This window comes from Pteronotus mesoamericanus, unplaced genomic scaffold, assembly GCF_021234165.1.
Source record: "Pteronotus mesoamericanus isolate MK-2021 breed Mesoamerican mustached bat unplaced genomic scaffold, CSHL_Meso_final contig_221, whole genome shotgun sequence".
In the NCBI taxonomy this organism is placed as follows: domain Eukaryota; kingdom Metazoa; phylum Chordata; class Mammalia; order Chiroptera; family Mormoopidae; genus Pteronotus; species Pteronotus mesoamericanus.
The window spans coordinates 2491279-2620498 of record NW_026555092.1 but is presented as its reverse complement, the minus strand read 5'-3'; the positions used below and the strand labels follow the sequence as shown (position 1 = coordinate 2620498).

Sequence of the window (129220 nt, the reverse complement as noted above, 5' to 3'; positions counted from 1 at the left end):
CCCCGAGGGGAGGGGCTCAGCCCTGAGCCTCCCGATGGGAGCCTGCCCCGACTGTCTGCCCGTCTGCCCGCTGCCCTGACCCCCAGCAGCAGGAGCCTAGTGCTCAATCCCCGGTAGGCTGGGCAGTGTGTGGGCAGGGGGCTCGTTTTCCATGTACCTCCCACCACACCCCCCTACGCAGGCGGAGAGGGAGGGGGAGACGGAATGAAAGAGGGGCCGGGGAGCAGGGGAGTCGCTTCACCTGTCTAAGCCTCCATTTCCACCTCTATAAAAAAAATAAAAGCAGAAGCAGAACATCACACAGCTTACCTGGTGCTTGGGAGGCAAAAAGAGATGATTTATGTAAAGGGCGTCGTGCAGCACCTGGCTCAGTTGGATCTGAGCTGAAGGGACACAGACCCAATAAAAGGGACCAGGGGTCTGAGATCTGTTTTCCCCACACCCTATCCCCCCACTTTGCCCTTCCTGGGGAGGCGGAAGGCGGCGCCTTCCCCCCAGGTCTCGTCCCCGCCAGCTGGCGGGAAGGGAAGCCTTGCTGGGCTGCATGTGTACCCTCAAGGCCACGCAGGACTCCACCAGCCCAGGAGCAAACTTCCGGTGTCACGGGCCCTGTAACTGCTGTCCAGACTGGCGCTCAGCCAGGTGGGCAGGAACTGGGAGAGACAGGTGGCCATGGCCCTGGGCAGGAGCCACGGCAGTGCTGGGGGGTGAGAGCGGAGCTGGGGCAGGGTTCCAGCCCGCACAGCACGCGGCTACTGAGCCCTCGAAGTGTAGGTGGTCTGAACTGAGATGACTTCGTGTTAAAAAATGTGAACTATCACATTAGTATTTTTATACTGATTACGTGTGAAAATGAAAATAATTTGGATGTAATGGATTAAGTACATCATCTATGTTAATTTCACCTGTTCCTTTTTACCCTTATAATGTGGGTATTAGAAAATTTGAATTACATGGTGACTCATATTCTATTTGTAATTGAACCTCACTGTTCCAGAACATCTGAGCTGGAAGAGCCATTAGACATCCTCCCTTGTACAGGGGGGAAAATGAGGCCCAGAGGGAAGGGACTTGTTCCAGGTCACACAGCCAGAAAGTAGAGTCTGGGAAATTGGAACTTAGGTCTCAGGGACAGAGTTGGGAAGACCCACGCTGGGGTCCCCGGGTGTTGCCAGCCGCGAGTTCCTTAGGACGATGAGAAGACGTACTTCCTGAGAGTTCAAACGACTGTGAGGGGAGGGTGGGAGCTTGGAAAGGCGCCCACCGGGGCCATTGGAGGATCCCGACCTCGGCCTAAAGCCTCAGCAGCAGTGGGGGCTAGAGAAGCAGTGACGCCACGGCCACCGAAGGACTGTGCTCATTTAAAAAGGAAAAAAAAAAAAAAAGCGAAGCCGAACTGCAGACAGTAATGAAGCTTGCAGTCCTTACGCGCTTAATGAAGGGCAGAATGCAATCCTGAAAATGTGACCTGCTCTGCACCTGCGGCCCCCAGGGGACACCAGCAGAGAGCTGTGGGAAGAACAAAGCCTGCGCCTTCAGCCGGAGCTGGCCGGGCGGCCCCGGGCCAGCGGTGTGTGGCCCAGGGTCTAAGGTATTACAGGCTTTGGAATGGGGCAAACGCGGCCACCGGCTCTGCCGCGCATCATGGTCCTCAGCCCGTTCACCTGTCTCGGGCCACACATCCTCATCTGAAAATGAGCCTGACTCCTACTGAAGGATCGCTGGGAGGATGGGTAGATGACAGATGTGAAGTGCTTAGCCCCTGCTGGGCACATGGGAAGTAGTCATGTGTTCAGCAAACAATTGCTGCTGGGCCCCGGGAAATCCAACAACAAACCAGACAGGCCAGGCCCACGCCCGGCAGTGCTCAGGGAGCAGGTGAGGAGACGGACCAATGAGTAATTGATATAGATGGTGAGCAACGCCATGAAGAAAACCAGAGGAGAGCGAAAGGATGGAGAGTGACGTGGGACTGTTCTAGGCAGTAGGGGCAGGGAAGTCTCCCTGAGAAGGTGGCATCTGAACTATTAATATTGGTAGAATCCGAGAACCGTGGCTTGGGAAGGTCTACAAAGGCCACGCTTTCACAATCCTCTGCTCCCGTCCCCCTCCCCCTCGAGGGCCCTCCCAGCGCAGCTGAGGCGCTGACATTGGACTTCCAGGTTTCAGCCTCAGTTCCATCTCCTCGCAGAACCTGAGTAAGTTCCGTTACTTCTCCAGAACCCCGTTTCTTCGCTTGTATAATGGGGATAATGACGCACAGAGAGGCTGCTCTGGCCTCCCTGGGAGGGCTCATCGGGCAGCCCGTCCCCCACGGATGCCGACTGTGACCGGGCCTTGGGCCGGCGGCAAGGCAGACACACACACAGCTAATTTAGGTGTTGCCTAAATTCCAGGATGGGGAATTTTGCACAAGCACAAAGGAGGACTTCCTGAAAAAGCTGGCCTCTGAGTCGAAGCTCCAAATGTCTTCAAGCATAAGCAGGGGTTGTGCAGGAAAACAGGACGGATGGGCCGTGGGGACAGCCCCACCAGAGGCTCAGGGAGCAGGCAGTGTTCTGTCCTTCCCTCTGGGCCCAGAGCGGGGCCAGGCTGAGCGCGTGGGCGGTCTGACCACCTGGAGAGCAGAGTCTGAGGCAGGGGTGGTGGGGGCGGGGGGTGGATGTCATGAGGGACGTGGCTGGGGAGATGGCAGAGGTCTGGTCTTGGAGGACCCCCTCTGGGCTTCATCTTGGGCGCTGCAGGGGGTGCGGGAAGCGGGGGTGGCAGCTGGGGTACGATGCCGTTGGATTTGAGTCCTAGGCTGATCCCTCTGACAGCTTGGAGCCCCGTGGGCCTCCCTTTCCAGCTCAGGGCCTCAGGGGCCTCCAGCTGCCCCCGAGCCCATCTCCTCGGCACGTGCGCTGCCTGTAAATAGCACCCACAAGAGCGGGAGATGATGGTGACTTTCTGGAGAGCGAGCCGCTGGGGCTGGGCTGCGGAGGCTGGGGGCAGCTGGGTGGGACAGGCTGGCAGAGGGCATGTGTGGAGGATGGGGGCTGCCGGGCGGCCTGGGCAAGGAAGCCAGGCCCCTGAGTGCGCGCGCTTGGCTGGCTGCACAGGATCTCACGTCGGGAGCCTTTCGGCCTTGCCACCTCCCCCTTCCCTCCCTGGCAGCCTGGGTCTGCACCCCTAGGAAGTCTTGTGAGAAAGCTTCTGATCTGAAAATCAGGGGGCACCCCGTGGTATCCAGGGGACCCTGCCTCCTCTGGCCTCCTCAGTTGGTGGGCCAAGGAAGCCCCCACAAACCTGGGGCTCAGGTCTTGATCTCCTAGCAGCCAGGCCTAACCTGCAGCCTCAGGCCTTGACCCTCTCCCTTAGTTCTCAGGCGACAGCCCCAGCCGGTTGGGAGCAGAGCTCCCAGACAAACAGTCTCCTCCTACTGCCCTGTGGGCACCAGGTCCCGCCTCGAAGCACTGCCTCCTCCCGCAGCAGCTGGGTCTCTGGGGTCAGGCTCAGGGAAGCTAGTAAGCAGCACTTACTGCACCTCTTCTCTGCCGGGCATCCTATAAGGACCCTCATGGGCCTTATTTCACAATCCAGGGGCAGGGAGGTGCTATCACTCCTGCATTTCATTGGTAAGGAAACAAGGGCTCCGACAGCCAGGTGGCTTGCCCGCAGCCAGGGCACTGGGCAGCAGCGCCGCTGACGTTAGGCCCCGCCACTCTCCAGCTCCCTCAGCCCTCTGGCTCTCCCGGGCTCTAGGCTTGCCTCAGACCAGGGCTCTGCGGCGTGGGGAGCCGCTGTCCCAGGCGCCTCGCTCCTCCGGGGGCAGCGGCTTCCCACCGGCCCTGGGAAGCCCCCTTCTTCCAGGCCTGGGAGCTTTTGTCACCTTTCCTTGCCAGATCCCCTCAGCTGTGCCAATGGTGGGCACCGCCGCCCCCGCCACCAGCAGCCCCAGCCCTTCCTAAGCCAAGGAGCAGGGGAGGCGGGGCTGCCCGGAGGGAAGCAGCTGCAGGAGGCTCTCGTCGGTGCCACTGTCAGCACCTGTGCCAGCATCGTGGCCCAGGGTGGGCATGATTCCCCTCCCACGTCAGGACAGCGAGTGAGGAGGTCCTGTGGGGTGCAGTGCATGCCGACAAGCCTCTCAGGGCACCGTGACCGGTGGGGAAACTGAGGCTCAGAAATGAGTCCCACAATGTGAAAGTGGCAGAGTTAGGCCCAGAATCCTGGTTTCTCTGCTCCCCGTGCTGTGTAGGTCACAGAATATTGGAGAAGGGCCGTTAGAGGTTATTTAACCTGCTTTCTGGGGTGAGCTGAAGAGACCTGTCCAAGGTCACACAGCTCATGAGTGATAATGCATTGTTTTCTCATGATTTTCCATTATACATGTGCTGGCACATCGCCACACATCTTGTTACTTCTAAGGTAAACCTCACATTTAAGATTATGGAATGCTTTTTAAGAAATGTGTTGAGGCAACTTGGTTGAGGCAAGTACCTCTCACTACAATAGTTGTTAGAAAGCCACCCACGAAAATGGGCCTGTCCCCGGAGAGCACCCTCGGCCCCTGCCACCCCCTCCCTGCGGATGGTGCGGGTGCCCGGGCTGCATTCTCAGTGAAGCGTCTTCTCGGAGACGGCACACAGGAGAGGGCTTTCTGGGTGCCTCCCCACCTTTCAAACTTCAGTTTAGCCCTGGTCTGGGGCTGGAGAGAAATAGGAACAAAAAGCGGGGTGATCTTGGACAAACTTGGCAAGATCTTGGATGGATTTTTCGACCCCTTTGAGCTTCCATGTACTCATCTATAAAACAGGGTAACAGTACGTCATTGTAGGGTTAGCGTCACTATCAGTCATGATGGAGGTAGAGACCTGGCCCCATAAATGGAATGAACAATGATGAGGATGAAGATTGAGGACCAGACCAGTCAGGGTACTTACTGTCCAAGCATAAAGCAAAGGGCGGCCTTGCAAATGAAACTAAGTATTCGGAACGATGTTTACCACTCAAATTTCCCTCCTGACACTGGGCACCAATGGAAATGTCATAGGCTTTGGAGTATGACATTCCTGGTTTGAATTTGAGCTCAGCCACTTCCTATACAAGCTTCATCCAATACGATACCCTCATCCAATATGGCAGCCACACGCAACTATTTAAATTCAAATTCTCAGTCTCACTGGCCACATCACATTTGATTATTGATTCCCACACCGAACAGCACAGAATAGGCCATCCCTCATCACAGAGAATCCTACTGGACAGAGAACACCAGGTGACCTGTGGACGCAGGGCCTGGTCCAGGGCGGCGGGGAACATGTGGCAGTGCTCAGCCCTCCCTGCCTCGAGGACCCTGGCTGAGCCCTGACTCCCCGTGCTCACCTGGCCAAGGCCGTGCTCTTCCTCACAAAGTGGGTGAAATGCTGGAGCCCGCTGCTCTGGTTGCGGTTCTGCCACCGACTTACTGTGTGACTGAGTGATGTCGCCCCCTGGAACCCTGATTTCTCCACTTGCAAAATAGTAATTCATGCTCCTCCAGCCTCAGAACGTTGCTGCCAGAGTCAAGCCAGGAAATGATTGAAAGTGCTCTGAAATACGGGGACCACAGAGACGCAGGGACGGTGCGGTGAGGTGGGAACAGCCTGCACCGGCTGGCAGAAGGCTGGACCGCAATTCCACCTCTCGCTAGCTGAGGACCCTTGAGTCCACCGAGGAAGCCGCGTCTGAATTCCTTCACTCAAAGAGGTAGTGACGAAGTCACCACTCCGAACTTTCATATTTCTGTGAGGATCAATAATGCAGATGAAAGTGGTCTGAAAATAGCAGAGTGCTACTCACGAGTGAGGCGCTACGGGACCACCGTTACCTGTACTGAAGCGAGAGAGGCCAGGCACCACCACCTCCTCTCCCTTCTGCGCTCCGCCAGGGCGGGCCTCCCTGCTCCAATAGACCAGGCCAGGACAGAAACGCGGGCACCCCATGGACAAGGCCCGTGCTGCTGATGCTGGAGCAAGACACTGGCTCCACCGGGGCCACGGGGCCACCTTGGCGCACGGTCACCTCGGGGAAGGCCACTTGCATTTGAAGCCCCTGGGGCTGCCGGGTCTCCTCCTAGGCGGCCCTGTGGTGCAGCAGGGAGCAGCAAGGGGAGCTGGGTCCCAGGCGTCCACGGGCCCTGGCTCTACTCCAGGTTTTGCTCACCTGGTCACACAACAGGTGTCCCCGGCGCACCAGCCATGTGCCAGACACCAGGAAAAGGGGACAGAGAAACGGTGAAGACCAGGCCCTGCCCTCCAGGGGCTCTGTCCAGCCTGTGCTTTTTCTTCTGCCCCCGGCCCCCCACCAGAAAGCCCATTTTACCTGAGCTTCAGAGGCACCCAGAGGGGTCTCCGCGCTGGCTGGCGGGGGGACCTCTCTGGAGCTTTGGGTCCCTGGTAACATGACTGATCATTTTCACTGAGCACTTGCTACATGCCGTTATCTATACCAGAGTCTTTTATGTGTCATTTGTAACCTTCACAATTATCCTAGAGTTTTTATTACCTCAGTTTTATGGACCAAAAAAAAACCATTGACATTAACCTACCTAAAGCGGCTCATCTAACAGGAGAGAGCAGGGGTCTATCGTGTGACTCAGATCTGAGTAACTCTGAAGCGGGCTCTGAGCTACTGCATTAATTTGTATTGTCTCCTGATTTGATACTTTCCAATAAAATGATTGCTGTACCAGAAAACACTGTTCCCTGAGGAGCCCAGGAATAGGAGAGAGATGGGGAAGTCAGAGTTGCCAAGTGCTTCCCAGAGCTGCCTGGGTGGGGGGGCCACCCTTGCACACGGGGGCCAGGCCCTGGGGGGGCAGCTGACCCCCACGCCATCCTCCTCCAGTCAAAGGAAGGGCCCCCACAGAGCCGACAGGCGTCGGCTGAGAACTGGTGAAACGGAGGAGCGGGTCATAAGCCACAAATGGATCTCGTCTCAAACCAGGCAGAGGACACGACTTGTTGCTACCAGACACCATGTCTCCAGCTGATAAACGCCGGGTTTGCGGCCTGGCTGCCGCCTCAGGCAGGATGGGCAGGAGGAGAGGGCAGGTAGGGAGGTTTAGTAGGTCCCATGGCAACAGCCCAGGTCTGACAGACAGACCAGGCTGCTGAGGGACTGGAAAGGATGGCTAAGTATTAGGCAAGAAGTGCCTGAATACAGAGCATGCTGCTTAAGAGCAGGCTCTGGGGCCGGACGGCCTGGGTTCAGTTCCCAGCTGTGCTGCTCACCGGCCAGGTAATTCAAGTGGCCTCTCTGGTGTCGCTTTCCTCCTCGGTAGCACAGGCGGTAACGGCACCGACATCGTGATGTTGGCGAAACAAGAATTCCTGAACACTCTCTGTTCAGTGGCCAACATACACTAAGTGTTTAACTATTAATTACATTTCTAAAAGTTACGAATCCTCCATCCTCATGAGAAAAACAAAAAAGAGAGAAAGAGACACAGCATTGGCAGGTAGTTCAGACCTCCACCAGGACTGGCCTGGGTGCTCTTGGTACCTGTTCCTCATGTACCAGTCCTTGCCCGGCCGCAGGTAACCTGTCCCTCCAGCTGCAGGAACCACATACCACTGCGGCCTGAGGCAGCCCTCACCTCTACAGCACCTGGCCCAGGACCAGGCATCTAACAGGCCTGCAGGCTCCAGAACTTCCGGGCTGAGACACCTGGTGCGCCAGGCTACCTGCGTACATGTGCATGTTAACAAAAAGAGTAACGCACAGGTCTTGCCCTTGAAGGGGTCACGGTGTGGCTGGGGAGGCGCTGAAGCCATCCTGTGACAATCTCCTAATCCCTGTTCCCGTCCCACCCTGGCTCTGACCTGGCACCCCCACCCTGCAGTCACACGTGTGCGCACAGCTAGCCTCTTCCTCACCTCGCCTCGGTCCCCTGGGCCTGTGGGCAGCCCTAGGCCTGGCCTCTCTGGAAGAGCCGGCTTTGGGCTGGACCCAGAGCGCAGCATAGAAGTTGCAACCTTAAATGGAATGAAAAGCTGTGTGGTCCTGTGCTAGCCCCATGGGCCCCCTTTCCCACCCCCTGCCTGCTCTTATCAGACCCTCCTGGTGGCAAGTCTATGAAATTTCCCCTGTGGGTCCCTGGACAAGGTTACTTGTCCTGATGTGTTTCATCGGCTGTTTCTGGCTTCCGCTGGGGGAGCCAGAGCAAGAGCGGTAGGAGCGGTGTTTGACGAGTGGCCGGAGAGCTCTGGCCGGCTGGCTGCTCTCGGCCTTCAGCTAACCTCTCCTCGGCGGGCAAAGAAAGGAGGATGCTCGGATAGGCCAGCCCACAGGGAACCAGGGGAAGAGCCTTGCTGGCGGGGTGAGGGGGAAGCTGGATTCTCCCTGAGCAGCTCCGCGAGCAGCGAGAGGAGCGCTGCTTGGTCCGGGTTGGGCAGCAACACCTCAGCACCCTGAGTGCTGTCTGGTGCCCAGTGTGCAGGGCAGACACAAGGGTCTTCGCGGACACAGGGCCTGTGACCGGGCAGCCCCGGGTGACAGGGCAGCAGACAGGCCAGATGCACAAGGAAGTGAGCTTGCTTTCTATGCCTCTGTCTGAGATCCCCTTTTCTCAGTGAATCTGGAGTCCTGGGTTATTTCCCAACAAAGGGTGACGCCCCTCGGTCTGGGGCATTATTTTTTCACATGGAACACATCCCTCTGTACAGGCTCACAGGGGTAAGGTGAACGATGACGCTGGTAGCTCAAGGAGCAGGGTGGCAAGGCTGGTGCCCCACTTCCCTTGCTCTCACTGGATGTGTTCCTGCCTGCCTTTCTGAGTCTGTGCCTTCGCGCAGACGTGACCTTAGCTGTGGTGCCACAGGGCTCTCAGTCCCTGCCCCCGCCTTGTCCCCATTCGTTCTGGTCTGGAACAGAGGCCCTGGTTACTGTGCTGCAGCCCAGAGGTGAATCCTGCCCTGGTTGTGGGCAGCCCCGCAGTTCACTCCAGGCCTCTACCTTAGGCTGCGTCCGGCTCCCTTCTTTCTCGTCTTTATGGAGCATCTATACCCTGCTGGGCGTTTCACAAGTGTTACCTTTCCTCCTCACAATCACTGTTAGGAACGACTTGCCCAAGGTCGTCGTCCAGTCAGAGCTGGGCTGGGAAGCTCTGAGTCCAGGCCTGAGAGAACTGGGTCACTGGGGAGCCACTCGGCCCATTTCCCACCTCTGCTCAGCCACCCCTGACCTGCAGCAGCGCCTCACCTCTGTGCACGGTCACCTTCACGGCTGGGGTCCAGCGGCGTGTCTGCCATTACCCCCAGGGCTGCTCTCAGGATGACTGCTCTGGCCTCTCTCTCCAAAGACACTGCTTAGGCAGGGGGGCCCTGAGGGCTTTGGACAAGAGTCGGTTTGACCAGGCTACTCCGGGACTCTCCCAGAAGTCAGCAGAGCCCCCCGTCCCGCCTGGGCCAGTCTCATGCTGAGCTGAGCTTAGAGGCTGTGGGATAGGATGCCTCCCCTTGCCTTACACGGACTCTTGCTGCAGAAATCACGTACAGCCTCGCTGTGCATCTGCTTCTCTTGTTTTCTTGTTGGCTGCCGGCAACGTGACATTTTCAGCTTTTACCACAAAAGGTTTCTGCTTATTTTATACTTATCTGCTCAGCGCTTTATGCTTTGGGGGCAGTTGAGATTCCAGGGATAAATGAGAAGTGGTGGGTGTTATAGGGATCCCTGAGGATTCAGAGAGCTTGGACGGGGAGACACATAAACGTGAAGGAATGAACGTTCTCCTCCATGCTAGAAATTGCAGGGAATGGCTGACCTGCATGTGAAGGACTTCATTAATAACAACTAAAATTTTCAAGACTAAATTCATTAAGTCCAGGCTTTTAATCTGTACTATAATTCTGTGGGGCAAATATAACAATTTCCCTCATTTACAGGTGGGGGTCAGAAGAGAGAGCTCAGGAAGGGTAGCTCGTCCAAGGTCACAGCCAGAAAGCGGCATAGCTGGGCTGTGCCCAGGTCTGACACAAGGCCAGCTCCAAACCACTGCGCCACACTCGCTCCCTGGGAAAGAGGGATCAGGGCAGGAGACTGCGTACAGCAGGAGAGCACCACCTCCCCACCCCCGCCCCCGCTAACAGGGCCTGAAGGTACACAATGGCCCCTAGGCCCCCAGGCCTATTAAGCTTGCTTGACAGCTGCCCAGAGCCAAAGAGAAAACATCTGTATCATCACAGTCCATCTGAAACTCACGCAGCATTGTGTTTTTCAAAGTACATATTTTATTTATAAAGAATAGTGCAAGGTGAGCACGAATAACGTTTCTAATCCAATTTATACAGCATCTTGTGCTGGTTACTCGCTCTGACCACGGGTGGCAGCGGGTAGGGCTGGCCCTGGTAAGGGAAACGATAAACATTTCTGTGATTTGGAAGCAATCTAAAGTAAATGAGCCCAGGGGACACCTTTTTTTCTCAACAATGTAATCCCCAAAGCACAGACAGCATCTCTTCCTTACAGGCCGTGGCGTTGGTGCAGCAAGGTTCTGAGTTCTGGCTGCATTTCTGAACTTTTGGCCCAAGTCCTACCAGCCCCAAGGTTTTCCATGGCAACAAAACAAGGATCCACTTGCCTTCTTATTCCCTTCAAACCTTTAAAACTTTAAAGCCCAGAGTATTCCTTTTACTCCTGCTTTTTCCCTGTCTCCCGGGTGTCCCTGGGACACACCGGGCCAACCGGCCAGGGCCGGGCTGCTGCGCTTTCTCTGGGAAGACTGATCGGAATGTGCTGGCATTCCCCGCCCCAGTCCAGCTTTCCAGCCCCCGTTTAACAAAAAACATTGCAATGCAAGGGTCGCGGTTTCTTCCATCCCTTCGTCAATTCACTCAGGCACGTAAGATTTAAAGGCACTTGCCTCCCATCTCATTAATATGCCCTCAGCCTGTGGTGACCAGATCATTACCTGGGGTGAGAGAGAAACCCTTCGGGCCGATCTCATCTCCTGGATTCTGGGAGTATGCCTGATTAGACTGGGCGCAGAGAACGGGGACCTTGTCTCCCCATTCACCCGCTGGACTGGCCCTCATCTCATTCTGCAGCCCGTGTTGAGCTCCTCCCTGGGAGCAGAGGCTGGTCAGTAGGAGGGAGTCAGGACACCTTCTCAGAGAGGACCAGAATCACTGGGGAACCCCGGACTCACCCTGTGGGTCAGGGTTGGCTCTAGCCTCAATTTTTCCAAACACAAAGCTTCTGAGACAGAGGAGATGGGCTTTCTCAAATAAGTGAGTGAACATCTTTGTCTCTGCCCCTTTGCTGCCCCTCTGGTCCCAGGTTCTGCTCACATACTTGCTCCTGAATCATCCATGTGCTCTCTCACTTGCCTGGGTAAGTCCTGTTCCTTAAGTGATTCCCATCATTCCCACTGAATTAGACTCCAGCTTGGAATCTGCCTACCTTTCCCTCCTCACCAGCTGTCTGATCAGCTCTGGGAACCACAGACTCCCCCATACCTCCTCGGGGGCCCCCGGTTCAGCCCGGAGCCCACCCGGCAGCACCCATGGCAACGGGGCAGTGAGAACACTGCTGCGGTGATGTGGGCTGAGGCCACGGTAACAACGCACTCTGTGGCAGCGATTCAGGTCTATTGGGCAGAAGCAGGAGAAAAGAACAAAATGGCTAAGGAGAGCTAGAAAAAGTCTTTCTACAATAAAATTCACACTTGGGTGTCCCCAGGGAGTGACACTGGGAAATCATTTGCCAATGCAGTGCCTTGCAAAGGTCTACTCAAAGACTAAATTAGCGATGGCCTTTCCTCACTCCCAACCAGAAGGCGCGCCGGGTTCATGCCTCCTGACGCATGTGCGGGGCCAGGAGTCCGACAGCAGTACGTCCGACTTCTGCGCCTGCTCCCAGCACGGCGACTCGCTGGTCTTGTGGACATAACACGCGTCCTCCACAATCTGGGGGGACACAATCTGGGTCCGTCAGAACCTGGGAAAGGGTTTCTTGGTATGTGTAAGGATCTGAAACTTGCCTTCAAAACATAGAGCTTTCTTTATTCAGAAAACATTTAAAAACAAATCACTTTCTCCTACAGCCCTCAGCAATTAATTTTTTCTTTATCTGTTTCGGCCGGAGGATGTCCTGAGGGCACCGCAGTTTCCAGCCTCTGCGGTGCCGCCTTCTCACCCGCGGAAAGCACAGGCCGGGCGGTCTCCTTCAGTGGGTTTCATCTGGTGTCAAGGGGAGAGTCAGAGCCATTTCGCCACTCGCAGATCAAGAGCTCTCCGGGTCTGACAGCTCCCAGGACTGCAACCTTAAGGAGAGACAGCCGACCTGGCAGAAGCAGTGAGGGCGGCCTGTGGAGGCAAAGTCTTAAAGGTTTGAGCACCATCTTCTGGTCAGTTTTTGGCTTTTGAGGCTGACCTGCCTTAGAAAACTTCATTTACTTCAAAATAAAGATCCCTGAGCTGACAAGCTCAAGTGATTTGCATATCAAAACAAGGACACTCTGGAGGCAGGAGCGAGTGGGTGAGCTGGCCCAGGCTGGACCGTGGCCTGCACACAGCCGGCTAGGCAGCCATCGGACGGCTAGGCAGCCATCGGACGTGCTGGGCAGTATGAGGGGTCCGCCTTCTACCTTTCCAGCAGTGCCAATAAAAGTCCCTACCATGACCAAAAAGCGACCTTTTGCCCCTGCTTGCCCCTGGTGATGTGAAATGTGCTTAGAAAGAAGGGCTGGGCTAGGCTTCCGCCAGCCTACAGCGGGAGGGACTGTGTCAAACTGGGTACCACCCTCCGCAGGGGTCAGGCCCCACGCTGAGGCTGGGAGCCCTACCTGTGTGTAAACACTGCACCAGCAGACTCCTACCTTCTGGCACGGAGGAAAGGAAGATAAATGCTAGTCATTCCCTCCAAACGCGGGAACCTACATCCATCTAATTGCACTTCATAATGGATTCCACAAACCATTAATTATCAGATTATATGATAGGAACTGAAGATAAAAAAGCTTTGTGGCATTCAGACTCCAAAGGATCACTGACCTGCGGCAGCGGTGGCAGCCTGGAGAGCTCAGACGGCAGGCCCCTTGCACAGCATGGGAGACGGCAGCGGGAGGCAGAGCCGGGGCAGCCACTGGCGCTACTCCTCCTGGCACTGCTTCCCCAGCTACAGCACAGGCTCCAGCGGGAGGGGCAAGGCCCCCAGGCAGGGTAGACGTTGTAGGCGTTGGGTAGGGAAGGGGACGAAGACAATGTGGAGAGGCTGCAGGAACCAGCCTTCGGGTAGAGAAGACCACGAAGAGCATCCTGAAGGGCCCAGACTGCACACATCTGGCGGAAACACTCCAAAGGCCTCGTTTCTGGAAGGGCTGACTGTCCTGATCAGGTGGCACTCCACGTGTAAACGGCGCACTCCTGCGTTAACATGCTGCCACCTGTCCTCCCGCCACCACGAGGGAGCTGGGGGCCAGGCGACCCAAGCAGCTGAGAGGATGAGAGAAGTGGGGAAAGGGCATTGTGTGCTCAAGGCTGGGCGGGGGTGGGGGTCCCTGGATGGTCTGTGGGTGTCTTTCTCTCAATTTTAAATGGCCAGAGGCACTGACAGTGTCTGCAGCCCCACTGCGTGGGCTGTGGTCCTGCATCTTCAGCTCCGCGCAGAGGGCGCCGGCACGCGCACCTCTCTGATTACCGCAGCTCTTCGGCTTCAGAAGCTGTCCTCCACTGAGGGACGGCGGTGTCACAGGGGCCACGGTGGGCCTGGGGGGACGTCGGCCTGCCTGCTACGGAGGGCGGTGGTGTTGGCGTCGAGGACTCAGTCACTGGCGGTTCGATGGGAACCAGGACTCGTCTCCGTCTGTTTTCCAAGTGAGACCATTTTGGTCGGTGCTAGGCTAAGATGCTCAGCACTCAGGACAGCCGGGGACGAGGGGCAAAGGGCAAGCTGTGGAGCTTTCTCTCTGCTGCAAAGGCAGGACCCCATCGCTGGATACGCAGCCGCTCACTTGGCCTCCCCACAGATCAGGGTCACGGTTCCATCCAGCAGATCCTCCACGGTCACCGCCACGAGCTCAGAGCTGGTCTGAGATGTCTGCGAATCTGGCAGTGCCACAAACACCTGTGAGCCAGCAAGCTGGGTCTCCTCCAAAGTGATCACCTGCTCTGTTGAGGCCACCGGCGGCTCTGGGGTTTGGATCACCTGAAAGGGAAAGAGCGCGGGGCTGCTCTGGGCAGTGTCCACAGTCAGCGCCCCAGCATTTACATGGTGTCCATCGCATGCTGTAATGATGAGTTATGTGTTCACCTGAGGAGAGCAATTACATGCGCCTAACGGGAGGAAGGAAACCTAACACCAGTGATGCAAAAGAGAAGGCAGACAACCAATTTAAATGACTGCGCGCTACGCTGCTGAAACTGGGCTCAGTGTGCCGTCTCCGGGTACTCGGACTCTGATCCCACACCAGGGAGTGTGGGTTCAGTCTCTCGCCGGGTTTTCCCGGCTCAAGGATTACATTGCCGAGGTAAGGGCCACATGACAGGAATGCTACTGAAGGTGGGCGGCTTCGTACTAGAACCACGGGAACCTGGATGATTTGCCAGAAGCCCTGACTTGCCCAAAGTGGTGTCTCCGGACCTTGATCAGGTTAAGAGCTTTCTTTGGTGGCTACATGGGTATGGAGCGAAGGCCACAGGAGGGAGAGCAAGGGTACAAAATGTGACTTCTGTCAACTCACTCGGTGGTCTCACCGGGCTGGCAAGACTGGAGCGCCTCTCCTCTCTTCCACAGGCCACGCATGCCCCTTCCAAATCTGCATCTGTTAAAGGGGACCTTCCCATCTCAGGGAGAACTAGTCTGTGTTTAAGTACAGCCAGTTCCTGCCTGAACCTCCATGTGATGTTTCTCAACTGTGCAGCTCAGGACAGCTTGATGTCCCCTGATGTTTTCAAACCAGAGTGCCCACAGGGGGCAGGTACAGGCAGCCTGGCTCTTGAGAACTGGCCAGGAGTGGGGAGCAGGGCACTGGGCACGAGTGGGCAGGAGGAGGGAAGCCAAGCTCAGCTCCGTCTCTGTGCTACTGGGAGTGAAGAGACCAACGGTGATGTTCAATCAAAAGTCACCTATGAGAGTGGCTTTCAAACTGTGTCTTCTTTCTCTCTTAGCAATGGAATCCATTTTTTCCCCAAAGGACCTCTTAGCAAGAACCCTAACAGAGAAAAAGCTAAAAGGAGAGCTGTCTGCGGATATGGCAGGAGAATCACCCAGAGGCCTGCCTGCCTTGCCCTCTGCTCCCCGGAGGCCGCCGCGCACGGTCTGTCCGTGACCATTCCCGGAGGCTGGACGGCGGACAGGCAATCAGCCTGCAGTCCCTCTTCTGTCCACCCAGAAATCACTGCCAGCCTTCCAGGGACATGGAGGGGCTGCAGCAAGCTTAGCTTTGACACACATTGGGAGAGGAAGCTTCCCACCGGGGAGAGGCGAGGCCCCACGTGCCCACAGGTGTCCCGTGCCCAGCCCGGAGGAGCTGCCAGGGTATTGGCTGAAGGTGTTCCCGGCAAAGAGCTCACGTGCCCCTCCCCGAGGTTTCCCACAACTCTCACCAGACCCCAGAGTGCGTCATAGGAGGTGGGAAGTGTGTGAACAGGGAGAGGAGCCAAGGTGGTTCCGCTGTTGGAAATTCTGGTTCTAGGCTCCCACTGCTTAAGGCACATTCCTCATTTGGCCACCAGGACATGAGAGCTTTCTCTTCTGTTTGGTCAAAGGCCCCAAGAAACTCTTTTCAGGTCCTCTCGTGATGAATGTATTGCTTACAGGACCCTCCGAGAGTGCGAGAGAGGAGGGTCGGTACTGTGAGAGAGACCTCTGGAAAGGCTTGGGAGCCCCACGTCAGCAGCCTCCTGCCCGATGGCCCCAGACTCACCTGTACCACCTGCGAGGTTGCTGCTTGGGTTTCAGGCCCCGGCACCTTCGGGTGTTCGGATTCCAAGTGACCCTCCAGCTGGGCCTGGGAGGTGAAGAGCTCCCCACAGAGCTCGCAGGGGAAGGTGCTCTCCGACTGCTTGAAGTGCTCCGTGGTGACGTGGTGCTGCAGGGCTCCGGGGAAGCGGAACGTGGCCGCACAGTACAAGCACCTGAATGGCTGCGACCCTGGAAGAGGGAGACACAAGGGATGGGCTGTGGGTGAAATGGCTGAAAGAAACAAGAGAAGGGAGAGGGGACAGGAAGGAGCAACGAGGAACACAGTTCAAAGGCAGGCCCAGGTTCCGTGGGGCTGAACCAAGCTTCCCTGAGCCATAGCTTCAGTGGCACCGGGTTCAGGCTGCATCCACCTCCGCCAAAGCCCATGACTCAGGTAACTGCAGGTAACGATGCTGACGACACTATGTTTCATTAATTCTAGGCAGCAAATTTTAACAACTCTGGAATGACTCCAGTGCCATCTTAGGGCTGCTATGGCGAGGTGGCAGCGGGGCACAACTGTCAACGACTGCACTTACAGAACACTGAAACCTGATGAAGTCCAGCATCAAGACCTGCAGAAGGCGTGTCTGGGGCTTGGAAGAAAACCCCTAAGATGGGCATGGGGTGTGCACATCTTTAACTGACAGGAACCCAAAGGTTTAGCAGAGAGGCCAGAGGTGAATGTTCAGGATGTTTGGACATCCCCAGAGCAGGAAATCACAAGTACACCAGTTCCACACGGCGCTCAGCAGACTGAAGCCAGGGCCTCGCTGCTCTCTCCACTCGCACCCGGTGCTCTCAACGGCAGTTTAATTTAACACCGCATGGGTAACACACGCGTTGGCAATCTGAAGTGAAAGTGACTGAGAAGCTGGATCCTTACCTTCATTTATTTCCTGTTTTCCTTCTTATGTATGCACACCAGAGTGCATAAACATCTATGTCAAATTAAGTCCAGAACAGCCCTAGAAGAGCCTGTAAGTTCTAAGTGACAAAGAAGCATAGTTTTACTGGTTCATTAAAAAGGGTGCGTCTTGTAACGGGCACTTTAGATTTGCTGAGACCTAGCAGTAATGATGGTAATCACAGAAAACGCTCACAGGATACTCGCTGGTGCCAGGCCTCTACGTGTTTTCTGTCTGCTAACATACTCAGTTCTTACAGGGTGAGGTAGGAATGACAACTGTCCGGTTTTACAGATGAGGCACAGGTAGCTACCCAGCCTGGCCTGCAGATCTGTGGACAGTGGAGAGGAGACTCCCCGCCGGGCACAGCAGCTCAGCAGCATCGCCGGGGCACTGACCTGAATGCTGGCACTTGATGTGAACTTGAAGCAAGGCTGGCGTGGGGAAGAGCTCCTTACACTGGTCACATTCATGGAACTTCATATCTGCGAAGCACACGAGGGAAGAAGTGGTGGGACAGAACAAAATGATGGCTCTGCGAGGCCGGACAGTGAGCACCAGGCTTGGGCGGGGGTGCCGGCCAACCCTGAGCGAGCACCCACAGAGAGCCAGGGCCCTGCGCCCACGGCGCATCCGTGTGCTGTAGTGGTAGAGACTCCAGGCCTGGATCCAGGCTGCCTGGATGCAGATAAGGCTGTGAGGACTGCACAGCAAAGCGCACGGGGAGTGCTGAACACAGGGCCTGGCATCCAGGAAATTCTTCACAACGGCTGGCTGCGGTGATTACCCTCCAATTTACTTGCAAGGCACGGATGAGTTACACAAGAGAAGGAAACAGGCTCAGAGAAGTCACTTGTCAAGGTCATGCTGCTGACCAGTGCTGCGGTCTGGATTTCCACCCAGACCTGTCTGCCACCAAAGCCGCCCCCTTCCAACGTACAGTGACCGGCCGTCACTCGGGCTGGTGGGAGCTAACACCGACCGCCTGAGGTGTCTGGGTTTGACAACCACCGCCCCTCAAGCTGCTGCCCCGGTGGGCCTGGGACCGACCCTCAGGTGTGCTGGGGCAGAACAACGGTCGCTGCCATCGCGCACTGCACTCCGACACTGGGAGCGGGGATTCTGGGACGGAACCTAGGATGCCGTGCCGCTGAGGCGCCCCGGCTCACCGGCTCACACTCCCTGCCGCTGGCTCCCAGCTCACCTGCGTGCTCTGTTTTGATGTGCTTCTTGTGTTCAATGGTGTTGGAAAAGGTTTTGTCACATGAGCTACACTGGAGTGATGAGAACTTAGAAGATCGATGGTTCTGAGCAGCAAACACATCAGGGTGGTGGGTCCGGTTGTGGTACCACAAACCAGACAATTGCTGTAAGGAATTGGGCAAGTGTTAGGGTTTGGAATGTTCCAGAAAGCTGGAGAGCTCATAAAGCCCTCAGGCGAGAGAGAAAGACATTCTCAGGTGAGCTCACGGATCCAGAATCACACTCTGACCTCTCACATTGACTGCCGACGTGACAGAGGCTAGTGTTTGTGGGAGCAAGGCACCTAGCTATTTCCTGAGAGGCCACCATGGGACGGGGATCAGCAGAGAAACTCGCTGCTCACAACGAACCTGGGAGGGAGGAGTCAGAACTTCCCAGGGAGGCAGAGGCTAAGGCACAAAGGGGTAAAATGACTTGCTCAGGGTCACGTGATTAGTAAACAGCAGGAACAGGATTCAAATGCTGGCATCTGTTCTTCACCACCAAGCTGTGTCTCACTGCTTCCCAGAGGCTCAGGGTGCGACAGGGCGCACACCGTCCCTACTCAATAGGCAAGCGCCCCCCTCCTTCCTGGGCTCAGAGCAGCATTGGGACACTCTCCCTACAGGTCCATGGTTTCCTAGGGACTAAGCCCAGGTCCTACTCAGCTCTGTAACTCAAGTGTCGCAGCACAAGGCTTGGTGCAAAGTTAACTCTCAAAGTTAATGTCCCCAAGAGTGCAGGTGGACTTTGTTGAAAACAAAATTAGCTACTGTGCTTCTTCTTCTAACCCAAATCTTACAGATGTCAGTCAGGACCAGTCTGTTCTCTGTGGTCTTAGAGTTTCTCATAGATGTGGTTTCTTTTTAGTTCTATATGGGGTTTCTTTTTAGTTCTATATGAGGTTTCACTTAAATTACATACCAAATTCTAAGATAAAAAAGCAGAGCCCTTCCCTGGGAGTTAAAAAAAAGTAATTGTGCTAAACAAGAGAATTCTAGGCAATGTTACGCACCCTACTGCCATTTTGATGTCCCTGGACACATGGGGTCAACAGGTTCTGAAGAATGTGAGGACCCCGGGGGGAAGCAGCGTTTGGTTCAGAGGTGTGAGGACCGCTCCAATTAGAGCTCCCCCACCGCGCTACTCTGACCCGGCCCCCGAGGGAATCTGAATGGTGACATGCCACATCTTCATGAGAACCAGCCAAGTCACCATCTCTGCAGATGAGATGTGCTCTACAAGCCACAAAATGGGAACCAAAGGTCACCTGGTAGGCCTTGTTGCAGATCCCGCAGCTGAAGGGCTTCCCTCCCACGTGGGTCACCATGTGCCGCTCTAGCATGGAAGGGGCGCTGAAGATCTTTCCACACGTGGGGCAGGGGTGGTACTCCTTGGAGTGCACCTCGTGGATGTGCTTGCGGTGGTCCTGCAGGGTGGGGAAGCTCATCCGGCACTTCTTACAGTCGTAGGGATCTTCGATGTCTGGTTCCACGGAAGAAGGGGTGGAGAAAAAAAACACAGGCAGCTGTCAGTGAGGTGTGGGCGGCTGTGCACAGCTCCACATACAAGGCTCTGTGTAGAGGTCATGCAAGGTCACAGACTCCAAGGACCAGAAGTCACTACAGCGATCACCTGACTTCACCCTATCTTCTTCACGGGAGGTCAGTTCCTCTGAGGCTTCTGGATTAACCACCTGTGCATCGAACGGTTCACCTCAATTCCTCATTTTATATCTTATAAGTTAAATTCCATTTTACTGCTTTCCTAGGGAGTATTGCTCTTGCTCTTCCCCTGCTTGTAGTGGGCATTTCTGCTTCTAAATCTCTATGGAGATTTTCAACATACTCCCCAGAGCATCACTATTTCGTTCATTGCCAGTCACATGAATGACAGGAATACTCCCTTGCTCCCCACTTCAGACTTAATAAGAACGCTCTCATAGGTAATGTTTAATGAGCGCCACGTGAAAGGCACATTCTCAGTGCCTTACATGTATTAACCCACTTATTCCTTTCAATAACCCCATGAGTGGGTTCTATTATCAGTCCTATTTTATAGACGAGGAAAGTCAAGGCTTAGAGAGGTGGCAGAGGAACAAGGAGGAGGTGGCTGAAGTAGGTAAGAATCCCAGCATTCATTCCCAAGGCCACGCTCCAAGCTACATGCTTAATGAGACACGCCACCTCTTCAGTGGGATCTCAAAAATAAGAACTAGCGGGATGAAGAATGCATTTGCCATCCCTATGGCAGGAAACTTCCATCTTTTTCTGAAAACAACAGAAAGTGCAATGTTTTAATAATGAAATCCTTTGCCCACAAGAAAGGCACAGCCCACAAGCCAACCTTCTCTGTGCACTGAGTCAGACTAATTCAGAAACTCTGACACACAACAGCGCTCAGTATCATTAACTAGTTTCCCTGTGGACATGAGCTCTTGAAATCTCAGTTTTACATTGTCTTTTAAGACCCTTTGAAGGAGTCCTCCATAAGCAATGATGTGGTCCCGTGAAACAGGTAAGGAACAAAGAGAGGGACCTGGATGCTGGGCCTGCTGCCAGTGACAGCCTCTAAGGCACGGCAAAAGATTTCGAGTCCCCTCTACTGTGGAAACTGAGAATGTCTCCCCGCTTTCCTGACTTTCATGTAATGCTACTGGGAAAAGGAGAGTAAAGCATAATGTCACTTAAAAAGGCTGAGAGCTAGAGAGCATTATGCTAAGTGAAATAAGCCAGGCAGTGAAAGACAAATACCATATAATCTCTCCTATAAGTAGAACCTAATCAACAAAACAAATAAGTGGGCAAAACAGAACCAGACACATGGAAACAAAGAACAAACTGGCAGTGACCACAGGGGAGAGGGGAGGGGGAGTAACAGGGGAAAGAAGAAGAAGGGTCAAGTCAAGGAACATGTATAAAGACCCATGGACAAGGAAGGCGGGAGACTGAATGTGGGAGAGGGGAGGGGGCAGGGCAGGGCAGAGCAATGGGCAGGGGGAATGGGGGCCACTGGAACTGAACAACAATAAAAGAAAACAAAAGGTTGAGAGGACATCAAAACTGTGGCATTGGACCCGAGCCAATCTCACTCATCTGGAAGTCTACTGTAACTGGGTATTTTGGACAGGCTTGTAAACTCTGTGTGTGGGGGGGGTGCACTTTATATTCCTCCTGCATTGCCCAATTCCCAGCCACAGGCTGGGCACACAGGAGCTCTGGCAAAGTCCTTTGCTGGGTGGCTGATGACAGACTCGACTGTGCTGACAGGAAGCCCAGGCTTGTGGGGCACTGTGTCCGTAGACAGCTGGAAAGTGATGTGTGGGGAACAAGGGCAGGGATGGGAGAAGGGAGGACAGGTATGCAAGGGCCACTGTGCACAAAAAGACAGGCTTTGATGGTGACAAATAGTACCCGAGAGGGCTGCTCTTGTCACCAATAATACTTTCTGGCATTCGCTGAGCATTTTTGTGTGTCAGGACTGGAGCTTCCTGCTTTACATGTGATAGCTCACTTCATTCTCACAGCAATTTAAGGTGCTAGTGTTATTATTTTCTTTAGTTTACAGAAAGGGCCCAAGAGACTTAGAAAGGTAAAGGGATTTGCTTAAGGTCTCAAGGAAGGAAATGGCAGGGTCAAGATTCAAGTCCAGGCCTGTGTGATTTCAGGGACCACGCTCTTCGCCCCCTGCTGAGCTGTGCCAGTGTCACGCCTGCTGTAGCAACAGCAGTGCAGTGTGACATGGCTGCCAAGGGCCACACGTCGACTTCCTGATGCTAACGGGGATCACGTTCCCCTTCCTTCTGGTGCGTGTATTCAATACAAGTGTGTTTTCGTCTGTATCAGTTCTAGCAGAAGGGGAGAAAGACGGGGGCAGACCCCACTGGGTGAATACAATGGCACTTGAAAGAGAATGTTGGCGGGAAGACTTTTAAGGGAGCGCGACCAGGGACCACTGATGATGGTCTATGTGAACTCAAAGTGCCCGGTTGCTCCTGTGGGGAAGGGCAGGTATGAGTGTAAGATGAGAGTGGAGGCAGCGGGGGAGGTAGAACACAGACGCTCCGTGGACTAACGCGAATACCCCAGTGCTCTGCAAGCCCGTCTGTTTCCGGGGCTCTCTCCTTCAAGCACAGTTTGCCTCTGTCAGCCACACAGGGCCAGGTGGGCTACAAAGGAAGACAAGAGAACAGCCCGCACAGAGGAGTGGGCGTCAGACAATGACATGTTAAAATGGGATTCCCCTTGAAACAGAAAGGACGGACTCCGAGTTTGGCAGGTGAGGAGGGGAGGGGAGGGCACTGAGCGCAGCCCAGCTCTGGTAGAGGGGCGGTTCTGTTGTGACGGTTGCATGTCTTCTCAGGGCCAGGTCTGCGCTGAGTGCCCCCAGCCACAATCTCAGTACATACTGTGAAAGGTGTGCAGGTGGATGGAGAGGCCGTTGGCTTGCCGGAAGCCCTTGCCACAGTCCCTGCAGACATATGGCTTGTCCCCGGTGTGGGTCCTCACGTGGCGGGACAGCTCGATGGACTGGGCAAACACAGCATCGCAGTACTGACATGCATACATTTTTCCTGGAAATACACACGAATGTATTAGAGCCAGCACTAAACCTCTATGGCATTCCTAAAAGAAAATCACATTCTAAGGCATGTACTGGGGAAATATAATCTGCAAGACGACAGTACAACATCAGGGAATTTGCAATTCCCTGGGTGAGAGGTCCAAGTCAGCCTATCAGACGATGCCTCACGAACACAGCTGATTAAACAGAGATGGTGTCCGTGTGGTCTCCCTACCCTGAGGAATACAGACAGAGTTCTTATCACACAAGATCATCCATCTTTTAACCAGGCCACCACACATGCATGAAAGAGCTCATTCCTCTCCCAAGAAACAGCTATATATCCTTGTGCCCAGAAACACCCACGTCTGGATCCCTTGAAACATATTCAGTACAAAAATGCAACAGCACATAAAGATGAGAGGCATGGATTCAGAGAAGAGTCAAAGCCTTCTCCCTATGCTATAGTTACCATAAATCATTTGGCTGCTCTTACCCTTCACATGTTAAGAATATAATGACCAGGCTGCCAAAGACTGCTAGGAAATACAGATAAAGAGCAAGTCCGGAGAACTAGCATTTGTTAACAATGCTAGACCAAACGTACCTCACCCACTCTTATGGGCCAAAGGAGAAGGGAAATCAGTGAGGTAAGGGTCCAGACCCCCAAATCCTAGGGCCTAATTCAACAAGAGCAATCAACCTCATTTTCATTTTTACATATTGGACTTTGCAGTAAAATTCTGTTACCAAAAAAGTGCTTCTTAAGCCAAGAGTTCAAGCTATTGAGAAGCCTCCGACTCAGCTCTCTTCTTTCCCTGTACTTTCTAGATGATCTTATCTCAGAGCCTTGGACCCATCTGTACACTGATAGCACCCACATTTCTATCTCCAGCTCCCAGCTTTCCCCAGAACTCCAGGCTTCTGCATCCTATTTCTTATTATTTCCCATCTCTATTTGGAAGTCCAATAGGCATCTCGAACTCAAAGACAAAACAAAGACCCTGATTCTCTACCCACCCCCCCACCTCAATTTCCCCCACATCATTTACTCAGTTGCTCATGTCAAAAATTCCACAGTCATCCTTAAGTCTTCTCCTTCCCTCACATCCCTCATCCAATCCATCATTAGTCATATTACTTCCACTTTTAACAATATATCCCCAAACCTGAATTTTTTATTACCTCTCTGTTCCCAACACAACTCTAGTTGACAATGCTAAAACCTCTACACTGGACTACAGCAATGCCTCCTGCCTCCCTGCTAATGCTATACTCCTGTCCTATTACAGTTTACTGTCCAGCATTACCTTTAAAAAATGTAAATTAGGTCTTATCATTCCTTGGCTCAAAATCTTCCTATGGCTTCCTGTGGTAGACAGAAGAATGCCTCAAAGATGTCCATATCCCAATCCTGAAAACCCGTGAATACTGTTACCTTACACAGCAAATGGGACTTCGTAGATGTAAAAATTAAGGATCTTGAGACAGGAAGATTACCTTGGATTGTATAAGCAGGCCCACTGTAACCCCAAGGGTCCTTGTAAGAGGGAGGAAGAAGAAGGGGCATGATGACAGAAGTGGAGGCTGGAGGGATGCGGCCACAGGCCAAGGAGTGTGGGCAACCTTTATGGGCTGGGAAGGACAGGGAAGGAATTCTCCCCAGAGCCTCCAGAAGGAGCACACTCTGCCAGAATGTCAGCCTTGTTAAGACCATCTTGGACTTCTAACCTCCGAAGTGGTAATGTTATATATTGTTGTTTTAAGCCACTGCTTATGATACACAGTTTGCATCAAACCCTGGTACATGACTTAGAAAGCCCTTATCTTGGTTTCTAAGACCCTGGAAGATCTGGCCTTTGGTGATCCCTCTGATCTCATCTCTCAAGACTCACTCCTTTACTCTGCTTTAGCCCCTTCTAGTGCCTCAAATGGCTCCCGCTCACTGCAGCTTGGGATCCTTTTCTCCTAGAGCTCCCACTGGTTGCATCTCTTACTTCGTTCAGGTTTCTACTCAAATTTCAGCTCTCAGAAGCCTTTTTTAATGATACAAATAGTGTCCCACCCCAACCTGTCCTCCTCTTGCTGGTAACTCTGCCTTATTTTTCTTTATAGCAATGACCATGATCTGAGTTTATATTACACATTTACTTGTCTATGGTCTGCTTTACTCATTGGGATGGCAGCTCCATGAGAGCAGGGTGCGTATAGTTATACTATACCTAGTGCCTGCAATAGGGCTCAAAAAATTCATGTATTCAGTAAATATTATTGAAGGCACACTATTGCTGAGGACTATTCTGAGTCCCACAGATACAGCAATTGAAAAAAAAAAAGACTAACAGTTCTACCCTCATAAAACTTTTATTCTAACAGGGGAGACTTACTATAAATTCATTCATAAAGTAGATAATACATCATATGACAAGCACTATGGAGAAAAACAATGGAGGGGATCTGGGGCCGGGGTCACTGAGGTTTTACACAAGGTGTCAGGAAAAGGTGAGGTGAAAGGCCTTTGCAGGGTTTTAAGCAGGGGAGAGACAGGGTGTGGTTTAGTTTCAAAAGGATCCTTTGGGCCTGTGTATTGAGAACACTGTCCAGCAAAAAGGTGAGAGAAGGAGAACACCTGGGAGGCTACAGCACCAACCCAGGTGAGATGAAGGCAGCTTTATCACTTACACAGTTTAGATGCTCCAAACTATACACAGAATCCCCAAGGGAGGCTCCACCCCGCTGACTGGACTAGAAACCCCCACTGCCGCCTCCTTCCTGGCGTTGCTGCATATGATGCCACTGATGACGCTTCATGTCACTGTCACTGCTAGACACACTCCAAACCTCAGCTCTGTGAGCACAGGCTCCAGCTCAGTCACCAGCATCTGTCAGTGCCTGACCCACAGTGAGTGCTCAACCAAGATCTGGCTTGTGCTCAAGGGCCACCTGAAAGCCCCAGGAATTCCTGGCTTTATGTAAATTCTGCAACTATACAATTCTACAATTACACACTGCGTTAGTCAGCCTCTCTTCAGAAACTCTCACCGTAAGTATTTTACATGCCTGTGCACCTATGTGCTCCTAGACCTCTGCTTTTACATTCTGTTTTGTTTTTAATCTACCTGAGATACACATCATGCCTAATTCTGAGTGGGTTTTTAGGCAGCTCACAGGGTTGAAGTCTGCAGGAGAAATGAAGACATTCTCCGCGCCTTACCTTCGGAGTGCTTCTTCTTGGTGTGGTAGGCGAGGGCGGAGGCCTGGGTGAAGGTCATGAGGCAGTGCTTGCACATGAATGGGCGGTCCCCCGTGTGAAGGCGAAGGTGGTTCTTCAGGGTAGAGTTGGCCGCAAACTTTGCCCCGCACTCTTCACAGGAGAAAGGCTTCTCATCGAAGTGCTCGGTCAGTTTGTGGTACTGCATGCCTAGGGAGGCCATGCCAGAGAGACACTAGTAATCAGTGGTGTGAAGCTACATCATATCCAGCTCCAGGATACACTCTGCCAGCACCGCCTCGGGCCAGGCCCTGCCCGCTTTAACTTCAGACGGCCATACTGCTCATCACATGTGCCCGCTGCCCAGCTGCCCGCCACCCAGCGCGCTGAGTCACTTCAGTCTCACTCATGGTTTAATCAGGCACGAAGTGTCCTAGGTGTATCTTTCCTCTCTCTCTTTCTTTCTCTTATATAGGACCCAGTCACCCAGAAAGAGCGAAACAAAACTCACTTTTACGTTTCATTAGTTTTACCCAACATCTGGGGTGAGGGAAAACAATTCTGACTATGCATCCCATGATTTCCCTGACTCTTGTTTATTACCAAGAAACAAGTGATGCACAAAAGCCTGACAGTCAGTTGTTAAATAGCTGGTTATCATTATGAGTAGCGACAGCCACAATTTCCTGAGTACTAACTCTATTGTAGGTTCTGAACTATGTATTTAGCTGTATTATCTTAAATCATCATAACAATATAAAAAAGTAGGTGGCATCAGGGTGCCTATTGCTAGGGAAATTAAAATTCAGAGCTGATTCCAAAGCTCATGCCCTTCTCAAAACATTACCCTGCCTCTCTAGGAATCTGCTCTATTTTCTAAGCCCATCCACGGCCCCTGTTGTATGCAACTAGAAGCAGTCCTGGAATGCAAACCACAACATTCGGAATTATCATCCTCAGTTACTTCGCATTCCTGAATGTACCTGAGGCGTGAGCAAATTCTCTTCCACAGAGGTCACACGTCACCGGAAGCCTCTTCTTCTTCTTCTTGGGGACGTCAGGCTCTCCGCCCGCACCGTGGGCCTCCAGCTGATGTTTCTCCAGCTCTTTCTTAGACTCCTTGGTCTCATTACACTCCTTACACTGCACCTGTTTGCTCTTGGCCACCCGGCAGCGCTTCATGTGCACCTTTAGGCGGCAGTAGAAATGGAAGCTTTTGTCACAGGCCTTGCAGATGAAGCTCTTCTTGGCAGAGTCTGGGGAGGAAGAAGCGTCCTTCTCTTGCTGTTCTGGCAAGGAACTAGTCTCTCCTTGATCGTTCTGTTTCCCAGACTGGCAGACTTCTTCAACTGGCTCAGCTGCCCGTTCATCTGCTTTGTCATTGGCTTCCAGGTGAAATTTATTACTCACCTTCCACCTTTCCTTCTCTCCATTTTCCTGAGTAAGGAAACCTGCGTGGGAGAGAAATCTTATGGCCTCTAGGAATTCTCTAAGTTTCTACTTTGCTTTCTCACTTTTCTTCTTAGAGGAGAATGCAGACTACTTGAGACCCTCAGAGGTAACTGAAGCAATATCACTGTCATCTTTACTTGATTAACACAAACAGTATTAATTTACATCTATGTCTACGACTTTTCTAAGTACTGAGAGCATATAAAGAAATAAATAAGGTAGCTAGGGATGAACTTTCATATGAACTGCTGCCTCTTCCCCCAAGAAGGAAACAACCTGGGTCGCAACAGGACCCCCACCCACCCTGTTTCTTACCAGTGTACGCTAGCTCCTGCATGACAGGCTGCAGGCCTGGGAAGGACCTGTGCATGCTGCAGAGGAGCCGACATATTTCCGTGGCCGAGACGGCCTTTTCCATGGCTCTGCTCAGCCCCGCTTTCAGGGAGGCTTCAGGGCTGGCTGTCTCAGAGGAAATGCTCAGCATCTGAATGAACACCATGAGACAAAGGTTTGCGGGTTAATATCAGCAGATTTTCTACATGGTTTTTAACCTAAAAAAAAAGAAAAGCTAATTTCAGGAAAGCATTGCCCCATGCGCAACAAGTTTACATGGCTTGTGATAAATAAGAGTGGAAAGCCCTGTTGTCCAAAGAACAGGGAAAATAACAAAATTAAAAAAAAAAAAAAGAGGCACATGGGAAGGCAAATGTGCGAATACAAAGGTGCAGACAAGGAACATTAAGCATTTTCTACGAGAAATATCCTCCTAGCAACAAGGAATCTCCCAAAGAACTTTCCTAGATCTTAATATTAAAAGCTTGGGAAACTGCAGGATTTTGTTGTTGGTGTTTCTGCCCTGAAGATCAAAATAATTTTTCATAATATATAATTATCTCAATGTCTGGAAGTAATTTTGCATGATCAGTGGCTTCACATTTTTAGATACTCAGATGTACCCTTTTAAACATCATTTTCTTTCATAAAGAAACTCAGCTTTTTAAAGAAAGGGCCTTTAAAGAGGCCAAGAATATTATTTCAAAGCCGTCCTCTTTCAGAATGTTAGAGCTATCAGCAGAAAGAGTCAGTACACTGAGAAAATAAAGCGAAACCATCCGCAGATGGCCAAATGGAATTTTCATTTTGGAAGATATTTTATTCCTGCTCTTTTCAAGTCTATCTAAATAAACCTGATGTCCCTGGAGGTAGGCATGAGACTAATTAGTGAGGCTAAAACTGATCAACTGCAGAAGCCCCATCTCTGAAGTTCTGGCGTGCTGGAGGAGAGTCCAACAGATGCATCTTTCCTCTGAAGCCCACGGAAATGTGTGCCGTTGTCTTCCCATTTGAGAGTCAGACTGGGGTGGGGCCGTTTGTTACCTGTGTGGACAGTTAGAAACCAGTCCTCCTGCACACCTCCCATGCCTACTTGGATCAAAAGGTACTACACGTGAATTTGTGGTTTAATTTTATGATCCTTTATAATTCTTCCCCACTCGAGATACACAAGATCCTGGACTGGACGTCCACGAATTCTCCCCCAATCCCCACCTGGTTTTTCTGGGATGCTGGCCACACTGTGAGAAGCCTTACAGAAAAGGAGCTGGCACTATTTGTTACCCCATATGGGCAAAAGCTTTGTTCTATGTTTATCTTGGTTCTTTCTAGAAGCCAAAATGGAGCATGTAATAAGCCCATTTTACTTTCCTTCTAAGAGAAGTTGCTTCTGAAAACATGTTAGACAACAGTATTATGGTTCCCTTTGAGTTCCCTGAGGTTCAGACAAACGAAATAAATCTAGGTTTGAGTCACGTGAATTGGGATTATATTCTGGCTTCACCTCTGACCAATGGAGCATCCTAGACAAGTCACTGAGCCCTTGGAGACCCAGTTCCCTTGTCTGTAAAGTGTGGGTGACATCATCGACCACTTTGAGCTGGGAGGATCAAAGAGCAGACGAGCCAGGAACACGGAAGGCTCGGCACACAGCAGGCGCTCTGCAGAAGCTGGCCCCTCCTGAGCAACTAGGCAGTCCCGGGCGTTAACTCTGTCCAACTCCCCGCAACCTCCTACCGCACCTCCTTCACCGTCTCCACCAGGCGCTCTTCCTCTGAGGTAAAGTCCTTTAGTGCCAGCCTGTGCTGGATGGCCTCTAGGATCAACCTGCGATGCCTCAGGATGGTTTCTAAGGCAGCACTTTCTGGGGCGGTCACTGAAAGGAAGGGAGTTGAAAACTCATTAGTAAAAGTATGAGCACCATTTTTGGCTCTGGGAATTCTCTTCATCTTTTCTCAACTCAACTCTCCATAGTGAGAATCCACTTTACCTGTCTCCCACCTGCGGTTGGGAGTGAGGGGAATGGCACATAGCACTGCACTCAGAGTATGACTACTGATATAAGCTTAGAATACTTACTGTGCATTTTATTAAAAAAGGTTTACATCCTGGATCAAAATTACTAGTCCTGCCCTGGCTGGTGTGGCTCAGTGGATAGAGAGCTGGCCTGCAAACCAAAGGGTTGCTGGCTTGATTCCCAGTCAGTGCACATGCCTGGGTTGCAGGACAGGTAGCCAGTAGGGGGCGCACAAGAGACAGCCACACATTCATGTTTCTCTCCCTCTCCCTCTCTCTAAAAATAAAATAAAAATCTTAAAAAAAAAAATTATTAGTCCTTGCTTCCAGTGGTAGGGATGTGAAAGAAAGATGATTGTAAGACAGTTCTTTCAATTTTCTGACAAGACTGACAATAATCTGTAGTGGGAACAAAGTCATGACCAAGGGTCAGTAACGTACCTGCCTGGAAGAAAGCATCGGCACCAGGCTCCCTTCGAATTTCCTCCATGAGCAGGTTCAACGGGCAGGTCTTTGTCTCCTGAACCATCAGCAGCAGTTGCCAAACGGCTGTTGCAGAGAGAGTCTGCTTTTCTAGAACTGCTGACATCAAAGAAGTGAAACCATCCGAACCAGAGTCATGCTTCACAAGCTTCTCCATGACCTTCAAGATGCAGCATAAACATACATGTAAGGGCCTTCTGGCCACTGGCCCCGCCATGGGGCTGCACGTCTGAGTACAGGGTCCCAGAGAACGTACTTTTGGGGGAGGGGGATTTTTCAGCACCCTTCACCTCTCTCAACCTGACAGATTTTCATATATAACAAAGTTCTTCATTCCTCCTGTTTAATGCCTTTCCTTATGACTGCAGAAATTACAACTACCTATTTGTCACGTAGCTTCAGAAACTGAATCACTTTCTATTTCTCCTCTATGCACTCCTTAGCATTGCTCAACATAGCTGGGTGTGTATATTTATATAAAATATAAATGTCTTTAAAAATATATTCATCTTTTTGCCTACTTTTACATTTTACTCCCCGCCCCACCCCCCACCCTGCTCCCTCTCTTACCTCTCTTTCTCCAGGGGCTAAACTCTTCACGTGTGGGATCATTTTTAGTAACATCTGGTTGTCTGTGGAAATCTCAGAGAGGTTTTCGTGATACCGTCTCAACAGCTCAGTCCCATAATCATCAGGGCTCGCTCGGACTGTAAGGACATTAGCAGAACAATAATGTGCAATAGAACACACCTTCCTTAAGGGCTTCTGCTGTAGGAGACCCGGGGAGTTACAAATGAGAGGAAGAGAAAGATCTGCGCGAGAGCTCTGTCTCCTCTGGAGAACAAGTTCAGCTCCTGGCTTGGGGCCTCACACACACACCCCCGTTCAGATCTCCTTCAATCTACACTTAATCACTTGGTGCTTCAGGGGCACAAGACCACTAAGCCTTTGAAAGTTAATGCCTGGTGGTAGAAGCCAGGATTGCTCAATGGGGCGGGGAGGTAATTAGAAGGCTGTGCCTGTAAGAGATTCAGATGTACAGACTCCAGGGGTGTTATGATCAAGGCCGGGGTAAAGGACCCACGCAGTGGTCCAGGGTGCAGGCAGGCATGAGTCGAGACTGTGGAAGGGAAGCCGACCCACTGTTCCTCTGTTTATATGCCCTTCGAGCCAAATTGCTAGATACTCTCTTAAGAGGTCATATTTATTTGAAAGGAAAGAAAAATCAACACCATCAGGCACTTCCCTTAGTTTTGCAGATATTTAAAAATTTATTTTCCTCTTTTGTCCAATAACTCTGCTTCTGGGCATCTAACTTTAAGAAACAATTTGAAGCCAAAAAAAGTCTTTGTACCAAGGTATTTGTCACTATATAACTTGTGGTGGTGGTGATAATGATGATGATGATGATGAAGACAATAACAACTAATATTTACTGAGTGCCCATTATGTGCTAGGCACTGTGCTAAATGTTTTGCATATATAATCTCACAGTAGCCACAAAAACGAATGTGACAGGTACGTTTCTTATCTTCATTTCACAGAGGAGAGAATGAGGTTCAGAAAGCTTAGGTCACTCGCTCAAAGAGCTACAAAGTGAGTCAGGATGCGAACCCAGGTAGTGCTGACCGTCTTAATCATTATACTACATGTGTGCCGAAATGACATCCTTATGATGGAAAAGTACATAGCCTTCAAAAGCAGGAGTACAGGGAGGTTTTTGTAATGGGGGAGAACATTTTTGTTATACTGCTAGATGGGAAAAATTATAAACTTATAAAATATGGTAGAGTATGTCAAACATTGTACAAATAATGTGACAGACAAAGTAGGTCAATGTGTGAATACTGATATAATCAAGTAATAGAGTTTAGGTTTTCTTCTTTATTTTTGAAACTATTCAAATTTGTCTAAGTATATATTACTTTTATAAGCTAGGAAAAAAGGTCTCTCATCTCCCAAATATGCTTTTTCTGAAAACCACCTAGTTTCGAACGCTCTAAGTTAGGGGACAGTTGGCTAGCGTCAGTGTTTTTCTAGGGAATGGAACAGGGACTCAGTGCCCCAAACTGAATGGACGTGAGGGGACTGCTGGAACCAAAGAGCACTCAAGTGGGGATGGGGAAATTAAGACTTGTGTTTCTGGTGCTCCATCTGTCAATAAAACGTGTCAAAATCGTGAGCCTTGTGAGCCCGTGTGTTCCTCAGGCATTCACAGGTGACATGTGACAGTCCTGGGAGAGCCACACGTTTAACAAACCCTGCACCACTGGAACATCATAACGGAGCTGACTAGAAAAGAGAAATTCTCAGGTTTCAGATCTTCAGAAATTTTAGAATCACTGATTTGTGACAGCTAGTTTCTGTTTTGCAACGGCATTTTTAAACACAATCTTGCTCCCCAGCATGGAGCTAAAAGGGTGTTTTAAGCTATAATTTTCTGTAGGAGCGGTTCCGGTCCAGAGAGCCAACAATTAACTAATACCTGTGGTGCTCGGCAAAGTGGCTAGTTTCTGCAAATTCTCCAGCAGAAGGGCCAAGTTCGGGAACATCATCTTCACAGCCTGAAGGAGTTTTACCAAACTCTCAGCAGTCAGGGTCCTCTCTTTAGACATTCTGTTCAGCAGATTTTCTATTGTCTCCTTGGGTGTCCCGCCCTCGCAGCAATTCAGAATCACCTGCAGCGGCAAGCAATCAACCAGACGCAGTTACTGGCAATTCCAAATGTAGCTGACATGCCACTGGAAAACCCAGCAAGATGGCGTTACAAGACGCCCTGCCCCCACGTCCTCCCACTGCTGGTTCTCCAGGGTTTTTTCACAGTCTCTTCCTTATTCTGTTTCAATAAAATTCCAAAACATTCTCCAAACAAACAGCTCTATAAAAATCAATCTTTCTCAATTGCGGGCCTGTCTGTATTCTTTGCCTCCAAGAGTTGGCACATTGTGAAAATAGTCTTACACTGGGCCTATGTGGCAGAGTGAGTAGCTTACATCTAACCTGATTCTTTAGATTGAGTTGTTCAGACACTAAGATTGAGAAACAGATAGGCAATTAATTAATACAGTTATAGTGTTTTCCAATTTCTGTTCAGTATAGACTGCAATTTCAAAGCAATCCTATTATTTTACTTTTTATTTTATTTGTATAGCAATTTGAATATCCAGATAATTTATACATTAGTCTGTGCACCCTGAAATAACAGATTTAAAGTGCATTTCTGGGTTATTTTCCTGTGGATTCTTTATTATCTATCCTTCCCATTCTCAATGTCCACATACATCAGCTCCAGCCATCGTCCCACAATTTCACGCCTTTGCTCCTCCTTCATGGTTAAAGGATGTTCTGAGTCGAGAGTGCATGGGGCTCAAGCAAAAGGTTGAAAAATCAGACACACGACAGCTATTTTACAGATAGTTCCTATTACAATAGAACTATTTCTTAATGGGTTACAACTCAATATGCATAACTTGGCTCTTATGGAACTGATAATGCAGGGGATTATTTCAATATACGTAATCTACAGATTCACAGCAACTGAATTTTGAGCTTTCCTTTGGGAAAGGACTGGCTCTTGGGAGAAACAGTCAAGTAAATCAGTCACGACAGCATGCCCGAGGATGCTATTATCAAATTAACTCCCATTTTAAAATAATGAATTTTGCTATAAAACCAAATTGGTTTTATATATATATGAAAGGAATATCTATATTACATATAAGAAAGGAATGTATATATTATAAATCAAGTTGTCATATTCCTTGTCAGTACAGAACATAGTCATTCTCCTTAAGGTCTAATATATATATGTTAGATTTCTACTAAATGAACCACAATTTACAATGTAAGTGCTTGTATCTAAAAACCATACTGATTTCAGTGTTACCTCTTCGTTCCTAAGCAATAACCTAATACATGATGAGGCAGCCAGTTACTGTTAAGAGTAGGAATGGTTTTAAAGCTAGACAGCCCTAGTTTGAATTTCAGTTCTAAAATGTGTTGTCCATGTGAGCTTGGGCAAGATGTTTAGTTCTTTGAGCCCTGTTTTCCTCATCTGCAAAAGAAGATAACTATACCACCCTCACACAGTTCTTAATGAGGACTCTGTAAAATGAAGTTGCTATTTGTAGAGCCCAGCATAACCCCTAGGACACGGGTGACTAGGAGTAAACGACAGTGGTTACTGATGTTCCTGGGAAGCAGTGTGCACAGTGGCTACGTGAGTGTGCTTTGTTTAGAAGCCAGGGTTCCAGCACTGGCCCTAAGCAGCTGTGTCTTTGGGTGGGCTGCTTAACCTTCGTAAGCGTCTGTTTCTTCATCTTTAAAATTGGGGTAATATCCATGGCTTCATAAAGTTACTGTGAGGGTAGAATTTATATGCTTAAAATGTCCTCAGAATATTTCTCGGCAAGCAGTAAGCAGTAAGTAAATGGCAGCTATAGTAATTACTATTTTTATGTTTCCAATCCTGAAGATGATCCTATTTACCATTTCTTACAGAACCCAAACTGTGCGTGGATAAGGGCCATGGTGCCTATGATTAGCATCATTCCATAACTGAAAAAGGTTCTAAAAGGCCTGAGTGCACGTTCCACGTGATGTCAAAACACTCTGGCCATTCATTTGTCGTTCATCTCTACACTCCTGCTTTATTATTTTGCTTCAATTTTTGTGAGAAGGAGTAGTTTAATGAGGCTCTGGTGGACCCCAATCCTAAGAAGTATTTGTGTGTGTGTGATTTATAACTAATTTAAGCTCTACTGCTTCAGCCCTCTCTGTCAAGTTAACTGAAAGAGACAGAAGAAAATGACAGTGTGGTCTGCCTCGTGGCAGAGAATGAGGCTGAGTTTGGGCTCTACCTATAAATGCTGTTTTACCAAGATAATGAAACAGTTCAAAGGACACATTCAATCCAGCTAATAAGGAAGGGGTTTGAATGAGTATTCGAATGAAATCACTAAGGGAATCAGGTGCCTCTATAAGCAACTTACTTTAACTGAGTGACTGAAATTACACTTAATAGGAAGTCTAAGGATAAAACGGGTTTAATCTTAATCTTATTTTGTGTATTATCTTTCTCTAAGATGTTCAAAGGAGTTAAAGTTTTAAAATATAATTAATTTTCAAAATACAATTTTGAGATTAAAGATTATTCCCATTTTGTATGAAAAAAATAGCAATACAAGATGACTGAGAAAAAGAAAACCTAGAATCCAGTCTCACCATTAACCTAGTGCTCAGCCATTACACCAGTGGTTTCCAAACATCTTCTCCCCTGAACATTTAAGCCACTTCCCACAGTTTTAAGAATTGATGCCACAAAAGTTCTCTGTCCCTATTCCTTCCTTCCACATATAAAAATATTTTTAGCACAACGTTGAAATCAATAACACCAACAAATACAGTTATCTAGTTGACTTGAAAAGTCATGCTAGCAGTTTTATGAGGATTTTAGTAGCTGGCTGGTGGGAGAGTAAATTGGTATAACCTTCCTGAAGGGCAATTTGGCAATATCTATCAAGCAAGCACTTGGAAAATTTTATACTCTCTATTGCAATATCCTACTTCTTAAAAATTACAGAAATAATTTCAGAATTACGCAAATATTGTGTATCAGGATGTTCTCTGCAACATCATTTACAAGAGCAAAATAGTGGGAACAACTACCCAACAATTAGGAATTAAAGAATTCTTTATTGCCCATTAGACAATACAATACTGCTACCAAAATCCATATTGTAAGTATGTATATGCATTTATAATATATTAAATTTATAAAGTTAAAAAACTATATGGTAACCCCATTCCAGGGATGATTCAAATAAGAAAAAGCGGCAGCACATGCTCAAAATGTTAGTAGTGATCATCTCTGAGTGATAGGATAGTAGAATATTTGAATTTTTTATTTGTTTTCCGAATTTTCCACAGATGAACAATATATCACTTCTATCACTTCTGTAAAGAGGAAAAGTGTCACAATACTTACAAATATACCTCTCTACTTCAATTCTTGAGACAGCTGTTTTATAACAAAAACTCATTGGATCGGAGCAGGACTACCTACCTATCCATGCCCCTAACCATTTAATGTACAACTACAATGTGCAAGGCCCTCAGCCAGCTGTTGCAAGGATAAAGAGGCGTGAATCAAGGACCTGAACTTCAAGGTGCTTACTATGTAGAATATACAAGAATACTGCAAGGTAAAAAGTCCTATGTGTCACAAAAGAGGTTTAAAAAAAACTGCGATATGAATTCAGAAGGGAGGGAGCCACCCTCGACGCAGTTACCCTCCTCTCGGAGCCGGTCAGGAACCCCTCCTGGGCTGTCTCCAGGAACTCCATAATAGGTCTCAGCTGTGTTACACACTGGATCAGGTCCTCTTTGTGTTCTAGTAACAGGGCAGACAAGGTCTTTCCCTCCTCTGTGCTCCCTGCGGGAGAAAGGGTTAGAGACGCACAAGAGAAGCGAGTTGATTTGAAGAAAACGATAGCAAGGTTTGTCAAGAGAGATCTAACAGAATGGTAAAGCGATTCTCAGCCTATTCTGAGGACGCAAATGCAGAATCTCTCTTTCAGGAGAGGAAAATACTTTATTATTCTGTTTAAATTTTATGAAAGGAAAAATGTTTCATTTATCTGTCGAAACACAAAGCTGCAGAGCCAGCCAGAGGTTAACTTCTGGTTGGCAAGGCCGCTGCGTTGTACCGAACCCAAAGAAGGGGAAGCTTCAGCCTTTAAAAGTGCTGTCAACGAACCAGTTCACCCTGGGCTCAAAACACTGATTTGGGTGTGTGGCTTTTTGAAGGGCAGAAGAACACTGATGGTATTCTCCAACTTCAAGGTGTCAGACAGTTTAGTTAACTAGGGGATAAAAATGGAGACTCTGATTTAACTTGTATATATTTAGCTTGCAGCTTCTGGAATTACATGTACAATTTATGTGAAAATCACTTAACAATAACAAAGCCACTGAGGAGGTGAATCGCTGCAGCAGGCTTTCCAGCATCTGCCCGGAATAAGACTCAGGTGGATAGGCTTGCTCCTACCTTTTGGCTGTGCCACCTCCACAGCGCCCGGCCTCCTGCCTCGCAGTGCTGTCTTGACTGCAGGCTTAGAATCTTGGTACAGCCTCAAAAGGGACACGACGGATGCAATGCCCAGGCTCTCCTCTCTCACTTTCCCCAGGATCCTCCGGAATGCGGAATGTCCTTCTTCACCCGTAAGACATCCCATTATGATCTGGGGAACACAAATACCCAGAAAGAGAGATCAGCCGGACATAAGAAACCCACACCCCTTGAATTTGTCGAGTAAGGCCGTTGACAATTTGCTCCCCCCACCTGACTCTCTCGTGACATCTGGCATTGCTCTTGCGTCTGTATAACAACTGTCCTCTAGCTTCACTGTCCTGAGGCATTTTGAGTAAGCACTTTCTGACCACTCCTTTCCAACATCCCTTAGTGTTTCTTCTTCCAAATCTATAACCATCAGCAGTACCTACAACTGGTCTTGACTCCTTATTTTCTCCTCTCCCTTTTGAAAAGCTCTCAACTATCACTTTTATGTAGCTAACCCTGAAGAACAGCTCTCTAGCACTCAGCTCTGTGTTTAAATCTAGAGCCACACAGTTTGTGCTGGATATGCCTTATGCTCAGAGGTCTCAGCGCCAAGTGTCTGAAACCCAACTCACCATCCTGACTCTGCTAAACCTAGAGTACAAAAATATCAACAACTCCAGTGATAAAAGAAACAAAACTACCTTTCCTTTTTTTGGTCTGATAGAGCATCTCTCACATACTTGGGAGGAAGGCCAACTGGAAGGTGGGATTAACACTTCTATTTTAGCAATAATGAATTTATTTGAAAAAAATCTGGTACCAAAACCTAATTTTACAGGTACAGTCCAATATATACAGTCCTTACACTTCTACTTGGCAAAACAACAACCTACCTTTGATGTTCTTTTTATTGTCGATACTTTGAAAGAAAACAGCTGTCTCACATGAGTCTTCAAAGAGCAAAATTAGTTTTCTACCCACACACATAACATGATAGGATCTCACCAATATCTACACTTGCAAAGTTAAGCTAGACCGTTATAAATTCTGGTAGTAATTATATGTTTTAAAATTTTTGTTTAGAGAGACTTTATCTTTCTCCCAATAAATAGGAATTATAAATGACTTTGTATTCTTGGTTTTGCTTGAGCTTGTTTCCTGATCGCAGAATCACTGTATAAAGCTCAATTAAACTTTGTTTTTCTAAAGGTCCCTATGCTTTTTGGTCCTCCTCAAAGGAAACTTAGATAAAACACAGTTTAGTAATCCACATTACGATTTTACTGGAGCTAAGTAACTACCATGAACTTGTCTCTATTTTAAAAATAATATATGAGATAAAGACACCAATTGAATGCTTAATCCCCTTTAATCACATTTATTCAACCCTTCGTCCTTTTGTTAGTTGGCCTGCAGTCTCTTTAGAACGGCCCGAGCGTAGGGGGGACCTGCGGGGGCAGCCTCTGCAATGTCATGACTCTCCAGGTTCCTGCCTCCACGGGCTCCTGCCCTTGGGCTGAACCTAGTAGCTAAGGAAGATAACGTGGCAAAAGAAATGGGCTGCCACTTCTGAGATTAGGTCCCTGGGACTCCCGTCTTGCCTGTGTGTGCACTGTGTCTATCTCTGCCCTGGATGCAAGCTGCCATGCTGTGAGATGCCCTACAGAGTGGCCAAGAATGAGTGAGTGAACTTGGAAGTGGCTCTTCTGAAGCCTGCCAATAGTCACGTGAGCCAGGTTAGAAAGAGATTCCCCCAGCTGAGCCTTGAGATGTCTGCAGTCCTGGCTGGCACTCTGCTAGATTCCTGACCCACAGAAACCACAAGGTGATAGATGTTTGTTCTTTTAAGCCGCTAAATTTTAGAGTAATTTGTTACACAGTACTTGATAACTAATAGAGACTCACTCATTGCTAATGCCTTAGTAAACATGTCTCTTTCTCTTCATTTTCCTCTCTTTCCTTCCTTTCTTTAGCGCATCATAACCCATATTGCACAGAGCTGTCTCATCCGATACTTGGCCAGCTTTGGTCGCCCGAAGCTCTCCAAATATCCCAAATCCACCTTTCTCAGCATCCAATTTGTCTGGCACCATCGTTTGAGCTGCTGGGGAAGAGAAGTTTCCACCAATGGTGGCATCTGATGGGCTTCTCATTATCCTCTCTGCTGTCTCCTCCTCTGCAGAACTACTCAGCAGTGAAATTAAAACATTTGTTAACTTCATTGCTCAGCAGTGACCCTAGGGTGACCATCTGGGAAGGGAGGCTGGGGTGTGCTGAGGAAAGGGCCGGGAGGGCGCAGTCAGTCGCCGGGTGGCCCTGCTCTCTGCTCTTCCTTCTAGAACCTCCTGGGGGCCTGTACCCGAGCCAGCACTCACAGAGGTTACCCCACCAGCCCCCTGCCTGCCTGGGGCTCCACAGCGGGGTGAGCTCTTTTCTGAACTAGCGTGTATCTGCCTAAACAGAAGGGTGTCACATAGCGCTACAGGCTGGGGTCCACTGATTGCTACCACGTAACAGAATGTGAAGTCATGAACCAAAACAGAGTTTTGTTCTTAAACCACACATTTGGAACTCCTTTGATTCTTGGAGTTAAAGGTACTTCAATAAATTGATATCAATACATAGTCACATGTGTTAGCGAAGCATTTTTAGCTGAGTAAAATATTTAAAGATGGGACAGTTTCCTTTCCCTCTATTAGATGTGAAAAAAACATTTAATCCTTCCCTTACACTCAAGTCTTTTCACTGAAATTTACTTATTTTCCCAACTGTTTGCCTACTGCGGTCAGGTTTATATGGGTTACACTATATGGTTTGCTCATGCCTCCCCTAAATGCTAACAGCAGTAATGACACAGACTGTAACAGCTCAACACCATCCCAGACACTGGGCACACCTGCCATCGACTTTAACCCAGGTCAGGTCTAGGAGGCATTACCATGACTAGTGAAATGAGCGTCAGAGAGGTGAGGTGGCCTGCCCGGCGTCGCACGGTGAGTAGGCAGAGTCGCCTGGAAGAAGCACTGGGCTCACTCCATCGACCTGGCACCCTTATCATCCGCTCCATCTCCCAGATTTTGAGTGTAACCAAACCCATTTACCCTGGACTCTACTGGACTTCCTACAATCAACATCACTTTGAACACTGTAGCCCCTAGAAGACCTGTAGCCTTGCCCTGGGTCTCAATGATTAGTAGAGACTGCTGCATAGTGGGTGCTTAATAAATGTTTAACTGAATGAAATTCCCTTGCCCTAAACCACTAGCCCTTCTATTTATGGCAGCATATCTTAGACTTGATAAGTAGCACAGAGGGGATCTGGAAAAACAACTTATTTTTAATCTCTTATAGACCTGCAAAATGAATTATATTAACTCACTTCTCAAGAGGGTCAGCCTACCCTGTCAGTGAACTCAGTTCACAAAACGCCAAGCTGCACTTCTTGACAAACCTCCAAAGCAGGGACTCAGTTGAAAACATTAGATTCACGTGGAAGATGAGACCTGTTTGCCTTTGAAACAAAGTTGAAGAACAAAAACATGCCACTACATCTTCAGCTTTGGGAGTCTTTCTTGAACTTTAGGTGAAAAGGAGATCAAACAGCAAAGAAATCAGTAGAAAAAGTTATCACCTTATTCTAGTGAAAAACTCACTTTGCTATACACACAATTAATTAAAAGCAGGGACATGGCTAGGAATAAAGAAATTAGAAGTCCTGGCGTAAAAGCTGAAAAACTCTGGGTTTACCTTTAAATAAAGATTTTACTAAGCCCAGCCAGAAAGCCTCTCAGGTCAGTACCTGCTTCTTCTAGTGGCTGGGGGCATTACACTGAGATACAGGCAGGCAGGAGACACGGCCCCATCCCAGGACCCTAGAGACTCCTCCGTAATGTTTTGGCTTTGGTTTCACACAATCCCAGCAGCCCAGCCTCTCCTCATGTTGCTGCAATCACTGCCCAGGGAATGGCTTTGCCACCTTTCATCATTTATCTCAGGAAATAAAATAATCAGGACACTGGTTCACGGTGTTCTCCCTAAACTCAGTCCAGGTCAGCCGCACACCCTGTATCTGTTCTTCAGAAAAAGAACAGGCTGTTCCACGTCAACCGGAACATCACTCACAAGCCTTAAAAATCAAGTCTCAAAATTACACATCTAAGGATAGATCATTTTTCCTGTTAAGCTACCTCAAATTATGCTATGATGATGAACCAAATAACCACCACTGCCAACAACAAAAAACACTCAAAGTTCTTTGGAAACTAAAAATTTGAGGGGGAACCCCCCAAAACCTGGAATTATCTGCTGGAGGTGGGCCCCTTGTAGTGCAGGCTTCCCTCACTGGGTGAGTGTTTCAGGAACCCATCTGTATCAGTGCACCAGCTGGCGTTATTGTGAGAGGCTGCATTCAGCTTCTGGGAATGTTTTTTGAAGACTCAAGGCCTCTGCCCATTTCATGATGGGGGATTTGCAAGCGCACTTGACCACCCTGCGTGGAGCGCTCCGTAGTTTTTGACCAAAAACAGCAGGACCCCTGTGCCCCACCCTCCCTACTCACCCAATCTGCCCCAAGGGACTTTCGTTTTTTTGTTTCCCTGGATAAAAAAAGTCCTCAGAGGGAAATGTTCTGCTAATGTGGAAGAGGTGAAACAAAAAACAGCAGACGCACTAAAAGGCATCAAAATCAACGAGTTCAAAAACTGTTTTGAGCCATGGGAAAAATGTGTCCATAGGAGAGTACTTTGAAGGTGACTGGACTTTAAATGTGTAAGAATAAATACACAACTTTTTATAAATAAATTCAGTGTTTTGTGGGTCCCCCCTCAGTTTAGCCAGCTCTACTAGCCTCTTGACCTTGAGCAACTTCATCTCTGTAAACCTTAATTTCCGAATTTGTAAAACGGGAATGTTATCCCCTGTATCATAGAATCATTGTGAAATTAAGATTATTTATATAAAACTCATACTAAAATGCCAAGCACATAAAAAGAGCTCAGGAGGTGGTGACTACTGTTGTATGTTATACATTAGTACAGCGTTTTTAGACTTAAGTTGACCTTGAAACTCCTTTTTCAACTAATGCCTTTTAATATCCTAGTGCCATGGCCAGGTCCCCCTACACGTGAGATGGTTTGCTGTTACTTTAGGCATGACTTGCAAGTTACATTTTCCAGTAGGTACCATTGCCCTCTTGGAATTAGCTTTCTGAATTGCAGGTGTGACATCTTGTACAAAGGCCCCAGTCTCGAGAACAACTGTTCAGTGGACATAAAACCCATCTGGAATGCTTGTTACAATGTACACCTCTAGCCTACATTTCCAGAGACTCTGATTTTTAGGTGGTGGTAGACTTGGAAATCTCCATCTTTAGTAAGTTCTCCATGGGCTGCTGTTTTGGTATCTCTAAATCACATTTTGTGAAGCACTGCTGGTAAACTGATGGCTTACAAAATTCTTATGTATGATGGCAGATGTCACAGTGTTTCTACTGACATCTCTAAAGCTTTTGAGGGGCCACTGAACACCCATTTTTCCCAAGTGTTATTCTTTGCTTACCCCTTGATTCAGCAAATATTCACTAAGCAACAGGCATGTGCCAGGCACTGAGCTGGTTGCTAGGAAAACATAAGACTGGATCCTTATCCTTCTAGAATGTCCTCTAACAGCAAAGGAATCCTGCCACATGTGTAATTTGGGCAGAAGTGTACACAGAAGTCACCAAACTATAGGGATCGCCTAACGCCTTCGGTGTTCAGCGTATGTAAGAACTGTTCTGCATTGTTCTACATTTCAGCTACAGTTGTAAAGGTTGTTTGGTAGGTTTTGTCTGTTGTTGTTTTTCTGCTTAGTTTACTGAATGTCAATCATACTTCAATAAAGCTAAAAGCAAGTCAAAAGAGAGAAAAGTGCAGGGTCTAAGTATAAAGCAGTATCTCCTTATCTTTATATTTATACAATTTAATTTAATCTTATGTTTTAAAGTGTTTTTTCTTTTTCCTTTCAGTGGTGGGAAGATCTGTTATGGAACGTAGAAGAATCAGTCTTAAATACAGCCACCAAATGGCCTGTGGCACTCCTCTGAGCTCTGAAACTGAGGACGCAGGCACATCAGCCTGCTATGATCACCGACAGGGATCCAGTGTTCTTTCAAAGCACTGTTAATGTTATTGCCATCAAAAGGTTAGGACAAGAATTGGGAGGGAAAAAATGTTAAATGAATCCATGTCTGTAAACATTTTTGAGTACCTGTTATGTGCCAGATACTTTTTGTGCCAGTGTTACGGAAAAAATGCATAAGACAGAGTTCAGTAAATACAGAGGTGTCACAATAATTTCAGGCTTGCGGATCTCAGGAAGGGTGTGGCTCTCTGTACCCAAACTTAAGTGGAGAGGAAGTCTCAAGACAGGAAATAAAGAGGTATGCCTGATGGATTGAACAGTTAAGAGAACATCCACATGCAAAAATATAAAACCATAATGTCTTTCAGTATAACTGGTAAAAAGCATACCAAAGATTTATGACTTGAAATTCCCCTAGGAGAGTCATCAGGGTTAGTTCAGTCTTGTAAATAGCTTATCTCTTAATAAAACAATTTAGAGCCAATGGGTGATTAACTATGGTTAAAATAAATACTTGACTTTGACTTCGTTTTTTAAAAATAAGTACTTTGCTATGTATCAGGAATATATTTAAATATTAGAAGGCATTTATTTATTGGATTCATAGTAACTAACAAAAACTAAATGCCTTCGGTGACATGGGCAACCTCCCAACACTGTCCCACCAATCAGGAGAAAGCCTGCAGGGGGCAGGGCGGCGGGGAGGGGGAGCAGGGGGAGAGTGGGAGGGTGTGCCCGGTAGCTCTGTGCTGGGAGAAAGGGGAGGCAAGGGGAGTTCCAAAGTGGCCACGGAGTCAACCTTGCAAGGTCCTGAGGAATTAGGTAGTGAGGGAGCCCCCAGGTGCGCCTCCCTGAGACACTGAAGGAAAAGGAAGGTCTGCTAAAAAATAGGGCATGATGACCATCTGGCAGTTTTCTGCCCGTTAATCCCTCAACATTTACACATACATGATAAAGCACATCATTTTTACCCAGCTGGGAGGCAGTATTAACTCAATTTATAAGAAAACAGCTCAAAGTCAATGGTTAGGTTTGAATTCTTGCTCAGGGTCTTACTAGCTCTGCAACCTTGGCCAAGTTACATCATTTCTTTGAGACAGTTTTCCCGTCCATAAAATGGGGCTAAAAAATAGTAAAACAGTATCTACCCTCAGTGATTTTTTTTTAAGTTTAAATGAGATAACGTATGTTCTAAACAAAGCACGGTAAATGTTCAATAAACTTTCACCATTATTATTTTGATGTCTGAAGATGGCCATTGTATTCCTAAACATCAGATGCAATTTATTATGGGAGTTTATATTACATTCTTTATATATCATGTGTTAAATTAAATATTTGTTGTTGTTTTATTTAATCCTTGATTAACTAGTGGGAATGGTACAGCGGCTGAAGAATCAAAACTGGTTGTAAGATGAAATTCACCTGGTAATCAAAATACAATTTCGTTTTGAAAGTATCTTCCCTAGTGTTTTTGCAAGACTGCCCTTTAGGGAATAAATGTAAAAAAAAAAAAATAGTTTGAAAAAATTGAGACTCTGGGGGATTTTGCCTTTTTATATTTCTCCCGTGTTTGGAAAGCAGATCTGGTACCCTGAGAACAGTAAACTAGGAAATAAAAACTCATGGTACCTACCTCCTTCTGTACACCTTTAATTTCTGAACATTCCTCTAGTTTTGTTAAAACATCCTGGGTATCCAAAAGTGCGTCTGAGAAGATGCTTTCATTTTCTAGAAGAAAATTCAGCTGGTATTTCCTCTCATCCTCTGAATGTTAAACAAAACAAAATTTAAAAAATCAGTGACTCATTACTTGAAATGATTTTTAAAAGCTTAAGTTATCCGAGAACCATTAGGTCATAGACTGCATTTATAATTGATGTCTAGAACATCAGTTATGGGCAGTAGAAAGAAAACAGGACCTCTAATATCCTCCTCTATGCCATCCTCATCCTGGCTGAAGTGATGGCTAAGTATCAAAAATGGTACACTGTTATTTCAATACTGCTTTTCTGCTCTGGAGTTCAGCTTCAGGCTTCCAACACTCAAAAACACAGACACTTTAAGACAAGAATGCCCCAGTAGGAGTAATGCATTGGATTTTGGTATCCTCTCTAAGAGTGGTCTTTGGTAAATTTATCAATGAAACAAACAATTCATAAAGATCACGGAATCCAGTTATTGATAAGAGGAGGACAGATTACAAAACGGCTCTTACATGAATATTACCTGGTTCTGCGCCTGCCTCCTTCGCCTCACCAAGGGCGTGTGTGACAGGTGAGGGGGAAGAGGCCGCTGCTGTCTGAGGAGTCTCCGCCGGGGCGGCCGCACCCCCCTGGACCTCCTGGGCAGGGGCAGGATCCACGCTCATCTCTTGTGCAACCAGGTGGATGGCTTCCTGGGTCTCGACTTTCACCGGCGCGGAACCCTCTGGGGCAGAAGGAAGCTCTCCTGCACCCTCTGAGGGAAGGATTTCTACCTCCGGCTTCTCCGGCTCCTCCCTGAACGGCTCAGAGGACGGCACGGAGACATCCCTCACCACCTGCCCCTGCACAGAGCAGCTGACGAGGCTGGTCAGGAGATTCTTACAACTAACAGCCACGTCGAACATCTGGAGGCTGTCGGCTAAAGAGATGATTTTGGAGAAGTTGTGCTTGCCCACAGGTAGCTTGCCAGTGTACATCATTTCTAACAAGAGGGCGAACTCCTCGGGGCTCACCACGGACGCGTCGATGGAGATTGTGTCTGTGTTGTCCAGCAGGGTTTTGAACAGGAGGCTGGCGGCAGCCAGGACCAGTTTGTGGGCCCTGAAGTAAATGGTGCCAATGGAAATGGTGCAGTCGCAGAACTGCTGCTCCTTGCACAGCGTGTAGAGCTGTTGCAGCAGCTGCCGGCTGTAGTTGGGGAGCTCCATGGCACCAGCTCTGCCCTGAGGACGTCTCTTCCTCTCTTCTTCCAGAACCCACTTTGTGAGGATCGGCACTTAGATCCTAGAGAACCCCGAAAAGGGCTGCGTTAATGCTTCACAACATGCAGGGAAATGCCTTGGATAAGATATTAAAACAAACCAACAAAAAGGGCAATTCACTCATTCATTTACCAAATGTTGCTTAATATGGAGGGGCACGGTGCCAGGTATACAGAATTAATAATGCTGGTAATAACTGTCATGTGTTTAACTAGATCAGGACTATGCTTAGTGCTTCATCTGGATGATCCCATTTAATCCTCACGACGACTCTATGGAAAAGATACTATATCCTCCCCATTTTACAGGTGAGACTGAAATGCAAAGGGGCCAAGAGAAGCAGCTTAAGGGAAAATAGCCGTTGAATGGCATGCCCATACCTCACTGCTTTTGACGCTGCAAGTAACTACACTGCTGGATGCAGTCCTGCTCCCAACTAGTTCTCAGCCAAACGAAGGAGACAGATTTATAAACAGAGACTCGTAACACAATGTCCTCACCTTACTCTACCTGCCTGCAACACTGTACACAAGTCACCCCCCGACCCCCCACCCCCGCTAAAAGGCACTTCCGCCTGCCCCTGCGCTCTTTGGTTCTCCGACTGCCTCGCTGGCCTTCTCAGTCTCCCTGGGTGAGGCGCCCTCTGCATCGCTTTGGCCTCTGAGGTCTGGGCTGCTCCAGGACTCGGTCATCACGCCCTCTATCTTCGCTCTCACCTGATGCGGTGACTGTGAAATCTCTAAATGCTGACAGCTTTGGGGCTTGTGCCTCCGCCTCGGACCTCTCCGCGGAACTCCAGGCGCACGCCGCCAGCGATGCCCTCAGCATCTCCAGCCGGAGGCCGCACAGGTTTCCTGAACTTGCTTCTAAAACTCTCCTGCCGTCTTCCCCCCTTCACAGCAATGCTGTCCTTCTAGTTGTTCAGGCTGAAAACCTAGAAGTCATCCTTGTCTCCTGTTTCCTTTTCATATCCCTTATCCAGTCTTTATAAATCCTGTTGGCTATTCCTTCAAAGTACATCCAAAATCCAATCGCTCATCACCACTTCCACTGGCTCTACTATGGCCGGTCCAAGCCCCCATCCCCTTTTATATGGATATAGCAACAATGTCCTAACTGGTTTCCACACCTCCGTCCTATCCTGGCGTTACCCCTGCCCTACTGTCTTCAACCCAGTAGTGAGAGTGAACTTTTTAGCCCATAGCCATAGCTTGTCATTTCTTTGCAAAAAGCCTCTATAGTTTCTGGTCTCACAGTAAAAGCTAAAGCCCAAGTTCTTACCATAGCCTACGAGCCCATGGCGATCTGGCTGTCACTAGCTCTCTGAGATTGTCTACCACTCCCCCTACTCACCAGTGCGGCTCTAAGCACACTGCCTTCCTCGCCGATTCTGGAGCACCCTGGGCAAGCCCCTACTCAAGGTTTCTTCACCCACGCACACGGCTCCCTCTCTCATTTCCTCCAGGTCTCTGCTCACAGGCCACGTTACTGGGGAGGCCTTCTCTGACCATGTCCTTTGAATCCCAACCTCCTCTCCAACCTCAGAACATCCCATCCCTCTTAGGCTATTTTTCACGGTAATATTTAACACTTACTGACATATTTTTACTCTTCATTATGTAAGGTCTATTATGGAAGGAAGTCTTTTTAATTTTCTTTCTCATTTACTATATCCCAGTACTTAAAATTCTGCCTAACACAAATATTGTTGGTTAGTTGGTGAAATGAATAAATGAATGGAAGAAAATGTAATGATAGATATTTGCACCTAGAAACCCAGCTTAGGGAACAGGAAAGTGCAGGAGTAAAGTTTTGAGTAGGACCTAACAGCTGACCTGTCAGGTAAGAGAGTAAGTATTGATGAGGTGAAAAGAGTAGGAGAACAAAGGCATTCCTCCGGGGAAGCCTCCACGAGGCACACGGGTAAGAAAACACCAGGGCTGGGGAGGCGGTTAGAAGCTCAGTGACCGTGGAAAAGCAGGGACAAGGAGTGTCAGAGGAAGAGTCCGCAGAGGCGGGCCGGGGCTCCGGCCACAGAGAGGGACCGGAGCTGGGGCTCATCCCCAGGGCGACGGGGGACCACTGAAGGGCCCGAGGGGCTTTCCGCAGGCGAGTCACATGGTCAAACATATGCTTTAAACATCTCATCCAACGGAGATTTGTCAGAATTTGAGGGGGATAATGCTAAAGACGGGCTCTATTATTGCAGGACTTCAGGGGAAAAAGAAAAAAAATCAGTGAGGGCTCTGACCAGGAGAAGTGGGAACAGAAGAGAGAGCTAAAACTATTTAGAAAGCCTAACTGTCATCATTTAGGGTCTGAGTCGGTGTGACTCCCAGGTTCCTGGTTTGGTGAGTGGGGATGGACGGTGAGGTGATCCCTATCGGGAAAAAGCCACTTTCTCAGGCCCTCTTCCCCAGAGCTGGCTGGACCCCCATAAAGCATGACTGACCCTAATCACTTTATGAGCCCTTATCCTCAGGACCAGAAAATTCCTGGAAGCACCCTGAAGGCTCAGATGCTCCAGGAACTTGTGAAACAGGACAGACCAAACCACAACTGACCACCGGACCCTGAACCCAAAGATACATCGGACCCTGAACGCAAAGATACATCGAAACAAGCTGCAGCTCAACTGAACACCCTGCTCTACAACTGCCCATCACTGGTAAAACTCACAGCCCCGGCCCCTCAGGGTCTGCGCTGGTGCATGTCTGCGCACGCAGCCCTCTCCCCCGTCTGGGAAAGGAAAATAAAACCATCACTCTCTGCACTTCCTTCTCTTTGTGAATTCTTTCACAGCCTGCGTCACTGACCACCCTAACAATCTAGATAATACAAGAAAAAAGGTAATTTAGGGAAGGTGACATCTAGTTAAGCTTTGAGTTTGAAGATCTTATCATGACAACAAAATTGTCTAATCCCGCTTGTATAAAGCAAAAAATACAGTAAAAAGAAAAAACGTTAGAAAGACACATGTCAGAACAACACTGGTTGCCTTGTTAGCAGGATTATGGATAATGCCCTGTCTACTCCACCATTATTTCTTTATTTTCTACATTTGGAACTGACAGCTAAAAATAGAAATAGAATACTTCCAAGTTCCAGTTTCCCGTCAGTCTTGTAAGGAGTTTAATTAAAAGTCACTATTTTGTCCTGACAACAAGTAAAAAGCTAAACAAACTGAAAAATCAACAACTCTTCTTAGATCAGAGAAGTGAGGTCACAGGGCAAAACTGCTGCCCCCAAAACTGAAGAGGCAGAGAGGCAGGCACAGAGAATCACTGCTCCTCAGAGCAGGGACCCACCAGCAGATGCCCCCGCGGGAGCCGGGGCCCCAAGGGAGAAAGACACGGAAATGGGCAAACCGCTGCAGGCTCAGCGTGGACAAGTCTACAGGTTAAAAATCCCAGAGAGGCCGAGTCATAGTTTTATGAGTTTTACCTCCAGGAGCTTTACTGGGTTCTCATAGCAAATATTGGAGAAAAACTCCCTCCTGCTTCGGGGAGGGGAATGGGAAAAGCATCCTTTTTTTTTTTTTTTTTTTTTTTTTTAAGTATACCAGAGCATTCTGTTCTTCTTAACAACGCCTACCCTCAGGAGAAACTATATTACCAGAGCCTAACTTAATTGGGAGAAAGGAAATACCCAACTTCTGCCCATTCTGGACGTCCTGTACCATCTAGGAGTAGGGGTGACTGAGAAACGTCGGTGAAGTTCACAGTCCAGAAGCACATGCTCACCGAAGACAGAGACCTAACCATCGGTCTAGAAAACACTGCTGCCTCCCACATCTGCCACCCCATTGCTGGAGGCCTATTTACCACAGTCCTTTTTACCCAGTCTGTTAAGGTCTACCTTTCATAAAAAATTACAAGGCATACTAAAGGCAAAAAATTAAAAAAAATTTTTGAAGAGACTGAGCATGCATCTGAATCACAGTCAGATATGTCAGGAACTATTCAGACCAGGAATTTTTTAAAACCATGATTCATATGCTAAGGGCTTTAATGGAAAAAGTAGACAACATGCAAGAACAGATGGTCAATATAAACAGAGAGATGGAAATTCTAAGAAAGAAGGAAAAAGAAATGCCAGAGATCAAAAACACCGTAACAGAAATGAGGAATGCCTTTGATGTGTTCATTAGTGGACAGGATACAGCTGAGGAAAGAACCTCTGAGCTTGAGGACGTGGCAATAGATCCTTCCCAAATTAAAAAGCAACATGAAAAAAAACCTAAAACACACACACACACACACACACACGCGCGCGCGCGCGCCCAGGGCAGAATATCCAAGAATTGGGAGAGAACTACAAATGGCAAAACATACATGCAATGAGAATATATAAAGGAGGAGAAAGAGAGAAGGAACAGCAAAATATTAGCGAATCAATCCCAACAATATAGAAAAAGAATTATACACCATGCCTGGGTGGGATTTATCCCAGGTATCCAAAGCTGGTCCAACATCTGAAAATCAATAAATGTAATCCCATGTCAACAGGCTAAAGAAACTGTAACAATAACAGGCTAATGATTACAGAAGCAGATGCAGAAAAAGCATTTGAAAAAATCCATCATCTATTCATGATAAAAACTCTCAGCACACTGGGAATAAAAGAAAACTCCCTCAACTTGATAAAGAACATTCTACTAAAAAGAACCTACAGCTGACATTATACTTCATAGTGAGCAACCTGAAGACTTCCTGTTAAGATCAGAAACCAGGCAAGGATGTTTTCTCCCCCCCAGTGCTTCCCAACACTGAACTGGAAGTCCTAGCTAATGCAGGGAGACAAGAGCAAACAAAATGTACGAATAAAACAGCCTTTGTTCACAGATACTGTGATTGTCTATCTAGAAAATCTGAAAGAATCAACAAAAAACCCGATAAACTATGAGAGCAAGGTAAATACACAAAAATTAATAGGTTCTCTATATATCAGCAATTAACAAGCAGCATTTGAAATTCAAACATAACTATTTTATTAGTGCCCAAAAAAGTAATTAAAAATGAAATACTTAGTAACTAACAAAATATGTGTAAGATATATATTTAAAAAACTACAAAACTGATGAAAGATATGAAGAAAGAACTAAAAATGGAGATATATTTTATATTCGTGGATTGGAAGACTCAGTATTGCCAAGATTTCAGCACTTCCTAACTTGATCTATAGATTCAATACAACCCTAATCAAAATCCCAGCAAATTATTTTGTGGACAGTGACCGATTCGAAAGTGTATACGAACAGCAAAAGACCCAGAATAGCCAACACAGTATTCAAGAAGAACAGCTTTGGAGGACTGATACCACTCAACTTCAAGACTTCCTAGAAAGCTACAGTAACCAAGACAGGGTGGTAATGGTGAAAAAATAGATAAATAGACCCACAAAAATACAGTCAACTGTTCTTTGACAAAAGAAGCCATGACAACACAATGAAGCAAAGATAGTATTTTCAATAAATTGTGACTGAACAACTACATATTCACACGTAAAAAAAATGAATTTAGTCAGAGAGCTCATAGCCCTCACAAACTTAACTCAAAAATGAATCACAGACCTAAATCCAAAATGCAAAACTCTAAAACTCCTAGAAAATAACACAGGGAAAACCCAGATGACCTCGGGTGTAACAATGACTTTTTAGGTACATCAAATGCATGGTCCATGAAAAGAAGTAACTGATACGCTGGACTTATTAAAATTTAAAAACTTCTCATCAATGAAAAACACCGTTAAGAGAAGATAGGCCACAGGCTGGGAGAAAATATTTGCGAAAGACACAGATGATAAAGAACCATGATCCAAAATACACAAAGAATTCTTAAAACTCAACAATAAGAAAACAAACAGACTGATTAAAGAATTGACCAAAGATTTTAACAGACATCTCACCAAGGAAGATATCCAGACCACAAGTAATCATATGAAAAAATGTTCAACATCGTATTTCATAAGGGAATTAAAATTAAAGCAATGATGGGATACTACTACACACCTATTAGAATGGCCAAAACCCAAAACACTGACACCACCAAATGCAGGTGAGGATGTGCAGCGATGCGAACTCCTGCTGATCGCTCGTGAGAATGCAAAACGGTACAGCCACTTTGGGAAATGGAGCAGTAGTTTCTTATGAAACCGAACATACCCTTACAATACAACCCAGCAATAGCGCTCCTTGGTATTTACCCAAATGAACTGCAAACTACGTCCACACAAAAACCTGTGCACAGATGTTTTTGTGCAAGACACAGCAACTCTAGAAAGACTTGGAAGCAACCAAGCTGTCCTTCAGTAGATGGGTGGATAAACAAACTGTGGTACATCCAGACAATGGAATATTACTCAACATTAAAGAAAAAAAAAGAAGAAGAAGAAGAAAGGAAAAAAAAAAAGAGCTATCAAGCTATGGAAAGACATGGAAGAAACTTAAATGTATAAGAAACCAATTTGAAGGCTACATACTGTATGACCCCAACTACATGACACTCTGGAAAAGGCAAACTATGGAGAAAGACAAAAGATCAGTGGTTGCCGTGGGGTGGGGTGAGGGAGGGATGGCGGGGCAGAGCCCAGAGGATTTTAGGGCAGTGAAAATGCTCTGTATGGTATTACCATGCTGAATTCATGTATTCATGTATGATAGATTTGTCAAAATCCATAAACTATACCATACCAAAACTGTACCCTAAGAGGAACTTTGGGTTTTGGGTGACAATGACACGTCAGTGTAGGTTCACGGATTACAACAAATGGGTCATTGTGACATGGGATTTTAGGGAAGATCGTGCATGTGTGGGGACAGGGTGCTATGGGAACTCTGTACTTTCCTCTCAGTTTTGCTGTGCACCTAGAATTGCTCTAAAACATAAAGGTCATTTATTTACAAAAATTTCCTAAAATGAATATAAATTTCTCAGTTCTAACAACCCAAATCCTATCTAACATACCATGGTATCTAACACTGTAGGGTATTCATGAAGTTCATAGAATTTTTTAGTATACTCAAAAAGTATCTTTAAGAACATCCAGCCCTACTGGGTACAGTTTGTCTTAATATTTGCATTATAAAAATGCATACTTTCTAAAAATAGATAAAGAACCTGGCCAAGGAACTAACTGATGCGGTGCAGTAAGAGCAGCAATAGAGGTGAGACTGGAGTCTGTATCTCCTGGTACTGGTGGAAAACAGAAAAAAAAAATCTTGTAAGATTTAGAACAGGCAAAAGTAGGAACTAGCTTTACAGAAAAGCAGATAGTTCTGAAAAATTATTTAACTTATTTTTAATATGAGAAAGAATCAGAATAATTCTATTTGCAAATAACGCAAAATATAAACTACTAAACAGACACCACTGTGGTTTTTCTAAAGAAGAAATTATAGCAGCAAAATGTGTTTTTTTTCTTTTTTTCCCCCCTGAGAGAAGACTCAGGCCCGATGGATCATAGTAAATCAGAAGACTTTTCCTGGATATAATATTAGACCCCTTTAAACATTCTTGTGAATAAGAAGTGATTGGAATTATATTTCCACAACAAACTAAAACTTAAAATGTCGTATTTTGGTCATTTTTATGGGGAGAGTATCCACACCTTTTGTCAGATTAAAAAATAAGATACATCAATGACCTGAAGGGAAGTATTTTGAACATTAACTACAGGACTTTGTGGTCAAAGCTACTTTGTATTTTTGTCAACAAAATCAGATGAGAAAATACAATAATTTTAGCAGAATAAGCAACTGAACAAGGTTAAAAAAAAAGAATTATGTGGCTTACCAATAAATAGATACTAAAAACATGGTTATAAATTTGACCAATAAAAGTAGAATGGGGGTAGTTAAGGCAGAAAACATTCAAGGGTGATCAGGGGCTACTTAAAAAATGTAAGCTGGCAATGTTGAAAATTGAAATTGTACTGAGATTAACAGGAATACTAATTAAAGAACAGACTTTTGGCAAAATGGCACAGCGAGTTGATGTTAAGTGAACCTTTTCTCCCACAGAGATGTTGAATAAAACAAAACGAAAAATGCTTTAAAAATATATAGTCAAGCTAAAAAAAGAGAAAGAAAAGAAATCCTCAGGCACCTGAAATGAAAGAGATATCAAAATCAAAGCCAAAACAGTAAATGGAAGTTGAGACCGAGGTGGTCCATAGAGGTTTCAAACTCCAATACAGGCCCTGGGCTTGGAGGAGAAAGCATCAATGCTCACGTGGAGACTGGAAACATAGCTTCAGGCAGGTGGAGGTGGGGGAGTTGGAAATGAGGCGCTTGCACAAAGAGCCTCAATCCCCTATCCCTCCTTGAAATACAGTCTCAAAAATCCCTGCTCACTGGTTCCTCAAACAGCAATGCATATTGCTAATTATCTAGGCCTTGAGTAGGGGAAAAGGTATCGACAAGAAATCTAAAACGAAGGCCTGTGCCACGGAGGTGTAAAATCCAAATTCATACCCTGTATCATACAGGAATCTTCAGCTGAGAAATTAACATAAAAACTGGTCTTTGACATGCAGCAGAAAAAACAGAATACTTTCATAACCCTAGGCACAGACTCACACAGGGAAGAAGAAAAATACAGATAAGAGCTCACTATTACAAACCATATGAGGAAACATGAACGTGAAAGGTAAATCTACAAAAGCTAACAGTAGAAAATGTCAGAGGGTATCTTTGGAACGGAGGTAGGGAAACTTCTTAAACCAAAAGCTGTGAGAGAGAGAAGGGAGAAGGCTAAATTTGACTATATTGATTATTAAAGGTTTCTGTCAAAAGAACTCTGTAGACATAATTAACAGACAAATGGACAAATGGTAGAACTAGGAGAAAATGTTTGCAAAGTTTAAAGGCAACAAGGAATCAATACCTGGCATATTTAAGGAGTTCCTGCAAATGTTAGGAACAAAACTGAAATCCAAGGTGCAAGGGGGCAGCGGTGGGGAGGGGGTCAACGAGCGAATGACAGTGACGTCACTAGGCATCTCAGAGAAGGAGAGGCTTACTTAGTAACAACTATAGCAACAGTAGTTGTTCTAATAGCAGCTAACATTTATTGTGATGTTTATTATATTTGGGAAGTGCACTATATACTTTATTTATATGAGCTCATTTTATCCTCTTAACAACCCGATGAGGCAGATGCTGTTATTATTCCCTTTTCCTGACGGGGAAACTAAGGCCTAGAGAGGCTGAGTAATTTCTCCAAGGTCTCACAGTGCATGTGGTGTAACATGAATTTGCATGTAGGGTACCACTGGCAGGTGTACAAATTGATACAGCTGTTCTGAAAAAACATTCTGGTGACATTTAGTTACATTTTCTGTGCATGTATCTATATGCCTTATGAACCTGGAATCATACTCCTAGAGATATAGCCTGGAAAAATTCTCACATAAGGAAATATTGCCAGAAATCTCACTGGAGCATTGTTTGTGGTAGCAGGGAGATGAGAGGCAATTTAGGTTTCCATCACTAAAAGAATATAAGTACATGTGTAAGATGTGTATTATGGATTATAATGCATTACAAAGAAGCAACAAGTAGCTATTTAGACCAAAACATAGACAGATCTTAACCAGTGCTGAGTGGAAACCTAAGAGCCAGAATGAGACCTAGAGCATAACATCATTTATATACATAAGAAAAAATACGCATTCAAAACAATGCTATTTAGTTCACTGAGTGACATATGCAGCCAAAGACACTTTATTAAATACATAAGACTGGGTTCCTATGGGGGGAGGAAAGTAAGAGTAGGGGTTAGGGGTAAGGGAGAAAGATAAAAATCAAACAGGAGGGGCCTTGCCCAGATAGATATAGGAGGCTCCCTGCACCACCCCAAAATTTCAAAAAATGAAAAGCCATGTGAGGAAATGAATCACCAAGGAAGAAAATGGCATTCCCAAGAACTGAAAATCCTAAAAATTAGAGAATACTGTGAAAAGTGCTAAAACTGTTTCATTTTAATAAATATGAAGAATAAAGGAAGGTCATATGAAAGAAAACATAACATGAAAAAAGAATAGATAGATGTGGGAAAAAAACTTTTATGAATAAAAAATTAAGTCACCAAAATTTATCCATCGATGAATTAAATAGGTTAGATACAGCTAGAGAGAAAATTAGTGATTAGGAAGAGAAGCCTGAGAAAATTACTTGGAAGGTGAGAGTTAAAAAAAAAACAACAGAAATATGCAAGAGAGGTTAAGTGACATCAAAGACAGAATAAGAAGGTTGCACATGCACCTAACAGGTGTTCCAGATGGGGGTAATGGAGACCATGTGGGAAAAGCAATTTGAAGATGAAATTTCTGAGAATTTTCTAGAATTAAAGATAGACATGAGTCTTCAGAATAAAAACTTCAAAATACCAACAACACAGGGAAAAAAATGTAAGAAATCCAAGAAAATATACATTATAGGAGAATGACAATTGGACTGATGATTTCTTCTTAATAAAAACAAAAGTCAGAAGGAAATGGAATAAATTTTCAAATATTAAATAACAGTCAATCAAGTATCTATACCCAGTTTGGAAAAAAGTCATCTTTAGACAAAGATAAGAGACTCACAGACTGTCAATGAAAGAGTTACTGTAAGAAGGAAACCGAATCAGAAAGAAGGAATAGAATGTCAAAGATATTAAAGCAAGTAGCAAGCAAAGAAATTGCTAAACATATCTCCTAGAAAAGTTAAAATCAGAAAGACCGATAACACCAAACACTGGTGAGGAGGTGGAGTGACTAGAACTCTCATACGTTGCTGGTGGAAGTACAGGTGGTTTCTTATAGTAAAGAATGAACTACTGATAGAGGCAACAACATGGGTAAATCTGAAAAATACAATGTAAAGGCAAAGTCAGGCACAAAAGAGTACATACTACATGACAATTTATAGGTAACAGAAATATAGGCAAAATGAATCTACGGTGATAAAGGTCAGACAGTGGTGGTGGATGTGGTTGGGGTAGTGTGGGGAGGGGACTGAACAGAGACGCAACGGAACCTCCTGTGGGAGTGAAAATGTTCTACATATTTTGGATAGTCATTCAAGAGTAGATTATTTGTCAAAACTCTTCAAATAGAAAACTTAAGCTCAATGTACTGCATGTTAATTATATCTCAATAAAGAAGAAATTAAGAAATATGTTGGGGTACCGAAAATGCACTATTTAAAAATGGGTATGAGAAGCAGAGGTTAAAAACAATGTAGAATAATGACAACCACAGTACCTACCACTTATTAAATGCTTACTATGTGCCAGGCACTACTCTAAATGCTTTACGTATATTAACTCATTAGTCCTTTTAACAACTCTATGAAGTAGCTGTTTTTATTATCCCCATTTTATAGATAAGGAAACTGTGGCACAGAGAGGTACACTTACCCAGGGATACACAACTTGTCTGTGCAGAGTTAGGGTCCAAATTCAGGCAATGTGGCTCTTAGGTACTGCGACTTGGCTGTCTCCCTGAAGTGAAAAATGAACAACATGGAAGATGAAAGAAGGGAGGCTGGAGTTAGCGTGTTCCAAGGCCAAGAGGATGACAAAGATAATGATTAACTTGAGCCTTTGTTAAGTGATGCATGTTAACAGGTAAGGGCTAAAGGGGATAGAAGCAAAATAAATATTTGCAAGTAAGAGGCCTAAAAGGGAATGAAGAAAATGTGACTGAGCCAATAGCAAATGGGAAAAGGGGAAAAGGAAGGCCAAAAAAAAAAAAAAAAAAAAAAAGTGTAGTAAACAGAAAACAACTTAGGATGGTAGAAATAAGTCCAAATATATTAGTAATTACAATTTTTTAAAAAAGCAGATTCAATTTTCTTGTTAAAAGGCAGAGAATCTCTGGGTTTTTTTTTTTTAAAAAAGGGGGAAAACCCACTTATATATTGCTTAAAGAAGAATTAATGTGTGGGTGTGTTTACACTTAAAACAGTGCTTAGCACGTTTTAAATGCTACATGTTTTAGCTGTTATTATTATTGCCAAGAGAAGCTGTGAATCATTCTCATTAAATAGTTTTGAAACTAACCATCTGATATGACAGCTGAAGTATCTATCTGTAAATAAACAATTAAACTATATAGTCTTTGTAGACCCCATTCATGTACAGACTACTGTTATTAAATAAATCTAATATATAATCATGAGGGATACATTAGTGATTTGGGGGCTTCTGAAATACACTATAGAGGCTAAACTACGCTGATCTCACAACAAAAATGTAAAAGCCTCTAACATATTTTACTGAGTTTACCCCTAACCCCCTTTGCAAAGGAAGTTAAATGGAGGAGAGAGAATATAGCACTGGCTATAATGTCGCAAAAGTGTGCTTTTCAGAGTTAAGAAACTATAGTGTAAACACTGCATGTTGGAAATCTCTACGGGAATCCTGTAGATTCTCATACAGAGGCAACCTAAATCATGTTATTAAGCACTTACTGAAATTGCTAGGCTTGGGAAAATTGTCAAAGTTCCCAGGGGAAGAACATTTAAGCAACAAAAGAGCACCAGAGTGATGAATGGTCCTCAAAGGAATAATCTTAAAGCTTCAAGAAGAGACTATACTGATGTAGAATCAAGATATTTAGAAAGAAAAAACTTAAGTTGAACCAAATGCTGCATAAAGACCCAAAACACAAACGAGACTTCAACACAAAGTGAACTCTAGGCCAGCTTTCCAAAAGGAGCACAAAGAATGTATATTTTATCTATCTATCTGCCTACCTATCATCTATCTATAATTTTATTCTGTCTACTTACAAAAACTGAAAGTTTGAAGATTCTTTAAGTTACAAAGAAACAATCACACACAGAAGAAAAACCAGAAAATGCAAAAGAACTAAAGTCACAGTTGGTAGAAAATATGGAATCTCTTTAATGAACAAAGTGGAATATAAATGTACAGTTCTGATATGTATTGCTTAATTAAATAGAATAAATGTTCTGAAATCCACAACTGCTGGCAAATCCTTAGCAAAGCACTCAAACAAAGGCCTTTGCTGCCACTACTGGAGAGTGAGAGGCTCTCTTCTGTGCCTCAGGAACTGAATCTACTTATTCCCCATTCTCTGCACTTCTTTTCCCGTAAGTCAGCAATACACATATCAACCAATTATTATTTATGGAGTCAATGGCCTACTATTTATTCAGCACATTTCTAGGTGCTGTGTGGGAAGCAAGAGGTATAAAACAAGATCCTTGTCCACCGGGAGTTTGTAATAAAGTTGACCTTACACAGGAACGATCGAAAAACAGACCTCTTAGAAGACTCGATCCACAAGAGACAAGAGGAGGACAAGGAAGAAGAGGAGGGAAAAAACAGATGGATCTCAGGGAATGGCAAGGAAAGGGAAAGGGCTGGGGCAGGGAAATGGAAGGTAGGTACAGTTTCAACAGGCAAGGATGAAAAGGTAAAGAACTGCAGACAGAGAAAGCACAATGAACCCAGTTCCACCAGTTCCACCGGCATGTATGCTGAAAATAATGCATGTGCGGAGGCAATTGGCACTGCGCCTGGCATTTACTGGAAAGGTATCCAGTAAGAACTTGCCATTATTATTATGGACATGGCTGGCTAGAGCGGGTCTCCAAAAACACTCTTGGTACGAAGGAGTGAGGAGTACAAGGCTGCCTGGGTTAGAGAGGCAGAAAATGAGCAGAGGAACTTGTATCTACTTTGAGGGAGGAGCTTCTGAAATAGAAACAGCACAGTTAAAGCAGAGCTTTGCCGGTGGCAGGTCGATGGGCTAGCAATGGGAAGGAAGAACAGGCATCCTATATGTATTGTCTCCCACTGAACAACTGGAGTTCCGTGGGGAAGCTGCCCCACCTCTGCCTGCGTTTCTGCATGCCAATGTTCAAGAGATAAAAGTCTTTCTAATACTCGATCAAGGGTCCTCTATTCTGGGTCCCTTAACAATTGTGGATTCTACCTGTGGAACATCTATCTCAGGGTCTAAGACATCTCTCTTATGGTCTGAATTGATGCTATCTTACCTGGTTAAAGCCTTTGTTTGTTTGTTTGTTTGTCTGTTTGTTTGTTTTTACTGTCCCTGTCTCCTGAATAAAATTTTTACTTCCATCTTAATGCCAGGGCTCTGCTCAAACCAGAAAGCTGGGAGGGACCTTGCTGAGCCCTATTCATTGCTTTCAGCAAATAGAAGTTCATTACTTTATCTATCACGTACTAGTCTGATGACCAGATGACCTTAATCCAATCTCTTTCCTTTGTAGGGAAGGAAACTGAGGTCCTGAGAGGCAGAGTGCTCTTTGATCTGAGTCAGCTTTAACCCCATGGCTACTTAGTATCTCACAAACAACCAGAATCGGGTGAAATAACAGGCACTCTCAACATAATTAGAGCAAAGATCACACATTCAGAGACAAGAAATGAGGCATTTGCTACACACAAAAAGATGATTTAAAATGTAAGGTATGTAAGGAATCAGCTAAGTTAAAAGAGAACCAGTAGCAATTATTTCTGAGAATGCAAGGAGGATTGGTGAGGTTAGAAAAGGGTGACTATAGCTTTTAGCAGGCCCAGATTTCTCAAGTTCAAAAGCAGCTGTCATCTGGTCTCTTCTCTTACACTGAGGGCGTGAAAGGCAGCAATTTATAGTGTAAGGGATGGAGATTTCTGTACTGGATACTCCTGGGTTTACAGCAGTACCTTTTCATACATATTGTCATTGTTATTTCCACTGTTATCGTCACTACCATCATCACTCCGTCCCAAATGCTAGTCTACACTACTGTTCCGGCCCCTGAGAGCTGCAGCAACACTCGAATGACCTCTGTGCTGACCTAGGGCACATCCTGGTCATTGGGAACTCCAGGGAGCGAGGATAGCTCCAAAGAACTCCATTACTGAAGAGTCTAAAGTGGCTGGATCAGACATAACATCCACCTTTGGGTATTCTGGGGCCAGCGGCGGGGTGGGTGGCTGTCCAGCTGAGCTCTATGGCAGACGCCAAGGAGGGATGATGCTATGATAATAATGTCTTCCTCACCATCCCAGTCATTCTCACTTTACAGATGAAGACTAGGGCTCAGGGAGCCCAATGTCTTATGGACAAGAGTTAATAAGGGGCAGAAAAAAAAGGCCAGGGCTCAATTCCCAAGCCATGGCTGCTTCCTTTGTGATGCCAAGGCATCCGTGGATGCCAAGACTTAGCTACTACTTCCGCAGAGAACTCTCCCTTCCAAGAGCTCAGCAGCCATGAAGAGGTATAGCTGTCAACTCTTGGTCACTTAACAAGTACACTTACCATCTCACCCTGAGGGAACTGGTGAGTGAGCCAACCACATGCACTGCCTACTGGCCCAGGAGGCCATGCTTTTCTCAGTTACTAACCCACGTCTCACAGCAGCGTGAGTCCTAATGCTATTCTGCTCTCTCTTTTCATATTCTACCAAATCATACGGTTAAGCAACCACTAATAAGAGCTACTAATAATTAAGTACCTTGTTATGTTTCTAAGAACTTTTTACATGTTACCTCCTTTAACACTAACAACTTGGCAAGACAGTCAAACCCAACTTAAAATAAGTCCTGATAGTGAGGAAGGTAAGGAACAGGCACACGGTCACATAGCAAATCAGTCGAGAACCTGAGATTTGAATCCAGCTGGCTGATCCCTAAGCCCATGCCCTCTACCCACTAGGACAGTTTCTCAAACTTCAATGCGCACCTTAAGAATCACCTGGGGATCTTGCTGAAGAAAAGATTCTGATCCAGGAGTTCTGAGAAGGGGCTTGAATTCTGCATTTCTAATAAGCTCCAGGTGATATGAATGCTGTTGGTTCAAGGAACCTTCTCTGAGTCACAGAGGATTACAACACTATCTGTTCTCAAATGTCAGGTTTTTTCACATCTAATTATTACATAATGTTCTAAGCAACCCTTTACCTCTGAAGAGTAATGAGTCATCCTCAAATCCTTCTTTTTCCACCTGCCCTTGGCTCCGGCCTGAAAAACAAACTCCAAAATAGCTTTGGGAATAAAGCCTACAAAATATGGAGGATTCCAATAACCAGGCTCCATGACCTGGCACCAACCCAAACGCCTTTAAAGTGCATTTCAGCAACCCAGTCTTCCAGGACCAGCCCAGCTTCCCCGGCTGCTGCCAAAGTAACTGGAGGTCAGACTGCTCCTGATCAAGAGTCCAGTGGTCCCTGAGCATGGTTAAGTCTTGAAGGGGCATAGGATGGTACAGCCAAACGATAAATGTATGCTGAAATGAACACGGCAAAGAGATTTTGGCCATGACACTATAAATAACCTGCTGTGACATACTCTTTCTAGCTACCGTGCCATCAGTCTTCCCCCACAGAATCAGACATCTCTACTTATCTTCCATAGCCTCCTACTCAGATCCCCTCAAAATGGTATTCAGTAGCATTTCAAGGCCTATATTCTCTTTCTTAGCATAAAGTCTAAAATTAAAGATCAATATTATGTGCTTCCTTGACATTTCATAAAATCAGGAAAGCCTCAGAGGGCTTAATCACAAATTCCACCACCTGCTCTGCTCCCACGGACAACGTCCTGGAGCCAAACAATCTCTCCTATCAAAGCGGCCAGGTACAGTTCCTGCTTATCCTGGAGCACCGGGATTAAGTACCCTGACAGCCCCTGGATTTTTCAAATAAAACAATCACAGCCACCCCGGCTGGCGTGGCTCAGTCATTTGGGCATCATCTTGAAAGCTGAGAGGTCACAGGTTTAATTCCTGGAGGTCAGAACACAAAAACCCTATCCTGTAAAAGTCTCACAGTTAATTAGACTTGGGAGACTAGATAATACTGTCTAAACATGTAAGAACTATTGTAGAAATCAGAAAGTCGATTTATTAGTTCATTTACTAGTGAAATATATCTACTCCTTGCCGTTATCTGTTTTAAAAAAAAAAGGTAGCAAGGTCAGGTATCATTAGGAAGCTTTTTAGGAATCACAGAAGAGCCCTGGAGGGTGTGGCTCAGTGGACTGGGTGCTGGCCTGTGAACCAAAAGGTTGCTGGGTCTGATTCACTGCCAGGGCACATGCCTGGGTTGCGGGCCAGGTGCCCAGTTGGGCGTGTGCGAGAGGCAACCGATTGATGGTTCTCTCACACATAGATGTTTCTTGCCCTCTCTTTCTCTCTCCTGTCCCATCTCTCCAAAAATATAAAATATTTTTTAAAAAAAAGAACCAAAGAAGAGACTGTATGCTCAATTTACTGGAAGCATGGTGCATCTGTCTTTGCCATGAAGTAAATGCCTGGCCTCCAGACTGGGCAGGTAAAAGCCTAAGGGTCAACGTACACTGTGTGGGCAGCGTCAACTGCCTTTCTGTCTTGTCGCCTCGATCACCGAGTTCCTGGACTCTTCTGTGGCTCCAGTCTCTTCTTTGGTACAGCTGGACTCAGCTTTGTCCTTGGGGTACCCTCATGCAGGTACCTAACAGCAGTGACTGTGCGCTAATTTTTCAGTCCGTCTCTGAGAAAGTAGAGTAGCCTCCTGCCGCTCCTGTGCACAGGCTTTTCTGCGGGTGTTCCAAACGCCCATGTGCAGCAGGTGAGAGGGGAGGCGGCTGGGAGAATGGGATAGAGTGAGGAGGGTTAGGCCTCTCCTAACACAGATCTCTGGGCTAAAATCAGGGATTTCATTCAAAGCCCTCAACGCATTGAAAATTAGCAGGCGATACAAAGAACTTGTGAAATCACCTGGTCTGATTCCTGCATTATGTAGATGAGAAACTAAAGTGTTGAGAAATAAAAGTGTTTTTAAGACTTTCCCGTTAACTAATGACAGATATGAGACTCTCCCTGTTACCCATGTCTGAGCTATACATTCTAAATGGGAAGCAATGAGGAAGACATTTGGAAAGGGAAAAAAACACAGTTTGGAAGGGTTAAGGTAGCAACCCAACAGTATGCAGCGAACATTCACTATGATATCCCTGGCAGCATGCCAAGAACTTTGCATGGCTGGTCTTACATAATTTTTGCGAAACCTGTGAGGCAGTTACTATTCTTAACTACACTTTCAACTGAGGAGGTGGAGGTCTAGAGAGATTAAATGACTCGCCCCAAATCACAGAGCCAGCGAGCGGCAAAGTCGGTAAATGAGCCCGCGCCGTCCTCCTCCGGAGCTGGAACCTTTACCGCTGTCCGGTGCCCAAGCCTGAGAATTTAAAAAGCAGTTAAGCTCTTGATCCAGACTCTCTCTCCTACTTTTTAAGTAACTTCTTTGTTCACGGACACTGCACAGATATACAGTAAATGAAGTGATTGCTAAGGAAGAGCAGGTGACATTATTTAGAATTTACTTAGCCTGTGCTGTATGAGGCAGCGTACACACATTTCTCAAGCCACCGACTTGTCCCAGGCTACACAGATGGTAACAGCGCCGCTGCGGGATGTGAAGCCCACGCAGCCCCAGCACGACTCCCGGGCCCAATTTCCCAGCCTCATCAGTAGACAGTGTGTCTGGCAGATCTTTACTGAGCTCGGCCAAGTGCCCTTAACGGTTTGACACCGTACAGAGAAGAAACTCAGCATAATCCCTGCTCTCGAGGAGTTTATGCCACACCTGGGAGGCAGACACCAGCTTAAAACCCTTCTTTTCTTGCATGTTTGTAGTTAAGGAGCAGAAGTGCTGAAGAGACTGCGAACCGCCCGCTCCGTGCACCGCTGTCCGTTCACACGGCGCAGCGCGCCCACCTCTGTGTACACTTCAGAGACGAACTCCATGCTCCCCTCTTCCCAGTGCTGTAAGCTTCTTTTGTCTTTGAAGACATGGGACTTATTTTCATCTCTATCTTTCTGTCATCCATCGCCAGGGAGTATGACAAGAGGGTTAACTTAAGAAACTAAAAAAAAAAAAAAAAGTCTTTGGGAAAGAACCTACAGGACTCTACAGTATTTGCTCAAAAATGTTCAAAGGAAGACATGGAAAATTTCATCCTCAACAATTTGCTGCCCGGGAAAAAAGTCCAGAACTATAGAAGCCAATTAGTCTGCTGTCTTGGACTCTGACCTTAGAAAGTCTCGCCCTCTAGTTTGAATCTGACTGGGACTGAGGGTGGCTGCCAGCACAGTGCCAGCTCTATGAGCAGCTAGTGCCTGAGTGGTCAAATTTAATGACTGCCAGGGCTCCAGAGCAACACTCAGAAGTTAGAGTGCCACAGCAGTCTACGGGCTGAATGCATAAGGGCAGGAAATTTCACTGGTATTTAAATTTATAAGTTCCTACTATGTTCCTAACATCATGTTAGGAGCTTGAAACTCAAAACAATGGCTGAACTCATGGCACCGGAAAACGAACCAGCCAGTATGAGGCCCACTTCACTCTTTCTCCATTAACTCAAGCCAGTGAAAGCGGGGTGTTGGCGCCAACCTGACCCCAAGCACTGACCAATGCGAGCCCTAAAACAGGGATGGCAGTTCTAGGTTATGAGGCCTGGGTCATTCACAGGAGTCAGAATATGCTCATACCCACTGTCCTAGATTGTCACTGAGATAAAAGTCTCACCCTGGCCAGTGTGGCTCAGTTGGTTGGAGCATCATCTCATAGACCAAAAGGTCATGGGTTCGATTCCTGATCAGTGCACAAACCCAGGTTGCGGGTTTGATCCCCAGTTAGCGTACATACAATAAAGCAATCAATCGATGTTTCTCTCTCACGTTGATGTTTCTCTTTTGCTCTCTCTCTCCCCCCACTCCCTTTCTCTCTCTCTGAAAGCAACGAAAAAATGTCCTCACGTGAGGATTAAAAAGCAAAAATTAAAAAAAATTAAAAAAATATAAAAGTGAAACCATGTATGTACTAGAAGAAAACATTAATGAATTCCTCATAAATTGAGGGTGAGGCAAACTTTCTTACTCTGACTCAAAATTTAAAGTAATACATACACTGTAGGACTGATAAATATAACTATATAAGATGTAAAACTTTTGTACAGCATTAAAGCATGTAAAGTTAGGCAGATGACAAGTTGGAAAAAATATTTTTGCAACTTATATCACAGACACTGGGCAGGTATCTTGCATCTCAAAAAATGAGACCAATTTAAACTATACTGATATGTTATTTCTTACCTAATGGACTGGCAAAAGCCCGAAACTCTTGACAGCAAGACTCAAGAGGAAGAGGGGTCAGGAGTGAAATAAAACTTTCTGTGAATGTACTTTGTTATCTTGTTTTGATTTTGGAACCATGTAAATTGCTAACATAATTAAAAAACAAAATTTGACTTTTAAAAGCAATTTTTTAAAGTTTAAAATAAATGAACCTGTTTATCAAGTTGGTGGCATAACCACACAGAGATAACAGTTACGAGTGACTTTAGGATGGTATTTGACTATACATCTCAAGCAGCATATAGTCTCAGGACAAAGGAACCACACAGAACTAAAGCAACATCCAGTAACCTAATGGCCAGTGTAGATAGCAGCATCGCCACTGGCCTGGTTCATAACATGGCCAGGGAAATCCAGCAGCCTCAAAGCCCAGAGTGTGGGCCACACGGCCTGCAAGGATGAGATTCTCTGGCCCACTGAATGCTTACCACGGCGCAAGCAGAAGCGTGAGAGCGGAGTGGAGAGGGTGCTGGGATGAGGCTTGAGAAGGGCGCAGCCAGCGCGCTCGTGGGTAGCACACGCCGAGCCAAGGAACTATCCTGAGGGCAGACAGTCTTTCCAGAATTGTAAGCTTGGGACTGACATGTTTAGATCTGTGCTTTATAGAGATCACTGACAACAGTGAACAAAGCATGTGGAAGAGGAACAAAGCGGGAAGCCAGCTGATCGACTAGAAGGTTGTTGCAGTAACCTAGGACACGAGATTATAGACGCTTCAACCAAGAGAAAGGAGGCACCCAGCAGGCTCACAGCCCATAGAAATGTATGCTCTCAGTGGGTGAGGAGTGGAAGGAAGGAGGGGGGCGGGTTCAGAGAAGGGCAAGAACATGGGCAGACTCCCAGGTTTCTGCCTTTGGCAACTCTGTGGTGCCATTCACTGAGACTAGAACCGAAGAGAAGTACCAGATGGAAGAAAAATGGCAAATTCACTGCTGCCAGAGCCCCTGACATCATCTTGCGGAGTTAGTGGGGACAAGGGGCTAATGGAGTCAAGAAGGAAGATCCAACTGTCAGGCCGCAGGCCTAGACAGCTGAGAAAGAGAGAAGAAACTGGTGGGTTAGGTGACCTCTCACAATGTTTTCTCAAAGCCAGAAATAGAACTAGGTAATGTTCACTTATGTTTTTATATTAAAATTTCAAGTAACCAATATTTGGAGTCTCAACACGTATTATTTACACTTGTAATTAATCTGTTATTTCTAATCTTCCTCATCCTCCTTGGGACCTTCCTAAAATATTCTCTATTTTTGGTCCCAGAACCAGACTCCAAGGCCTTCAGCAGAGGCCACTCATCCAAATTCCTGCAGAGGTCAGACGAACGTAAAATCTCCGACGTGCGACTGTAAGCAACTGACTATTAAATGCTGTATGGGTCAAACAAAGTCTGGCCTACAGAAGTTTTCTATCGAGGTGTCATTATTACAAAATAACCTAGGATAAAGATTTAAAAGGTATTTCCTTCCTTTTATTTCCCTTTGAGTACTACTAAAACCAAAATTACATCTATGAACTGACTTCCTCAGAGGTCCTAGCATTTGAGAAGTTCTGAGATAAGTTTGATTTGAAAGAGGAGCTCTTTACTTTCACAGATACAGAGGGACACCAGACAGGTGCAGGGGCAGCATCCTCTCCTCCTCCACTCCTCTGTCCCTGCCTCCTTGAATCCACCCCTCCCACCCTCTTTCCCTTTTAACCCTCATCTCTAACCCTGAGGAATTGAATCCATCCCTAAAGAAGCTGATGCCTAGAGCCAAAAAATTAGGCTTCTATTACTCTTCCTCTCACCTGTCAGAAGAAACAACTACTGTATCTGCTAACAAGGCTGCCAGACAGCATGCCCCCATTTCACCAGTCTCACGTAAAACAGGGACAAACAAGGGCCTCTAAGGGACATCTGAAGCACCTCATTGGGTAAACAACTCTACTACGAATGACCATTCAGCTATGTTTAACTGCTTTAGGCAGGAAACAAGGCCTGGAAAGATAATTTCGAAACTCTGAGATCAAAGCCATGCAACAGTAGAAAACTGTTTTCAGGGGGTGTCTCATTATTCCTTTGATTTGGTGATGTGATGTTTCATTGTTGGCTCTGCACCCTCTGAGGGGTCAAGGACAGAGATCTGATTAACACAACGGGCTCTCCCCACAGGAAAATAACATTCACAAAATTTGCAGGCAAATTCAAAGGGTTCAGGGATCCCTTGCACCTGGATCTTTCACCCCAGATTAACAATCCCTGCCTTACGTGGATCAGCTGCAACACATTTACTTCATCTCAGGACATGAAATACTTGGCGTCATGATTTTGAGGATCTGACAACATGACTTGGAAGCTAACAACATTAGGGAAATGCAGTAAGCTAGCTTTCTTTCCTTACCCTTCTCTCCCAAGAGGCCTGCAGGAGTCTCAAAACTGCGTGCTCTCTGCAAATGAAATACTGCACCCTCTGCACGACTTTAAAAAAAGTGACAATCTCTTCTCTGAATTTAAATGTCCTTAATATTTACTTTCTCCTCTATGTGGTTACAGCTTGCTTTCTCTACATTTAACAAGATGATGACTTTAGAAGGCAAGCTATTGGAGATCCAGAAACCATGTATCCCAATTCAATATCCTTGTAAAAATCAAAGAGCTCACTCTGTTGAAGAGTTGAAAGAGGCTGAGGGGTCACTGCCTGCCCCCAGGGTGCTGGTACAGGCAGAGCTCCAGCAGGGTAATGTAAATACTCAGCATGAGGCAACGGGGCATACCAATTTGTTTTTCAATCTATTTTATTTCAGTTCAAAGCATCTTTGCCAACAGATAGTCCAAGAAAACAAGCCACACTTTGGTTATACTTAGTCTTCCTCAATCTCCAAAAGCAGTTGAGTATTGCCAAAGTGTGGCTCTTTTTTTTTCCTGAGCTGCCTGTGTGCAACGATGCTTTGAACTGAAATAAAACAGACTGAAAAACAAATCAGTATGCCCTTGCTCCTCCTGCAGTTTTATATTATCCTTCAAAGCTAGTGTTACCACCTACTCTTTACTGGAACCCAACAGACGCAAATCACAGAGTAAAACTGCAATGCTTTAAATGCAGGGGTCCCACCCAAACCTAAAATAGCAATTTAATTCAGGGCTTGTTGTTTAACATTGCATTAACGTGCCACTCTCTGTCCAGCTCTGTGCTCCATTTGCTGGGCTGGATTATATCTTCTGATGACATGTGCCATCTGGTTACTGGATACAGTTTAAAGCAAAGCTTGACATTGCTGATCTTACATAGTTTGCTCCACTTATTACTGCCTCTGTAATTTTTCATGTTCACGAGCCCAAACATCATATTATTTTTACCTATTTCAAAAGTCTGCTACTTGCTTTAAAGTATTAAATGCCCTGCTTTGAGTAGGCAGGATATTAAAAATTATGCAAGGTTATTTTGAAAACTTTTAGAGGAAACCCAAATCATTTGCAAACAAATTTTGAAATAACCACAAACTAGAATCTGAAGCCTGTCATTTTCACAGAATGCTTTAAGAAAATGCAAATATACATAATGGAGGAACACAAATAGTTTTGAGCTTAAAACACTAAAATGATTTTTAAAAATGCTCTGAATAGACAGTTGTATAATTTGGTTGAAAAAAAAAACAATTATATCCCAACTGGAAAAGTTCAACTCTTAACGACATTAAGAAAAAGTAAGAGCTGTTCCCCTCCCCCCAGGAGATAGAAACGCACACAGATACTTCAATTTTGTCTGTAATACACTTCCGGATTTTTGTTATTATTCAGCATTTTTAAAAAGTTTCAATTTGGGGCCAAATTTGGTTAGTCTCCTCTGATTGGAATTCCGGAACATATGTAACAAGAAAACTCAAAACATATTATTACATTTTCTCTAATTTAATCCACATAATATAACTCTTGAAAAAGGAGTCTCACGACTGACAGATTAGACAGTTAATCTGTAACTGGCCCATGAGCATGCAGCTCTATCAGCAGCAAAACTGGGTTCCAGGCCAGGGACTCAGAGCACAGGACTGAACCACAGCACACTCACTCACTCACTCCTTCCAGTCCTCAGCATTCCAGCTCCTTGCCAGCTCGCAGCCTCTGAACCTGCTGAAAAGTTCTGCCTCCCCACTTCTCTCCTTTTTCCCTTCTTGCAGGACTGGATTCTTGTCACTCAACAAGTTTCAGCTTAAACCACCTCTCTCAAGAGAGGCCTTCCTAGGCCATCTTGATTAAAAGGGTCTCTCAGGTTAGCACTGTTTTGTTTCCTTTATAGCAGTTGCCGCAATTTGGAATAATTCTGTTATTTCTTTACTGTCTCAGATTCTATGTTTTAGGTCCATCTTGCACACTCTGGTAATCACAGGGTCTAGCACAATGGTGCCTGGTACATAGCACTCACTCAAATATTTGTTAAAGGAACAGCCTGGATTTGTTTATTTAGTATTTACCAGATGACTGGTTGTGAGTACTGGCTGGCAGTGATACCAAAACAGGTAAAGTGGGGCTCCTACCCTTGAGGTCCCAAGTTGGTAGAAAAGATAAACAGGTGGAATAATGCAGGGTGGTGGGTGTGATCAGTTTAGGTTCGGATCCCAGCTCCCTTATGCATTTGCTATGTGAACCTGGAGATCTCTCTTCTATGAGTCTCAATGTCTTCATCTTTAAAATGGGCATGTTAATGCCACCTCTGTCATAGTGGTAGTGTGAAAATGAAATGATAATCTATGTAAATCAAGCACATAGTGTCAATCAAGCTCAAAGAGCTCTTGGCACACAGTGTGTATTAACTACTAATTTTATTATTACAATGCTATGCCAGCTGTATTTGAAATTACGTTTACTTGTGTACCATCTGTCCAAACCTCTAGAGAATTAAACTTCCATGATAGGACAAAGATCATATTGCTCTTTCTCACCACTGCACTTCCAGAGATTTGAATCATCCCTTATATACAGTAGGTGCTCAAGAAATACTGAATGATTCACGAATGCAAGCACGCAAGCATAGGGTTCTGAAATCATCTGTTAAACTAGTGATGCATAGCTAGGTTTGAGGACTACTGCCATATACAAAAGGCATCTAAATTAGAAAGTGGAATGTGGAAGAAGTTTGATGATTTAGCCAAGTAGAGAGATATTTCACTTTGGGGTTATAATTAAATCTCCAAAAACTACACAAAGATTTGGATACAATTTCAAGGAAGAACCAATAGCCCCAGGGGGAGAGGCTGAAAGAAGAAACGCTGAGCAGTACGCCAAGGGTCACCAGGACCGGGGCTTCCAGGGATGAGCTCAACCTGCCAGACCAATGATCTAGGACACACCTTTAAACAGCTAAACCTCTCAGAATCTAAGATTCCTTCCCTGAAACAGAAACAAGGACACTAGCTTATAAAGTGTTAACCCCAAAATGCTGAGTATGAATAAATTAACCACCTGAGTTCTTGTAGAAGCTGGGTGGACGGTATTATTGTTATTTAAAGTAGGAGAAACAATTCCCACTTTGCATAAATCATTAAGACCGCAAGAGATAACGAAAGTCAGGGTGTTTTGTCAAAAAGCCCGACTGCACGGGACAGTTGTAACTGGAGTTTCCCATTATGTGAGAAGTGACCAGAGGAATCGCTGGACAACACTGTCCCGGTCTACTGGTGTCTAGGGTAGGAGTCGGCACTCTTTCTGTGAAGGGCCAGATATTTTCATCTCATGGGGCCAGTGATCATTCCCGTACAACACTCAACTACCCTCCTCTGCTCTAGTAGCAGGAAAGCAGCCATAGACTACATAAACAATGAACATGGCTGTGTTCCAATAAAACTCCATTTATGGACTCCGGAATTCGATTGCATACAACTACCACAATTCAAAAATGTAAAAACCATTCTTAGTTCCCGGCAGACGAAATCGGGAGGGGGAGGCGAGGGGATGGATTTGGCCCAAGGCCAGACTGCCTGTGCCTGGTGCTGGCACTTGGCGGGAGAGGGGGATGAGACAGAGTATCCATAGCGAAAGGCCAACGATCCGACGGATCCCACCGCGCTGGGTAGCAGGAGGTGCGGGGCTAGGACCAGCCCCGGGCGAAAAGGAGGCCCCACAGCGGGCAGTGCCCTGGCCGCAGCCTTCCTCCTACGGGGAACAACGCCCAGCCTGCGCTCAGAGTGTAGGCCGCCCCCGGGAGTTCGCATCCAGGGGCGAGGGGCTACTGGAACTACGCAGAGCACTGCGGCGTTCGCCACGCGGAAGGGTCTCTGTGATCCCCTCACTTGGGGCGCCTCCGGAACCTCAGCTATAAAAGGGGTCTCCACGTGGAGTCCCAGCCCCGTTTCTATGGTTACCTGTTCAGCACCGATTCAAACTGCCGTTCTTTATTGACAGCGCCATAGAGGACACGAACACTCCTGCCCGAAGGGAACAATAAAGATTTCTCCATTCAACAGCACCAGAGACGCCACGAGGCGGCCATCTTGAGGCCAGCGCAGAAGGGACAGAACTGGTAAGGGGGAGGCCCGACCTGCCCCGCGCCATAGTCACGTGCTAGGGGAGGGCCTCTCGGGGGAGGGGCCTGCGTCACGCACAAGCTCTCCACCAATGCTGGGATGCTGGGGCTGGCCGGCTGCTGGCCTCGCTTCTGACATCTGACCCTGAACTGTCCACAACTTTCCTCTCACCTCCCTCCCTTAGGAAAGTTCTAATCGAGTTACACCGCCTTTCTCAGAGGTAGCTCTGGAGTTAGGATATTATTTCAAAGAACGGCAGGACAGTAGACAAAGTATTTCCGTTTTTCCAAAATATCACGTTCACGTGCAATGAGGAGATGTGACCCGAGGCTCGTACCCAGACGTATTCTCATTGGTGGAGAGGCTTGACACCACTCAGAAATCATAGCCTAATAGACATGTATCAACCAATCATGATGTCTTGAAGGCATTGTGATCCCGCCTCTCCCTCCGCCCAATTTTAGTATTTGGGATTTCTGAAGAAAAGTGTTCACAGCCAGTTCGTTTACTCAATTTCCCTCTTACTCTGTCACACGAGATGTGTGCCACGTTGAAGCTCCTCTTACAATTCTCCTACAAACAGATGACGTCAGATCCAGTGTCAGACTAATCAAATCATATCAGCGCTGGCCCACTGAACTTCACTCTGTCACTGTCATTGACACGCAGCCAATTTTGCTGTCACTGCCAGTCATGCCGCCCCATTCCAGTTGTCTCAGTACAATGCCGAGTTCCCTCTGTGGTTACAGCTATTACCTCCACAGTGTCAATAGTCAGTCATTCTGAGAGCTGTCACTGTCAGACTGACTCCCACTCCATCACCGTTGTTAATCACAAATTCAATATATCGGGCAGAACTGCTGCATTGATGCTGTCAATGGTCCATTGACATTGATGCTGTCAATGGTCCATCATTTCTACTGTCACCATCCGATTGCTAACACTTTCAATGACTGCAGACTTCCAGCAGTTCTGTACAACATGACACTTGGACTGTGTGCCCAGCTGTCACCGTCTCAGTTGTCCTCACTGTCATTGTCACTCTCCTACTTTCACTGTTGCATTGTCACATCAGTATTTAGCAGGCCCCTACTGGGCACACAGCTGTCCTTGTTACTGCCAAGTTAGTCCCTTTCACTATTATGCTCACACATCTCTGTCACATTCAGGGGCAGATTTACTGTGGCTGGCCTTCAGTCACTTTTGTGGTCACTAGAGCCACAACACAGCTGTTGTGTCTCCTAATCATTTATTTCCACTTTTGCTGCATTCTCCTTTAGTGAGAGCCCTCAATATAGGGATGCCAGATTTAGCAAAGAATCAAACATACACCTACAGTGTTTCTTGGCACATAGGAGGTGCTCAAGAAATATTTGTCAAATTAAAAGATTAGAAACAGTATGACTCCAATGTACTGTATGCGAATGTGGATGGCTTGAGGCTTATCAGTCTCAAACAATAGGAATAACTTTGCAGGCACAATCTATTCTCCCTCTTTCATGTGACAAAACTCTGCATCCTATCAGGACTAGAAGGAGAAAGCAGGAGAGATGTAGCCACTGTGCCTGTACTGAATTCCTGGGACCATCATTACAAAGAATAGCGTTTTTAGAAGTTCTTATTTCTTATCCTATTTCATGTTTTAAAACAAAAACATGTTTGTTGTAGAGCACTTAGAAAATATAGGAAGGACTCCCTGAGGAGTGTTTTAGACTTAACAAAGAATGCCACCCCCCAGGACACCCCCACACACTGACACACAGTCCGTCTGTCAATGGCTGCAGTTTCTCCAAAGTTGTTTAGTTGGGGTTTTGCTTTATTAGAAATTCCCATGGTGATGCCTTGCCTACAGTTCATGAACAATAGCATAGGGCCTTGGAGAGCAATGGTCCTGGCTTCTAGCTGGCCTGCATATGGGAGAATAAGAAAACAGTGGATGGATCTTTAAGAGCCTCATCTCTTGGGAGATCTTCAAGGCTTTTAGAGAAATAACTGTTCTTTCCCAATCACCAGACAGGCCCAGTCCTTGACCTTGAAGGGGAAGGTACTTGTGGACTTTTCACACCTTTTTTTTTCATACTTTGACAGAAAATGTTCCCAGGATAATGGCTGATGTGGGTCCAGCTAAACCACCATTTCTGGAGTGACTATTACATGCCAAGAACACTGGGGTGAATAGAACATAGCCCCTCCCCTAGTAGAAAATAACACAGCCACTAAGTCTACAGCTAGTAACAGCAGTCATTATTGATCTCGCTTTTACTCTCTGCCAGGTGCCATGCCAAGCTCTGTACCTAGATTATCTCATCGAATTCTCATAACTACCCAGTAAAGTTGATAACATTATTACCTCCTTTTATGCAAGAGAAAACAGATTCAGAGAAAGTAAATCAATAGCTCTAGGTAACACAGCTACTAAGCAGTGGGGTTTAAACCTAGGAAGCCTGACTCCAGAGCCTTAGTTTGTTTCCCCAGAATGACTTATGGTTTTTACAAAATATGTTCACTGTAAACAGTTCACAGATTACAACACACATGTGCACACGAGAAAGAGTTAAAAACAGAATCACCACTAAGCAGTAACGTATCATTATAGATGAGCATTTCTCCATCTCTGGGCAGATATATGCAGGTAGGTACATGGACAAATATTAATTATAACAATGACATTTCCAGCTAGTAAGCACTGTGTGCTGGACACTTCTGAGTGCTTTCCATGAATTAACACATTTAATTTACTCAGATGGAGATGGACGGACATAATTTTATTAAAATGAGCTCATTTAACATATTCAGGGTTCACATCAGCAACCAACTGCCTGGTGATGTTTTTGCTCAAATCTGGTTCTTTTCTCAGTCTTTGCTGTCTTCTCTCTGCCTTCCAATCAAATCTTAAGCCCAGAGTCCTCAGGCTGCAGAAGCGGAATCTTTAAATAGCATCCTCTGCACAGCTGCTGCCTGGTCAAATGTCTCCACTGTTCCCCAAGGCTGTGGTGTTATTTGTAGAAGTAAATTTTGCTAGAGGCTTGACACATGCTTTTTCTTTCTTAGAGTAGGTATCCGGGCCTTGGCATTCTTTTTCCTGGCTTTCTAAGTTGTAGAATTTGATGCCCTTTTCTCCAATCCAATTGAAACTTCGTCTTCAGATCTTGCCCAGTGGAGACCAGAGCGTCTCAGATGAGGACGCTGTTGGAATTTGCCGAATGAGTCAGAAAAGTCAGCTGCCTGCTCGTCCATCTGGGATGACAAAAGACAGAGAAGGAGGAAGACTGCCTCCCTCCCACAGGGCTGCCTGCCAACGGGAGTCTGGAGCACTTCTGTGGGTCTGCCTCTAGCAGTGTCATATATTGTGACTGAATCCCTTGCCTCAGTTTCCCTCGAGATAAAAGGCACTCTTGCGTTTAGAGTGATGGAATCAGCATCTCCAAGGAGATGGAGAACGCACCAAGCCTGCCTTTCCTCTCCAGTCCCTAGGCCAGCGCAGCCCAACCACCACTCTCCGCTCAGGTCAGACTCGCAGGAGTTGTCCTTGACATTTCTGCTGCTCAGCCAGTCACTGAGTCTTGTTGATTTTACCTCTAGATATATTCTTTCCGTTTCCACAGGCAAAGTCCACATGACCTTTACCTTTCCCTGACTGTAATATTCTCCTTGTGCAGCCTCTTCTTCTTTCTTTCACTTTGTTCTGCAGACAGCACACCAGTGTAGTCTTTCCTTTCTATTAGAATCAGCTTTATGAAGGTATAATGAAGTTACATGAAACTGTACTCGTTGAAAGTGGAGGTTTGGACGATATAAATACACCTGTGTAACAAACAGCATATCAAGATGTAGAACGTTTTTAGTTTTTAGAGCTGTTTTCACAGCAAAATTGAAAGAAAGGTACAAAGATTTCCCATACTTTCCTGCCCCTTCACAGGCATAGACTCTCCTATGATCAACATCACCGACCAAAATGATAAATTTGTTACACTTGCTGTACCTACCTTCACAGATCATTATCATCCAAAGTCCATGTTTACATTAGGGTTCACTCTTGGTGTTGTACATTTTATGGGTTTGGGTAAACATATAATGGCTTGTATCCACTATCATAGTATCATACAGAATATTTCACTGCCTATTCATCTGCCCTTCCCCCAGCCGTTGGCAACCACTGATCTTTTGACTACCTCCAGTTTTGCCTTTTTCAGGTGTCTTATAGTTGTAATCACACAGCATGCAGCCTTTTCAGATTGGCCTCTTTTACTTAGTAATATGCCTGTCAGTTTCCTCCGTGTCTTTTCATAGCTTTATAGTTCATTTCTTTTCAGTGCCAAATAATATTCCACAGTTTATCTATTCGCCTCCTGAAGCATATTTTGGTTTCTTTTAAATTTTGGCAATTATACCTAGAGCTGCTTTAAACATCTGCGTGCAGGTTTTTGTACAGACATAAGTTTTTAGTTCACTTGGGTAGAAACCAAGGAGCACCATTGCTGGATCGTATGGTAAGGGTATGTTTAGTTTTATAAGGGACCGTTAATGTCTTTCAAAGTGCTGTATCTTTTTGCATTCTCACCAGCAATAAATAGGAGTTCCTGTTGCTGCACATTTTCATCTGCAGTTGGTGTTGGCAGTGTTTTGAATTTTGGCCATTCTCATAGGTGTACTGTGGTATATCTCATTGTTATTTTAATTTGCATTTCCCTGATGATATATTATGTGGAGCATCTTTTCATATGCTTACTTGCCATCTGTGTATTTTTGGTAAGGTGTTTGTTAAAGTTTTTGGCCTATTTTTTAATCAGGTTGTTTGCTTTCCTATTGTTGAATTTCAAGAGTTCCTTGTATGTTTTGGATAATAGTCCTTTATCAGATATGTCTTGCAAATATTTTCTCCCAGTGTGTGGCTTGTCTTTTCATTCTCTCAACAGTATCTTTCACAAAGAAAACTTTAATTTTAATGAGTCCAGCTTATCAACTCTTTGTTTCATAGATCATGCCTTTGGTGTTGTATCTAAAATGCCATAGCCATACCCCAAATCACCAAGGTTTTCTTCTTTATTAGTTTCTAGGAGTTGCATAGTTTCATAGTTTACATTTAGGTCTGTGGTTCATTTTAAGTTGATTTTGTGAAGGATGTAAGGTCTGTGTCTAGATTCTGGTGTGTGGGGTTTTTTTTTTTTTGCTTTTTTTTACATGTGGATGTCCAGTTGCTCCAAGACCATTTGTGGAAAAGCTATCTTTGCTCCATTGTATGGCCTTTGCTCCTTTTGTCAAAAACGAGTTGACTCTTTTTATGTGGGTCTATTTCTGGGCTCTCTATTCTGTTCTAATGACCTACTCTTTTGCCAATACCACCGTCTTGATTACTGTAGCTTTATGGTAAATCTTCAAGTTGAGTGGTATCAGTCCTCCAACTCTGTTCTTCTTCAATATTGTGTTGCTTATTCTGGGTCTTTTGCCTCTATCTATAAACTTTAAAATCAATTTGTCAAAATCCACAAAATAATTTCCTAGGATTTTCATTGGGATTGCACTGAATCTATAGATAAAGTTGGAAAGAAGTGACATCTTGACAATATTAAGTCTTTCTATCAATGAACATGGAATAGCCCTCCAGTTATTTAGTCCTATAATTTCTTTCACTAGAGCTTATAGTTCTCCTCATCTAGATCTTGCTCCTCATATAGATCTTGTTCATCATCTGTTAGGTTTTATTTAAGTATTTATTTTGAGGGTTGCTGATATAAATTTTATTGTGTTTTGATTTTCAAATTCCACTTTTGTAACAGATGGTGTATAGAAAAGTGGCTGATTTTTGTTTATTAACCTTGTATCCTGCAACCTTACTGTAATCACTTATTAGGAAGTTTTTTGTTGATTCTTTCAGAATTTCTAAGTAGGCAATCATATCATCTGTTAAAAAAAAGTTTAATTACTTTCTTCCCAATCAGTATACCTGTTATTTCCTCTTCTTATCTTATTGCATTACCTAGGAATTCCACTATGATGCTGAAAAACATTGGTGAGAGGTGACATCCTTGATCTGTTCCTGATCTTAGTGAGAAAGTTTCAAGTTTCTCACCATTAAGAATAACATTACCTTTATGTTTTTTGTAAATGTTCTTTACCAATTTGAGGACATTCCCCTCTGTTCCAAATTTGCTGAGTGCTTTTATTATGAATGGGTATTAGATTGCATCAAATGCTTGTCTGCATCTATTGTTATCATCACATGGTTTTTCTTCTTTAGTTTTTTAAACAGATATTTTATTTATTTACTTATTTTTAGAGGCAGGGGAAGGGAGGGAGAAAGAAAGGGAGAGAAACATTGATGTGGAAGAGAAACATCAATTGGTTGCCTCTCATACACTCCCAACTGGGAACCTGGCCTGGAACCCAGGCATATGACCTGACTAGGAATCGAACTGGCAACCTTTTGGTTCATTGGCCAGTGCTTAGTCCATAGAGCCATGCCAGCCAGAGCTCTTCTTTCATTTGTTGATGTGACAGATTATATGTATTGATTTTTGAAAATGAGCCAGTCCTGCATGTATCATGGTGTACAATTCTTTTTATGTATTATTGGATTTGATTTGCTAATATTTTATTAGAGATTTTCATATCTGTGTTCATGAGAGATATTGGTCTATAGTTTTCTTTCCTTATAATGTCTTTGTTTTTGATATTGGTGTAATGCTGGCCTCAAAGAACAAGTTAGGAAGCATTGCCTCTGTTTTTATATTCTAGAAGAGATTGTAGATACTTGATATAATTTCTTCTTTAAATATTTGGTAGAATTCATCAGTGAAACCATCTGGACCTGGTTCTTTCTATTTTAGGCTATTAAATTATTGAATTAATTTCTTTAATAGATACAGGGGCTATTCAGATAGTCTAATCTTGTGTGGATTTTAGTAGTTCATCTGTCAAGTAATTGGTCCATTTCATCTAAGTTATTGAATTTGTAGGCATAAGATTATTCAGAGTATTCCTTCATAATTCTTGGGATCTAATGAAGTCCCCTCCTTCATTTCCAATACTAGTAACTTGTGTCCGCTCTCTTTTTCTCTTAATTGGTGCATTTAGGCCACTGATAATAAAGATAATCATTTATACCCTTGGATAATTATCTTTTATATCTTTTACTGTTTTCTATTTGTTGTCCTTTGTTCCTAATCTTGTCCTGCATACTTTTTCATTCTTTTGTGGTTTTAACTAAGAATATTATATGACTTCATTTTCTCTCCTTTCTTAGCATATCAGTTATACTTCTTATTTTTTTAGCAGTTGCCTTACATTTTGCAATATACTTTTAAAACTAATATAAATCCCTTTACTATACCACATCACAGGTAGTGTGAGCACTTTATAATAACAAAATAATCCTAATTCCTCCATATTGTCCCTTGTATCATTGCTATCATTCATTTCATTCATACATAATTATACATAAGAACATATATGCATATATAATCAGTAATTGTTGCTGTTAGTATTTTGAATGAGCTATTCACCTGTTAAATCAATTAGACTATGAAAAATAAAAGTTTTTATTTTACCTTCATTTATTCCTTCTCCAATGCTCTTCCTTTCTTTACGTACATTTGATTTTCTGACCTATATAATTTTTGTTTTTTCTAAAAAACTTATTTTAACATTTCTTGCAAAGCAGATCTACAGGTAACCAATTCCTTAAATGTTTACTTGTCTGAGAGAAAGTCTCTTTTTCCTTCACTTTCAAAAGATAATTTTATAGGCTATATAATTCTAGCTTGTTTTTCTTTTCTGTTAACACTGTAAATATTTCACTCCAGTTTTTCCTTGCTTGTGTGGTTTCTGAGAAGTCAGATGTAATCCTTATCTTTGCTCCTCTATAAGGAAGGTAGTCCCCTCTCCCTTTATTTCCTTCACACTTTTTTCTTTCACCTTTGATTTCTGATGTTTAAATATGATATGCCTAGGTCCATTCCTCGGGTCTTGTTGTTGCCTTTTTTATTCTTTGCTTTTCAGTTTTAGAGGCTTCTACTGAGATATCCTCAAGTTCAGAAATCCTTTCCTCAAGTCATTTCCAGTTTACTAATACGCCCGTCAAAGGCATTCTTCATTTCCATTACAGTGTTTTTGATCTCCCGCATTTCTTTCTGGTTCTTTCTTATCATTCCCACCTTTGTTTACGTTGCCCATCTGTTGTTGTACGCTGTCTGCCGTGTAATTGACATACTAGTCATACTTGTTTTAGATTCCTGGTCTGATGACTCCAACATCCCTGCCATATCTGAGTCGGGTTCTGACGCCTGCTTGTCTCTTCAGACTGTGCTTTTTGCCTTTTAACATGCCCTGCAATTATTCGTTGAAAGGTGGACATGATGTTCTGGATAAAAGGGACTGCTGCAAATTATGCCTGTAGTGATGGGCAGTCAGGTGTGGAGGGTAGGGAAGCTTTCATAGTTCCAAGATTAGGTTTCAGTTTTTGAGTGAGCTGTGTCTCTGGACTGTGACCTTCACAAGCGCCTCACATCCCGTCAATGCCCTTAGGTGAGACAGGATGGCCAGAGGGGGCCGGCTGGGGTATTTTTCTCCCCCCAGGTCAGTTGTGCTGCCATAAAACCACCTCTAGCAGGTTAGCCTCTGGTTCAATAGCTTCTCCTGAGGGCAAACCTTTTTCTTAAGAACAGAATGTGCTGATACATTTCAAAATGGTTCCTTTTCCTCTTGCTCTGCCTGAAGCACTCTGATACTCACCGAGAGAACCTGATGGGACTCCAAGAGAAAACACTCACAAAGGTCTGCCCCCAGCACCGCCAGTGACTGGGTCCCTCTGGAGTTCTTAACTCTCAGACTTGTCTGCCCTGAGCCTCCAGCAATTTGCCAATGACACTTGGGGGTGAGGGGGGGGGTTTCTCTGTCCTTGCACTGGTTCTTGCTCAGGTTCTGCTTCTGGGTTTCTGCCCCAGGTAAGTTGTGATTCTCTGTATCTGCCTGTCTGTCTCTTCAATTTTGGGGGCAGCAGTTTGCAGTGTGACCTCACTTCTCTTATAGATCAAAAAAGAGGTGCTGATTTTTGTTTGTTTAGCTTTTGACTTGTCGGCATGGAGTGGTGACTTGATCTTCTTATATGCTGGACCAGAAACCAGAAGTCTTATTCTAGAACATTTTCATCACCTGAAAAAGTTTTCCCACGTCCCTTCCCCGTTCAACTTCCTCCATACCCAGTTACCCATCCACCACAGGTCTACTTTGTTTCAGTATAGATGACTTTTGTCTGTTCTAGAATTTCATAAATTAAAATTATATCATATGTTGTATTTTGGAGCTACAGCAGAAATAGAAATTTTAATTGAATTCTCAAGCTATCCAAATAAAACCAAAAAAAACACAAAAAATCCTACAATAGAGTTTTGCGTTGGGCAGTGAATAATAAAAAAATAAATCTGTCTAGACTAATTCTAAGAATGAGAAATTTATTATCTTTTTAACAAGGAGCCCCAAAGTAGGATAATTCAGGAACTGCTTAACTGCACCGCCAGTAAGTCATCAAAGTCAAGTTTCTGTACATCTTTCTACTTTTCCATCCTCAGTGTAGCCACCTTATCCACAGATCACCTCCCCTCTTGGACACAAGGTAGCTGGAGTGGCCCCAGGCATCACACTATTGCGACTACATTCTGTGTTTCCCATTTTGTCGGGGAAAAAAAAAATCTTTTCCCAGAGTCCCTCATTCTCTACTGCATTCTCATCTGCCTCATTGCCTCATATATTTACATCTAAGCCAATCAATGATGAGGAAAAGAAAACCACTGTGTTTGTCATAGGCCAAGTCTGGGTCCCTCTCCAACTCGCTCGCCAAGTCCGGGATGGGCTGTGCTCTTCTGAAGTATATGACCAGGTGAAGAAAAATGGAGAAATAGGAGAATGACTGGTAGGGAGGCAGTCAGCAGTGTCTGCTATTGTTATGAACAACTTTGTAGGAAAAAACTTGAAAACCTAAGAAAAATGTCTAAGTTCTTAGAAAAATCTGAAATGCCCAAACTGGCACAAGAATAAAAATATTTAAAATAGTCATTCACGCAGTCATTCAATAAATAGTTATTCAGTGATTATTAAATACTAGGCACTATTGAAAAAACATGATCAATAAGCACCCCCACCATTGCCCCTCCCTGTCCACCTTCCCCGTTTCCCAATAAAAAAAGTCACCGGGCCAGGACTTTTGCAAGTAAACTCTACCAAATTTTAAAGAAGAGTTTGCTCTCTATTATTCAAGTTTTCCCAGAGAAGAGGGGTGGGAAAGTTGCCCAACCAACTCATGACTCTAGTTAAACTTTGATATTATAACCAGTTATGGAGAACGTGAGAAAAGATAATTATGGTCCAGTTCTACTTATAGGTGAAAAATTCCTAATTCTAAAAACCCCAAGTAGGATTTAGTTTAGGAATGTACAGATGTCTTAGCATTAGATAAATGTATTAAACGGTTTCAGATTAAATTTAAAAACTGCAATATTTCAATAGAGCCCTGGCTGGTGTGGCTCAGTGCATTGAGTGCCAGCTTGCAAACCAAGATGTCTCAGGTTCAGTTCCCAGTCAGGGCACGTGCCTATATTGCGGGCCAGGTCCACAGCTGGAGTGTGCGAGAGGCAACCAACTGATGCATCTCTTGCACATCAGCGTTTCTCTCCCTTTCTTTCTTCCTCCCGTCCCCTTCTCTAAACAGTAAATAAATAAAATCTTTTAAAAATATTTCAATAGATACAGGAAAGAATTTTCTTAACCTGATAAAATTCTCTGTTAAAACCCTACAACAGACATCATATTTAACTTTTAAAAATGTAAATTTCCCATTAGTATGGAAACCAGACAAGCATACTTTCCAATACCACTGCTGTTCAGTGCAGTACTGGGAGTCTACTGTAGACAGAGATGACAACACACCTCAGTGAGGAGAGACGGGATTATTCAAGTGGTGGTGGGAGAGTTGGCTCATAGTGCAGAGGGAGTGGAAGTAGCCTCCTATCATACACTATTAAGGAAAAAACAAGTCAAGCCCTGGCAATGTATCACTTAGGTATATTAAATATGTACAATAGCATATGTTGTTCATGTGAATGCATATATGTAATTAAAATATAAGTGTATAAGTTACAAGTATAAATAAAATGGACAAAGAACTTGAGAACAATGCGTGTGGGGAAAGGGGAATGTGAAGAGAAATTGAAGATGAACATCAATTAAAAAATAAATCAATTAAAAAATAAAATAATAAATAGTATACAGTAAAAAGAAATAATAAATATGTGCCAACCTGGGGCAAGACTGAAGCTCCTTAAGTGTAGATCTGGGCTTGATTCATCTTTCAAGCCACAAAGCACCCAGTTTTACAAATAATTGGGCACTCCATACTTACTGAACTGATTGGCTGATGATTCCCCAAACAGAAAATCTCTGAGTCTGATGTGGTTAAGCAAGGGATCTGTGTAATGAGTCATGTGAATATTTTCCTCTTTGGGGCCAGCATCATTTGCCTCCAACTGTTTAATCTCATCAAGCAGCGCACTCACAATTTCAAGTTATTTCTTGTGAGGCTATTATCATCGCTGGGTTTGGTTTTGTTTGTTTGTTTGTTTCTCAGTTGGCATTGTGTTTCTAAAGCATCTCTTTCCCTGCAGGTTTTGAGCTATCTGTGATAAAGAAGGTACTTAAGATTTCAATAAGAACAAAAACAGATTAACAAAAGGTTTGCTTTTCATGTTGGGTATATTTCTCTTCGACTTTCATGCGATGCACTACAAAAAAGTCTTTATTGTGTTTCAGTCCATTGACAATGAGGTCGAGGTACTGGATGAAATGTCATGTCTTCTCTTTCCAGCTGTTTCCAAGCATGGAAACCTCTTCCCTTGGATATCCACGTGGCTTCACTCATGTGTCTGCCCAAATGTCATTTTTTGGGAGAGGCTTTCACTACTTACAACAGCATCTCCATTACTCCCTACCTCCTTTATTCTGCTTAGTTTTTTTTCATGGCACTTATCATTATATCATAGTCTCTGTTTATTTGCATCTCCCCACACCAGAATGTGAGCTCCGTGAGAACAGAGACCCCGTCTCCTCTGCCCCCCACCCCATCCCCACATTGGGCGAAGTGCCTGGAACAGAGAAAGCGCTCACTAAGTATGCACTGACAGCACGGATGAGGAATTTTCCGATGAATTTTGTAAAAGTCTCTCCATTATATTCCTGTTCAATGCAGTACATTTCTTATAATGAACCCAACAAGCATTTATGCCCTTTGCTGTTAATCTTTCTACTCTGTCTATATATTATTCATCCAGTATTTATTGAACTCCTACTATGTGCCAGGCACTGCGCTAGGTGCTGGGGGCTTTTGTGGCAAATGAAACAGGCCATGCCTCATAATTTTTTGTTTTTGCTTTCAACAATGACAATGATCTCACATTTCTAAAATCAGCACACACTTATTAAAAGTTGACTTTGCCAATCCAGAAGAACTTATGCACCCCTATGTTCACAGCAGCACTGTTACAATAGCCAAGTGCTGAAAACAGCCTAAGTGCCCATCAGTAAATGAGTGGATCAAAAAACCGTGGTACATTTACACAATGGAATACCACACAGCAGAAAGAAAGAAGGAGCTCCTGCCTTTTGTGAAAGCATAGATGGAACTGAAGAATATCATGCTAAGTGAAATAAGCCAGTTGGTGAAAGAAAAATACCGTATGATCTCCCCTACAGGAGGAATCTAATAAACAAAATAAACTAATGAACAAAATAGAAGCACAGCCATGGACGAATAGAACAGACCGAAAGTGACTGTTCTATGACCAGAGAGGTGGGGGGAGGGGGGCAATGGTGGAAAGATGGGGAAGGGACTAGACAAAGAACATGTATGAATGACCCACGGACATGGACAACAGTGTGGAAGTTAACTCTGGGAGCAGAGGATGGGATGGGCAGAGGAGGGCAAAGGGGGACAAATGGGACAAATGTAATAAAATAACAATAAAATGATTAAAATGAAGTTGACTTCGTGCGAAGCACAGAGTGAATCTCGTTATATCCATTATCTTTTTCAAACTTCACAATAACCCTATGAAGTTGATGTTATTAGAGTGTCGCAAAATTTCATTCCTATAAGCATGGAGTTTATAGGCAGTAAATGAAACAACAGAATTAACTTGTCAAAGACTCATAGAGGCTTCCAGACAGCAATACACAGGGCACAACTATATGGAACAGGGACAGAACCCCAGCAAAGACAACCCCCCCCAACTCCTCCACTGTCCCCCCAGGGGCTCTTGATGACCTTTTCCCATTAGGCGCACTTTTCCCTCGAAGCCACAGATTTGTTTAATGACTGTCTTATCCCTCAAGACTGTTATTCAGAAGAAATGGGGATGAACACAGCCACAGGGCTTTAAGACATATTTGAACATGATGCCAAACACGTCTCTATATAACCACCTTTGCCACTTCACACCCAGCACTGCCCCTTCATGAGAAAGGACTCTTGAGACACCTTAGTATTTTTAAATTCATTTTAGAGACAAGAAAATTAACAATTCATTTTAGAGACAAGGAAATTATTTTTAAATTTATTTTAGAGAGAGGTTAAAGAGTTTACGAAAGGTAAGTGGCCGAGTCAGGACTGACACCTAGGTCTGTCTGACACACCCACATTCTCATCCACTGAGCTGTGCCCATTCCAGTGGCACATTTCTACCCATTGAGACCTCTGCCAATTCGCCTTTCGTATTTCTCTCCCAAGGCAAGGTCACTCACCTGGGAGACAGGAGGTCTGGATTCCAGTCCTGATTCTGCCCAGAATTTACTGTGTGACCTTGGGCTGTGTGTCTTCTCTCTGACCTTCACTTTTCTCACCTGCAAAACGAGAGAAGAAAGATGAGCATTTTTCATATTTTAAAAGATAGCCCCTTTCTTCCGAATGATGTGACACTGGGAATACAGGAAGCAAAGAGGCAGAACAGGTGAGCCGGGAGCTCCTCCAGCTCGATCTGCAGTTGGGATTCCGAGCTCGGCCCGCAAGACTGTCCTGCATCACGGGGGACCTCCTGGATGAGCTTCGGGGACTCTGTGAACCTCCAACATTGGGGGCTGGATCGTGTGTGTGCATGTGCACATTCTTCATCAGTCTCAGAGGGGTCCATGATCCCCATTAAAAAGAGATGAGCCCCTTATATGCATTAACTCATTTCAGCCTTACAACAACCAGGTGAGCAGGGAATAATGATAGATTCTCCATTTTATAGATGAGATAACAGGAACAGAGGGGTCAAGTCTATTGCAGGAGGTTGTACAGTTAATACATGCTTTTCTAAACACCTCCTAGCTTTTTGTAAGGACATCAGCCTTCTATCTTGGGTTGTTCTATATACTGAGAAAATGTCATATTGTTTCCTGTGGGATATTGTTTTATATTAACAATGATGATCTGCATTCAAGATACTGTATTTTGAACTAGGCCTTGCCCAGGACACATCTTACATAGCTCTGAATCCCTCTGTGCTATCCAGCTTGACCTCTGCAGGTAGTCATGCCTTTTCTGGGCTTTTTGGACAGTGTTTTGCAAAAGTTGGTTTGAGGACCTCACCCCAGGGTCACCTGGGAAGCTACGGATCACCTCTGATCCAAATCAGGGTCTCTGGGGTGTGTTTCTGTGTTTGCATTTTTCACAAACTTGAGCGCATAGAGGTTGGAAGGTTCCCATTATGAAATCCTGGGGCCTGACTTCTCTGCCCCAGGGCAGCCTTTGTAGAGAGGTGTGGGCAGGAAAGAGGGAGGGAGGTAATGTTATCCAGCTGTGCACCGAGCTTTGTGCTCAACACAGTGTTTGCTATTTGAGGGCAGGGACTTCGTCTGTCTTGATGTGTTCCTACTGATATAATAAGTAATCTTTGGCACATGGTAGGCCAAACATTATTTATTGAAGTGACTGACAGAATGAATGAATAAATGAATGACTGGGAGGGTTTTAAGCAGGGAGATTATATTCTAATTTTAGAATGACTAGTTGTGGAAGTGCAAATAGGTCATGACGGGATCAGATTGCAGGCTGTTGGGCAGGCTGCTAGGAGGCTAATGTGGTACCCAAGATGGTGGTGGTTTTGACCAGGCTGGTAGTGAGAGGTGGTAAAGAAAGTGGACAGAAAGGGGCTTGGGAGAGCAGCAGCTCCAGGACTTGATGAATGGAGAGCTCAGGGACAAGCAGGAATCAAATGTGGTCTCCATCGTTCTGACTTGGACAACTGGCAGTCCAGGGTATTGTGGGGAGCATTTGGCACACCCAGATACAACTCCACTCTCCTTGACATGAACCCTGCAGAGGATGGCATGGTTTTTGTCTGGCCTCTGGGCTTTGGCATATGCTGTTCCTTCAGCCTGGAAAGCCTTCCCTGTCCCTTCTGTACCTGGCCAACCACCTTTGTCCTGAAGGGCTCAGATCAACTGACAGTTCTCCATCGGTGTTCTATTGTCAGTCCCACCTGCTCGCCAGGTGCCCTTCTCCCAGCTCCCCCAGACCCTGACCTCCCCGCCGCTGATGCTAATCCCCCGGGGGTCTCTTGATATCTACTTGCTTTTCTATCATCTGTGCTCAGCCAGTGTCTGGCCTGTGGCAACCCCCCAGTAAATGTTTCTTGAGGGAATGAGATACATTTACAATATTGTATATTGCTGAACAAGAACCGGAGGAATTAAATTCCATCAGTGACCTCAGAAGTAGTAGGATTCCTCTCCACCAACCGCCACGGGAGAAATCAGGATTGAGGATCAGGAAGTGGGCTCTCGCCTGCTCTATGGGGCCGATTTCTCTCTCTCTGTGTGTGATACTGGCATCGTAGGCTTCTGTTTGGAGACCCGAGAGTGAGACTCTGTCCAGCCACGCAGCTGCCGTGTGGCCCTGAGCGAGGCAGCGCCCACTCGGGGTGTCTGTGTTCTCCTTCACAAAGTGAAGCAGTTGGACTACATACACAGAGCCCATGTATAGCATTTGGGGTGCTTACAAGTGCTGGGCACTATCCTAAGTGCTGTATGTGCATAATCTCATTTAATCCTTACAATAGCCCTATGGCATGGGGAGGATTTTCCTATATTCCTAACAGGGGAACCGAAGCACAGAAGGGTTAAACGCCTTGCCCAAAGTCTCAACAGCATGTAACAGATGGGGCTGGGCTTTCACCCAACAATCTGTTTCCAGAGCCCACCTCTTCAGCCCGAAGCGGACCTGCCTCTCAGCTGGATGATTTATAATAAGCCCCATTCCTGTCTCACAATGGGAACTGTTCTCTCTGGGAGGCTATTTACTGTTGGTGCCTTCAGAGCCATTTTTAACTGGCCGCTTCCCCAACAGAACAGAAGTTTCCAGCCTTTCTTCTCTGCCCCTTGTGTTGATTAGAGAGGAATCGCGCAGCCTCGCGGCTCACCTACCGCACAACGTGGGCAAGTTCCTTCACCTCTTGGAACCTTGGTTATGATGCCTCTGAAAGTGAAGATGGTTCCAGAATCTTCCCCCTTGGTGGCTGAAAGGATGAAATAATATAGATGGGGTTGCTAGATTGAATGAACAGGACTACAGGCTGCTCAGATAAATGTGAATTCCAGATAAGCAAGGAATATGTTTTCGTATAAGTAAATCCTTTGCAGTATGTGGGACACACTTACACTGATAAATTATTCTCTGTTTATCTGGAATTTAAGTTTAACTGGGTGAATCCTGTATTTTATCTGACCTTGTATGCACATCCCATCTGAAGTGCTCCATACGCTCTAGAAACATCGCTGTTGAAACCCACTCCCCTGCATTTCCTGGGGAGCCACTCAGAAGGCCTGGCTGTGATGAAAATCTGCATTCAACCGTGTCTGGACCCACCCCACTGGTGATTGGAACTCCTGGTTAACCCTGCGGCTCGGCTCCGTTGTCTGGGTTTGAGAGGACTGACCTGGGATTTTAGCTGAGGAGGCTTTGTGGGGCCTTTCTGAAACACAGGCTCATGTGAGGAGACCCCTCTTCACCAGAAGCAGGGCAGAAACTGCAGGTCCCTTGTCAGCCGTCGCGACAGCCCGTCCCCAGCCTGGCCTGGTTCACTCAAGTCGGTTCCCTATCCAAGGGCGCCCTCTGCTGTCAGCATCTGGATTGGCAGCCTGGCGTGTGGAAGAGCAGGGGCTGGGACTCGAGGTGGGGCCCAGAAAGGCCTGGATTGTCTCCTGCTGTGCCCTGCGCAGCCTCTTTTCCTAGTTCCCTGAGGTCGATCATCCTGCTTTCTCTTTTTCCTTCCCTCTCCGGCATCTCTGCCTCTCCATCAACGCTCACATCAACCTAGTGAACAACACCTGTACTAAGTACATTGTAGTCTCAGAGGGGCTGCAGGTGTGCGAGAAACAGCACAGATCAGGAGTCAGAAAAACGTAGGTTGTGACTCTGGGAAACACCACTTACTTTGACCCCTTAATATGACCTTGAGGGGATTCGAGAAACCCCTTGAGGCCAGTTCTTCCTAAGGTTGTGATACAATATCTGCCTTGCCCGTGTTGAAGGACTTGGGTGGGGAAAAACTGGCTGTGCGTGCAGAAGTGTTCTGAAACCTCTAAAGTGCCAGGACAATGTGAGTAATTTTACAGTATATCATCACAGAACATCTATAATAATAGTCTATGTTATTAATAGTAGTAACAACAGTGGCATTTCCTGGGCACCCAAATACCCCGGTCCTGAATGCTTGGAGACATCTACAGCTCCTTGCTTCTGTTTGCCTCTGACTTTCAGGCGCATGCTGCGCCCCTCCAGGTTGGCATCAGGTACCACCGGCATCTGGGCGGCAGAATGGCTCACGCGGCAGTAAAGAGCTTGCACCTGCCTCAGTGTCCTCACCTATATCACGGGGATGATAGAGAGCAGCCTCCCTTCTTGTGAGGATTCAATGAGATAATAAGCAGGGAGCACGTGACAACGTTAGCAAACTCTAAATAAATGCTGGTTCGGATCTCCATCTCAGGTTGACTGCTATCCTGACTGCTAGGAAGCAGTGCCGAAAAATGGGAATTGCATGGGATGTGTAGCCAGAGAGAAGCGACTTTGAGTATCGGCTCTGTCACCAACTTTATTGCTATGGGACTCTGGCAGGGGTCTTTCACCTCTCTGAGCCAGTTTCCTCCCCCAGGAACTGGGGAGGAAAATAGAATCTCTCTCCGTGGCTGCAGGGAGGAGCGTGTGACATCACTCTGGAAAGCGCCCTGCATGTTTCCGTCACTGTCCCGTTACCAGAGAAACGGCAGCTGTTATGTGTTTCTTCCTCCTTTTTCAACAACATCCATTCATCTGTCTATTAAAAACCATCAATTGTATTAAACTTCCTCTATGGGCCCCATCTCACGCCCGTTGTCAGAGATACGAAAATAAATAAGACGTGAGTCTTACCCTCCAGGAATATGCAGTCTTGTGTGGGGACAGTAATAAAGAGTCACTTCCATTTGCTGAGCACCTCCTATGCAGCGGACACTGTGTTAGGGCTTTCCACACGCCCTCTCAGTGAATCCCAGGACTTCAGCCCAAGCCCCTTGACATGACCCCAGAGGCCTTGGTCTCAACCAGTGCTCTCTCCTGTCTTCTGGAATTGACTGGCCAGGAAAGAATGCCACGAGCAGGTGAGAAGGGCCATCAGAGAGGTCGAAAGAGGCCAGTGGCGCCCAGGGGAGCAAGTGCTCAAGTCCATGGGGGCATGTGGGGGAGGCGGGGGCAGCCCGGGGCTTGCAGAGAAGGGTTTAGAGAGCAAGGCTCTGGGTAGTTGGGACAGTGGGCGGAGGCTGAGAGGCACAGAGTGACAGGGGTCTTCTGGGGATGTGAGTGCTTGGGGTGGTTAGAGCAAGGGAGAGGGGGTGGGTAGATGATGCTGGGGAGACGGGTGCAGAAGGGGCTCGGGTCATGGAGGCCTCGGGTGTCCCGGCTCTGCTGAGGGCACCGGGCTGTGGGGGAGTGTGCAGGTGCTTTCCGAGTGAGGTGTGGGGGTGGAGAGGAGATGATGTGGCCATGTGGCAGCAGGGCAGGGGTGGGGGTGGGGTGGGGAAGGAAGCCAGCTAGGAGGAATCAGCCATGACCAATCCTGGAAGCAGATCACTGGCCCAAGAGGGTGGAGAGAGGCAACCGAGCAAGGAAAGTGTATCGGGATTGATCTCCCTGCCCGCCGAGCCCACGCTAGGGGGAGAACCTGGGCCACGCCTCGCTGGAGGGCTGGGCGGATGCTGCCATCTACCAGGACAAGGAATTCGGGAGCAAAGCAGAATTTAGCAGGGAGGGGGAGAGGGGGAATTTATTTTGAACTTATTGCTGTTCAATAAACAAGTCAAAGTGCCATGTTCCAGGTTCTGCGTTGGGCACCATATTCTGAATCCATCAGCTCTGTACAAGCCTATCATCATCCCCGCTTTGCAGAGGTTCAGAGACAAGTGTCTTCCCAGGATCACACAGCTCGTGAGTGGCAGGGTCAAGATTTGAACCCACATCTTTCTAGCTTCCAGTCTGGTGGCATCCAATTGTCAGAGCTGGGTGGGCCCTCAGCGTCATCCCAGAAGCCCAGGAAGGTATGGGCCATGCCCCTTAACCTGTTCTTGTCCCCAGAGAAACCCTCTGGGGTTTTGGTACTTCTTTGAAACTCAGCCTTGGCCAAGCTCGCCCTGAGCCAGAGTGGCCTACTGACCTGCCAGGGGACAGTGCCCATGGCGCCCCGGCAAAGCCACCTCCCCGCGCAGTGCCTCACACGGGAGAGACGTGAGACGTGGGTACTGAGGATGGGTTTGCCACTTCACTTCGGGTTTGGTGAGAAGAAATGGAATGAGAGAAGGGGAGGAGGAGAGGTGTGTGCCCCTCAGCAGTGAACCTGTGAATTAGCAGCACCTAGCTCGCAAGAACAAAACCTGTAGCAAGGGTCGCCATGTTTTCGGGCTGGTTACAACCTACCAGGTGCTGTGCCACCAGCCTTTCCTCCTTTACACCTTACGTGGTCCTCCCACCAACCCTGTGACATAGGTACTACTCTATTTTCATTTCACGGAGTAGGAAACTGGGGCACAGAGAGGCTAACTAACCAGCACAAAGTCACACAGTCATCAACAGTTTGAGTGCTCATCCCTGCCAGCCCTCTCCCTTCAACCTGTCCCACCGCACCCAGTGTGTCTGGCAGCCCCTGGCCCGCGGAAAGGGCAATTGGCGGGGCCGGGGGGGCCGGGGGGAATGGAGGTGGGTTTGGGGCAGATGCAGGGTCGGTGGATACAGCCTCCCCAAACTTCTTGTTGAGGCTGAAGGGGAAGAGCGGCAACTCGAGCTTGAGAGGAGCAGGGTACTCACACGTAACTCCCTGTATGGCCTTGGATGTGCCCTTTCTACTCAGGGGTCAATCATTTCCTCTTTGCAAAGAGAATTAGTTTAGGTGGTGTTTACATTTCTTCCCAGACTAAAATTGCGTAATTATAAGAGCCATGGGACAGAGGGAATATTGAGGTGTCAGCTGGGCCGGTGTGGGCAGGAGCCAGACTGTGCACCCCCTCCTCTGGGGGGCAGCGGCGCCTGTGGAATTGGTTCCCCCGACTTCGGCTCCCTCACTGCTGCACAGAAGCCACTGGAGGGCGCTGTGCCCTCACAGTTCTGACTGAGCTTCCCTGTGATGGCCCAGTATGGCCACTTGAGGCTGAAGAGAATTTGCAAGGCCAGGGGCCAGCACCTGTGAGGCCTCTGGACACAGCGGGCCTACTCCAGCCATGTGGGACCAGTGGGCCCTGATGCTTCTTCGAGCCTCCGCTTCGGCAGCTCTAAAATGGGGACAAGGTCGCCTGCCTTTCAGGCCTGTTGTGAAAAAAATGCTCTGAAGAGGAGAGCCTGTGTGAGTGCTTCCAAGAACTCCGATGTGTCTGTTGTTTGTACCCTCATCGCATCGTTTGGTCACACTTCCAGGGGCGCAGTAGCATTTGGTGGGGTCACTGTGAACTCAGAACTGGCTCAGGCGCTTTCCATAGACGACCCCCTTTACATTCCCACAGGGACCCCATAAGGTACGGATTATTATCATCTCCGTTTCACAGCTGGCAAAGCCCAGACCCAGAGAGGTGACATGGCTGGCCTGGGTCACCCAGCCACGGTGGCCTTCGTGGAATTCAGACCTGAGTCTCTCTGGCTCTGCAGACGTGCCTTCAACCACGCCGAATCCCCCAAGGCCCCCTTCCAAAGCGGGAGGGGGTCTGGAATGTCTTCCTGACATCTTTCATCATTTGGGCTGAGGTCTCAGGTGAATGTCCTTCATTTAGCCCTTTAGAGGTGTGGGCTCCCCTCCCAAGGGCTTTCTCATGAACCAGCACAAGGTGGGGCAAAAGCAGGTTTACTGTTGTTTGTTTGGAAAAATAACACAATAGTTAATAAATAATAAACCAAGAAGAAACCATGTTTTGCGTACTCACCACTGTACTACTCTTGCCCTGCCCTGTAGGTCCTTGGCAAGGAAGCGCATTTCAGCGGGGTTGGGGACTTTGTCATTTCCTCCTCCCTTGGACCTGAGCATGACTCTTCCTCCTCCTTGGGAGGCAGAGCTGGCCCTGGTGGCAGGTGGCTTTCCCTGCAACTTGACCGAACTCTCGGTATGAACCGCAGACGGGCAGGAGGAACTCAACTTGTGGTCCATCCCCAGGCTCCCCGAAGCGTTTGGGATGCAGGGTGTGCACTGGGGTGACGGAACTCGCCTCCATGAGATGGTCTAACAGAAGGGCTGGTCGTTTTTTGGTTTTCGTTCCTTATCCTGATGGGAGAGAGATCCTGCTCTTTGTTTGTCTGTAGATAAAGAGAAGCATGGCTTAGTTTTCACCATTTCTGTCCTCTTTCTCCTTTCCCTTCCCTCCGCTTGAGAAAGGCGGAGGGAACAGTGGGTGAATTCTGGAATCTCCCAACCAGGGGGGGTTCTTGGAGTCCCTGAGTTGTGGAACCGTGGTGCCCGGAGAAGCCTGAGAGACCAGATCAGCCAGACCTCTCAGGGTAGAGATGAGGCAGCCGAGGCCCAGGACGAGACCCGGACGTGGCCAAGGTAGCCCAAGGTCAGTGACAGCGTGGGGCCGGAATCTACCTGTTCTCCTGGTCTCGCACCAACATGTTTTGCCAAGTCACTCAGCACCTGGAGTGTGGTTCGTTCAGAAAACTCAGACAAGGGGAGAAGGGAAGGGACAGCGGAGAGGGACGGGGAGGTGCCGACCTTGCTCTCTGAAAGCTCTAGTGGGGAGTTGGTTGTCTTCATCTGACGTCAGCCCCTGGGCAAATAATGGCCACAGAAAGCAAATATTGTGAGAGTAAATGTGTAAACACGGGGCTGGTGGTAGTTTCAGTGTCAGAAATAGGCTGACTCAGGCTCTACCGGACGAACCCTCTGACGCTGCCTCTTGCCAAATGCTGGCGAAGCAGGACCTGTCAGCAAAGATGGGGGCGGGTCCCCGAGAAGCTGTGAGAACCAGGAAAGAGCTTGCCCAGGGCGGAAGGAGGATGTCCGGGGACTCAGGGAGGAAAGGATGTGGTCAGTTACTGAGTACCAGGCCTGACAGAGAGCTTTATAGAGATTCTCGCTGAATCTTCCCAGCTGCCCGGAGGGGCAGGCATGCCGCCCGCAGGTTGTAGCTGAGGCTCAGAGAGGTTAAGTGACCTGCCCACAGGGACACAGATGGGAAACGGTGGAGCACGGATTTGATCCCATGTCTGTCTATCCCAGGGTGTTTCAAAACCTGGACAAGGGACCTCACTTTATCAGATATACCAGGAATATTTATCAAAAGGAGATACTGAGGCCTCACCCCAGACCTGCTGAATTGGAACCTTGGGGTGTGCCTGGGAACAGTAGTTTGAACAAGCTCCCAAGGTTGGAGTCGGGGGGCCTGTGCCGCTAAGACCTGGGAATAATGGCTCAATAGCAGGAGTTGGCCAACTTTCCCTGTAAACAGACAGAGAGTAAGTGTTTAAAATATTTTAGAGTTTGTAGGCCTTACAGTCTCTGTATAACTAGTAAACTCTGCTGTTGTAGTGTGAAAGCCACAGATAATACTCACTTGAGTGAGGTGGCTGTGTTCCAATCAAACTTTATTTACAAACACAGGGGATGGGCCAGATTTGGCCCATGGGAGTTCGCTGCCCTTTGCTCAGGCCATGGTGTGCAAAGTACCCACGTAACCCGTCTCCCTCACTGCCTTCCCAGCAGCCCCAGGAGGTGAGTATGGTCATCTCCATTCTGCAGATGAGGAGACTGAGGCCCAGGCAAGGCAGACCTCCAGGGTCCCACAGGGAGCGACTGGCTGAGCTGGGACTGGAACCAGACCTGACACCCAGCCCAACGGCTCTGGAAAGTGTGAAGCCTGTCAAGAAAGCCTGGGCCACAGGGATTGTCATTATTTAATGAGTGCAGCCACCATTCATTGAGCATTTACCATGTGACAGGCAAAGTCACTGCCTCATTTATATGCTACCCAGATGTTGAATGTCATTGTCCCTGTCACATGCGGCTGTCACAGCCTCCCTGGGAGGTAGGAAGGCATCTGCAATGTGTCAAAACCAGCTTATCTTCAGTGCCCCACACACCTGATATGCTGCAGCTGGACACAGGGTGGCGGGAGTGGCTGACAAGACGCATTTGCCTTTCCATCCTTGAGCATGCGCGTGCACACTCCCATCCAACGCCAGACAGACACACTGTCAGTTCAGCGACCTCCTTGTCATAGGTTGGGGAACACAAAATTCAAGACTTACAAACGGCTCGTCTGGTTTACATGAGATGTCCCCCATGAGATCAGGAACCAGGAAATTGCCTGGTGTGGGCAAAAGAATGTTGGACTTCCAGGTGGCTTAAATTCCACACGATATTCTGCCCCTGGTCTGCCAGGTGACCGTAGGTGTCACTTTCCTTCTTTCTAAATGAGTGTCACTTTCCTGATTTGTAAAGTGGGTGGGAAATAGGTGTGTTCAGTTGTTTTAGCCATTCGTTCATTCAACCAGTCACTGACAAGATATCAAACATCTACTCTGTGCCCAGCACAGTTGGATTGATTTGATTTGAAATTCCAAAGAGTTGAGATTCAACCCTTGCTCCTCCTAAATAGGAGATAGTAGATAAATGACCAGGTCCTTTGGTTCAAGGATGGCTTGGGATAGGATTCCTCTCACAGTAAAAAGTTTCTCTTTCCTGCCTAAACGAGGTCTCGGCAAGAATGTAGCGTCAGCTCCACTCACCAATCCACTCATTACTCCAACCTTCCATCCATCCCTCTTTCCTTGTTCACCTACCTTTGCCTCCTTCCATCCAATCATCCATATATATCTCTCCATCTATTATCCATGCAAGTATTTGTTGAGCACTTACCACATGCTTGGTCCAGCTGCCACCTCTGCTCGGCTGCTACCTCCCCACCTCCAGGAAGTCCCCACTAGTGCCTAGACCAGCCTAGGGTTGGAGGCAGAGGTAATGGAAAACCTGGAGTCTAGTTAGCAATAATTCTCCATTCTCAGAACCCAGGGAATTTCTGGAATGCCATCAGGCATTTTTAGGATGCGCAGGGCCAGAGATGGATCTACTTGGGCTGCACACACTTCCCTACCCAGACATGGTCCCTCTTCCTGGTTCTGCTCAGGCCTCCTCCCTCTGAGAAAACCTGAAGCCCCAGCACTGGGCCTGCATGAACTGAAAATAATCCTATGTGAATGGGCAAACTCAATATGGTATATCCATTTAGTGGAATAATATTCAGCCATGAAAAGGAATTAAGTACTGACATGTGCTACAACATAGATGAACCTTGGAAACACCATGTCAAGAGAAAGAATCCAGACACAAAATACCGCATAGTGCATGATTCCATTTATAGGAAGTATCCAGAAAGGCAAATCCATAGAGACAGAGTATTAGTAGTCGCCAGGGGCTGAGGGAGAGGAGGACAGAGGAATGACTGGTAATGAGTACAGGAATTCTTTGGGAGAAGATGGAATGTTCTGGAATTAGAGAGTGGTGATGTTGCACAACCTTGTGATTATAATAAAAACCACTGGGCTGTCTACTTTAATGGGGTGAATTTTGTGGGATGTGAGTTATTTTAAAAGATTTAAAAGTTATTTGAAAACATTAAAATTTTAAAACAATATTCCCATGTGTTGTCACATTGCCTCCTCCCAACTTCTGGTGACATAGGTCAGGTAGCATTGAGGCTGTTTTTCAGCCAAGAACCTGGGAGCCCAGACCCACACTGTTAGCTAAGCGCAGAGGGTGGATGAGAAGCAGAGCCGGATGCCTGGTCCAGGGCTCGTTCCTCCACGTCCGGCTGCCTGACGAGCAGATGTTGCTTCATGAGCCAGTCTCCCAGCAAAGCCCACTCATCACTTAGTTCAGGGGTCTCTGCAGGAAGGGTCTGTGCCAGGGGAGGTTGCCGCGACCGCTGATGGCGACTGCAGTTCAGGAGTGTTACTTGGTGACAGGCACAAGGGATCGACGCCTGTCATCTCCTTGTCTTCTCAAAGACCCCGTCACAGGCCTTCTTTGTAGCTCCAAACCCCTTTATCAGGAGCACCCTTGGGACTCCCCAGTGAGCATGGACTAGTGAGGGGTCACACTGTCCCCAACTATGGAAACCAAAGAAATGGGCAGGGGACAGGCCTATAACTTAGGTTGGGCCATGAACACTGAGCAACTGCTATGAAGGCTCGGGGACCACTGGAGTCCTGGTCAGTCATTACGAGGGCAGAAACAGGGGGCTTCAGCTGCCCCTCCCCACTCTGGTCTCTGCCACCCTGCTCTCCATCAGTCCTTGCTTTCTACTGACTTTCTAGGCTTGCTGTTGATTCTATGGGTTCCCAATGTCCTTCAAAAAAAAAATTCCCTTTGCACTCATGAGAGACAGAATCAGGCTCTGTTGCTTGCAACCGTTCACTCAGACGATGAACCTGAGGAGACAGATGCTTTTATTTGCACATTTTCCAGATGAGAGGACCGAGGGTCAGAAAGGCGAAGTAACTTGCTCAGAGCCCCCAGATAATGAGAACCAAAGCCAAGATTTAAGCCCAGGTCTGTCTGATTCCAGAGCTCCACCTCTCAACCTCTACAAGAAAGAAGGGACAGCGAATCTTTCCTGTATGCCAGACACTGAGGGGGCATGTCCTCTCAAGGGCTCAATGGGGGACAAATTAACTGTATTTGAGTGATGAAAACCAAGGCTCAGGGGGAAGAAGTAACTGATTTACAGGTCCCAGAGCTGGGCCAAATCCTGAAACTCCAGCGGCGGGTGTCCCCTCTTCCCAGCTGGCAGACTTCCATGATCTTGGCTCCATCAGCACCTGCCTGCCGTGGCCTGAGGGGCAGAAACAGACTAAAACCTTTACCGTATGAGCTCAGGAGTTGGGGCAGCCCCTCAGAGGAAGCCTGCCTCACAGCCCAGGGGCGCCCATCGGCAAGTTTCACTTGAAAAGGCAGTAAACAGCAGCCATCCAACAGAGTCGTAGGGGCGCTCTGTCCCAGCTGGCACCCAAGGGACACCTCCAAGTCTCTGCATTGCAGGCCACGGTGCCAGGTTAGAATGTGACATGTTGCTTGGGCTCCAGTGGGCCAGGCAGGACCCCGGGGAAGGACCCACTGTTGGTATAGACAGGCATAGGGCCTGGGAGATGGAAAGAAGCGGGCCCTGGGCTCTGTGTGAACCAGCCTTGAGTCCAACTCCCAAGGCCATTCCCAAGCCAGCTTCAGTTCAGGCTGGACATCAGCACCCACCTCAACCCTGCCTCAGCCCTCATCCCAGCCCGACCGCGGTCCCAGCCCCAGCTCTAAATGCCACCAGCACCTGCCCTAGCCCTGGCTGCATCTGCGTTCGCGCAGACACCAGCTCTGCCCGCCCCAACTCCAGTCAAGCTCTGCCAGCCCCGGGCCTAACTAAGCTCAGACCCGCCGCAGCTGCAGCCCTACCCTAGGCCTGAGTCCTGCTCCCAGCTCTGTGCCCCCTGGTGCTAACCTCCGGCTCAGCTCGCATGGGGCCCCAAGGCTGGCTGGCCAGTGGTATAATCTGGTCAAGGGCAGAGGGGTCACCAGGTAGCTTTCCTCTGCCCCGGGGTCTGACACAATCACTTGTTAAGTACCGCCTACGTGCCCAGCCTTCTTCTAGATGCTGGGGACATATCTCTGAACATAAACGTGTTTTGGGCAGAGGGGAGAGCCTCCATTCTCCCCTTACATGCACTTCCTCCACACCCTCCCTCTTTATCCCCCAGCCTCATCCTTCCAATCCCAGCCCCCATCCCCGGGTCTCCCTCCTCCGCCACCCCCTGCCCCCGCCTCCTGCCACCTCCCAGCATTGAGACCTCCACTCACCCTCTACCCCATTTAGCCTCTGCCCTTCTCCTCCAGGGCCAGAAGGCTCAGGCTATGCTGCTGGACAGCCACCAGCTCCCCTTGTGATGGGGCCGGCCTTGAATAAGCTTCAGAATGGACAGCCGGAGAGGAAGGGCTGGCCTTACAGGTTCCAGCAGCTTGTGACCTTCTAGAAATCACCCATCTATACACAAAGCTCTCTCTCTGAGCGGTAAACAGTTGCTGGGTTTTCTGGACCAAACTGTGGTAGGGAGGAGCCCCCGGCATGCGGAACCAAACAGCCAGTCTTCTCTCTGGTGGGGCCTGGAGAGCAGGAACCCTCTCCTCAATGCAGCCCCAGAGCCCCGCGGTGGGAGGACTCGTGAAGACCTGGCCCCGTGGCCACTCTCCCTCTGGCTCTCCCGCATCCCTTAGCATGACACCCCCGAGCCCCAGCGTCCACGCCCCGCCCTCCGCCCCCGGCTGCCCAGACTTCTGCCTCTCCTGCCTCCACCCCAGCCTCTCTGTCCCCACCGCTGGTCTGCCCCACCTCGCTTTCTGTCCTGGCATCTTTTGCCCTTTTATGCATTATTTTTCAATTCTTCTGATTGTCTTAGGCGAATCTCCTTCCCATTTTTCATTTTCATTGCAGCATTTTTTCTTTTCTCTACTTATCTCTGTCTCTCTTCCTTTCAATTCTCATCGCCTGTCACTTGCAACCAAAAAATGCAAAGAAGCTGGAGCTTTGGATCAATGGCAATGGAAGAAATAGGAATTTTAGCTCTCAGTGCTTGAGAAATTCTTGTGAGCCATCCTTCCAGAGTAGGCTCCCTTACTGTCTGTGTGAAGAGCAGCTCTAGAGGCGGCTGGGTGGCCTTCAGCGAGCTGTTTCTTGAGGTTGATAGTAAGTTGCATAACCTCACCTGGTCCTCCCAGCTGTCCTGTGAGGAAGACAGGGCGCATGTTAGTGTCCCCATTTTCCGATGGGGAAACTGGTGCTCAGAGCGGTCAGTGACCTTCTCAATCAGGCCAGGAGCTGACCCCGCGTCCAGTGTTTTCCACTGGCCCTTTATCACACTGTGGGCTGCAGCACCCTCCTAACACACAGGGAGGAATGTTTCTGGTTGATTCTGGGATGCACAGGGCCTTCCAAAGCTGGGTAGCAGACGATGTGTTCTGCTCTCCTCCGCCCCGGCTGGACCCAGGCAGGCTGCTGGGTGGAGGGGCAGCCGGCGTGGGGGGCTCCCACCACAGCCCAGCTTGGAGGGCGTATGCTGAGTGGTGGGACAGGAGCGTGGCAGGGCTGTTGTCTGTCTGGTTTGAATTAGATGCTGGGCGCTGCAGAACCTTGGGCTCATCAGTGTTTTCATCACCCAGGCCAGAGCCTGCAAGATGGTAACATTTTAGTGTTTTCTTCCTTTTTCTTTTCCCCTTGTTTCTATCTCTTTCCCCCTTTCTTTAACATTTCAAATTCACACCTTCTGCCACAAAATGGCAAAGGCTGCCACAGTCTTGCTGGGACACGTTCAAGTCACCAGCACCTCTGGTGCCCACACTCCTCACCGCTCTCCACGGTGCCACGAGCTACAGGCCCAGGATCCTCGCCCCAGGGCAGGGCCCTCAGGGGAGCAGGGCTGCGTGTTCCGCTGCCCCCCATCACGTGCCCCGCCCCCGTCGGCATTTCTCTGGGCACTCTGGGTGGCACAATTGTTAATAGGCATTTCTGGGGTCTCTCTGCCTTCATATTTTTGTCCTGATCTAGTTTTGAAGTCTGGTCCACAATTTATTCTTTTACTTATCAACTCAACCTTTCCTCACCTGCCAAATGGATGTAATAGGAGTATCTTTTATCATTACATTAGGCTGAAAGGAGAGAGTGAGCAGAAGGCGCTTATTCCAAGCTGAGCACATAGTAAGTGCTTAATAAATAGTGTGTATTGCTATTAGCCTGCTGATGTTGGGGACACCACTAGCAACCGAAGAGTGCCTGCCTCCATGGCTGCAGGGAAGAGGACATGAGAAGTCTCATCGGGTGAGGCAGGGAGAATGCTCCGTAAGGTCTACGTTGGTGTTCATCATCGTCGCCTGCACCATCATCACCATCAACACCATTATCACCATCGCGGTCGTCACTATCATCATCATCATCACCACGAGCATCATCACCACCATCGTTATCATCATCATCATCACCACCATCATCATCATCATCATCATCATCTCTAACTCTACTTTTATTATCTTTCCCTGTCTTCTCCACAGCAAAGGGTGGAGGAGAATGTGATGGGGAGAACCTGAGGAGGGCTGAGCTGACTTGGAAGAACTGTGAATTGCAGGACCAAACAGACTCCCGAGAAGAGAGATGGGCTAAGTTAAGTGGAGCAGGGGAGGCTGAGCGGGGTGGTGAGCTGGACCCAGGAGGAGCAGGAAGAGGGGGAAGGCAGTTGGAAGGAGGAGTTAGTTTCCGATGACATGATCAGAGCTTACATGACAAGGCATGCATTGCATTACCTGTGAGTTGACAAGGACCCTGCTCAGAGTCTCTTACCCTCAGAGCAGTCCTTGGAGGAGGGCTCAACTATGTGCATGTCTAGTGGTGGGTGTGGCGGGGCCGATATTGCGGGCAGGGCCTCTGGGGAGTGGTTCCATGCGTGTGGGCAGGACGGTCGGTGGTGGCGGGGCCTGTGCGGGCTGTGACCTTGCTCACATCATGCTACCTCCCTGGGCTTCTGTTTCTTCATCTGTAGAATGAGAATAATAAGGGGGCCCATGTCACAGGGCTGTTGGGAGGACGGAATGAGTTAATATATGTAAATCCCTTAGAACAGTGCGTGGTGCAGAGTAAGTACTCATTGAACATTGGCTTGACTCGAAAGCTATGAGAAAGGGGATTGAGTAGACACACGTTTACCTTGAGCTGAGCCCAGAGAAGCCTGTTCGTGTTGCCTTTTGCTGTTCCCATACTGGGAGCTGGAGAGCTGTCTGATAAAATGCACTGACCTGAAATTAGAAACCACACTGTGCCGTCAGCCCATGCTGAGTTTGTGGCCAGCTAAACCCCAGAGCCTTTCTTCGCAGCCTTATTGCTCAGCCAGTGATCCCTCATCCTGTATTTGTGGGTTTTCACTTTATTTTTTGTGGTTTTTTTGCTTTTTTTTGTGTTCCGGATTATAAAAGTAATATATGCCCACTGTGGAAAGTTTGCAACGAGCATAAAATTACAAAGGGCAGGAAAAGAGCAGGTTACAAATCAGCATGAATGGTTTGAATCCACTTGCATAAAATGTTTTCATATATTTATAAAGAGAGGCAGAGATCGACAGAAATAGAGAGAGAGTGAAAAGGATGCTTAAAAAGATGTTCACTGAAATATTTGCAGTGGCTGCACTCATGGGACTTTTATGTGCTCCCAGATATGTTTTCCTTTATGCTGTTTGTGTTCTGAAAAGAACAGATTTGTGTTATATGTTTCAAACTAAGTTTTTTGATAATAATTACTTAAAATTGGAAATCAGATCATTTAGCATCCCTCTACCCCTCTCCCACTTAAAATTCCTTGAGAGTCCTCCATTCATTCAAGAAATATTCATTGAGTGGATACTAAGTGCCAGGCTGGTTCTCTCTTCTCCCCCTCACTTTATGGTGCTCGAAGCTCCTGTCACTATCTCAGAGTATTATTCTTGATAGGTTCTGGGTTTAACGTCTACCCCGCACACCATGGAACATGACCTGTGCGAAGGCAGAGCTCTGTAGAATGCCAGTGTTTGTGCACGGCCTATTCCCAGTGCCCCAGACAGTGCTTGGCATGGCGGGGGTGGGGGGGAGTACTCAATAAATACTTATTGAATGAATAAAAATACTTATTGAATTAAAAGCAAAACTAAATAAAATCTTTCATAATTCTACCACCTAGAGGTTATTGTTAGCATCCTGGTATGTTTCCTTCTAAATTTTTTCATATATATATTCAAATATATATATTTTTGAAGACATATTTTGCATATTTTTCTTTTTAACCCAGCATAAGGGCATAAGAATTTCCCATGGTATTAAGAAATATTATTTTTCTCAAATGTATTGCAGTGGTTCTCCGCTGAGGGTGATTTGCCAGCTAGAGGGCATCTGGCAGTGTCTGGAGACGTTTTTGGTTGTCACAAGGAGGAGGGTGGGGCACATTGCTACTGGTTTCTAGCATCCAACAATGCACAGGACAGTCCCCACAACAAAGGATTATCTGGCCCCAAGTGCTCGTCTGCGCCAAGGGCGAGAACCCTGCTGCCTAGTGGTCCGTCATGTGGGTCAACAAGACGTGATTTACCCACCCCTTCTTGTTGCAAACGAAGTTGGTTCTAGTTTTTTGCTGATGCAAATAAGGTCATGAAAGAGTTTCAGACATAAATCACTACCTACATTCTATATTTCCTTAGGATAAGTTGCAATACTTGATTTTCTGGAACTTAAGTGAAGGACAGTGTCAATCTTGCTTGAAATACATTTTGTCGATTTCAGCTGGGTTGTCCTGCCGCTCTGAGTATTCCGTCCTCTGCCACGTTTGCGGTCTCCCAGCTGAGTCATGTCCAAGAAAATATCCACACTTTCATGGCCGGGGTGCTTTCTGTGATGAGGGCTACCCCAGCAGTACCTCACCTGTCTTACTGCTCAGGGTGCTCTAACAATGTGTCACAGACTAGGTGGTTTAAATGATAAACATTTATTTTTTTTAAGATTTTATTTATTTATTTTTAGAGAGAGGGGAAGGGAGGAAGAGTGGGATTGAAACATCAATGTGTGGTTGCCTCTCATGCGTCCCCTACGGGGGACCTGGGCCCTGACTGGGAATCAAACCAGCAACCCTTTGGTTTGTAGGCCAGCACTCAATACATTGAACCGCACTAGCCAGGGCACAATAAACATTTATGTCTCATACTCCTGGAGGTGGGCAAGTCCGAGGTCAAGAGGCAGATAGATCCTGCCCTAGCTGGTCTCATTGCATATTTTTCCTAGCTGATCTAATACCACTTCATGGGGGTTTGGGCGTCAATGTATGATTTTCATGGGGGAGGGTACTCAGACATGCAGTCCATAACATCACCTGTCCAGGATGTCAAACCTTCATTTGGGAAGAGCCTGTTTAACCTTGACCTATAAAAAGTCTGTCACAGGAGTGGAAGGTCAGAATGGAAGAAAGAAGGGCATTACTCATGACTCCTGACTTATGCCAACAACATCTCGATTGTTCTAGACTATGCGGACACTTCTTTGGGAATTGCTTTTAGGGTATACAATGCCTTCCTTCAATCAGAGCATCATCCAGGTGGACAGTGCTGCTATGGGTACAAATGCAGCCTCTGTGCAACAGAATATTCATTCAGCAAATAATTCCTGAGACCCCACTATGCACCAGGCACAAAGACCCAGAGATGAAACATGACAGAGAGAGAGAGAGAGAGAGAGAGAGAGCCTCTATCTTCATAGAAATGCGTTCTAGAGGGCCCGCCTTCACATAAGAAAATTATATAAAATACAGCAGGGACTGAGACAATGGCTGGACGAGGGATACAATTTTAGATGAGACAGTCAGAGACGGGCTCTCTGAGAAGGGGAGATGTTCAAGTGATCTAATTGAGTCAGTGGGTAAGCCCTGGGCATATCTAAGGGAATAGCATGTGCCAAGGCCCTGAGGCAGGCATGTGTTGAGCAAGGGTGAGGAGCAGCAAAGAGGCTGGGGTGTCTGGTGTGACATGAGCGAGGGGGGAGCCATAGGAGATGAGGTGAGAGTGACAGGCGTGGCCAGGGCCAGGTCAAGTAGGGACTGATAGGCCTCTGTGAGGACTTGAAGTTGTATTCCATTGCAGGGCTTAAGCAGGGAAGGAAGGAGATCTGACGTCCACGTTAAACGATCCCCCTGGCTGCTGCATGGAAGGCGGATATGCAGACAAGAGTGTAAGTGGGGAGCCCAGGGAGAGGTTGTTATAATACTGCAGGCAAGAGATGATGGTGGCTTGGAATGAGGAGGGAATGAGATACATAGATGGTGAGAAGTTGCCAGATCCCAGATACATTTTAAAGGTAGAGCTGGTGGGGTTGCTGATGGATTTTATGCTGGGGAGGCAGGAGAGAAAGAGGAATTGGACATAGCTAACAACTGGGAGTTGAGAGGGAGCTCTCAGAGCTACGAGAGCTCTCTGCAGGGATCTGTGTTTTCGTGACAGGCCCACATGTGATGGAACCCAAGACAGACAGCCAACCCCTGGACAGTTGGATGCTGACCAGCTGGCAGGGCCAGGCGTGCTCTAGGGTTTTCTACCCGCCCCCGCCCCTGCCCCTGACCTTGGGTTTGTTTGTTTTTTTTACTCTTAATGTGGTGCCTTGGGACCGCCCCCTCCCACCCCCAATCCCCCCAAGCGCAGCCTCATGGAGAAGCCCTGCCTCCCAGCCAGCAGACCGTCAGGACAGGGCCCGCTGGCTGCACCCAGCCGGAAAAGCGGTTTGCACCTCTGCTCTCCCGCCCCCTGGGCTGGACAGTGCGCGGCGCCCTGATGAGAGCGGAGACATCTCAGTGCCCCAGCTCCTAGGAAAGCTGCTGCCCACTGGGCTTTCCACTCTCAGCTTGGCAGCATCTCTCAGTCAAGCTGGCCTGCATAATAGAGAACAAATTAGCACTTCCCTTAAGGGGGACAGAGGTAGGGAAAATGTTTTTTTATAGGGCTGGTCGGAGACTGGTACGGTGCTGAGCATCCAGGGATATGAATAGCAGGACGGGACAGGAGCTGCCTTCCTCCTGGCCCAGAGAAGAGGTCCTAGAGGTGGCATCTACCCTGGAGGTCACCGAAGGTCTCTCAGTGCTTCCAGACACTCGACTTTAAGAAGTGGCCACTGCACTGGGGTTGGACAGAGCTGGATTCCGGCCCCAAGTGGATGTGGCCGCATTCCTTTGGAGAAATCCTCGACCTTCACTGGGCCTCAGTTTCCTCATCTGTCAATGAAGAAGTTGGCCTCAGTGGCCTCTCAGGGTCTCCCTCGTTGCCACTGTCCGGGATCTGCTTGACTATGGGCAGCAGAAGCTGTCCCTGAGGTTGTTTCTGGCACCATCAACATATGCAGGGGAGAAAGCAATGTGCCCAATATTTTAAGATACGGCAGTGCCTAAGTCTGAATATTATAACTGCTAATGGAAGTTCATAACCACAAGCACCACCTCTTCTACCTGGGAGAAGGTTGAGGGGCACTCAACAATGTCCAGGCCAGCTGGCTCGGCGCCCCCGGGGAGGGAGGAGGCTGGGCAGCATAGGGGGAGTGACAGCTGGCTTTGTGGGGGGGGGGCCCTGGAGAGGCTCCAGAGAGGGCGGGGCTGCCCCTGAATGTGCGTTCGTATTGGACAGGGTGGGGGATTCACTGCCTTCTGTTATGGGCTGCACTTAAAGGTTCTGATCCGAGGTCCAAGGAGGGCTTTCAGCAGGTGTTAGTGTCAGGTATGATGGCTGAACCACGGATCTGTGTGGCTGGCCACCACCAATGCCAGGGTCCAGACTCAGGGCAGGGGTGGGCAGCGAGGAGGCGAGGTCTGAGCTGCGTCTCCAGCGGGTGGTAGCATGGCACTGCGGTTTTGTGCTCGGGCTCCGGATTCAGAAGCAGCAGGCTCACAGCTGACCACAAGTCCTACTGAGCTAACCTGGGCACCTGCCTTCCTTTCTCTGGGCCTCATTCCCTCCTCTATAGAAGTCCCACCTCACAGGGCTGAGGCGAGGATTCAGTAAAACAAAGCCCTGGTTGGGGTACCTGGGCACAGTTCACTCTCAGCAGATGTCATTTCCTGGAGGGCAGGAGGCCCATCCAGCAGTCTCCACCCCATTCCCACCCCTGGGCTGTGCAGAGTGAACTTGGAAAGATCCTACCTCTCCTAGCTGACGCTGTGCCTTGAGCTAGGGGACAAAGCTATAGAGGGGGACTCTGGGAGTGCCTCGGGTGACACAGATTCCTGTCCATGTCCCAGGTCCTCCACAAGCCCCTCCCCAGACCTCAGCCAGCGCAGAGAAGACACGCCAGTCCCAGTCCAGGCCCAAGACTGGGGCTGCTGGCAGCTCCCCCCTCTGATGGCTTGCAGGGCCAGGCCCTTGCTCTGCTCCCACAGACCCTGCCTTGTCCCAGGGGACATATCTGTTTGCAGGGTGGGCGTGCTCTCTTGCCTCTCCATCAGGTTCCAGTGTGACCAGCCAGTGACTCACAGCCCCAAGCGAGTGCTTGGCACCTTCTAGCAGACAATGTCTGTCCCATTCCCAGGCGCTTAGAGGAGCGATCAATGACAGGGTGTACTTGGGGGCCACCCACCCACCAAATTATCTCCTTTGTGGATGCCTGAAATTCCACCATTAATACTTCATTCTTTTGGAGGATATTATGGTCTTATCTCAGTTCCACTCTTGCAATATAAGCCCCTTGGGATATATAACATACCTGAATATGGATGAGCATGTCAAAACATTTTCCTTCGCGGTGGGAGGGATCCAAGTTCTCAGGCTCCAAGTTCGGCACTTTTTCCCAATACCCGGCACTTTCAGTTACCCAACAAACAAACATAGTAGTTGCCCTACTATGTGTTGCACCTTATACCCAGTGCGGAGGTGAGGGCGACATGGCTGCGTCCTGGAGGCACACAGTAGGTCCTCCTACTTGTTAGTGGAAGGCTGTACTCTCATGCTTAACGCTGGTGTATAGCAGGAGCTCACTAAACAATTGCAGAAAGAATGAATGAATGAAGCCTGACAGCTCCAAAAACAAGGCAGCACAGCATCGGGAGTGTGACCACAGACCTGAAGCCCACTGCCTGAGCTTGCCTCCTGGCTCCGCCATGCACCCGCTACGTGACGGTCAGCGAGCTTCTGCGTCTTTCTCTGCCTCAGTCTCCTTCATTGGTAAAATAGGAATGACAATAGCCGTTATGAGGATTAACTGAGTTAATCTTTGTGAGGTACTTAGAACATTTCCTGGCACACGGTACGCACTATGTAAGTGTTTGTTAAGTAACTAAAACTCAACAAACATTATTGAAGACACATGGAAGGTATTCGATCATGTTTGTGGCAGCTTGGAGGGCGGCCTCTGGCAGGAGTGATGTTTCAGTGTCCCGCGCAGCCTCAGAGGCTGGCACGGCATCGATCTCAGTGAATGCTGGTTTACTGGACTGGTCCTGTCTTCCTGGACCAGTCCTTGCTTTTCCGCCCGGGAGCTGTGTGTCTGGGAGCGCTGGGAGCCACAGCAGGGCCGGTGCATTTTGGCAGTCTGCGTTCCTAGAGATTCGGTCGTAAATCCAGTTGTCGTCGGGTCCCTCCACCAGGGCTGTTTTTTCCTGCCTGTTTGGGTGCAGACAGAAACTGTCAATACAGAATCGATCTTTACAAGGCAGAGACTAATGTGTGGGGCAGTGGAACGTGGTGTGGAGACAAGCGGGAACAGCCCGTACTTGTCACGCCTCCCCCATGGTTCTGGGCTCCGGGCGTGTGATTGGTGCTTGGTACATGCTCGTGAATGGTGTCTGAGCCTGGTTTGGGGAAGCCAGTCTCTTCCTGACCCCCCCACCCCAACCACATGCTATGAGCTGTCTGCTCCAAGCTTTTGCTTGGGCTGATCTTGCAATGCAGAACATCTTTTCACAGCCCCTTCTCTTTTCTGAATTTCTTCTGCCTTGTTCACGTGGCTTTTCCCTAGGTCTCTGCTCAGTTTTTGTTCAATATCTTCCCTTCCAGGCAAACAACACTCCAGCCCCACCAAATGCTCCTTGCTCTTTTGTTTGTTCATTCACCAGACATTCACTGAGAGCCCGAATAGTCACTCAGCAAACATTCTTCGAGGTTCCGCTCTGCTCCAGACACTGTGTTAAAGCCCAGGGTCCCCAGATTTACAGTCTCATGAGAAAAATGGCAGTTAAGCAGACAAGCAATCACAGTATGCAGAGGTGGTGTGGACGTGTCTGTGGGGCTACCACGCATGGAGATCTAACCCAGACCTGGGGTTCAGGAAGAGCCTGGGTTAGGGGGTGAGGTTTAAGCTGAGTGCCCAAGAATAAACTTGAGTTAGCAGATGAAGGAAAGGAGAGAGCGGTGCCCATGTAGACGAGCAGCAGCTGCTCATGCACCCTGAGAACCACCTCGGGAAGGCAAGATGGGGTGGGAGGTGCAAAGAGCCCTTGAAAGACAGAGAAAGAGACCAAGGTAACCCAAAAGAGATGGAGTCACTTTTAATTGGTAAAGCCCAGCTTATTGGGGTCAGTTAGAGAAGATACGTTTCCTTTTTATGATGTTTGGTCCATCTTGATTATAGTGGGTATGTTTTTTTCCTGGTATGGAGGGCCACTCTGGCTGGAGTGGAGGGGGGCATGGCCCGGGGTTGGGGGCTGTGGCGAGGCTGAGAAGGACAGGGGCAAGAGCGGCGGGTCTCAGCCTCAGCTGTACATTAAAATTGTAATACCTCACTGTTCAGGCCACTCCCTGGGCCAATTCAATCGGAATCTCTGGAGGGGGACCCAGGCATCAGTATTTTTAAAGGCCTTCAGATGATGTCATTGGGCAGCCAAGGCTGAGAAAATTGGAAGTTGGAGAGCAGAGCTTCTCAAACTTTAACATTCATAGGAATCATCTGGGGATGTTCTTAAAACACACATTTTAGGCTGTAGGTCTGAGGCGGGGCCGAGAGGCTGAGGCTGACGCTGCTGGTCTATGGACCACACTGCGTGGAGCAAGTGTCTGGAGATAATATTGAGGGGTTAGAATCAAAGACTTGGTGATGCCTGGATGTGGGGGAGGGCAGGGGATCCAGGAAGATTTCCAGGTTCTGGTCTGAGCCACTGAGAGGATGGGGGGCCTGGGGCCGAGCTTTGGAGCCGGGTGCTGAGTGGGCACGAGGATTCGGGGAGGGATGAAGGCCAGGCCTTCCTGAGGGGCAGAGCTGTCTGTTTTTCTGGAGCTGAGCAGGCAGTATGACTCTGATGTATAGATTCGGGGGTTATCAGTACCTCATTACCATCAGCTCGCATTTACTGAACACTAGCTCTGTTTTGGGCTCTAGAATAAGCACTTTGTATAGAATAACTCACTTAAAGGCCATAGCGCTCAGATGGGAAACTGAGGCATGGTGGTTGCATGTCCAGTCACTGGCTGAACTTGGATTTGAACCCAGGGGTCTGGTCCCAAAGCACACATGCTAATCGAAGTGGCCTGTGCCCTGGGAATGGAAGTGCTCGGAGGAGACAGGATGATTTGGGTGTTGTTCTGAGGTACGCCAACCCCCTAAATCTTACTTTGCATCAGACTCTTTTTTTTAAGTGTTATTTTGGCCATTCTTGTTCTCTCTTTTTTTTTAAATTTTTCAATTACAGTTTACATTCAATATTATTTTGTATTTGTTTCACTTACACAGCATAGTGGTAGATAATCATATACTTTACAAAGTGTTCCCCCTCATATTGCCAGTACCCAACTGGCACCATACATGGTTATTACAATATTATTGACTATATTGCAACAGATTCTTATGAGGTCCCGAGGATGTAACACAGCCTTAGGACTCTTTTGGTCACAGGGGATAGAAACTCAAGTCAAACTCCCTTACAGTTAAAAAAAAAAAAAAAAAAAAAAAAGGAAGTTATTGGCTCCAGTAACTGAAAACTCAGAGGACAGATCTGATTTACAGGCATGCTTGGGTCCAGGCACTCAAATGATGTCAAGAACTTGCTTCATCTCTTGCCTCTTCTTCCCTGTGTCAGAGTCATTCTCGGGCAGCTTCTCTCCTCAGACGGGACAGTTGCGGCCCAACAGCTCCAGGCTCCTGCCTTCCCAGTTCAGCAATCCTGATGGAGAGACGGACTGTTTCCTAATTGCTCCTGCACCAGTCCTAGCATTGCCACTCGCTGGCTCTGATTGGCTAGCATGGGTCATGTGCCAATCCCTGAGCCAATCACTGTGGCCAGGAGGAGGTGGCACTCTCCTTGGCCAGGCAAAGCTCAAGTGCCTACTCCAGGGGTCAATTCTGTGGCCTGAAAGCGAAGGGGTGGGGACCGGTTCTGGGCAGCAGAGCACAGATGCCCCCAGTAATAGGAACAGAGGCCAGACCGCGCTCCATGGCCACAGGGCACTTGAACAGGAACGCCGCGGTGCTATGCACAGTGCAGCTTCCGCATCCTTGCCCTGCTGTCTCATCTGCCCGGAGTGCCTCCCCAGCTCGTTGCCACACACTTTTCTATGTACTCATTCCTTCTCTGTACTTGTTTTTTAAGTGTTATTTTGGCCACAGATGGACTCCAGTCCACCTGCCCACTCTGGTGCTTTCTTCCTAACCCCAGAGTACTTATTAGACACCTCCCACCCACCACGTCACAGTCCCCAGTGTCTGCTTCCTGCCTTCCAGGGGCCAACGGGCATCTCCAGGGGCAGCTTCCTGCCCATCCTGGGGCTTCCCTTAACTCTGCCTTGGGGTGCCTGCATGCCATGCCGGGTGTGCACAGACCAGGGGTGCAGGGGAGTCCTCCATGCAGGTGTAAAATTTTGACCACTGGGAGATGAGAGCTAGCAGACACATTTTCTCCTTTTCTCCCCACCATTCCACCCCCGGGGGATGTCCCAAGGCGCAGTCGACGTGGTTTCTCAGGGCACAGTGCGCAGGCCCCGCTGTCGGTGACTCTTGCCTGCAGCTGACTCGAACATGCATCCTCCTAAGGCTCTTTCCCTCCGCTCTTCATTCCTCTTGTCCTTTACTTCTGCTTCGTGGATGTATCAGTCAGGGTTCTGCAGAGCAACAGAGCCAAGAGGATATATCTATGTTGACAGTGACATTGCTATACACATATACATAGAATGAGATTTATTGTAAGGAACCAGCTCACACAGTTATGGGGGGCGGGGCGGTGAAGTCCCAGAATCTGCCATCTGCAAGCTGGAGGTCCGAGAAAGTTGGTGGTGTAATTTCAGCCCAAGCCTGAGCCTGAGGACGGGGAGTGCCTATGGTGTAAATTCCAGTTCACGGCGGCTCGCTTTATTGTGATACTCACGCTATCGCAGGGGTCTGGAACTGAACCCACAGTATCTCTGAGAGCTGCCTGGACTTAACGAGGTGCTTCCTAAAGTGAGAGGCCTGAGTGGTGCAGAGGTGACTTGGGATGCTGTGTGAATGGGCATTCCGTCTAAGTATAGGAAGAAAGCGATTCCTTTTTCTCCCCAACTTTTCTGAGTTATATTTGAAGTACAATAATGTGCACATGTTTTAAGCGTACAATTTTGGTCAATTTTGACATATGTATATAATCACGAACCCATCACCATAATTGGGGTAAGAAAACTTTTCCTTCAATGCCAAAACCACCGATCTGCGTCCATCACTACAAATTGTTTTCATTTCTTGCTGTTTTATATAGAGTCACATGGCATATATTCCTTTTTATCTTGCTCCTTTCACTCAGCTTGATTATTTTGATTCATCCATGTTGTTGCATATATCAATCATTTATTCCCTTTAATTGCTGAGTCATAGCCCCTCATATGGCTGTACAACAATTTGTTTATCCACTCATCTGTTGATGAACATTTGGGTTGGTCCCAGTTTTTAACTATTACAAATAAAGCTGTTATGAACATTTGTATACAAGTTTTGTAAACACATGTATTTCCTTTTCTTTTGGGTAAAGAGGAATGAAATGGCTGGGTCACGTAGTACTGCCAAACCACATTCCAAAGTGGTTATACTATATTTTTTATTCCCACCAGAAGTGTATGAAAGTTTCGTCTTCACCAACACTTGGTATGGTGCATGTCTTTAATTTTAGCCATTCTATTAGGTGCGAATGATATCTCATTGTGGTTTTAATAATCTGTACTCAGGTCATTAATTATTTTGAACATCTTCCACGTGCTTATTTGCCATCCATATATCTGCTTTGGTGAAGAGTCTGTTCAAATCTTTTGTCTTTTTTTTTTTTTTTTTGGGCTGTTTGCTTTCTTCTTACTTTTCAAAGTTCTTTATATATTCCAGATGCAAGACCCTTAACAGATACGTGATCTGCAAATGGCTTCTCCCAGTCTGTGCCTTTTCTTTTCATTTTCTTAACAGAGTCTTTCAAAAAGCATACATTCTTAATTTTGATGTAGTCCAATTTACCCATTTCTTCTTTTATGGATAGCATTTCTGGTGCTAGATCCAAGTAATCTTTGCCTACCCCAAGATGACAAAGATTTCTTCCTATGTTTTCTTCTAGAAGTTTTATATTATTGTGTTTTTACATTTAGGTATATGATCAATTTTTTCTTTTTAAGTATGAAAATGCAAGATGCAAGATACAGCCGATAGGATAAAGCATTCAGTCTCTCACTGTGAAGCGTGCTCTTTGCTCTCGATTTTCCAGAGAGGCCCTTTACCAGGTTTGGGGCCGTCGTATTCCCATGGCTCTTTGTATGTTGACTTTCGGATTCCACCCTGAACATTGTGAATGTTAAGTTGTATACATTCTGGATCATTATTGTCTTTGAAGAATGTTGAGGTTTTTCTTTGAGCAGCCAGACAACCTGGCTGTGTTCAGACTCTGAGTTCCGCATGGCTCCTGTGGGCGGTGGTTCGTCTCCCAGTCCAGTTCTCTGAGTCTTTGCCATGTCGGTTTGGATCTGTCCAGTGTCCACGTTGTTCTGGGTTAGGCGGAGCCTTGTCTGGGTCGTTCCGATCTCCGAGCCCTCTCCTGATTTGAGCTGTGTGACAACCCTTGGAGATGCATGAGGCAAAAATCAACTTCCTCATCTGGCAGATGAAACATTCAGGGCCCACAGCTGCATAGGTGCTCAGGGACAGAAGTCACAAGTAGTGTGTTCCTTCTCCACCTGCTGTGAGGGCTGAGAGAGACCTAGATCCGAGTCACTGGAGGTGGGAGGCTGCTCCGGCATCTTTACGCCATGCGGCGGAGACCCGAGGCCAACGGCCACACCCTGGCTCTGGCTGAGGTCTCCCAGCTCCTGGCCCACCCCCGTTCCCCCCACCCAGATGACAAGCACTCTGACTCAGATTGTCCTCATCCATCCATCTCATGGCCCGAGAGCATGTGATGGGAGGGGAAGAAGGGAAGGAGAAGTGCGAGAATGGAGTGATCCCATCTTTCTGGGCGTCTCAGGGACTCACCATGAAGTCAGCAGAGTCCCAGCTGCTGATGTCAAGGAATAATGTTAATAAAAACTATGCTTCCTGCATGCATTCTGTGTGCCAGGCGCCACGCAAAGCAGATGTACGTACACACAGGCACTCCTCGACTCTGGTAAACAACTTCACGAGACAGGGCCTGAGGGGACACCCATTTCACAGATGAGGAAACTGAGGTGCCAAAAGGCAACCTCCCTTTTCCAAGGTCACACAGCTGATAAATGGTAGGTCCCCTGGAGGGGGACCTCGGAGTCAGATGCCTCTCTCTGTAACCTGGGCTGCTTTGGCAATTGAACAAGCTCCCCAAGGCCTTGCCGTGTTCCCTGAAAACCTCCTACCCTTCTAAAACCACTCAGGTGCCGGAGTCCTTTCCTGGGATGCCCAGAGGGATGAGCTAATCCCAGCTCCAGGCCCAAAAGAGAAGGGGCAGATTCCCAGGGGCCCTCAGGCTGAGCAGACCCCTGCCTCCAACCGGAAATTAACTCAAATGGCGAAGGACGCCTGTCTGTGGATGCAAAGAGATGGGTTGATTGTTTTCTGTTCTTCATTAAGTAACAAAGGGGAAAACGAACTGGGCATGGTGTGTGAGATTCCCCACCAGCACCACCCCGGACTCCCGGAACATCTTTATCCACTTACTCGGGGAATCAGGAAATTCTCCTCCAAGCCAGTTTTATTGGAGATTTTGGAAGCAAAGCTCACAGCCTCCCAATCAATAACAGATGAACAATGCTCGCATCGCATTTTTTCAGGAGGACGTTTAGCCCAGGCTTGTCCCAAGGCCTAGCCTTGGACATTCCCATTCCATCGGACATTGTTGGGAAATGAGCAGGGCCGTTCTAGAAACCAGAGTCATCGGCATGTGGGTGCGGCGGGAAGGGGTGTCCTGGCTGGGTCAGGCCTGGGGAAGCCCTGTGTTTTACAAGGGTTGGGGTCTGGCTCATGCAGCACCCCCTTGGCTCTCCTCTCCCCCACCTCTTCCCTGGCTTGTCTTCCACATGTGCTCAGCACGGGCATCAAATCCACAGGCCAATAAAGAATCAATCAAATCCAGTCCTGGCTGAGCCGGGACTGCGGCGCCACAGCTCTGATGGAGGAAGCGTCGGCAGCGGGGGTGATGGCAGGCCCAGCTGTACAGAGTGGTTTTGGGCAGAAACCTTCTCACCACACCCACAGATACGTTGGAGAAGATGGTCCAGGGACCACCTCTTGGGCTTCCATGTCTCCCAGCCCACAGCTGGAAGTGGGGGAGGGGGAGCAGTGAGGGGGATGGGAGATGGTGGTAACACTTTGTTACCATCAGGCCACCCAGAGTATAAGAAAGGAACTGCTTGGAATGAGAAGCAGGGTCCATGGCCCCATTTTTCCTATCTCATCAACACTTATGGAGCACCTACTGTATGTGTGCCAGGTGGGATAACGTGAAGCACTATGAGCGATCGCAGGCCTCGCCTGCCGCAGCTTACAGGCTGGGGGTTTGCAGCCGCTCCATCAATCTGGCAACTCTCTCCTGAAGAAAATACAAAGCAAGGAGAAAAACATCCACCTTCTGGGGTCCCCAAAGGGATGGAGGCTCTCTCCTCGCACTGTTTTGGAGATTCCCCCACTCCCATGGCCAGGTTCCTTCACTGTGGAAACCCTCTTGCTGAAGAAACGGCTAAATATTTTGCTCTTGCTAGAGCCGTGCCCATCCTCTGGCATATCTTTGTTGAGCACCAGCTGGCTTCAGGGCCCTGAAGAGACATTCTCTCTGGAAGCAGGAGGCCAGACCGTGGCCGGAGAGCCTGATGGTGGAAAACCAATGCCAAAGGCTAGGCTGGCCTGGTCCACAGAGAGGGAGCCCCGTGCAGTCGGGTGGACTAGCCCAGGCCCACACGTCTCCACTTCTGGTTCGAGCCAGGCTCTGCCGGTGAATCACTATGTGGCGTTGGGCCAACCTGTGTCCCGCTCCCAGCTCAGTTTCCCCATCTGTAAAATGGGGTGGTGGATAGGTGAGTGTTTCTACAAGTGTCATCGGTGGACAACTTGCATCAGAATCATCTCAGGGTGAGAGGACGCGGTGAAAATGCAGATTTCTAGACCCCACAGTAGATCTCTGACAGAGGTCCTCGGAAGGCAGGCTTGGGAATATGAATTCACAATGCACTACCTTTGGGGATTCTGATATCCCCAGATTTGAGCAAGACCCATGGAGGTGACGGTGCCTCAGAGCGGGGCAAGTTTGCCAACATGGATTCTGTTCTAAAGGAAGTCAGCTGGACTCAGGTAGTCAGGGAAGACGTCATGGAGGTCGACGTGAGCTGAGACTGAAAGCATAACAACAACAATGATGACCAATGATGACCATGGTCATCATTGTTGTTGTTGTTGATCAAATGACCTTGCCCAGTTCTAGGCACATCCACCAATTTCTTCTTGCTGTGCTGTGCTTTAAGTTCATGATCTCATTTAACCATTATGACAGCCTAGTGAGATAAGACCTCTTCCCCCCATTTCATTGTGAGGAAACTTGCCTACCTAAGATGTGTGGACCCCCACTGAGATAGACAGAAAATTCTCCCTAACACAGTACCACAGACTGGGTGCTCCTGCACATGAAACCCGGAGCAAACAGAGGAGGCCTACCGGAAACAAAAGGTGCTGGCATCTGAGACTCAGAAAACAAGAATGGATCGTTTCCCAGAATGCTTCATTCACTCACGCACCCAGTCATTCCCTCACTCAGCCCCTAATTCAGAACTCACTCACTCATTGGTCTTCTCGCTCCCTCATTAATGAATAAGTAAGTGTACTTCCTTATTAATTCATTTGTTTAATCACTCGCTCTTTCTGTTTGCAGCAGACTTTATCTCCTGACTGTGTTAGTTAGGATTCTTTCATTACAAGTGACAGGAACACAACTCAAATTCACTCAAGCAGGAAAAGGAACTTACTGATACCTGCAACTGAAATGCCCAAAGGTGATGGCTTCAGTCATGCCTGGATCCAGGTGTTCTGATCTTATTGTCAGTGACTCTCCGTGCACCTTTTGGCTCTGCTTTCCTCAATGTAGACTTCACTCCCAGGCAGATTGGGTTTTTCCCCCTCTCTGCTTATAAAGTTGTCCATAACAAGCAGCTGCAGGCTTATGTCCTATCAGATTAGCTCTCCAGCTGAAAGAAGATGCTTCTTTTCCAAGAGTTCAGCAAAAATCCCAGAGAGGCCTTTTATTGGCCTAGCCTGGGTCATGTGCTCACTTCTGACCAATCACTGTGGTTGGAGGAGTCAGGGCTCTTATTGGCCAGGCCTGGTTCTGGAGAATTGAGAGGAGGTTGTTTCTCTAAGGAAACTTGGGATGCTATTACTAGAAAATGGATGGGGTGGGTGCGGGGGGGCAAAAATTAAGAAGCGTCTTCTACATAGGGGTGAGAACTTTGCATTGTCTGGGCTCCTCCCACCCAGTTCCAATTTGTCTCCAGGTACGTCGGCCAATTTCCTATTGGTTTCATGATGGAGGTGGGGAAATAACCCCTTCTCATTTGGGAAGGCCAAGCTGTGCTGTCCTTCTGGGGCTGGAACCATGATGTCTTGGGCATTCGCTAACTGGGCAGCTAAAGGCATTACAGACAAGCCCCTCCAATCCTGCTAGCCGCCCCCTAGCGAGGTGAGCGGGGGAAGTGCTGTTCCCATTTCACGCTTGAGAAACCTGCCGATTTGTGAAGTTAAGGACTTCAAGCTACTGTGATGGCTAACTTCATGTGTCAACTTGTCCGTGCTAAGGGTCGCCCCAGTAGCTGGTAAAACATTTCTGGACATGTCTGTGAGGGAGTTTCTGGAAGATATCAGCATTTGAGTCAGTAGACTGAGTAAGGAAGAACCCTCTCATCAGAGTGGGCATCATCCAATGTTTTGAGGGCCTGAATAGAACACAAATTTGGAGGAAGGGTGAATTTGCTCTGTCTTATTGAGGGGGGACATCTGTCATCTGCCCTTGGACATCAGTGCTCCTGATGTGTAGGCCTTTCAGACTCGGACCCAGATTTACACCATTGGCTGCCCTGATCCCCGACCCTCAGGTCTTCAGACTCAGGCTGCATTACATCACCGGCTTTCCCTTTCCTGGATCTCCAGCTTGCGGAGGGCAGGGGGTGGGGCTTCTCGGCCTCCATAATCACTTGAACCAATTCCTATAATAAATCCCCTATATATCTCTCCATATCCTATTGGTTCTGGTTTTCAGGGGAACTCTGACTAATACAGCTACAGTCATAGCTGCCAAGTGATGGAGCTTGGGTTTCAGCCCAATTCTTTGTGATCATGGAGTCCCATCTCTGTGGGGTGACAGTGAATTCCTGCCCCCAGGTGAAGCTCGGCTCTGGGGTGAGCAAGTGCGGGGGGAGAGGACAGAGTTACCAATTTGGAATGGGTAGGAAAGGACCGTCCACAGTTACTGGAGGCTTTCTCAGACCCACCCCTGCTGAACGAGGCCCTGATTTCTGCTGCTCTGGCCACAGGACACATCGCAAGCCTCCCGGGGTGTAGGGTAACTGAGGTCACCAGGCAGCCGCGGAGGAGGGTAGGAGCCAAATGTTTGCAGAGTGTCCATTGTGTTCCCAGAACTGAGCCAGGCTGAGCAGGATACCAGGAAACATAACTGTCATCATCCTCGTGGGCAGAGATTCCTAGGATATCGGTGCAAGTGGCCCCCAGAGGCCACCTCGTTCCGGGCTGGCAAACCCTGACAGCTGTTGGGGCCTCACACACGGCACGCATGAGTGCGGCCGGAAGGGCATGAGGACTGGCGTGGGCGGGGGGCCTGGTGGAGCACAGGCACCTCTCTGAGGGGGACGGCCACCACTCAGCATCCTCCCTGAAGATGTGTGACCCTGGGCGGCTACGTCTTCATGGCATTTTTTTTTAATCGGAGGGGGGAACCCTAGAAATCAATTTTTATGGGAACTCTTCCAGTCTTTAAAAAACAGGTTCAACTTTTTAAAGGGTACAATGTGAGCTAAAGCCACGTGTCTACAGGTACTTTGACCTCACCTCGTTTTGCTTAGGGGGATACTGAGGCCCAGAATAGGGAGGTAATGAATGTGCCCAAGGTCGCCAGCCAGAGTGAGAACCAGCTCTTCCACCTTCCAGACCTGAGGTTTGACCCCGGGCCATCGTGTCTCTTACTTGTACAGGTCCAGCACGTGGCAGTTTACACAGCATTCTCGCACCCCGTATCTCAGGATCTTCGCCTCGCTCCGGGAGGAGGCAGAGCAGGGCCAGTCACCTCCATGCACCTGGTGAGGAAGCAGAGGCTTGGAGGAGCTGCGCCTGGAGCCCGGGTCCCACGGCCAGCGCGAGGAATGCTGGCATCTGGGTCCCCGTGCAGGGCCTGCTCTGCTCTCCGCGGTCATGCTACATCTGGTGGTCCAGGTTTCAGCCCGAGTCAGGCTTTCGAGAAGCCTGAAGCCTGCAGGAGAGAGAGTTTCCGTTAGAAGACAAGACTCATGTTAAATATGCTCAATGGAGCACCAATGTATGAGACAGAAAATGAGGGGAAAGGACAGCAGCAGCTGATGTGGGTCTGGCACTGGGCTGAGCGTTTCACGTGAAGTCTCTCATTAACCCTGCACCGCTGCTCCCGTGAGAGGGGCGTTCTTATTTTGCTGATGAGGTAACTAAGGCACAGAGAGATGAAGACGCTCAACCAAGGTCATCCCTAGGAGGCGATAGAGCTGGAATCTGCACCCAAGTGGTCTGGATCCAGAGAACCCTTGTGTGGAAACACGGGCCGTTGGTTGGCGCCATCAGAGAGGATGCGCCGGGCCCCTGGAATGCTCCATTGGGCCTTTCCAAGGGCGGGTCAGCAGGAGAAGACGTTTGGAGGCAGAAATCCACAGCTTATTGAAGGGTGACTTAGCTACAGCAGTGCTCTGAGGCCAGACTCTTCTGTGTCAAGAGCACCCTGATGTCCAGAGAGGTTTAGGTCCAAAGCCGCACAGCCTCCTGGTGGAAGAACCAGGGCTAGGACCCATGTATCTCGCCTCCCCACCCCCTTCCTGCTGCCCTCCACGCCCCCACTGCCAAACCCTTCTCACACAGCTTCCTGGGGTTTGGATTTCCACTTACGGGACTCTCCCAAGGTGGGCCCCGCAAGGGTCAGAATTCAGCCTGTCTCCTGCCTCTGTTGCTTCATAATAATTCCTCCTCCCAAATCTCAGTAGCTTAAAATAACAATTTTATAATCTCTCGTGTGCCTGTGGGTTGACTGGGCTCAGCTGGTGGCTCTTCTGCTCCTCATGATGCTGGTTGGGCTGCCATCACCTGGGGCTCACCTGGGCTGGAATATCTAAGACAGGGCCGCCACCTGGCAGGTGGTGGATGTTGGCAGTGGGCTGGGGCTGAGCTGAAGGTATGGGTCCGAGAGCGTACCTGTCCCTGCCGCACCCCACCCCCCACTCCATGTGGAATGGGCTTCTCACAGCATAGCAGTTGCATTCTATGATACTGTGATATAAAAGAAATGTATATTTTGATCTTTGCCCCTGGTTCTTGGCTGGAGCTTCTAAAACCCTTGTACTTTCCTGAGTAATAAGAGTGATAGGAACATCTTTTGTTTGATTTTTTTCCCCAGCTCCTGAAACAGCTGCTGAAATATCTTTTGTTATTCATCACAAGCCCTTTTCAATGACACCTGAGTTTATGACACTGAGGTGACTTTTGGAAAGCCCCTAATGATGGGGACTGGTTGCCAAGGGAACCAACCATGTGATTAGAGGGTTGGAACTTTAATCGCGAATAAGCAATGATTTAATCAAACCATGTAATGAAGCCTCCATAAAAACCCTGACTGAAGGGGTTTGGAGAACTTCCAGGCTGGTGACGTGGAGGGGGTGGCAGGGTGGTACATCTGGCGAGGGCATGGGAGCCTTCATCCCTTCCCCACAGCTGGTACCTCTTCCTCCAGCAGTTCATCTGTGTCTTTTGTGATATCCTTTGTAATAAACCAGCAAATGAAAGTCAATGTTTCCTTGAGTCTGTGAGCCATTGTAGCAAATTATCAAAACTGAGGAGGGAGTTGTGGGAACAAGTGACAACTTGGGACTTGAGGTTGGAATCCAAGGGGGGTTAGTTTTTAGGAACTGCCTTTGAAGACCCGTGGGGTCTGTGCTAACTCCGGGCAGTTGGTGTGAGAGTTGAGTTAAATGGTAGGACGACCTAACTGGTGTCCTCCAAAAATTGGAGAATTGGTTGGTGTAGAAAAACACACGCACCTCTGGTGTCACACAAGCTGGGCATAAAAGAAACAGGAGTTTTTCCCTCAGGTTCCAAGAGAGGGCGTCCCTGGAGTGAGCATTCTGCGACCCAGGTGAAAGCGGCCGGGCTTCTGACCAGCCGCGGATGTCACAGGCAGCGCTGTGCGGTTCGGCTCGCTGCTGGTCAAAAAGCAGTCACAAGCCAACTCAGGGTCAAAGGGAGGGGCTGCACAGGGTGTGGATATTGGGGGGTGGTTCATTTTTGAGGGAACAGCTACTGTACCACCATTGCTGATGCCCCATCCTCTTCTCCCACCCCAGGACTTTCTGCTCCCCAGGTTCCTCTGTTGACCAGGGACTGGGCCGGGCTCATCCAGGTGCTTTGCAGGATGCTGATATCCAGTGTTATGCTGGCATCTAGTAGGTGCTTAGTAAATATTTGCTGAAGGAAGGAAGGAATGGAGGGAAGGAGGGAGGAAGATGGAGGGATGGAGGGAAGGAAGGAAGAAAGGGAGGGAGGGAGGGAGGGAGGGAGGACAGAAGGAAGGAAGGAAGGAAGGAAGGAAGGAAGGAAGGAAGGAAGGAAGGAAGGAAGGAGGGGAGGGAGGGAAGGAGGGGGAGGATGGAAGGAAAGAAGGAAGGAAGGAGGGAGGGAGGGAAGGAAGGGAGGGAGAGGTGGGAAGAGAGGGAGGGTTTCTGATAATAGCCAGAGTCATAATCTAGCCTGGACCCTGACCCTCCAACACACTAAGCTCTTGCCCATTTTAGGTCTTTACACTGGTCATTCGCTCTGCCTAGAATCTTCTTCTACCTGAGTTTTCCGATCAGGCCTCTCTTGTTGTCCAGGTTGCAGATCAAATGTCACCTCCTCAGAGAGGCCCCTCGGGTCACCCAATGTCACAACCACCACTAGCCACTCTTATTACTCTGAATTATTTGCTTCAGAGCACTTGTCACCCCCTGAGATGACCTTGCTTATTTATGTGTCTGTTATCTGTGCCCCTGTCCCCCTCCCTCTAGAGCAGGGTTTCTCAACCTTGGCACAGTTGACATTTTGGGCTGGATAGCTCTTTATTGCTGGTGGGGGGGGGATCCTGTGTACATAGTATGTTCAGCAGCATCCCTGGTCTCTATCTGCTACATGCCAATAGCATCTCCTGCACATTGTGATAACCAAATACATCTCTAGACATCGCCAAATGTCTTGGGCAGGTGTGTGTGTGCGCATGCAAAATCATGCCTAGCTGAGAACCATTATTTGAAATGATTGGCTCGTACACTTTAACTTGCATCAGAATCACCTGGAAGACTTGACATATTGCTGGGCCCCACCCCTGAGTTTCTGATTCAACGGGACTGGGGTGGGGCCGAGAATTCACCTTTCTCACAAGTTCCAGGTGATGCTGACACCGCGGGTGACACTCTGAGAGCCACTGGTCTGAAAGGAGACAGCCTGGCTGTCTTGTAGCCTCAGTGCCTACAGCAGTGGCTGCACATAGTTGGCACTCATAAATATTTCTTGAATAAACCATCTTAACATCTCAGCAGCAAGGAGACAACTCCTGGGGGTTTACAGTGAAAAATTATCTAGTGGGAGAAGAGGAAAATTTATGTGTTTGGGGAGGGAGTGTGAGAGAGAGTACTTGAAATTGGTCGGTTGGCTTTGACCTGGGTGGGCTTTACAGCTTGGCCATTCATCTTGGATTTCTCCTGCGGTTCACCCTGATCCGTTTCTCCTTATCATGGGGGGATTATTTGCTGCTGGAGTAGCTGGCAGCGGGGTTCCTGTGACGCATGCTCCCTCCCTCCGGGTCCCTGGCCTCTCTGAGCGCAGGTGCTACCTCACAGCTGAGGATGGAAGAGGTGATGTGTCCGCAAGGGGTGAGACGATGTCTCGTGCCGCTGTAATAACATTACTAACAACCAGAGCTGACAGCTACGGTGCTCACTGTGGGGCAGGAGGAGGGAAGGCACCTGCAGGAAGGACTTGATCTGTCCCTCACTGAGGCTCTGTGAAGTGGGTGCACATTATTGCCCCCGTTTCTCAGATGAGGAAACTGAGACTCTGAGAGGCGACATTGGTCTAAGTCGAAGAGATGAAGATGGGATGAAAACCTAGGTTTTTCCGACTGAAGCCTTGTTCTCACCCTCTGCATCAGTTTCTCAAACTGCGGTGGTACATGCTAACATGTGTTCTGTGGGGGCGCGGGGGCGGGGCGTGGTTTTGTGGCCTCCTGGCTGCTCCCAGACCTCACCAGGCGTGCTGGGCCCAGGGACTTGGCCCCTGCGGTTCCCTCTGCCTGGAACGCTCTTCTCCTGCGTACCTGCACAGTGGTCTTCCTCGCCTCCTGCCAAGTCTCAGGTCAAACATCACCTTCTTAATTAGGGCTCCCTCACCCCCAAACTTAAAATTGGGACTCAGCTCCTGCTGCGGCACTCCCCACCCTGCCTGCTTCATTCTCCTCTGTAACACTCGCCTCCAGCTGACATACTCTACGTTTACCTACTACACATATAGAGCAGTGCAAAAGTGGGTTTACAGTTGTTTGCATGAAAAATAATATAATAATTAATAAATAATACAAGACTAGATTCTGTTCTGTGCACTCACAACTGTAAACCTACTTTGCCCACCCTGTATTGTCTGTTTTCTCTTTCAGGAGTGTCAGCCTCAGGGGAGGCAGGGATCCTTGGTTTGTTTTGTTCACTGTTGTGTCTCCAGAACTTCAGACAGTCCCTGGTGGATATTAGGAACTCATTGAGCATTTGCTGAAGGAAGAATGAGAGGGAGAATGGAAGGAAGGAAGACAGGCAATAAGGAAGGAAGGAAGGAAGGAAGGAAGGAAGGAAGGAAGGAAGGAAGGAAGGAAGGAAGGAAGGAAGGGGAGAGAGGAAGGGAATCATGGAAATGCTGTTAAAAGAACAAATTTTTCTTCCTGCAGGTCTTCTAGAGCCTTCACCACACTAGTGTATATACTGTCAATTTAAAGAAAGATGTAACGGATTTCTCAGACTTACTTGGTGGCTAAACTGCCATTAACCTCGTCTGTCCCAAAGCACGGTCCTCAAGCCCCCATCCTCCTGAGCTCTCTATCCTCACCCTGCCCTCCTCTTGCATAAAGGGCACACTTGGGTGTCGGGTGCATGGATACCTACTTGCACACTTGTTTGCTGGCCGTGGTGAGACCTGCCTGTGGACGACACTGGCCTGCCTGTGCAAGCCATCTTTGAATGGAATGATTGTCAAAGGCAAAGAAAGGCCAGCTCACCTTTGAAAGAGGTCACTCACCAGGCAAAAGCAAGGTGGCCTGAACTTGGGACAACAAAACAAGGCAGACAATGAATCCATTAGAAGCAGGCGAGAGCCGCAGGGGTTATGAGAACTTGGCTCTCCTACGTTAGAAGGACAACCAGGAGGCAGGTCACCCTGGGACAGCAGTGTCCATGTCTTTATATCTGCAATCAGAACCAACAGCCCCGGGGGGTGGGAGCCGGGGGCCGGAGGGCTTACCAGCCAATCTCTGAATTCCTGCTCCGCAGCTGGACCTTCATGGCAGCCAGGCCCAGCCTTGGGGTATTTGCACTTTTCTGTACCTGCAAAGCCACCTTTCTGGGGGAACTTCATCATTTTAAGAGAAAAGGTGTCAACAGGATACACTTTGGAACCAACAGACATTGGCTCAAATCCCGGCTCAGGTAATAACAGCTGAGTGGCTTCAGGCACGTCATTCATCTCTTTAGAGCCTTGATTCCCTGCTCTGCATGATAGAGCAGTCCGGGTTTGCTTTCTCCCCTCCTGTCTCCCTTATAGTCAGTGGGAATCCATTCATTCACTCATTCATTCATGCATTCATTCATTCATTCAGCCATTCTGCACACACCATTCTGGGCTCTCCTGACCCCCGTGATTGTCCCTGGGCTCTGACGTCGCTCCGCGTTCACACTTCCACACGGGGTCCCAAGGAAGGAGCACTGGTCTGGACGCGTGCGGGGCTGGGCTCCCGGCCTGGTGCACCTGCGCTGCCAGGGCCCTGCTGCCTCGGACACGGTGGCAGTGGGGTGACATTTTCCTCTTTTTCTATAACTTTTTGTTCCCCCTGATTTGCAAAGAAATAAAAAATTCTCCAGAGAGGAACCTCTAATATTTTATGTCATAGTATGTGTGTGTGTATGTATATGAAACATATGTTATATATTATATTTATATCTCTCAACTTACAATGGAGCTATATCCCAATAAACTCATTATAAGTTGAAAATATCTTGAGTTAACAATATCGTAAGTCGAAAATGCACTTAATGCACTTAACCACCGTAGCTTAGCCTAACCTATCTTTTATATCCTCGGAACACAATATCCAAAAAAGGCTGGCAACACAGTACACTGCGGAGTATTGTTTATTTGTCCCTGTGACCGCGGGGCTGGCTGGCAGCTGCGGCTCACAGCCACCGCCCAGCATCATGAGAAAGTATTGTACCTCTTATCTCTAGTCCAGGAACAAATCAAAGTTCATAATGTGGAATACGGTTTCTACTGAATGTGTGTCACTTTTGCACCTTCATAAGGTAAAAAAAATAAATTAAACCATTGGACTGTCTCCATGTGTATATATATAAAATATACGTATGTATATGTGTATGTGCACGTATATACAGATACATATATACGTTATGATTTCCCAAATGCTTGCAACATGCCAGACTTTGCACTAAGTAAATTAAATCTGTCATACTCTTTAATCCTTCTGATGACCTCATGATGTACGTCCTATGACCATGCCCCTTTTCTAGACGGGGAAGCTGTGATGCAGAGAGACTAAGAGCTTGCTTGAGGTCCCACAGCTGCTAAGTGGTAGAGCCTCCCCACCCCCAGGCAAGCAGGGGCAAGTGGGGCAGAGCTACCTGGGTGGGCAGTGAGGGCAGAAAAAAGTTGCATAGACTGGGACCCGGAATCTATTTAAAGCATGTAACAAGGTGGGTGAGTAAGTACTGTCTTATATAAGTGATGCATGCTTGCTGAACAAAACAAAGAAAAGCAGAGAAACACCAAGAAGGGAATAAATATACACTCCACACCCACCCACCCTCCAGAAATAATCAGAGTTAAAATTCTGTGGGGGTTTTTTTGCTGCACTTCCATTGAATTCTAGAATTCAGGCCTCTCACCTCCATGCCATGGCGCCTGTCCTGGAAGAGCTTTAGAACAGGCTCGTTCCACTTAATAGGACACCGTGGTCGTTGCCACATGCAATTAAGTATTCTTTGGGGAGAAATGATTTACCAAAAGTGTCATAGTATTCTGACTGTGGGATAATTCATCCCCAATAGGGAGATTTATCCAAGTATTTGCATATTTAAATTTTATCTATATTTTAGCTATAGTAGATGACACTTAGGATGAACATTCTTGTAGATAAATCTTTTCCCTGAAATCTTTAATTATTCCCCAAGAAATTCTTAAGGGAGGAATTGTTCTTATTGCTTTGCACAAAGGATGTGCAAAGTGCTAATCATTTGACATCCGCTTGCCAGGGTAGAAAGACGGCTTTTCACTCAGGCACCCAAAACCCCAAATTCTGCCTGTTTTGTTGGGGGTGGCAGCCCATTATTTGCAGGAACCACCAAGATCCAGAGGCATTTGGCTCATGCAACAGTCCTGTAGCCTTTTGTCTTTACAACTCTAGCAGGATATAGATAGCTTGTCAATAGTACTGAATTCATTTTAAAAGCGAAAGGAGAGGGGTATGGTATTAATAGCATAAAGAACCTCAGAGCAGACCCCTGCAGTTGCTTGCTACGTGCTGTGGTAGATCAGATGAAACTCTGCCCGGGCCGGGGCACCTGAATTCGGATCTGCGTGGACTCTTTGTGGCACCGGGTAAAAGCCATTTCATCTCTATCTCCTCTCTTCTCAGAGGGAGGGGATTGGACGAGACACAGAGGAACCTTCCAAATCGAGACAGCTATGGTTCACTCAGCCCCTGGACCAGCAGGTGCCGACTTATTCAGATCATTGGAATGACTACATTTTAAAATTATGGAACTTGAGGTCCAGCATGGAAAGTATCTTTCCTAAGGTCACACCATAAATTCACAGCAGCAACAGGGACAGAACCCATGTGTCATGTTCCCCAGGCCCCAGGTCCTCGCAGTCTCCTCTCTGCCTCTTCCGACAAGCATGTGCACACATCATTCTGGAGGGGCGTGTTTGTGTGTATGCACAAGTCTGTGTGTACTCTTAGCTGCAGGCAAGCACATCTGTGTGTCCACAGTTCTTGCGTGCACATGTGTCTGTGTGCATGCATGTGTTTAGACACACATGTGTGTACACTTTCTGCACCTGTACAATAGGCATGCACACATTTTCCATGTATACTCATGTCTGTGTGTGCACACATATCTCCATGTGTGTATACTTCTGTCTGTGAGTGGGCGTCTTGGGGGGTATGTGCATTTGTGAGAGCTGTGTGCATCGTAGGACCTTCACAGCGAGGCAGAGCTCTGGGTTCAGCTGCCGCCTCTGTCTGCAGGTCGTCCTGGCCACCTGAGGTGGCA

General features: G+C 47.2%; 1 protein-coding gene across 3 annotated transcripts; it reads right to left on the bottom strand.

Annotated features, from left to right (window-relative positions):
- Positions 1 to 12572: 12572 nt before the first annotated feature.
- ZBTB40 (zinc finger and BTB domain containing 40) lies at positions 12573 to 72907 on the bottom strand. Of its 3 annotated transcripts, none has more exons than XM_054571696.1 (19): positions 72757 to 72907; positions 57686 to 57769; positions 45542 to 46302; positions 44949 to 45079; positions 37181 to 37373; positions 36423 to 36565; positions 32618 to 32810; positions 30703 to 30839; positions 30091 to 30292; positions 29376 to 29509; positions 27616 to 27784; positions 26832 to 27299; positions 25852 to 26058; positions 22483 to 22647; positions 19345 to 19559; positions 18037 to 18199; positions 17231 to 17317; positions 15887 to 16113; positions 12573 to 14166 (listed from the first exon to the last, which is right to left on the bottom strand). In XM_054571696.1, the coding sequence occupies exons 3-19, from the start codon at positions 46224 to 46226 to the stop codon at positions 13969 to 13971; spliced, it is 3717 nt and encodes a 1238-aa protein (XP_054427671.1). In that variant the 5' UTR covers positions 46227 to 46302; positions 57686 to 57769; positions 72757 to 72907; the 3' UTR covers positions 12573 to 13968. The 3 variants fall into 3 exon arrangements, with proteins under 3 accessions (XP_054427671.1, XP_054427673.1, XP_054427672.1); XM_054571698.1 differs by lacking the exon at positions 72757 to 72907 and adding an exon at positions 61992 to 62147; XM_054571697.1 differs by lacking the exon at positions 57686 to 57769.
- Positions 72908 to 129220: the final 56313 nt, after the last annotated feature.

Excerpts from the sequence above, each read along its gene's own strand:
- ZBTB40 (XM_054571696.1), bottom strand. The coding sequence starts at position 46,226 with ATGGAGCTCCCCAACTACAGCCGGCAGCTGCTGCAACAGCTCTACACG. Across the intron at positions 29,510-30,090 it reads CGATGCTTTCTTCCAGGCAG|TGACCGCCCCAGAAAGTGCT; the intron begins GTACGTTACTGA and ends CCTTCCTTTCAG. Across the intron at positions 14,167-15,886 it reads CAACCTCGCAGGTGGTACAG|GTGATCCAAACCCCAGAGCC; the intron begins GTGAGTCTGGGG and ends TTTCCCTTTCAG.